This window comes from Pinus tabuliformis, chromosome 6 (genome assembly GCF_031772625.1).
Source record: "Pinus tabuliformis cultivar Carrire ecotype Pingquan chromosome 6, CPIR1, whole genome shotgun sequence".
Lineage (NCBI taxonomy): Eukaryota > Viridiplantae > Streptophyta > Pinopsida > Pinales > Pinaceae > Pinus > Pinus tabuliformis.
In genome coordinates, this window is record NC_142292.1 from 1,686,788,693 (window position 1) to 1,686,932,871 (window position 144,179).

The window sequence follows — 144,179 nt, forward strand, 5'->3', positions numbered from 1 at the left end:
GAGCTCAAAGAAGACTCATCTTTTGAGGAACGAGTGATAAACAGGGATAGCAGCAGATTCCAGGTACAGGTTGGAATTTTCCAATCACAGCAGTGTCACAAGGATGGCTAAGTGAAATCACTCTTCGCAGCTGTTTCTCAAAATGGGTAAACAAACATATGGAGATGAACGATTGGCCAAATGAACGGATGGAGGTGAGACTGCAAGAACACGACCAAGGGCTTTAATATGGCTGTCAAAGGTTACATTTACCAAGGTTATTTACCGGTTCATTTTTTCTGGGTGAGCTTGAACTCTAGGGGAACATTGCTCACAACTTATGTTTATTTTTTAACGAGCATGAACTATGTGCTAAAACTACTCAGAGATAAGTTTGCATGCCCCCAGTATAATAATGCAAATCGAGGTGCATGCCCCCCAAGCTTCATTGCATCCAACTCGGTGGTTGGAATGAAGGTTTACCTCGGGGATTTGTTTCATTTTTTAATGAGGTTGATACAAGATAGGAACTATCCTCGACTCCTTGTTTCATTTTTTAACGAGGTTGACACAAGATAAGAACCGTCCTCGGATCCTTGTTTCATTTTTTAACGAGGTTGACACAAGATAAGAACCGTCCTCGGAGCCCACTGTATTTACAGTATTTCTATTAGGGCGATGATCCATGCCGACAAAATATTTAGGAATCTTCTGAATCCAACCAGAAGATTGGATTAGATTTCATTTTGTAGGTTTCCACCGTGGCCACTCTCGCCAGATTATTTGGAGGCGGTAGGGCGAAAGTACCCATTAAGGCAGGGTCTTTTAGGAGGCCTACTCCGATATTTTGGAGCGAATGATTCCTTCCATGGATCATTGGAATGCTTCCCGTAACTTGTGGACTGCTGGGGAGAAAAGTTTGTTGGTCGACGATTGTAATTCCTCCTTGGAAGGGAAATGCAATCTTCCTGAAGTAGGTCGACACAACTGCGGCCATGGCATAGATTCATGGTCTTCCAAGTAGGATGTTGTAATCGAGGTTTCCATCAATTACTTCAACATCAATTCCTATTGTTTTGCCCCCCAGTTCAACTTGCAAGTTACTTAAAATCCCGTATGGAGTGTATGATCGTCCATCAAATTCTTTTAACATCGTTGACGATTTCGACAAGGGTGGTGAGCCTAAATCTTTCCAGCAACTCATCGACATAAGACATGTAGATGCCCCCTCATCAATAATTGTTCGATGAACAGTTTTGTTGAGGGCTTTCACTTGAATAAGGAAAGCTAGTTGAGCTGGTACCTGAGGGTCATATCCTTTATGATCAAAGGCCACAAGATTGGAATCCATTGGGCCAATCCCACCTATTGCTGATAGTAAAGCTTGCTCTTGGGAGGGGAAATTTTGTGGTACCTCAAGTGTCGACATAGTGGACGGCGATTGGGCCAGGTCCTTTACTATATTATAATTTTGTGCTCCTTTGGCACGAGGATTAAATATCGATTTGTGTACTACTCCTTTTGGCGACTTTATCATTGGCTCAGGAACGATGGGCGGCACAACTTCAGTCAAAGTTGTTGTTGAACTACTAGGTCGTTCATTAACCTTGTTGTTCGACAGCTTTGGATTCCCGTAATCTTTATTCCTTGTCAAAGCATTATTCTATTGCTTTGAGGTAGACAACATAAGCACTTGGGATCCGGAAGCATTTTGATTAGCAACCAGATTTTGACCTGGATTAGGAAACGGATCATTCAATACTGCTGGGGTTTCTGAACTCTTGAAGAGTTTCTTAACGTCAGCTATATGTGGACAATATTTCGTCCAATGATCCTCATCGCATATATGACACCCTGCCGGGGGTTTCCTTTTTCTCCCTGTCTTTTTCTTCTTGCCCCCTGGTTGCTTCAGTTTTTTGCCCTTGTCGGTCGATATGGCATTTACTTCCGAGGCAAGAAGTTCTTCATTTGCATTTTGACTAGAAATTTTGTGCTTTCCAATCACGCCATTACTGGCGCGAGTGTCATTGTTTGATTTAGGAGGAGGAGGAATTGAGAATTCTGGTCTAGGGGCGTCAGGTATTTTGTCGTAGAGCGTGCCAGACTGAGTATAGACCAAGTCTAGATATTTCGCACGAGCGATAACTTGCTCTTCCGTTAGGACTCCTCCCTTTGCCACATCTTCCGTTATAGCGGGAAGTAACGACTTGATAAACCATTCAGCTAATAGCTGATCAGGAACGTACGTTTTTACCATCCTACGACGACGTCGCCACTCATGTATATGATCAGATATGTGGGTGGCAGTCGTCTGTTTGAAATTGGTAAGGAGTTCTGTTCCTGTTTCATACCTTATCGATAATTGAAAATGGGTTAAAAAGGTTGTGGCTAAGGTACTGAAGTTGTCGAACGAAGCTCTAGGAAATTCAATGTACCATTTTGCCGCTGGACCCGTTAACGTCCTCTGAAAGAGGCGAAGTCTTATCGAATCATCATTCAGGGTGTTCGATGAACACCATAGATGGAATGTCATCACATGATTTGACGGATCTTCACCCGGATTTCCATTAAATTTAGGAATGTCTGATGGAAGTTTATGCGGAATCGCTGGCCACCAAGGGGCATAAGCAATTGGATCATTCGTCAGCCGGTTTAGATCTGGTAATTCTAGAGTTGCTACAAAGGGCAACTGTTGATTCAGGTTAGGCGAAGCATATCCAGGATAAGATGGAATCGCCTGAGCAGTGGGTCTTTGCATACCAGCATAATGTTGGCAACTTTGACAAGGTTGATGGGCATAACCATTATAGTATGGTTTCCCATTACTTACAAAGACTTGTTGCTCAGGTCCTTGACATGATTGCTGGAATGGCGGTTGTTGAGTTTGAACCAGCTCTGGTTGTTGGACCATTTGCTGATGCCCAATACTAGATGATTGACCAAGATGAGGAGTCACAGTACTTGTTTGATCCTGAGTCGCTCCGGATAAGGAGGCACTGACCTGAGGTTGCGATTGAGATGTCGAGACAAGAGGCTGTTGTATGGCAACCTGAGAAACTTGGGGTTGACATACAGTAGGCAGCGCTTGTACTTGCGACGCAATCACCATACCAGGTATAGTGGCAACATTCGACACAGGGTGGACTGGTTGCATTGAATATGCAACTCTTGGTTGCTGAGGCAGTATTGGTACCCAACCGCTGGATGTAATTCCAGTTTGACCTGAATTTTGTTGTAAACTCCCATATGGTTGTTCTCCAGGGGGGAACAATGAAAAGGCATACTGTCCTCCATATGGTGGCAATCCAGTATTTAAAGGGTAGATTGGCCTTTGAAGACACGTTGGATTGATTTGTTGAGTTTCAACATAAGAAATACCAGATGATAATCCGGACGAAGAAATAGGAACTAACCATGTCATCGTCCCTGATGGGACTCCGGCTTGTTGTTGACAATTTGCCGGGACAGATGGTATACCAGCGAACATCGTTGGAGTAGCAGCAGGAGGCTCTGCTGCTGCTGTGTCGGACGACACAGTCCTAGATGTCGACGGTTGTTCAGACATATCTAGTCTATCCAAAAGATTTCTTAGCGATTCTACAGGAACTTCCACTTGTGGTGGACTAACTTCGAAGATCAACGAGGGAAGGGTGATGATTATTCCGCTTAAAATAAATTTTATAACGACGCTTTAGACACAACTTGCTTTTTCAGTTTTAAAGAGTCGAGAAAAAGCTAAAGATGACTCTAGTCTCCTTCGATGTTTTAACGAGCCCGAAGTGACAAATGCTCGGATGGACTTTTTCAGTTATAGAGTTTGAAAAAGGCCAAAAGAAACTGCTCTGGAGATCTAGGTAGAGGGTGTGCCAAACCTTTCGCAAAACCATAGAATACGTTTTACGGTACGGGTGGTCGATCTTCGTGAATGCTGTGTTCACTGCATTGCGATCAATAGGGCGGACGACACGGCTTCCTAAGGATAAAGGATATATGCCTATAGGGGTCTCCCAATATATACTCGACGGTACGCGGGAGCACAAGTCCGTATTAGTGCCACCGACTCTCAGGAGGAATCACCCACCTTCTTCGAGATCGACAGTCACTACGTTTAACGACGCCGGAACACGTCTCTAGCTTAGACCTCTATGTTTGCGTTATGTTTCAATGCGTTGTTAGGTTCATTCAGTATATTTTAAGTTGATCTTTTTAAAGTTTGCCTTTCAAGGTTCACCACGAGATGTATATGACAAATTCCTAAATGCAGCCTAAGATGAGAAGCAAGCTTTTTCAAATCTTTTTGACTGATGAAAATCTTAACTACTGAGGGAGAAGAAAGGAATATCTTTTCACACAGTTCATACAGCACAAACTAATGCACTTTCTCCTAAATCATCATGCAAACTTTTTCAAATGCAAAATGCACAATGCATGTATTTTCTTTTCCCTTTCTTAATGTTGATGTATTACAAAAAGAAAGTTGTTATTTAACTTTGATTTCGATTTAAAGCGAAAACAAACAAGCTTGTCCAAAATCAAAAGACACCTTAAGATTTACTTGTTTAATCACTGGAAATACATGAAATCAAACCATAATGATGAAAGTAAAAAGACTAACCAGCTATGGACAGCAAACAAGCTAACTCTTTAGATCAGCAAAATGCCTAACACAGGTTCAGATCTAAGAGGCCAAAGCAAGACTAGTTCACTTTCGTTATGGGAAATTGTAAATGATGTAAGAAATACAAAAGAACAAGTACAATTTCGTTATATAACAGAGGCGGAATGATGGCAAGTAAGGTTGGTTTCAGAACAGGTACAAGACTGGTAACTGGCTGCAAAATCTATAGTGAAAACAGGCAAGAAAAAGGGAAGAAACCCCAAATGCACAAGGCAAAATTGGGCCAACGCAGGTGCTGCACAGCCAGTCTGGCTCTCAGCGCAGGTAGCCCCTTCGGGACCTGCGTTGCAAAGCAGGTAGCCTGTGTACTACCTGCTTTGGAAAACGAAAGCTGCGTTTTCTCAGTTTCCGGGTCACAATTTTCTCAAAAATTCACAGTTTTTGCTCAAATCAGAAGCTATCAGTCAAGCACACACTAAGGGATGACAAGGAAGATGAAAAGCTATCACTAAGAGCTTACAAGGATCCTTGTAGATCAGCTCTTCAAATCATGAACATGCTCAGAAATGAGCTAGAGTAGCTGCCCTCTACTTCGCTTTTGATATAGTCAAAAGCTTTTTGATTTGGTACTCTTTTATTCAGGGAATGAATAGCAAAATACTACAAACAATCAAATAGATACGATCCCTAGTGGAGTCGCCAGTTTGTTGTAGGGAAAAGTATCCGATTCGGATGACCCTATCCCACTCTAAGGGTGATAGTACCTCAGCAACAACTGTAAATAAAACTACTTAAGGTTTACTTCTTTATGAAAGCAAGAGAGAATGAAGAAATGCACTAACCGTTGCCTTGCGCTTAATATTTGCTCCAATCTCTTCTCTTTGCTGCTTGCTCCTAGCTCTTTGCTCTTTTGCTGGCCCAGCTACAATGAGATCCTGCAAAATAACAAAGAAGGAAACTACAAGAAGCATGCAATCATAACTGATTCAAGGATTAGCATAAATCAAATATACAATTATCACAATACATCATTGAAACAAGTGCATATAGAAGAACCTCAATAGCTTTTATTAATGGAAGAAGTAAAGTTCTGAGAGTGTTACAACCATTGAAGGCCCCAATCCAGCAACACCTCCCAGCAGAAAGAATTTCTCCTCTTCACCTCCTTCAAGCAATCACCCAATAGTTCTATAGTGAAACCAACAGCATATCATTACTTTGCACAAAATTCCAGCCTCCTGAGCTCATAGGAGAGAGCTCAATATATAGATGAATTGAGAAAGGATGAGTCAGCTTGCAACTGATGTGTAGCTGCCTTGTGTCCTCTCTCTCTTCAGTTGATCTTCAGTTCTTGAGTCCACTTGGAGAACCTTGCTTCCACTTGGAGAAACAGAGCCTCTGACTCATCACAAGGCGAAATCCCTGATCCAAGTGTCATTTTTGGAAGATTCCAGAGCAATGACTCAGTGTGCCACTTGTCCCATCTCGCTCAGCGCAGGTGGTCTTTGTTCTACCTGCTTTGCAACGCAGGTACACCATGGAGGAGTTGAGTTTCAGCGCAGAATCCTAGTGGAGCACCTGCTTTGATTTCAGGATTGCTTGTTTTTGAGTGTTTTCAGGTGGAGAACTGATCTGAGAGCTGTTGGTTTGCTGATCTTGTTCCTCTAGGGGTAGGAACATCATGTTTAGGGACTTTGGATCCCTTGGATTATTGACAATTCATGCCTGATGTTGCAAGGCACAAAATTGTCTATAACAGAGACAAAGAAGCATAGCCTTCTAAAATGGGATGAATTAACTTTGCTGTATGAGAAAGGCGGGTTGGCAATAAGACTCCCAGGGATAATGAACTTAGATCTAGGAGCAAAAATAACATGGGTGTTTATAACAGGAGAGAGTAGTTGGTGGAAGCAAATCTTGGAAGCAAAATACATGAACCACAAGAGAACCCTCTTATTAAGCAAAGGTTATCCAATCAGGCCCTGCTCCCAAATCTGGAATCTGATTAAAAAATTTGCTTCCCTCATCAAAGAAAACTCTTCTAAGATCCCTGTAAATGGTAAACTCATAAAAATATGGAAGGATAGAGTAATGGGAAAATAGCTTGTAGCCTGCCAAGAAAGTCTTCAGGATCTAAGAAGATGGATGAAATAAAAATGAATCATTACTCTAGAAGACATATCTCTTTGGAGAGAAGGAGAATGGGGAGATTGGCGGATTCTCAACCTCCGTCTCCACCTTGTCTCTCAGTGGAAGTCCCTAATCACACATCTTAAGGGGGCCGCTCCACTAAGTCTAGACTCAAAAGATTCTCTTCGATGGGATCTTGATGGAGGGGATTACTCAGTCAAATCTAAATATGCTACTTTACATCAGCGTGGAAATTGAGACTAGGATTGATCCAGGGATCTTTTGCTTATAGATGTATGAAAAGAATCACATGTGAAAATTGCAGCTTAACTCAGAAATTTAATCTGCACACATAAAAGAAGAAGAAAAACACATAGAGGCCCAACAAGAAGACAACAAGACTTGATAACGGAGTTCGTCCAACTCGGACTACATCTTTGGGCCCTACTCAATCAATGGGGAGGCCTTCATCTATTAAATGGCATGAAAAGAAGAGAAGTAAAATCACCAGTACATAAACTAGCATTTGCACCAGATGTTGCAAAGAAAACGCCGTAAGGCATAAAGTGCGGAAATCCATCATCCATGTAATGTGTGCATTATTCAACAAGGTGGATCTCTCTAAATTTGTTGCAAACATTTATGTTGTTGCATTTCTAATTTATTTAGAATCTACTACTACCTCCTCTTCTTGGAATATTAAATTCTTGGAATATTAAATTTCTTATCACCCCATGATGACAATCCCTCTAATTATTGGCATCACAGTTTTTCCACTTTAGTGGGTTTACCTTCAACCTAAAGAAACATGAATTTGAGTCACTCAATTAAAAAGAAATTGCTAAATTGCTATTTATCAGGTTTTGAGTAAAAACAATTAATAGCTCATATTTACAACCTTTTAAGTCTTGTATTTATAACTCATATTTATAACCCTTTAAAATGAAACTGACTATCTATATTTTTATTAATAATAAAAAGAATCTTCTTTATAAAGCTGACACTCACATGCTACTCCTATATATTTATGTTATATTTAATATTCAATGTCTTTCAATTGAATGACAAGATGAAAGCTCAACTTAATTGCACCTTTAAAACGTGACTTAAAAGTTTAATTGGTAATTATTTATTCAGTAATTTGTACATTATTAATTGCAATCTCTCTTGAAAACCAATGTTTATATCAAAATTTTAAAAATTAACACTCACTTCTCCCGTAGTCTGGTGTTTCTTTATTTGATCGTGGTACTCAAGATTGCTTTTCTCCAAAGTATCCAACGTGAAGATGATATCTTATGTGTTTCCGTGTTTCTTTATTTGATAATGGTACTCAAGATTGCCTTTCTCCAAAGTATCCAATGTGAAGATGATATCTTATGTGTTTCCACTTTCTCAGTAGGTTCATGTGATTATTATTATTTTTGGTGTTAATGTTTATGTTTTTTTATGCCCATCCATTATTTACTATCTAAACATTGATTGAAAATCCGTAAGTGGCTAGTGTGAAAATTGCAAGGTATGCTGAGAATTTGGTTATCTAGTAAGGTTAGAGTCATTCTTGAGTCATTATCTTTACCATCTCAAGAAGAAGAAGAAGAAAAGCCTATTGAATTGAAAAAGAACCCTAAAAAGTATTAGGATCCATGGGTCATTTTTTTTGCATCATGTAACAAGATCACATGGTTAATTGATCATGCCACATGAAGAATTAGCCTTTGCCAATTTTTAGGCTTATGACTAGGTGATTTTTTCTACTAATATTCTTATACCAATTTACCATGATAATTCTCTTTTAAATTAAAAGGCAAGCACAATTTTTTAGTGCTTCAACTTCATTTATAAAGAGTTTAGTGCTGATAATTAGTAGATTATATGAAATTTTGAAAATTGCACTAATATATTATTGTTGTAAGGCTCTACATTCCCAATGGAACTCATATAGTGAGTGGATAAAGAAATAAGAAGTTTTTCAAATGGTGAAATAATTTTCATATGCGTGATATTGTGATCTAGATAAATAAAACCAAACTCTTCATTTATCATGTGTCTTAAGTCTTTTATATCTCCAGTGTATTTTTCGTACAAATAAGAGGCATTTGTCAATCATGCATCATGTAATATGATCTCCAATCAGTAGAAAAAACTTAATATCAAAGAAAGAAAGACAGAGGAAAATGCTTTTAATGTCCACAAATGACTCAATGTTACAAAAGAGATGCTTGCTAATGAACAGGATAAGGTAGCTTGGGAAAAGTGTAGTAACAACTTTTATAAAGAATCTTATATAGATTTCCTGTTAACAACATATTAAGATATTTTAGAGAGTAGTTAAGTATATTTAGAGATGTGCTAAAGAAGATAAGGTCATTAAATAAAAAAAGAAGATAAACATCAATTCTTATTCGAAAATGATACAAAAAAGAATTTGTGGGAACTTACTACTCTTGAGAGAAGCTTCCTAAAATTTCCTAATGGTGCTTCTCCTTAAATAAATAGGTTTAAGGCTACATCTAATTACATCAACATGGATAACACAAGCTCTCAAGGATATGGATGTAATGGAGTTGCACACCATTTCCCAATTGATGCATGCAAGTTTGGAACTATGATCATTTATTAATTAGTAATGCACTTGCAAGATAGACTTCAAACCTATGTTTATTTAACAATAAAATTTTATTGGGACAAAATATGATACACGACTACCTTAAAGGAATAAGGTAGTACTCCCCGAATGGGATGCCAGAAGCATGAGAGGGTGGGGGATGGGATGCCACCATCCCACCAATCAACACGCGCAGGGGACGTGGGAGCACACCCCTCTAGAGGATTGAAAGGTACATGGAACAAGCAAGGGAGTTCCAACACACACATGAAGCTCCTCCCTCATTACACCATACACTGCTCAATGAGACGTAGCACCATCCAACTTGATTTTGTATTTTTGATGGATTTCAGCTCAATCAAGAGCTTTGTCATTTTGCTCTGCCCCATCAATTCAACATTTATTCAAGGGCAGGCAAAGGCACTTAGCTTTTGCATTTTTCTCCAAGCTTTTATTATGCATTGTATATTGGAAAGCCTCTAGACAGTTCTCAAGTCTCAGGATGTTTATCAAGAAAATGCTCGTCCTTGGCTCTTGCAATTTCATTGTCTTCTAGTTGTTGTGGAGAGCGAATTCGGGATTATGTTGTTATGGTTCTGTGTCTTGTGGCTATTTTGGGATAATGCACACATTGGCAGTGGAGTCAGACGTTTAGGCTGAGACCTCTAGCCTGCCTCAGTGGTTCCCTAGTGACCTCCTAGTCCATTGTTAGGCTTTCCTGAATCTCAGTGAGGGAGGGGATGGAATTAGCCATGCCAGTAGGAGCACTCATTCCAAATTTCACTCTCTTCCAATGATGGAATGTGTTCGTGCCACATTTTGCAGGTCTAGGGTCTTTTCTTTACGGCATTTTTTTTTAAATTCTCACTATGGTCGTTTTTGAGTGGTCTGTAGTTTTCAGTTAAGGGGTTAGCAGTAGCACAAGGCTTGCCCCTAGATATGGGCCTATTAGCTCCCCTTCGCCCCCCGCCCAAGCCAATGACGATCATCCTTGGATCTTCACAGCCCATCCCAAGACACTCTGGGAGGTCCAACCTCGAGTCAAAAACACTTTCCATTCCAGCAGACTCCCCTACTCTGTTTGAGCAGCAAGACATGCTGCATCAACATGCTCAGTCCGCTTAGGTGCGACTCATTACCAGGAGCGTGGCTTCGCCAAGGCCCAAACGAGAGTAGAAAGCTCAGCAGCCAGGTTTAGGGAACTTACACTGCAGCCAATTCAAGATGAATTGATTCAGCTTAAACGAGAGTTGGAAAATGAGCAGTGCACCCTCACTGATTCCGAAGTTTTGGCTGAGGTTGCATAGTGGATGACCAACATTGATCATACTCGAGGAAGATACAACCAATATATGTACACTGTGGACATCCACTGGCACCTGAAATTTTTCCTTGGTAGGGTTCTCCTTGAAAAAATGCAACCAGAGAGGACATGCTTCTCTCCCTAGATCGTATGTGAAGACAATTAGTGTTTATGGTTCAGAGGCTTGGACAAATTGAAAGGCACATGGGCATCCTTCTAGAACCAGGCTGCTCTCCAGGAAGCTTCTCTCCTTGGATCGTATGCAAAGACAATTGGCAGCAATAGATCAAAGGCTTTGACACATTGAAAGGCACATGGTCATCCCTCCAAAACCAAGTTGCTCTCTCGGCAGCAATAAGTAGCCCATACAAGTAAAAGCCACTGAATCTGATCACTCCTCATGATGGTTTTCTCAATTAGTTTGTTTATCCTCATGCAACATTTTTGTTTTTTCAGTTCCTTACAGGCCCTAGAGGCCTAGTTACATTTTTTAGACTTCTAGATATAGTCAACAAGGCTAGTTTTTGGACTAAAACTCTTTTGAAAAGACTGAAATTTTGTATCTGGTTGGGCCTGTCCAATGGAAGACTGTATCAACGCTAAAATGTAACCCTATGTTATCAGGCAATAGAAATATTTACTTCACAAGACAAAAAGGAATAAGGTGATACCTTTTCACTTCTGGCCCTAGGAATGAGAATATGGTGGAAATTATTGATGGTCATCCTCCTAACTAATAACCATCAAACTCTATCTTGTCATTGGGCTTACTTTGGTGTTAGACATGGAAGCTCCTAAGAGAGATGAATCCAAATTGGTGACCCCAACTATGCATCCTGCTTTCTATGTCCTCGGTTGAGCCGCAAGAGCAAGTCAATGTCTCATTTAAGGCTGAAAAACTCGGTTGTGTGAAGAATTAGGTCTGAGACAGACCACAGATCCGAACTGAAGTTTGAGGAGTAGCAAGGAAGCCGAGTTGGGAATGTTTTTGGCATAATATTTTGGGAAGGGTTTCTGCTTGTTTGAAGCAAGTTTCAAGGGCAGAGTGCTGGTCTATTAAAAGCTGAATTACAGTTTTGTTAAGGCTGAATTTCAGGTCCCTTGAAGAGGCTGAGATGCAGCCTTGTTGAGGCCAAGTCTCAGACCTGTTCAAGAGACCAAGTTGCAGCCCCGTTGAAACTGAGTTCAGGGATTAACGTTGAGGACGAGATTTGGTATCTTGAGGGTTGAAGTTCTGGTGTGTTGATGGCCAAGTTCAGCAGTTAAGGAGACCAATCCCTAGCCCTTTTGGAGATCTTTTTAAGGTGAGATGTGTGGCCCATTTTAACACTGAAAAATTGGGTTGTGTGAAGAATTAGGTCTGAGACAGACCACAGATCCGAACTGAAGGAGAGCTAAGTTTGAGGAGTAGCAAGGAAGCCCAGCTGGGAAGGTTTTTGGCATAATTTTTTGGGAAGGGTTTCTGGTTGCTTGAAGTATGTTTTAAGGGCAGAGTGCAGGTATATTAAAAGCTGAAGTACAGTTTCATTAAGGCCAAATTTCAGGCCTGTTAAAGAGGCTGAGATGCAGCCCTGTTGAGGGCTAGTCTGAGGCTTGTTGAAGAGGCCAAATTGCAGCCCTGTTGAAGCCGAGATCAAGGACTAATGTTGAGGCCGAGTTCTGGTATCTTCAAGGCCTGTCTTGAGGGCTGAAGTTCTGATGTGTCGAGGGCCAAGTTCAGCAGTCACGGAGATCAAGCCCTAGCCCTGTTGGAGGTCTTTTTAAGGCCACATGTGTGGCTCATTTTAAGGCTGGAAAACTTGGTTGAGTGAAGAATTAGGTCTGAGACAGACCACAGATCTGAACTGAAGGAGAGCCAAGTTTGAGGAGTAGCAAGGAAGCCGAGTTGGGAAGGTTTTTAGCATAATTTTTTGGGACGGGTTTCTGGTTGTTTGAAGTGTGTTTTAAGGGCAGAGTGCTGGTATCTTAAGAGCTGAATTACAGTTTTGTTAAGGATAAATTTCCGGCCTGTTGAAGAGGCCAAGATGCAGCCTTGTTCAGTCCAAGTCTCAGGCCTGTTGATGAGGCCAAGTTGTGGCCCTATTGAATCCAAGTTCAGGGACTAATGTTGAGAGCGAGTTCTGGTATCTTGAAGGCCTGTCTTGAGGGCTAAAGTTTTGGTGTGTTTAGGGCCAAGTTCAGCAGTTAAGGAAACCAAGCCCTAGCCCTGTTGGAGGTCTTTCTATAGCACAGTTCTGAGGCCAAATTCAGTGTTACTTCTGCTGGATATTTAGGAGACCGAACTCTGTTTTGAAGGCCGAGTTTTAGCCCTGTGGAGGCCATGTTTCAGCCCTGTGTAGTTCAAGTCCAGATGTTGTTGAGTTTCAGTCTCTTTTAAGGGCTAGTTGCAGGCCGAGTTCTGGCTTTTTGTGGAGGCTAGTTCGCTGTCCTACCCGAGTTCTGTTGAAGAGGGCAAAGTCTGGCCGAGTTCTGTTCAGGAGGTAAAGTTGAGGAGTCCGAGTTATGTTTCAGTATGAGGCAGGTGTGTTACACGCAGAAGTGGATGAAGTGAAGACTTCATGGTGACTAGGGCAGAAGAATTGGGGTTGAATAGGTCAAGAGGAACAGATCAGAAACAATAAGGAAAAACAAGGATTAACCACAAGTCAAGGACCAGAAAGCAGGACAAAGAAGAAGGACAAGTGGCTGTGACCAGGATTGAAGGTGCAAACTTGAGAGTGGCATTGTTGGGTGACAACCCTTAGTAAAGAAAGGCAATTTGTGGGAACCAGGAAAAGTGAAATATTTTGAAAAAATAGGTTAGTGCCTACAAATCGCTGAGTTGGTGCTCAGCTGAGGAGATTGGAGTCTCCTGTAGGTTGGTACCTACAAAAATAGTAAATTGGTTCTTACTAAGGATTGGTGTCCTCATCTTCTTGACAGGTTGGATCTGCTAATTTTGTAAGTCGGTGCTTACAGAGGAGTGGTGTCCTCACAAGTGTTGTAATAAGTTGAAGATTGTTTTTGAAAAGCATTCAAGTGTTTCTTATAAAATATCTGTTTCATAATTTAGGTGTATTAAATAAGTTGAAGACTGTTTTGAAAAGCATTCTAAGTGTTTCTTATATTATATTTGTTTCATAATTTAGGTGTATTAAATGTTTTCAAAGCTAAAAAATTGTTAATTGTAATGAAACACTGATTAACCCCATCTCTCAGTATTTCCAACAAACAATTGTAATTAAGTATTACTGTCTACAGTATTAGAGTTCACTAAGCAAAAAATTGTTAATTGTAATGAAACACTGATTAACCCCATCTCTCAGTGTTTCCAACAATTGTAATTAAGTATTACTGTCTACAGTATTAGAGTTCACTAAGCAATGCAACTGATCCATTTAATTTGACAATGCAGCTTGCATGCAAATAAAGAGAAATCTAGTCATGCAACCTCATAATTCCTAAGCTGAGAATTCATATGTATGGGTTTTAAATTTTAATAGGACCAAAAGCCTATGGGTCAACAGGCTTAACAGTAGAAGCACATCCATATGAGACATTCACGTATCCAAAAGATTAGCAGCTTTTCATTTATTAATTATTTTATAAAGGGGCAAACTGGGATGGACATAAACTTATGAACAATTGCACCCTTATGGTATGTTTTCTTTGGGAATTCAAAAACATGGACATTTTGGGAAGAGAATAAAAACACTAAAAGAAACCCTCTGTGGCAACTGTAACACCAAACAGGAGGAGTAGATTGCTCGTAATTTTGATTCATTACATGTGCAAGGTACCAAACAGGAGGAGTAGATTGCTCGTAATTTTGATTCATTACATGTGCAAGGTACTATAGCCAGTAAGCATCGCCAAGTATAATGATTTTCAAGAAACTGGTGAAGGAGCTTTCATATCTTTAAAGCATCTGCTCCAATCATTTGAAAAAATTAAGCCCAAGTTTGGTCAGGAGACTGGATGTATTAGAATTGAAAGGACTGGATTCTCAGCCTTGAATTCCATACTCGGAAAAAAATATGGAACGGCCATGACTAGCTCAGTGCAGGATGTTGTAATTGTGTTAAGCGCTTCACAAGTTGCCTCAGTGAAGGAGAAGCCGAAAGTATATCTACAGGACACATTATAGCAAGGTGAAGTGATTTTGAGATCTTCACGAGGCGCTGTGTCCCGTAAGCCAGGGGTGAAAACCTCATGTTCCCTACCTTCGTTAACAAGCATGCATGCCCAAGCAATGATGTTGCATCTATTCCCATAGCAAGAAAACGATGGATCCAAAGACTTCTTGCCAGAGGTGGCAAGTAATTCCAAAAGCGCCACTCCATTACCATAAACATCTCTGCCTTAGCAGACGCACCACATGTCACAGCATGTTCTTAAGTAACATACGCAAGGGCCAAAAATGCTAGTTATATCTGTTGTTGCATTAGTTTCAGAACCTCCAAGAGCATGTATACACAAGTTTATTGTCACTTCAAGCTTTCTCAAAATCAATTCTGAGCCTCGTATATTTACAGTATTTGACAGATTTAATAGACTCCAAGGTTGGAAATCATTGCCGCAATAGTATTAACTTTAATCCCTTGCTGCCATTTTATTCCACTTTCCCCACCTGACCATAGATATAGCTTGCCCTAGAGTATGAATTTTGTGCACATTTAATAAAGAACGAAGCTTTGTTTCAGTCTCACGGTAATCTTAAGTAAGAATATGTTCAGACAGATCATTTCTTGTTATGAAGATTATACAATGAATTGTAAACTGTTTCCCATGCCTGTGCAGAATCCATCTGGTGCACAACTTGGGATGCATGTCGCAACTTTTCAAGGCCACGTCCTAATCGGGCTATTGTAGGCATTGCATGAGCAGATTCAACAGCACATTCTATCCCATCCCCGAAAGCTAAAAGCCCTGTACAAGCCAGAATGCTGCCACCAAAGCTTACCCAAGGAGTACCTCCAGTTGCCTTTCCATGTCTTTTACGCATGATACCATAAAAGGCTGTTCTCATAGCTGACAAGCTCGACCGTTCAGCAGCTGCTATAACACTGTGAGTTGCAGCTCGGAGCTTTTCTGCTGCAGCTGCTGTCTTCGCAGTAGCAGGAACATGAACTCCATAACCAAAGCCTATTTTCCCAGGAATAATTCCCTTAGAAGCTGGAGCTAGAAGTTTAGCAGGAGTGAAAACTTTTCCTAAGGTAACAGCTGCAGTTCTCTTTGTTTGCAGTAGGCCAAATTTCACAATAGTAGGAACTTTAAAGGTGACCATCTTCGCTATAGTTGAAACAGGAACAATTTTTGAAAATGAGGTTACACCCACAACAGTTGCTGCTCCTGCACCGACTGCTACTACAGGTTTTCCTCCAAGCACATTTCTTCTCTTTGGATCTTCCCCTTCAGAAGCATCGTCAAAAGTATCAGATATAAAACAATTGTCAGCTAAGTCGGCCACGTCTCGGGGCAAAGAAGTATTCCAATAACTTCTAATTCCAGCGAAGCTACTGGCGTCGACAATTGCAACTACTGTTCCAAAATCTTTAGCCTGTCTTTTCAGGGCTTGGGCAAACAGAGCATGGCACTTGTCTTCATAAGGAAGCTCATAGAAGTCTGCATCTTTCGGGAGCTTTTGCTCTTGCTTAAGAGGACTACGTGCCTTAGAATTCAGAGCAACTCTGAGTCCCTCAACAGCAATCCGAAACTTGTTAACATGAGATAACACTTCGCAATCCACCTCTTTGCCTTTCTCCACCTCAAGAAGCATCTTCCGAACACAAACTAATGCCCTTTCTAGGGCAGGAAGATTGTTAAACATATCATGCAAATCTACAAGTAAGGAATAGAAAGAATGTGCAAACGCAGGAATTTGATCCACATCACGGAAGTCACAACCTGCAGAAGAAGAGGCAGAACTTGCAGTGGAAGCACAATTTGATCCCGAATCCAGTGCCAATAAATTTTGCGATGTGAAAGCCGATGAGGCTAAAGCCTTTAGGGCAGAAGAGTGAAGTGGACTGGCCAAGATATGCCTCTGTGAGCCCATGGGAACACTTGAAGCCATGTCACCTGGTGATGGTGTCATTTTTCCCAAAAGGCCACTGCCCTGAGCTATCTCTGCTAAGGGTTTTATGGCACTTTTATTTGGTACATCCTGCTTGGAATCATGTTCACTATTGGTGCCTAATTCACCACCTTGACCGTCTCTATGTGGAGTTTCAAGAATAAAGAACAGGGAATGATTTTCTTGAGCAGCTTGTTTTGCAGCCAAAACATGACCATAAAATCCTGTTCCAAAAATTGTGCGTAAAATTTGTGAGCCAGTATAGAGTCGGTCCCAGTATAAAAATGATTATGTGAGTTTGAATTAAGAACTGAAATGCTGTGGGTTGGGCTGAAGACTTGCCACCACGACATTCCATTGCCCTCGGTGACTGGAAGGAAAAATAGCAGAGTTATGTTTATTAAAAGGTGAAAATTTCAGAAACAAGATAGTTATACTACATTAAATCAAGAGAAATGGAAGACTAATTTTTCCTTATGAGCATAGCATAAACCATAGACAAAGTGCCTTTCAACTGTGATAATTTAAAGGATGAAATCCTATTTAAGTATATTCAATAATCAAGAAACAAAACTCAGAATCTATACAGAAGCATAATAGAATAAACCCGTTATGGGCAGTTTCAGTTCCAAATAAACTCAGCCTGTATAGCTTAAGGCCAATGGGGCTCCCTCAATGTTAACGGTTATCAATATACATTTGGTTAATATCAGGCCATTGCCGCAAATTAAAATTCTTGTAGATAGAACTTCTTCAGACATGTTAACAAGTAATCACACCTGGGGCTTTCCTTGTTTTGTATTTCATTTCAAGCTTCCTTGTTTTGTATTTCAAGCTTCCTAGGGCGATCAAGCTTCCTTGTTTTGTATTTCATTTCAATCCATTTGTCTTTAACATAAGCGATGGTGTATCCACTCTCTGTGGTAATTGTTGAAATCAGATCTTAGCCAAGATGGCCATTTTAAAAAACGTATAGATACCCCTGGGCCCTCACACTGGGCCAAAGCACAGATGCTAGCTATCCTTATTTGTGTACCAAGGGAGATTTGGTATAAAATTTCTATTTTACCTAGATGAGTCAATCTTAATTTAGACCTATATTGATTGCTAATGGATTATATAATTCATTTTCATGAAAAGAGGTATAGCTGAAAGAAAATGGCCATCAAAATATTTAGTCCCATACCGTTCTTTGTGGATCAACATTTGCAAGGTGAAGAGCCTGCTTCATGGCCTCTTTTGAGGGCTTACAAATTATGGGTGCCTTCCGGGTTGTAGAGTTATGAGTGGGCATATCCAAGTCGTTATTGCTTTCAGTAATTTCTGAAGGAGGGTTAAGTGTCTCAAAGCATATTATGCCTTCAAAGTAATCATCCAACCCTAGCTTGTTAAGGACCTTTAACATGAACTTTTTCATTGTTTGTAAATATCTGTTTTACACAACAAAGTTACAAAAGGTTGAGAAGTATGTTTGTATATTTCCAAATAAAACTACGACTTCATCATGTGTTATCATCATATAAAGAATTTGAAGGGATGCATATGATCTTACAATTTTCCTCTCAGGCATGCTTAATAACAAGTTCTTCAGCACAGGGTCTGGTTTAAGATTCTCATATGGAAATCCTCCATGAAAAAAGTTGTATAAGAAATATTTGATTCCAGTGGGTGAAGAAAGACACTGTTTTTTACCAAAAGCAATATATGGTATTCCAAACAACCTAAACAATGCAAGTCAAATCAATGGAATTTATTGTAATTTTTCTTTTATCAAAAACTGTTTAGCTTAAACTTAAATCTTAAACTTAAAGACTACCGATAATTGGAGTTTCCTCTAACCAGAGACAAACGCTCCAAAGGGATTAGTCGAGTCCACCATTCCCTTATTCAATGAGGGTATGGATTATGCAGTGACAACAGTTTCAATAGTTGCACTTGCTAGTCTTGAACGCACAACATTTTTGGTGCTCTCTACATCTTTTTCTTCCCATATCTCAGGCAGGGCTTCTCTAATTTTGTTGTGAATACTTTCAAGGGAAAAACATGATTCCTTTGTTCGGACTGAAGTTCACACCTGATATTGACAGTGAACACCAATATTGAATTTTGAGAAGATTGGACCAATTAAACGATCTTACAAAAGCCTCAGATCCCATTTAGAAAGATATAGTCTTACCAATACAGTTTGCAGGCCTACACGCTTTCCTGTGGCTATATTCCAGTGACTGTCATCAAATAAAATCTGCAAGGAAACACAATAGATTTGATAGCAACTCCTGCAATAGACGCTTTTGAAATGACCTGCATACTGTAAAGAAAAATGGATGTTGTATGGTATGCCACAAGCCAGAAATGGCTGAAGTATGTGTTTCTAAAATTTCAAAAATAAACACATATAAATGTTATTCCACGAATTCCCTAAACTCGAGTACGCCCAGAATAGGTTTTGATTTTGCTTCTGATTGGTTAATATGAGTTAAGAGTTTATTTTTCTAAATACGTAAGTCACTCCAGATCCAGAAGCATAAGTATTTGTTAAAAGTATTTTTTTTTATGATCTGAAGAGTATGGTCTACTCAACATCCAGAGGTATAAGTATTTGTCAAGAGTTAAAGCCTAACTCCTTACTGTAAATCATCAGCAGAGTTAAAACTCAGCTTCTTACACACCATTATCAACCATTTATCACAGCAGATAATTCAAAATGGTATGGTTTTCTTGGTATATAGTGATAATTTCACCTACATTCCCAAATAACACAAGTGATAACTAATATTATTCATATTTCCAAAAAATAAATCTTTCTGATTTCTGAAGTATGATGTATGGATGTTTAAGCTATGAGAAGGGCGATCAAGCTTCCTTGTTTTGTATTTCATTTCAATCCATTTGTCTTTAACATAATCGATGGTGTATCCACTCTCTGTGGTAATTGTTGAAAGCAGATCTTAGAAGGGCGATCAAGCTTCCTTGTTTTGTATTTCATTTCAATCCATTTGTCTTTAACATAATCGATGGTGTATCCACTCTCTGTGGTAATTGTTGAAAGCAGATCTTAGCCAAGATGGCCATTTTAAAAAACATATAGATAACCCTGGGCCCTCACACTGGGCCAAAGCACAGATGCTAGCTATCCTTATTTGTGTACCAAGGGAGATTTGGTATAAAATTTCTATTTTACCTAGATGAGTGATGGGTACCCAGCCCACGTGGCCTTCTCCTCCACTCCTTACGTGGACCTTGTGTGATTGTATTGCAATGGGATATTTGCGATTGTGTAATTAATGGACAGTTGATATTTAATCAACCCGCATGTACCTCTCTGCCTCTCCACGCACCACCTGTCCGCCTTGGGATTTGACAAAACCCTAACTCACTTGCCTTTACTCCAGATTATTCGCGGTCTTTCGGTCATTTGCGCTGTTTGTTGGGCTCTGTGGTTATGTTGGTGTTCGGCTCTGTGCATGAGCTCGGTTTCCTCTGCAACTTCTCGCCCTTTGTGACTCTGTCCCGGTGTTTGTTTTCTGTCTATGAATTCTGCCTCTCTCTGTAACACTCCGCTTTCTGTGACTCTGTTATGGCATTCAGTTCTGTTAATGGGTTCTGTTCAACACTTCAACTCCGTCTCGGTGGGAAGCTCACAGTTGCAGCTTCGTCTCTGGCTCCAAGTCATCGCTCAACTCCGTCGATTCAGGTAAGAAATTGTTGCATGCTATACATTTATGTTTCCAACTTGAACGCTCGCCTAACCCTTCACAGCTCCTCTGTGGTTAGGTTATCTCTGAGCTTTCAGCAGTTGATGGACCTGGTTACAACTGGTAAGGCCCTATCTCTTTCTTCTATTCTGCTTGTTCGGCTCTCATGGCTTATTCTCTTTTTCACAATCTTGCTTATGCCGCGGCCTAACGCTGTTTGTCACGGTGGTTGCAGGTAACCGGTTCCGTGGCCTTGCAGGGGATTCGACAGCTTGTCTTTTCGGGTAGCTCTGTTTCTATTTCTCCTCTTTCCGTGTCTTTTGGTCTGCACAAGATTTGTTTGCCATGGGTGTCTGTGTTTTGGTAATGAGTCAAGTAGTTAAGGGTTTCGACCCACACTGTAATCTTCAGAGGGTTTTCGTGGCAAATGTAAATAACTGTTACAGTCCTTTGCTCTCCGTCAATAGGTCATTCCACAGTCGTGCTTGTTTAATCGTATGAACCCTCGCTTACTCGGCCGTTGGCAATGTTATGTCTAGTTAAAGATTTTGTTCACACCGCAAATGTAATAATTGTTTTTTTGAAATTCGGCACGGTTGCTTACCTGTGGTTTGGGGCCGTGGCTCTTTCTGGCTTGACTGCTCGTTTTCTGTTGTTCTTCACTTGAATTCGCTTCGCTGGTTATGGGACGTCTGTATTTTGTAGTTACCCTGTCACTGTTTGACCTGCAGATTTTTATAATGAACAGAACTGTACGTATGCGTGCACTTGTCTCTCGACTTAATGAAATTTGATTGTAAAATGACTTTGCAATGAATGGATGTATTCAGTAGTTAGAAATAGAATGTTCTGTGCGTGGATGTTGTGTGGAATGCTGTCACGGTTCGCATTCAAAATAGATACATTTACAGGAATTTCTGTGGGTGCAAAATATATTTTGAGGACATTGAATCACAGACTGTAAGCTAGTTAGGATGCACTGAAAGAAATATATATGAAGGAAAAATAATTCTCTGTTGCTTCTCTTATTTCTATATCGTACTCCAGAACCCTTTACATGTATTTTCCTCCGCTTTTTATACCATAACTCAGTGGTTAGGTAACTGTTAGTTAGTTCCAGCTTATAGTTATCTGGCGGTTACTTCAGTTACATGGTTTGGCTATTTTGGGTTTACCTGTGCTTGCTGTCTCGCAACAGTTTGATGTCTACAGTAATTTATGGTCTGTTCCTAATTAGTCTAATAATCTTAATTCAAAATCTATACCAAGCCCTTAACATTTATAGTTAGGACCGGTTATTACAATGGTAACAGAAACAAATTAACAAGTCACTTAAACTAATCACTAAATGCTGTAGTCTGGTCCTTAAGAGCAAAAATGATAATAATGAAAAGACTAAGACAGTCTTGCTGTCCTTCTGTAGAAATTGTCACTTCTCCCAATCTTCTTCGGAAACCTGTTCTGCCACTTCTCGGCCTGTGCCCTGTCGACCAGATGCTCCTGCATCAGGCTGCCGGGGTAAAAGAGAGTTCTCATGGCTCCGTTCCATGAGTTCTTCCACCGAGTAACCTGCTTTTCGGATCTGCATCTCGTCAAGCCAAGAACTGTCCTCCATTGGACGGTCCTTCCATTTAACGAGATAACGCAGATATTCCTTTCTGCGTGTCTTTTTGGCCACCTGCGTGCTGATGATTCCTTCTATCTCATGAGTCTTGACCGATGGTAACTGTTTCTTCCAAAGATTGTCCTCGAACTGGGTGTCCCGTTGTGGCTGTACCACTCGTCCTTCCTCTACTTGGGCATGGTATGGAAACAGGTCTACCACATTGAATATGGGTGATATGCCTATATCAGGTGGCAGCTGAATTTCATATGCATTTGCTGAGAATTTTCGCAGAATTTTACATGGGCCGATTTTTTTAAACTTCAGTTTGTTGTACGTGCCTTTAGGAAACCGTTCCCGGCGCAAATGTGCAAGGACTTCGTCCCCAATTTCAAAGTTTACCTCTCGCCGCCTTATGTCTGCATGTTGTTTATATTTCTGCGTGCTATCCTGTAGTCTCGTCTTGACCTTTTCATGCAGCTCACTCATTGCTTCTGCAAAATCCTCCCCGTCTGCACTCCTTCTTTCTAGCTGTCCCAAATCTCGTAACTCATGTATTCCTCGCGGGTGCATACCATACAAGATTTGAAATGGGCTAAGGCCGGTACTCCTGTTTGGCGAATCGTTATAAGCGAATTCTGCCTGCGCAAGAGCTCGGTCCCACAAACGTGAGTTTTCTCCCGTCAAGCTGCGTAATAAGTTGCCCAAACTCCTGTTTACCACCTCTGTCTGTCCATCAGTCTGCGGGTGATACGCAGAGCTGAAGTTTAATTGTGTGCCCAGCTTTTTCCACAGGGTGCGCCAAAAATGTCCTGTAAATTTCACATCCCTGTCTGAAACAATGGTTTTTGGTAAGCCATGTAGTCGAACTACTTCTGTAAAGAAAAGATGTGCCACGTTCGTGGCGTCGCTTGTCTTCCGGCAAGGAATGAAATGAGCCATCTTTGAAAACCTGTCCACCACTACCATCACCGAATCATACCCCCTCTGTGTTCTAGGCAATCCTAGGACAAAATCAATGCTGACTGAATCCCACGGTCTGCTTGGAACAGGTAGAGGTGTATACAGCCCCGTGTTCTGGCTGTGTCCCTTTGCTAGTTGGCAGATTTTACACCTGGTTATATATCGTTGTACGTCTCGATTCATCCTTGGCCAGTAATAAAAATGCGCGAGCTGCTCCACTGTCTTATTGACGCCAAAATGTCCCGCTAGTCCGCCACTGTGCTTTTCTCTCACCAGATTTTCCCTCATCGAACAATCTGGAACACACAGCTGTCCCCCTCGAAACAACAATCCCTCCTGCAGATTGTAATCTAGCCATGGGCTTGTATTTCTTAATACGGGATTCTGGCATGCTTCAAAAGCCTCTTTGAAATCCGTGTCCATCTGGTATAAATCTTTCAAGTATTCAAATCCCATCACCTGTATGCCACTTTCCTGTAAGAGCAGGGCTCTTCTACTCAAAGCATCCGCCACTTTATTGGCCTGCCCACTTATGTGCTTCAACACAAAGGTGAAACTCTGTAGGTACTCCACCCACTTGGCATGTTTATGGTTCAGTTTGTGCTGCTGAGTTATATACTGCAAAGCAGAATTATCAGAGAACAAAACGAACTCATTCCCCAGCAAGTAGTGCCTCCAATGTTTCAAGGCTTGAACCACTGCATAAAATTCCTTATCATATGACGAATACTTCTGCCGACTCTCATTCAGCTTTTCACTAAAGAATGCCACTGGTCTGTCCTCTTGACTGAGTACAGCGCCAATAGCTGTCCCGCTGGCATCACACCGAACCTGAAAAGGTTTGCTGAAATCGGGCAGTCTCAAGATTGGCCTTTCCGTTATTTTACGCTTCAGGAGTTGGAAACTGTTTTCTGCCGCCTTAGTCCAGCAAAAAGGTTGACTGGCCTTCTTGATGGTCTCCAACATGGGTGCGCAGATTTCACTAAAATTCCTGATAAACTTCCGGTAAAAACTTGCTAAACCGTGAAAACTACGTACCTCGAACAAACTCTTGGGTGACGGCCAACTCATGATCGCTTCAATCTTTTCTGGATCCATCTTTAACTCATTCTCTGCTACCACGAATCCCAGATAAATCAACTCCTTCTGCAAGAAAGTACATTTCTTTAAATTTACCAGCAGTTTGTTCTGCTGCAGCTTTTCGAACACCCTTCGGATGTGCTGAAGGTGTTCTCCTCTCGTCCTGCTGAAAATCAAAATATCATCCAGATAGACTATTACAAATTTTCCTATAAACTCTTTTAACATTTCGTTCATCAACCTCATAAAAGTGCTTGGAGCATTACTCAATCCAAATGGCATGACCAGCCATTCGTACAGTCCTTCGTTGGTCTTGAAGGCTGTCTTCCACTCATCTCCCTCTCTTATCCTGATCTGATGGTACCCACTTTTCAGATCGATCTTAGTAAAATACGCTGCCCCACTAAGGCAGTCCATCATATCATCCATTCTAGGCAAGGGAAACCTGTATCGAATGGTGATCTTGTTTATGGCCCGCGAATCTGTGCACATTCGCCATTCTCCCCCCTTCTTGGGCGCAAGGACCGTAGGTACCGCACAGGGGCTCAAACTCTCTCTGATCAGTCCCTTGTCTAACAATTCCTGTACTTGCTTGCGTACCTCCTCATTGTCCTTGGGGCTCATTCTGTATGCTGCTTTATTCGGTAGGCTTGATCCGGGTATAAAGTCAATATGGTGGCTGATGCTCCTCTTGGGAGGTAACTTATCAGGTAACTCCTCAGCCGCAATTTCATCGAATTCTTCTAACAGTTCCTGGATCTCCTTAGGTAATTCTGTCCTTTCCACGCTCAGCAATACTGGCTTCATTCTCCTTACCACTGCTAAATTAATCTCATTTTTTCCAATCTGTTTTATATACTGCTTTCCTCCAAGTAATAATGCTTTTGTCCCACTGGATTCAGCCACATCTTCCTCTTTGATGGGTACAAGAGTATGTTTGACCCCATCCTTTGTAAATTTATAACAATTTGTTTTGCCATCGTGTGTCACCTTCCTGTCATACTGCCATGGCCTTCCGAGCAGTATGTGACACACATCCATTGGCATGACATCACAGACCACTGTGTCGTGATACTTGCCAATACGAAACTCCACTTCACATTGTTCATCGACCAACAACTGGTGTCCTTTCTGCAGCCACGACACCTTATAAGGTGTGGGGTGCTTCATCCGCTTCAACCCCAACTTTTCCACCATTTCCGTGGCTACCAAGTTGTCAGTGCTTCCGCTATCTATAATTACCTTACAGCACTTTCCATGCGACTTACAAACTGTCCGGAACAGTGCCTTCCTCTGAGTTGTCTCAGCCACTTCCTTGGTTGGCTTTATCAACACTTTATTCAAAATTAAAGCTTCCCCCGTTTCTGCCATGTCCTCCACTTCCCGGGGTTGTGCTTCAGCTTCCTCAGGCTGTGCCATCAGCGTTCCCCTCTGACCAGCTTGTTCAGCTTCTGGACATTCAAAGGCTCTGTGCCCCCACTTGTGGCACCTGTAGCACTGGACATTCGCCCCTCTTCCGCGGCCATATCCTCTTCCTCTCTGGTATGACCGTCCTCCTCTGGTGCTATCTCCTTTCTCAGTCGTCCCTGAAGCTTTTGAACTGCTGCTTTCTTCGCTGTTTGCAGCACTCTTACCTCTTCCGTAGGACTGTCCACGTCCTCTGCTACTTCCTCTCCCTCTTCTGTTATTCTGTTTTCTGTTAATCTTTTCCTCCGCCTTAACAGCGCTCTGAAAGGCTTCTTCAATATTCCGGGGAGAAAGAATACTAATCTCATCTAGTATCTCCATCCTTAATCCATTTACGTACCTTGCTGTCTTTTCTGGGTTATCATCAGTGTAGCTAGCACGTAAATTTACTCTGTAAAATTCTTCTGTATATTCTCTAACTGTCATTCCTTTTTGTCTTAGACTCTGAACTCGCCGATATAATTCCACCTGGTAATCTTTCGGCAGAAATCTGCCCTTCAACTTCGCTATCATCCGAGACCATAATCGTATCGGCGTCTTGTTCAGCTTCTTTCTGTCTGCTTGGACACTGTCCCACCATAATAGTGCGTGTCCCTTCAACTTAGTGGCAGCGAACTTAACCCTCTTATCCTCACTGACTTCTTCATTTTCGAAATATTTGTCCAGTTCGCTTATCCAGTCCAACAGGACTTCTGCAGACAGACTGCCATCATAATTTGAAATTTCTGTCTTTGGTTTGCTGCTGGCCATCAAAACCTGTCGCAGCAATCTCAATTCTGGAGCTTCCTCATCAGACCCTTCTGCAGCTGTCATCACCTCTTCTTCACTGGTGTCTCCCAGTTCTGGGTCTCTTCGTCTACCCGCTTCTACTGCTTCCAAGCGAGCTGTAAGAACTCTAATTTGTTCTCGTAATCCTTCATCTGCTCCTCTTCGTGCACCTCTTCCACGTCCTCGTCTTGGCACTTGTCCTTCTGCCATCTTCTCTTACTCAAGAAAAACTGCTCTGATACCAATTGATGGGTACCCAGCCCACGTGGCCTTCTCCTCCACTCCTTACGTGGACCTTGTGTGATTGTATTGCAATGGGATATTTGCGATTGTGTAATTAATGGACAGTTGATATTTAATCAACCCGCATGTACCTCTCTGCCTCTCCACGCACCACCTGTCCGCCTTGGGATTTGACAAAACCCTAACTCACTTGCCTTTACTCCAGATTATTCGCGGTCTTTCGGTCATTTGCGCTGTTTGTTGGGCTCTGTGGTTATGTTGGTGTTCGGCTCTGTGCATGAGCTCGGTTTCCTCTGCAACTTCTCGCCCTTTGTGACTCTGTCCCGGTGTTTGTTTTCTGTCTATGAATTCTGCCTCTCTCTGTAACACTCCGCTTTCTGTGACTCTGTTATGGCATTCAGTTCTGTTAATGGGTTCTGTTCAACACTTCAACTCCGTCTCGGTGGGAAGCTCACAGTTGCAGCTTCGTCTCTGGCTCCAAGTCATCGCTCAACTCCGTCGATTCAGGTAAGAAATTGTTGCATGCTATACATTTATGTTTCCAACTTGAACGCTCGCCTAACCCTTCACAGCTCCTCTGTGGTTAGGTTATCTCTGAGCTTTCAGCAGTTGATGGACCTGGTTACAACTGGTAAGGCCCTATCTCTTTCTTCTATTCTGCTTGTTCGGCTCTCATGGCTTATTCTCTTTTTCACAATCTTGCTTATGCCGCGGCCTAACGCTGTTTGTCACGGTGGTTGCAGGTAACCGGTTCCGTGGCCTTGCAGGGGATTCGACAGCTTGTCTTTTCGGGTAGCTCTGTTTCTATTTCTCCTCTTTCCGTGTCTTTTGGTCTGCACAAGATTTGTTTGCCATGGGTGTCTGTGTTTTGGTAATGAGTCAAGTAGTTAAGGGTTTCGACCCACACTGTAATCTTCAGAGGGTTTTCGTGGCAAATGTAAATAACTGTTACAGTCCTTTGCTCTCCGTCAATAGGTCATTCCACAGTCGTGCTTGTTTAATCGTATGAACCCTCGCTTACTCGGCCGTTGGCAATGTTATGTCTAGTTAAAGATTTTGTTCACACCGCAAATGTAATAATTGTTTTTTTGAAATTCGGCACGGTTGCTTACCTGTGGTTTGGGGCCGTGGCTCTTTCTGGCTTGACTGCTCGTTTTCTGTTGTTCTTCACTTGAATTCGCTTCGCTGGTTATGGGACGTCTGTATTTTGTAGTTACCCTGTCACTGTTTGACCTGCAGATTTTTATAATGAACAGAACTGTACGTATGCGTGCACTTGTCTCTCGACTTAATGAAATTTGATTGTAAAATGACTTTGCAATGAATGGATGTATTCAGTAGTTAGAAATAGAATGTTCTGTGCGTGGATGTTGTGTGGAATGCTGTCACGGTTCGCATTCAAAATAGATACATTTACAGGAATTTCTGTGGGTGCAAAATATATTTTGAGGACATTGAATCACAGACTGTAAGCTAGTTAGGATGCACTGAAAGAAATATATATGAAGGAAAAATAATTCTCTGTTGCTTCTCTTATTTCTATATCGTACTCCAGAACCCTTTACATGTATTTTCCTCCGCTTTTTATACCATAACTCAGTGGTTAGGTAACTGTTAGTTAGTTCCAGCTTATAGTTATCTGGCGGTTACTTCAGTTACATGGTTTGGCTATTTTGGGTTTACCTGTGCTTGCTGTCTCGCAACAGTTTGATGTCTACAGTAATTTATGGTCTGTTCCTAATTAGTCTAATAATCTTAATTCAAAATCTATACCAAGCCCTTAACATTTATAGTTAGGACCGGTTATTACAATGGTAACAGAAACAAATTAACAAGTCACTTAAACTAATCACTAAATGCTGTAGTCTGGTCCTTAAGAGCAAAAATGATAATAATGAAAAGACTAAGACAGTCTTGCTGTCCTTCTGTAGAAATTGTCACTTCTCCCAATCTTCTTCGGAAACCTGTTCTGCCACTTCTCGGCCTGTGCCCTGTCGACCAGATGCTCCTGCATCAATGAGTCAATCTTAATTTAGACCTATATTGATTGCTAATGGATTATATAATTCATTTTCATGAAAAGAGGGATAGCTGAAAGAAAATGGCCATCAAAATATTTAGTCCCATACCGTTCTTTGTGGATCAACATTTGCAAGGTGAAGAGCCTGCTTCATGGCCTCTTTTGAGGGCTTACAAATTATGGGTGCCTTCCGGGTTGTAGAGTTATGAGTGGGCATATCCAAGTCGTTATTGCTTTCAGTAATTTCTGAAGGAGGGTTAAGTGTCTCAAAGCATATTATGCCTTCAAAGTAATCATCCAACCCTAGCTTGTTAAGGACCTTTAACATGAACTTTTTCATTGTTTGTAAATATCTGTTTTACACAACAAAGTTACAAAAGGTTGAGAAGTATGTTTATATATTTCCAAATAAAACTACGACTTCATCATGTGTTATCATCATATAAAGAATTTGAAGGGATCCATATGATCTTACAATTTTCCTCTCAGGCATGCTTAATAACAAGTTCTTCAGCACAGGGTCTGGTTTAATCTTAAACTTAAAGACTACCGATAATTGGAGTTTCCTCTAACCAGAGACAAACGCTCCAAAGGGATTAGTCGAGTCGACCATTCCCTTATTCAATGAGGGTATGGATTATGCAGTGACAACAGTTTCAATAGTTGCACTTGCTAGTCTTGAACGCACAACATTTTTGGTGCTCTCTACATCTTTTTCTTCCCATATCTCAGGCAGGGCTTCTCTAATGTTGTTGTGAATACTTTCAAGGGAAAAACATGATTCCTTTGTTCGGACTGAAGTTCACACCTGATGATGACAGTGAACACCAATATTGAATTTGGAGAAGATTGGACCAATTAAACGATCTTACAAAAGCCTCATATCCCATTTAGAAAGATATAGTCTTACCAATACAGTTTGCAGGCCTACACGCTTTCCTGTGGCTATATTCCAGTGACTGTCATCTAATAAAATCTGCAAGGAAACACAATAGATTTAATAGCAACTCCTGCAATAGACACTTTTGAAATGACCTGCATACTGTAAAGAAAAATGGATGTTGTATGGTATGCCACAAGCCAGAAATGGCTGAAGTATGTGTTTCTAAAATTTCAAAAATAAACACATATAAATGTTATTCCACGAATTCCCTAAACTCGAGTACGCCCAGAATAGGTTTTGATTTTGCTTCTGATTGGTTAATATGAGTTAAGAGTTTATTTTTCTAAATACGTAAGTCACTCCAGATCCAGAAGCATAAGTATTTGTTAAAAGTATTTTTTTTTATGATCTGAAGAGTATGGTCTACTCAACATCCAGAGGTATAAGTATTTGTCAAGAGTTAAAGCCTAAGCTAGAGGTATAAGTATTTGTCAAGAGTTAAAGCCTAACTCCTTACTGTAAATCATCAGCAGAGTTAAAACTCAGCTTCTTACACACCATTATCAACCATTTATCACAGCAGATAATTCAAAATGGTATGGTTTTCTTGGTATATAGTGATAATTTCACCTACATTCCCAAATAACACAAGTGATAACTAATATTATTCATATTTCCAAAAAATAAATCTTTCTGATTTCTGAAGTATGATGTATGGATGTTTATGCTATGAGAAGGGCGATCAAGCTTCATAGTGTAAAGAAAAATGGATGTTGTATGGTATGCCACAAGCCAGAAATGGCTGAAGTATGTGTTTCTAAGATTTCAAAAATAAACACATATAAATGTTATTCCACGAATTCCCTAAACTCGAGTACGCCCAGAATAGGTTTTGATTTTGCTTCTGATGGGTTAATATGAGTTAAGAGTTTATTTTTCTAAATACGTAAGTCACTCCAGATCCAGAAGCATAAGTATTTGTTAAAAGTATTTTTTTTATGATCTGAAGAGTATGGTCTACTCAACATCCAGAGGTATGAGTATTTGTCAAGAGATAAAGCCTAACTCCTTACTGTAAATCATCAGCAGAGTTAAAACTCAGCTTCTTACACACCATTATCAACCATTTATCACAGCAGATAATTCAAAATGGTATGGTTTTCTTGGTATATAGTGATAATTTCACCTACATTCCCAAATAACACAAGTGATAACTAATATTATTCATATTTCCAAAAAATAAATCTTTCTGATTTCTGAAGTATGATGTATGGATGTTTATGCTATGAGAAGGGCGATCAAGCTTCATACTGTAAAGAAAAATGGATGTTGTATGGTATGCCACAAGCCAGAAATGGCTGAAGTATGTGTTTCTAAAATTTCATAAATAAACACATATAAATGTTATTCCACGAATTCCCTAAACTCGAGTACGCCCAGAATAGGTTTTGATTTTGCTTCTGATTGGTTAATATGAGTTAAGAGTTTATTTTTCTAAATACGTAAGTCACTCCAGATCCAGAAGCATAAGTATTTGTTAAAAGTATTTTTTTTTATGATCTGAAGAGTATGGTCTACTCAAAATCCAGAGGTATAAGTATTTGTCAAGAGCCAAGAACAAGAATTGAAATTGCATTAAAACAGTTGCCAAGAACAAGAATTGAAATTGCCTTAAAATCGTATGAAAACATAACAAAATTGTTTCGCTTAGCAAATAAAAATTGATTGATTCCATTGAAAGAACAAAATTGTTTCGCTTAGCAAATAAAAATTGATTGATTCCATTGAAAGAAAAAAGAATGACCTGAAGCGTTTCTTTAAAATGGAACTTTACAATTCTTCATGCTTTGTCCAAAGGAATCAGATTCCAAAATGTGTAAAAATCCTGTCAGGGCACAGCTTCTGAGATGTATACTTAACCCGCTCTCCAGCGACATTTTTTGCCATGAAATCGTTCCGATAAACTCAACATTTTGACCAACAAATTTTCCAGTCAAAAGTTGCCAATTTCCCAACCACGCTTGCACTTGAAATTAAGTTTATGACTTAAATTGATCCTCTCATGGCGGAAATGCATACCGCAAAACCAACAATTAAAAAGATGACGACGACCACCTAATATTCCAATGAAATATTATTCGGATTACTTTGGCACAAAAGCAATCTCCGTGGAAGTGCGCGTATCGACAGAAACAAACCTAAATGAGAAGAAACCCTAACAACACAATTTCAGGCCCTAGATAACAGAAATCCTCCCAAAAAAGAAGAATTCGAGCCCAGGATCGTCGAGACCGGGAATCTAAGAGAAGATCTATGGCCTAAATTATCGAAATTCGACAAAGACCGTTCAAAATTACGGTCGGCGACAATAAAATACTTGATTTCTAATAAACCCAGCCGATTAATCCTTCATAAGATGGCAAATTCCAGGGCTTTCGGCCCATTTACAGATAAATCAAAATCCACACTACATTTTCGGAACTATTCAAAGAAAAAACATGAGACCTTGAAGCTTTAGCTTTCTGTGCTTATCGTTGAGCTCCTTCGTGATGGAGGCCTTGTCGTTTGACACCATTTTCAGCGCAGAATGTGGAAGAATATATTATTTACACAATAAACCGGAGTAACAGAGGAAGAAATATCGGTATGTGGAATGGCGATTGGCACTCCGCGCTCTTCATTACCCCGACCGTCTCAGTGACATTTTTGATCGACGGTTCTGGTGTTTGTAATCGTCTAACATTTCATCGTACGGCGTCAGAGGAGGACACGTAGGCAAAATGGGGGATCGATCTCAGAGGGAAACGCTTGGCACAAAAGCAATCTCCGTGGAAGTGCGCGTATCGACAGAAACAAACCTAAATGAGAAGAAACCCTAACAACACAACTTCAGGCCCTAGATAACAGAAATCCTCCCAAAAAAGAAGAATTCGAGCCCAGGATCGTCGAGACCGGGAATCTAAGAGAAGATCTATGGCCTAAATTATCGAAATTCGACAAAGACCGTTCAAAATTACGGTCGGCGACAATAAAATACTTGATTTCTAATAAACCCAGCCGATTAATCCTTCATAAGATGGCAAATTCCAGGGCTTTCGGCCCATTTACAGATAAATCAAAATCCACACTACATTTTCGGAACTATTCAAAGAAAAAACATGAGACCTTGAAGCTTTAGCTTTCTGTGCTTATCGTTGAGCTCCTTCGTGACGGAGGCCTTGTCGTTTGACACCATTTTCAGCGCAGAATGTGGAAGAATATATTATTTACACAATAAACCGGAGTAACAGAGGAAGAAATATCGGTATGTGGAATGGCGATTGGCACTCCGCGCTCTTCATTACCCCGACCGTCTCAGTGACATTTTTGATCGACGGTTCTGGTGTTTGTAATCGTCTAACATTTCATCGTACGGCGTCAGAGGAGGACACGTAGGCAAAATGGGGGATCGATCTCAGAGGGAAACGCCTTACGGCGTAAAAACGGCTTATACCTCCATTTTGGACAATGGCGGTGAAATGGAGACCTCAGATGGAGAAATGGACAGCACCAATGCATCTGTGGCATTGAGAGGGGTTGAAAACATATGAAACTTGCCCAAATCAGACAAAATGCACTGTCGGTCACCTGAAAGCTCCCCTGCCTCGAACTGTGTGCTGAAAAATCCTCTCCCCCATACACTGTTGCATGCCTTGGGTCTTATAACACAATGTCACTTAACAATCGGAGTTGTTTTGTTTATAATAGAGATCGTTTAGATGGAAGGGTCGGTGGGCACAACAAACCCTTTAAAATAGTCTTTTTATCGTTTAAAACGATAATACAAAAAACCCGTCAAACACTAATAATTCCGACCAAAACCTTAAAAACCAGATCTCAAAGGTTATCAAATCGGGTTCATAGACCCGGTCCTATCCCCATATCACAATCGACACATCGCTCTGTCAATAGTCTCGTTAGCGGGGATTCGCCGATATCGGCATATCGCATTGGTCCTATCGGATCGACATCTCGCTCATACAATGGCCCGGGGTTCTGGTTCTGCCAATCACAATCGCAAGTCGGCTCTGCCCGGTTCCGACCGCTCCATCCCGATATCGCCAATTGCTTGCCCCAATTGTGATTTATTCGGAGATCGTTGATCGGGGGTTTCGTTGTGCCTCCTTAAGTCCGCGCCTTTGACTTCTCCGATTGTGATTTGACTTCTAAAGGCTTTAAGTCCATTTTTAAGAGAAAATGACTCATTTTCAAAGGAACTAAGGCAAACTCTTTCTGCCACAACTTCATCATCCGGAATCGAATTGGAGTGTCATTTGCACCGTTGGAATCAGGGAAACGCGCACTTCGATCTGATGTCAGGATACTTACTTTGCTGCCACTTAGAATTTTGAGATTTTCCATGCCACTGTGTCTAAAGATCCACCTGGATCAATCCTCCCCATTGAGGAGTTTTTGGACCACCAAAATCTTTCCTTAGTCAATTGGCAAGTGAGGGAATTGCTCCCTCACTCTTTCCTTTTCCAACCACTAGCCTTGTTGAGGTGCATTCCCTTGAAACCAACTCGAAGGTATTCCACATCTCCTTGACGTGAAGTCATGGTCCTTTTGTCAAGGATGATGTCTACAGGTAACTCATCGAGATATTCTGGTGAAAAATCATCGACTGTAGGAACTGTGCCCACCTCATCTGTTTCCATGATCAATGGTGGTTCATATAGCTTTAGGTTCTCTACATTCAATACTGAGTACATCTGCATATATACCGGTAAATCAAGACAAAAGGCATTGTTTTCAATGTTCTCCAATATGGTGAATGGACCATACCAGATGGGTCGTGACTTCTTCCCTTCTCCCTTCATCCTGTCCTTGTTGATGTGGAACCACACTTTTTCGCCCACTTGGAATTGGTGGTCGACTCGGTGTTTGTCATGTCAAGCCTTGTAACGGGCTTGACTTTTCTCTAGTTGCTCTTGTACTGCTTGGTGAATCAATTGTATTCGTTGAATGAACTGTTGAGCTTTGTCCCTATCATTACGTCCACTAGAGCCATCTTCCCTTCCAAAGACCATATCAAAAGGTTCCTTTGGCAGGTAACCAAACCATGTCTCAAATGGTGAACGCTGTGTAGGTGAATGCATTGCTCGATTGTAGGAATGTTGTACATATGGGAGATGCTCATCCCACAACTTGGGATGTTTCCCACAATAGCCTCGTAATAAGTGTACCACGGTACGGTTGACAACCTTTGTCTGTCCGTTAGTCTGCAGATGAAATGGCGTGCTTCTTTTCAATTTGGTTTCCATCATCTTCCACAAGCTGGTTCAGAACTCTCCAAGAAAGTGAGAGCCCCGATCTGATACAATCGATGTGGGTAATCCAAAATGGACCCAAACATGCTAAAAGAAAAGAGAAGCAGTCTGCTCTACAGTGATATGCTTTTTACAAGGCATAAGAATACACATCTTGCTAAAACGGTCAACGACGACATACAAATAGTCGTGACCCTCCCTAGACAAAGGCAAACCTCCTACAAAGTCCATTGACACACTTTCCCATGGGCAACTCGAAATAGGGAGTGGTGTGTAGAGCCCGAGTTTTCTATTAGAGGGCTTTGAAACAGAACACATCACACAACCCTTTATGTAGCGAGTCACAATGTTTTTCGTATGAGGCCAAAAACAAAATCTTTGTACGTGACATAAAGTCTTTTCGACACCAAAGTGTCCACACAGAAGAGAGGTGTGGGCCTCTCGAATTATATGTACTCTTTTGCCTGTGGAAATACACAATTTACCAAGGTGATACAACAGTTTCCCCTGCAAATGATAGTTGTCCACCTATGAACCATGGGTTAGTTTTGCATAAATCTCCTTAAATTCATCATCATTAGCATATTGTTCAACATAACTCTCAAAAGACAACGAAGCATTATGCAAAATAACTGAAGCAGAAATAGGAGGGCGAGATAGCATATCGGCCACTTTATTGCTAATGCCCTTCTTATACTTTATTACCATATGAAACTATTGAAGAAAACCCATCCACCTGAAATGACGAGATTGCTGCAACTTGGTTTGTGATTGAAGGTACTGCAAGGGTTGATGGTCTGTATGGATGATAGTCTCCTTGCCGATCAGGTAGTGTTTCCACTTTTTCACACTCTACACCAAGGCATAAAACTCCTTGTCATAAGTGGGATAGTTTATCACAACTTGAGAAAACTTCTCAGAATGGTAACAAATCAGCTTCTTTTGCTGCATCAGTACAGCTCCCATGGCATAATCGCTGGCATCTATTTCGATCTCGAATGGCTGTTGGAGATCTGGTAAGGCTAAGACTGGCACGGTGTTGATCTTTTCCTTCAATGTTTCGAAGGACTTCTGATGTCTTCCTCCCCATTGGAAGACCTGTTTCACACTTGTCAATGTGTGCAAAGGTGCTGCAATAACAGAGAAATTAACAATAAATCTCCTCCAATACTGGACTGCACCTAAAAAGCTGTAGACCTCGGTTACACTAGTAGGCTTAGGCCAATTTACAATTTCTTCAACTTTAGAAGGATCAATCTTTAACTGACCATGACCAACAATATGACCTAGGTAACCAAAAGAGGTTTTCCCGAACTCACACTTTGACAACTTTACATAGAGTTTTTCTTTTTTCAACACATCAAGCACTTTCTTTACATGGCATACATGTTCAACCCAACTCTTACTAAAGACAAGTATATCATCTAAATATACAAGAACAAATTCATCAATGAAAGGCCGAAAGAGATCATTCATAACCCTCATAAAAGTGGTTGGAGCATTGCAAATCCCGAATGGCATCACCATCCATTCGAACAGCCCCTGTTTGGTCTTGAAGATGGTTTTCCACACGTCCTACTCTGCAATTTGGAGCTGGTGATAACCACTGCGTAAATCCAATTTGGTGAAATAAACAACATTCTTTAATTGATCTAATAAGTCATCAATGCATGGAAGAGGGTGGCGATTTTTCACCGTGATCTTGTTTAATGTGTGGTAATCCACACACATCCTCCAAGTGTCATCTTTCTTTGGGACTAAGACAATTGGTGAACCACACGGAGAAGTGCTCGGCCTGATGACCCCTTGGTCCACCAATTCTTACCCCTGTTTCTTGATTTCCTCCATCTCAATGGTCGACATCCTGTACATGCCAATATTTGGCAAAGGAGCATCATGCTGCAAATGGATTTCATGTTGGATTTCCCTCTTCGGAGGTAATCCCTTCGGTCCTTGAAACATCTCATCATAATTAGAAATTAATTCAAATAATTTATGTTTATGTTCCTGATTGCAGCCCTAGAAAGCATCAGCTAATTCTGCCTCTTTTTCCCTTACAACCATAAGCATGCAACCCTTACTGGAATTCACCAGTCTTTTCATTTGTCTAGCACTTACAAGGCTGGCATTGATTTTATTTTGACGAGCCCTTACTATATATTCTACCCCCTCTTTTGTGATTTGATATTTGTTTTCATGACAGAAAAAGACTGCCTTTCTATCATACAGATATGGACTCCCTAACACCATGCCACAGATATCTAATGGGATTACATCCAGTTCTACTTCATCCACTAGCTTAGAAGCAATTAAAAATTTGACTTTACACTGCTTGGTTACATTTAGTTTTGCTTTATCATGTATCCATCCAAGCGGGTAAGGTTTCGGGTGTGGTTTTGTTTCTAAGCCGAGTTTCTTTACTAGGGATTCTGCGATTAAGTTTGCTTGGGATCCAGTATCAAACAGAGTTTCAACTTTAGTATGATTTACAACAACTCTGATATGAAACAGTTCAATTCTCTTTCGATCATTAGGAAGGGACTCATTTACAGAACTAGTGCCTTCATGTGATTCAGAATTAACATGAGGTGTGAGATTACCTTTTGTTCTCGTTGTTGTGATCAACGCTTCATCTCCCGAATCCGATCCAAGGTCTTGTTGTGCAGTTGACACTGTCTTCTGCTTCCCTTTTCCTCCATACTTCTTGGGATGCTCTTCTAGGTGTTTCTTCCAACAGTGATCGTCATCGTGGCCTTCCATTTTGTAGTGATTGCAATATGACCTTTCTCCTTATTTGGTTGTTGTCATCTTCTTCTCCTTTCCTTTCCATTTCGCTTTAGATTTTCCATTGGGAGGTTTGAACGGTGGTTTTTTGGAATGATTGTCTCTTTCATTTTTGCCCCTGTTCTCAATATGAATTGCCTTTACATTGGCTGCGTCAATAGTGGTTAGTTCAAACAACAACAATGAATACCTAATGTAGCTATGCAATGAGCCAATATACTTAGTTACAACTTCAGGTGTATCAAGTGCAATACCCAAATTCAGTGCTTGCTTTCTAAACTCCTATGTAAAACTATGAACATCCTGACCCTTGCCTTGTCTTAAATACTGCCAATTCATTAAAGCTTTTTGCTTGTATCCTAAGGGATAAAATTGTTCCTTTAACGCAGAAATAAAATCAGGCCATGAGGAAAAGAGGTTACCCACATTCTTACTGCGCTGCAATTTGCTCTCCCACCAAACGAGAGCGGTGTTGCTCAGCCATAGAGAGGCCAGCTGAATCTTTGCCTCATCCTCCATGATCTGCTGAATCCTATAGTAGACCTCAATCTGCCTAATCCAATTATTAAGCTTTTCTGCATTGCTTTCACCATTAAACATGGGAAGATCAAATTTAACATCTAATTTAAAGAAAGGCTTCTTAGATGCATCCTTTGAATTTCTACGATTATGGTGGTGAGAGGAAGGAGAACCTTCACTCCCAGAAGGAGAAGGAGGGGTTCTTCTCCACCATTCCCATGTTTTGAACCTTGTTCTTTTGGGTTTCTCTCTTCTGCTTTCTCCAACCTTAAAACCAACTGACTGATATTCTCTGCCATTGAATAGAAGGCCTTGCGGAAATTGCGCTCCTCTTCAATATGAGCTTGTTGATGCCCCAAAAATCGCTGCAACAACATTGGGGATAACCACCCGGTCCAGACCTTAGTACAGCTCCTTTTCCGTTTGGAATAGTGGCTCCGACTGGGGATAATGGGACCAGTTTCCCAAAAGTGGATAAACGGGATGAATGGATGATTTATTAACTAAGCTAGTGATGGGTGAATAACTAAATCTATTAACAAGAATACGAGAACTATGACCTATCCCGGGAACCTACTGAGCTTTAAAGTGTAGCGCTTGATGGTCTGTGTCTATGGACAGGCATATAGATGACTCCATCTAACAGACATGGATATTATTTCATTCAAGATTACTGTGCCTAAATAGTTAAGCAAAGCGATTAAAGCGATATTACTACACTCATCATTTATATCATCGACACATACATGATTAAAAGAAAAGCATACCATAAAACATCCAGTAGTGGAAGGAATATAGAACTGCTGTTAAAGCACATGCATATAATCAATAATAGCAAGGATAATCAAATAACAATTCACATAAAAGGAATGAATTCAGACATAGATAGAAATACCATATGAGCTGCTTTGACACTCCCAATATCAATCGCTACTTGTAATTCTTCGTTCAACGCAGAAACATTTTCCATACAAAGACAATAGTGCACAATTGCATAAAAAGCTTCCTTATCAAATTAAGAACAACTGGTCCAGTTTCATAAAAGAATATGACTGAAGCACAATAGTGCAACTTCAGCCTTTTAGTCAGGTACAAAACTTTACGACCCTTTTCAAAACAATGAAAGGGCCTATAAATACTTAATTAATCTACCTATCTATAAAATAGAAATCCTACTTAATTGGTATCAATAAATTTTGATCCTATTTCCTCAGCGATCTGGCAATCTGCAGCATGATTCATCAAGTAGGTTGCTTGCCTTTAAATCTGAGCTGACTTATCGCAAGCATTGGCTCTACTTCAGGTGGTTTGTTGAGGCGTGAGCTGAGGGCGGCATAGGTGGCATCCTGAATATTGGGGATAATATACCCGATTGCATCCGTTAGGCACTTGAGGGCGGCTCTCTGTGTGTGCGGCTTTACCAGGAAGAACCAATAGGTGTCCCATGTTAAACTGTTAATCCCAGTGATTAACCTCCCCTTTTCTTCTAGATCTGGATAACATGATTGCTCCAATGTTTTCATTGTTTTCAACTTTCCTGGTGTACATTGGGAAATCATGTTTGATAAGTAGAGAGTATTATTGACCAATTCAACTAAATTGCTAGAAGTTGATTTACATCTTGAAATTGCCATCTCTGCTTTCATTAACTGGGACTGCCATTCTGTGAAGAGTATATCTTTGTGTGATTCTAAGATCCTGGGTAAATTGGCCGCTTGTCCTTGGTCAGAATCTTGCCAATCGAGAAATGCAGCTATCGTTTCTTCAGCTTGATCTAATTCAGTCCTGGCCTTGTATACTTGCTTACCTATGGATGCCGTTAATTCACATAGTGGCTCTGCCTGGGCGATTTGTTGACACAAAAGCTTAATTTGAGATATTAATGCAGTATTTATTTGTAATTCTTCTGTTCTAAATTCAGCCACTTGTGGAACGCCCTTTGTTTTCTCGAGCTGTGATGATAATTGAGCAATTTGCTCATCTTTTCTTTTCACCATTTGCTCGTTCGCTGCTTTCAATTGTGCCAATGCCTCTGATAATTCTTTCTGTTTCTGGATTGCGCTTTGGTCAATCCTTTGCTTTTCTGCCTGCAATTGTTGTGTTAGTTGACTGTTCACTTGCTGCTGCGTCAACAATTGCTGCTCTGCCTGCTCCGCTTTCTTCTTTGCTTCAGTTAACTGTGCCTGTAATGAGAAAATCTCCTGATCCTTTGTTTTCAGTAAAAGGCTTACCTTCAATGCCTTGTCTATTGTCGCTGCCGAATAAGCTCCTTCATACTGTGACAGTTTTGTCAGGTCATCGGAGGGGTCAAATTCCTCCTTCCAAACTACATTTCCCGTGACAGTTTGCTCTGGGAAAAGGGAAGGTTGATCAGTCCTTCTTCTATTCCTTTGTCGTTTAACCACCGCTTTATGCCTTGGGCTGTAGAAAACATCCAGGGGAGGAATATCTTCTACCTGCAGAATGATTTGGTCGGAGGGGTCCTTTGGTATTACCTCTACCTCTTTAGAAATGGGTGGGCCGCTGGTTCCACTTAGAACCTGTGGTGAAGTGATATCCTGTGTATCCGTTACCTTTGAAGTGTCTGTGTCCTTTGAGCATTCCAAACCACTGATAATGGAATCAAATTGCTTCCATTCCTGGAGCAATTTAGGGTCAATATGAGTATCTATATTGACATCAATGGTGGTTTGTTTTTCCTTTTCAGCTTGGGTCTCCTTCCGCACTTTTTCTTGCTCTCTCTTCTGCCTTTCCTCCTATTCTTTCCTCTGCTTTTCCTCTTGTTCTTTCCTCTGCTTTTCCTCTCTCTCTCTTCTCTACTTTTCCTCTTGTTCTTTCTTCCGATTTTCTTCTTGTGGCTTCTCTTGTTCTTTCGTTATAACTGGAGGTTCCTTTGATTGTTGCCGATCAGGCTCGCTTGACGATGTCGCTGGGGTTGTTGCTAATAAATCTAGAGGCAGAGTTTGCAACCTCTGTTCTCTAAGTTTATTAAATTCAATCAACCCTTCATCATTATATTTCACTTTGGCGAATGCTTTAACCTGATTTATTGTCTCAGCTGAAGAGAACAGGTCGTCAAACATATCTTCTTTAAGATCAAATTTTGTCAATTTGGCCTGTTCTAGTGCAGCATAGGCAAATTTGTTTGGATCAAACTGCCTATTTGGGAGAGTCGCCAGAGTTAATGATTTAATCTTCGTGGCTTCCTTTTCTTCATGTTTGAGATCATGTAGAGTATAGACACCACATCTCAAGGGAAAAGAGGGCCAGCCCTGCTTCTTATTTTTCTTGAGAGTCTATGTAACACTCTCAGCCATAATCTGGTAAGAGATTTCTCTTGCCAACAGTTTATTTGGTATGTATAAAGGGAGAACATGAGGTTCGGCTTGGCTACCGAAAACTCTTATATAAGTGAATTTCTCCTCCCCGAACCATCTACCTATTGAGGTTAAATCAATTATGGCTTGATAAGAAATCTTTGGAGCGGGTTTATCAAAAATAGAATAATAAACAGGTAACATAAAGCCATTGCAGACTTGGTACAAATGGTGCTTATAAGAGGATTTCCATAACTTCTGATGATATATGTGAATAGGCATGGGGTCTTGTGGTTTCCACCTCCAGCCGAGCACGGGAAATTCATAATTGAAACACAATGTATCTAAAATATATGAACTGTAATAGAATGGGGGGATTATCCTTTCGGAGATGCGAGTCTTACTCCTAAATTCAAGAAGGGTTGTGGCTAGTTTATCTGAGAGAATAGTGGCCCAATCCATTATTACACTGTTGCATGCTGCTTCCATTAGGGGAACCATTTCTATAGTGAAATTAGCAGAGTCATGCAATCCCCATAATCTACACATCATTATTCCAACGTAGCAATAAGGAGAAGCTAGGGATTCAACCGAGTACTTACCGGAAGATTCATGTTTGTGCTTTGCCAGATTTTGTCTCCAATCCCGGATGGGTTCGGATTCAACTTCGTTCTCGTTTAAGAATTTTTCCAGGAACGCCTTATTGTATATCTTCTCTGGCTCAGGCAAATGATACATTTGCCTTAGATCATCCGCCCTGAATGACCCGAAAATTCTCCCGTCTCTGGTGTTGAAGGTTCTATCCAAGACTGGGATTTCCTCAATTGCCCACCGCACTACATCAGTATATGGGAAAATTTGTTCCCTAGCTGCTATCCGATGAAGGAAAGAGTCAGTTAAGTCCTTTAGAGTACCCTCCGATTTCTGAGTTAAATCTACAGTGGCTTGTACTATTGTTGATGTTGGTTCTTCGGCTTCAATCACGTTGTAGGTACCTTGCCAAGTAGTTCTGACGAGACCCGAACATGTAGTATCAGATATCAATCCCTTCTTTTTGTCAGCGACAGCTTGTCCTGCAGCTGGCGCAGCGGAAGCGCCTGTGGTCTTCTTGGATTTCTTCCCCATTTTGCTTGAGCTTTCTCCTTTGGATGAATTCTGCACAGAGGCGAAAATAAACGTAACACAGAGAAATGGCAATGAAAACTTCAAAGTGATGAGATATATTGACTGATGCATAATAAGGGATTAGCTTTTAAAATGGGCGCAGATACAATCCATGGGAGGATTTTAGGACTTACGATCACATTAAATGGTCGTTTAAAACCTGCCAATCTTAAATGCCCATTATATCATTAATCGGCCGAATGATTCATTTAAGCGTGCTGTGGATGTTTTGGTGGTTGCGCAGGTGAATCATTGTTGGATGGATCAAGCATTTAATATGAAATAAATCGTGATATCCCTTTATTCCAACGATTTTTTGGAAACTGCGCTTTATCGCAATCGGCGATCGGGGCAAACTTAAACCTTTTATATTGCCATCTTTTGGAAACCCCGATAGCCGATAGCGATATCGCATCGCATCGGGAGTATTGGCATCATATGAGATATGTATTGTATATCGTCGATCGCCGATCGCCGATCGCCGATATCGCATCGCATCGGGGCCAATGGCATGGGGGCGCTTTAAAATGTGCATCGAGTATTGCCGATTGCGATATCGCATCACATCGGGGTGAAAGGCTTGGGGCGCTTTAAGACTGCGTATAGAGTATCGCCGATAGCCGATAGCGATATCGCATCGGCGGAAACCAATATGTCACTTATTTGTGTTCTCTATGTCATTGCGATATGCGATCTTGCGATCGCTTTATCGCAATGATAAAAGATTGTTTTATTTGATCAAAATGGGTTTTTCAAAAGGTTTTTTATATAATGTTTTCATTTGGTTATCGGACCTTTTTGAACAATACAATATTGATACCAATTAACTTCTAAAGGGACCCATTTCATATGATAATTTTGTAAATAGAGATGATATGAAATGGGGGGGTTGTTGTAGAGCACAACAATTGGCGATTCGCTGGAAGAACCAGTTATCTCTGAAAAGCATAGAAATACTTAAACTTTTTCAAAATAGAGTTCTAATCAAAGGGGAAAATTCTAATATAACTAGGTATATATGTATTCCAAGTAAAATGAATCTATTTTTGCTAATTTCTTCTCTTTTTTAAGAAAATAGATACATTCTAAGTTTTAAATAGGTCTCTATTGGTTTATAATGATAAAATAGAAAACTTTTCCAAATCAGCTTTTATAGTGAACTCTTCTATCATAGGTAGAGCCTCTGCTGCCAGCAAACGTTTATAGTTTCGACAGGGATACCTTTTAACCATGCTATTGTCCATTGTTCCATCCAATTAAGAGTGTGGTTAACAGAATGAATTCAAAACATGTTTTCATATTTTGTATTTCATTTCCTTTTTCTGTTATTGATAAAATAAAAAGCCATTGTCCTGGTTTGGTGGCCAGCTATTGACAATGCCATTCACTGGTAGTAATCTAACCGAACAAGCTGGCTCGTGATGAGACCCCTTGTCTTATAATTGTTAAGCCATTACCCTGTTTTGGTATGTAGTATTGGTAATGTCGGTTAAACTATTTCCCTATGAACATGGTAAGCAGGCTTGTAATAAGACCTCTTATCTTTAATATCAGATATTTTAGAATTACACTCTGAGTAATCATAAACTTTAGTGAATGGGATGAACAATCTTCTCCTTAAGAGTAAATGGATGACAGGGTAAGAGTTGAAGATGTTGAAATTGGATTAGCTTCTATCTTGATATTGATAACCTTTTGAGACCAATTTGAAAACAGAAAATGATTTACAATACTTCTAAACTTTGAGAGGTGTTAACAAAACTTGAAATGTGGTTTCAGAATACAATGATACCTAATTTCCTAGAAATTATCTCTTTTGGTTGTGAGCTCTATTATTTAAAAGCAAATATCACACTACTTCTGTGGATCAAGTTTTTAATCACAGCAAAGGTCAATGGAAGATACCTTACAACATTATTTTCTACAAATCCTACAAACTACAAAACTCTATCAAACTGAAAGGAGAAGGGGTTACCTCCTCAATTAAAGAATTTCTTCAAGATAAGGCCATTAACAGGGAGAGAATCTCTCAAACCTGATAAATCTTGCAATATGAAGGTTGAATGGCCTATCTTCTCACATATCTGAAATGGTCCAAGCCACATCTTCTGGAACTTGGCGTGTTTTCCCTTGTCCTCATGGGCTTTGTCCCATTTCAGAACTAAATCACCGACTTGAAATTGTTTTGAACCGGATGAGACTGAATCAAAAGCTGCTTTGATGGTTTGCTGATGTTTGGCATGAGTAACCCTGGCTTTTTCTCTTTCTTCTTCTAGTTTTAGAATTTGATCATGTCTAAGCTGAATAGAAGAAGGAGTTTCCTCAATGAACTGTACTAGGGCTAAAGAAGGAAGAACAAGATTTGTGGGTAGTACTGCTTCTTTTCCATACACAAGATTGAATGGAGAAGATCCTATAGAAGCTTTCTGTGTTATCCTATCAGCCCATAATGCAAACATTAAGGATTTGTGCCAGTTTTTATGATTCTGTTCGATAGTTCGCTTAATGATTTTGATTAGATTTTTATTAGTAGACTCTGCTAAACCATTACCCTGGGGATAGTAATTAGCAGAATATTTTAATTTAAATCCTCTTTTAATAGCGAAATCAAACATAGCATTGCCTGAGAAATAGGATGCATTATCAAAAACAAGAGCATTTGAGACACCAAACCTGGTAATGATGAATTGGTCTATGAATTCAATGATTGCTTTTGAATTTGTTGTCTTCAAAGGAATTGCCTCAACCCACTTAGTAAAATAATCGGTAGCAGTAAGGATATACTTATGCTGTTTGGAAGATGGTGGAGTAATTTCCCCAATGATGTCCAATCCCCATTGCTCAAATGGTTGTTCAATGTTGACCGGTTGCAGAGGGAAAGCTGGTTTTCGTTGTCTTCCACTAGAAGTTTGACAATTAAGGCATTTCCTTACATACTCTTGGGCATCTCTAAACAGAGTTGGCCAATAGTATCCAGCATGAATAATTTTGTGAGCTGTTGTGTCAGCTCCAAAATGTCCTCCTGCTGGTCCATCATGTAACTCCTGCAAAACCTTTTGTGCTTCAGGTTTCTCAAGGCATCTTAATAATATTGAATCATAATTCTGTCTAAAAAGCACATCATCAATAATTGTGAAATTTTTCGCTTTTAACCTTATGGCCCTTTTGTTTTTGTAAGACAGGTTAGGAGGTGCATATCCATTTTTCAAATAAAATATTAAATATGTATTGTGACTCAGAATCAGTAATACTTATCTGATTGATTTCTTCAGTTTGATCTGTATCACCTGATTCTGGGATGTTGGATGCTCCTGCCAATAACCTGCAAAAACCTTGGCCCCTAACAATCTTTGCTGGCCTAATTTCTAAGTCGTATTCTTGAAGCGCTGTGACCCAATTTGCCCTTTTTTCACCCAGTTCTTTTTGGATTAATAGTTGCCTAACTGCAGGGAAAGGAACTATAACTTTTGTGTGGGTTTTCAAAAGGAAGGGTCTATAATGTTTGACTGCTTTAAATACAGCAAAGGCTTGTTTTTCTACCTCGGAGTAATTCAATTCAGCACCTTGAAGATTTGAGCTAAAAAATGAAATGGGTGCTTCCAGATTGTGATCATTTAGTTGCGTGAGTACTGCAGCATAAGACAAGTTGGATGCGATGGTATACAATGTAAAATGATTATAAAAATTTGGAGTATTTAAGGCTGGGGCATTGATTATTGATTGCTTGATTAGATCAAAAGCTTTTTTTTCTGTTGATCCCCACTTAAAGACTGAATTTTTCTTAATCATTGTTTGAAGTGGCAAAATAATTTGAGAAAAATCTGGAACAAATCTTTTAACAAAATTGATTTGGCCTAAAAATGACTGCATCGATTTTTTATTGTGTGGGAAAGGGATTTCAGAGATTTCTTTGATCCGATCAGGATCAATATAAATGCCATTTTTAGACACAATAAATCCTAAGAGCTTTCCTTGGTCAAGAGCGAAGAAATATTTTTTAGGGTTAAGAGAAATACCATATCTTTTGCAGCGTTGAAAGATTTGACTTAAGTCATGCAAATGATTAGCTCTCTCTTTAGAGAATACAGTAATATCGTCTAGATAGATGACCATTGTTCTATTAATCATCCCTCTAAAAGTTGTATCCATCGCTCTTTGGAATGTTGCCCCTGCATTAATAAGTCCGAAGGGAATTTTCTGATATGCATATGTTCCCCATTTGGTTCTGAATGTGGTTTTAAGCTGGTCATCAGGATGGACCAAAACTTGGTTATATCCTAAGAAACCATCTAAAAAACACATTAATTCAGAGCCTGCTACTGATTGGAGTATTTGCTCCATGGTAGGTAATGGGAAATTGTCTTTTAAGCTTGCTTTGTTCAAATTTCTGAAATCAATACAAATCCGAATGTCGCCATTTTTCTTTCTGACTGGCACCATATTGGAGACCCAGTTTGAGTGTCGGACTGGAAAAATAATCTTGGCTTTCAAGAGTTTGTTAAGTTCCGATTTTATCTGGCTCTCTAAGTTTGGATGTATTTTTCTTAACTTTTGCTGAATCGGTTTCTGATCGGGAAGCATTGGAATGGTATGTTGGATAATGGATGTATCATATGTCTTCAAATCATCGTATTTCTAAGCAAAGACCTGTTTATTTTTTCTTAACAGTCTAATGAATGCCTCCTTCTCTTCCAAGGAAAGTCCTAGTCCTAATTTAATCTTTTGAGGAGTTTGCTCGGTGCCAAGATTTATCAATTCAAACCTAAGGGTAGAACTTTGGAGCTTTGCATTAGTTACAGGTTTAAACCTGTCTTTAATATCATAAAGATCCTCGAGCTTTACCACTGGCTTAGGGATTGAATTTTCCTGAGGCGTTTCTTTCATTTGTAGATCATGGTCATTTTCCTCAATAATTTGATCGTCATAGGACTTTTCAGAAGTTAGAAATTGTAAAATATCCTCATCATGGTTGAATACTCTCCAATTAGTGACATTGTCATGAATTGAGGGCCTAAAAAGCAATTCTACGGAAAATCTATCTGGGTTGTAGTCTTCATAAGGTAGGAGCTTAGAAGCTACATTGGCTAGGAGATCGGCTGCCGAGTTTTGAGACCTAGGGATGGAGGAAATTTTGGATGCGGAAAAGTGCGAGGTAAGTTCTTGTACTAGCGATTGATAATGCTTGAGGTGATTTGAAAGACAATGGATTGCATTCCTCACCTGTTTAACAATAATTTCAGAATCGCCGAATACTTTTAGATATTGCACTTTAAGGCCGATTGCTTTATATAGTCCCTGGACTAAGGCTTCATATTCAGTTGTATTGTTAGTGCATTCGAATTCTAGCCTACAGGACAACATTGTCTTTTCTCCTTGTGGACTAACCAAAATACATCCTGCTCCTGAGCCCTCACTAGACTTGGACCCATCGAAATATAAAGACCAAAATAAAGAGGTATTAACAAATGTATTTACAGTTTTCTCAGCATCATTGAAACATCTAGACCTATCAGTTTGTGAAAATTTCTCAATTTAAGACGAAAAATGATTGACTGAGAAAGGGGATGACTGGGCAGTAAAGTTACCAAAGAATGACTCAGATGAATAATTCCCCAAAATATTGTTGTTGAATGCTACCGACTGGTTTTCTTGTTCGAAATCTGTAACTGTATGGGTCATATGTTTTTCCCGATTGATCCTTATTTGATTTGGCTTACCCCTGTAGGGAAGCCACATATGTGACCAATCAGTGGAAATATACCCATGCAATTTCTCAGACCAATCCCTACTCAAAATTAAACCATAAAATTCAGGTATATCGGCTATTAGGATGTCAATCCTTTGTACTACTCTGGGATCAGCAGACAACCTGATAGTTACGGAATTAATTTCTCCCACAACCTGTACTTTGGTCCTGTCCAATTGTACAATATGGATAGCAGACTTCTGGGGTTCAATGTTCAGTTTAGAACAAACCGAAGCTGGCATTATGTTAGAAGATGCCCCAGAGTCAATTAAACAGTTGTGCAGGTTTCTGTTATAGATCTCATAGGTTAGAAGGAAGGGTGGAGTATGAGAATTTGATCTATCTCCAATCAGAACTGAATCGGTAGCTTCAACCATACCGGGGGGAGGTTGGCCTGAATCATTAGCAGCTTTAGCACTGGGAAGAGGTGTAGAAGGAACAACATTCAATTCTTTAAGAAGTAATTTCTGTTGATGCTTTAATTTACTAAGTTCAAACATAGTAATGTTTGCTTTAGTTTTCTTCATGTCATCAACAATGTTATACTCCATTGAATCGGATACCACTAATGTTTTAGATGTTGAAGGAGTATTAGAAGTTGAAGGCTGGTTTTGGGGAACTGCTACAGGTGATTTCTTTGCAGGTATTTTTTCTTTGGTTGTAGCGGCACCTGCACTCCTTTTCTTTGACGTTACCTGAACAGGTTCAGAAGTACTTTTGCTCCTAGTAGTGACCGGGAATGCTTCTTCTTCATTATCGGTATCGGAGTTGGGGAGTATAAAATCCCACATTCCATGACATTCTACTACTTCTTCTTCATCATCAGTTGGTGAGATTGTTTCCTCTTCCTCTTCTTCTTCTTGCTCTGAATCTGCATTAGATATGACATTTGGTGGCTTTGATTCATTTCTCTTATAAGTCCTAAAGGGTCTTTTGGTGGAGGTTTCGGCTACCTGTTTCTTTATTTCAACCATTTCATTTGATAAAGTTTTTAGGACTTTTTGCAAACCCTCCATGTCATATGGGTCTTTTGGGGTTTTCTTTCTTGAGTCATCTTTAAAAGAGACTTTTTTGGCTTTTCTGTCTTCCAGAGCAGCCTTCTTCTCTAGAGCATTGATACGTTTTTCCACAGCAAGTGCTTCTCTCATGTTTTCAGCTAAGGTAGGTTTCCCAGCCCTGTCTACAAAAATGGCTATATTGGCAGGTAGGGCGGTGATATACCATTCGCTTCGAATTTGTTCACTTGGTTTGGAGGCTGTAGGGATTTTATTCAGGAGTTTATTGAAGCGGGCATTAAATTCCTTAATTGGTTCCCTATGCTCTATTCTCAGATTGGAGAGATCGTTTATTAGGGTAGCCAAAGACCTATCATCTCCATATTTGGTAAGAAACTGCTCTTGGCAAGTGTTCCAACTGGTAATAGAACCAGAGGGTAAAGAAAAATACCAGGATCCTGCTGATCCTTGCAAGGTGTAAGGGAAGAGTCTAACAACAACATCTTGTTCCGTTACTCCTTTCAAGTTGACTGCCAACATGAAATTATTAATGTGTTCCTCAGCCTGGGTCCCATCATCTGGATTAAATTTGGGTAGCCATTTTTCAGGAGCATCTGGTAACGGATGCAATGGTGCAGGCATATTGACTGCACCAGGTTTGGTCCATGGATCTACCATTATAATAGCAGTAGTGTTTGATACTACCGCTAGAATTCCAGATGTCTGGGAAGGAAACAATATTGAGGAGTGAGCAGGTTGGGATGTTATAGTACCTAATCCCTGGTGAACAACAATATGTAATGGGGGAGTGGATGGTTGACTTTGCAGGGGGGAAGATGCAATGGAGGATGTGGATGAAAGCCCTTCACTGTCAGATCCTTCAGTATATTTCTTTGCCTTTTTCCTTTTGGGTAAAGGGAACTCAGTGGGTTCAATACCGAGCTTTTCGCTCTGAAGTCTGGTGAGAGGATGAGATAAATTGAACTGCGAAGTCACACTGCTTTGTGATACCTCAGATTTCTGTGGTGAAATCGAGAAGCTCTGAAGTTTGTGGATAAGAGACTGGACTTCAGGCGATTCAAGACATAATTGTTCTGGAGTATGATGGGTTTGAGCAGTGGTAGTTGATTCCTCTCCTTCTTGTTTGGATATTGGAGAACCAGCATACAATTGAGAAGAACGAGGAGATATGGAGGGAGAATTACTCTTAGAATGGTCTGCAGATTTGGGTTTATGTGCCATTCACAGTTGGCCCTCCTAACGCCAAAAATGTTGATGCCCCGAAAATCGCTGCAACAACATTGGGGATAACCACCCGGTCCGGACCTTAGTACAACTCCTTTTTCGTTTGGAATAGTGGCTCTGACTGGGGATAATGGGACCAGTTTCCCAAAAGTGGATAAACGGGATGAATGGATGATTTATTAACTAAGCTAGTGATGGGCGAATAACTAAATCTATTAACAAGAATACAAGAACTATGACCTATCCCGGGAACCTATTGAGCTTTAAAGTGTAGCGCTTGATGGTCTGTGTCTATAGACAGGCATATAGATGACTCCATCTAACAGACATGGATATTATTTCATTCAAGATTACTGTGCCTAAATAGTTAAGCAAAGTGATTAAAGCGATATTACTACACTCATCATTTATATCATCGACACATACATGATTAAAAGAAAAGCATACCATAAAACATCCAGTAGTGGAAGGAATATAGAACTGTTGTTAAAGCACATGCATATAATCAATAATAGCAAGGATAATCAAATAACAATTCACATGAAAGGAATGAATTTAGACATAGATAGAAATACCATATGAGCTGCTTTGACACTCCCAATATCAATCGCTACTTGTAATTCTTCGTTCAACGCAGAAACATTTTCCATACAAAGACAATAGTGCACAATTGCATAAAAAGCTTCCTTATCGAATTAAGAACAACTGGTCCAGTTTCATAAAAGAATATGGCTGAAGCACAATAATGCAACTTCAGCCTTTTAGTCAGGTACAAAACTTTACGACCCTTTTCAAAACAATGAAAGGGTCTATAAATACTTAATTAATCTACCTATCTATAAAACAGAAATCCTACTTAATTGGTATCAATAAATTTTGATCCTATTTTCCTCAGCGATCTGGAAATCGGCGGCATGATTCATCAAGTAGGATGCTTGCCTTTAAATCTGAGCTGACTTATCGCAAGCATTGGCTCTACTTCAGGTGGTTTGTTGAGGCGCGAGCTGAGCTGGGCAGCATAGGTGGCATCCTGAATATTGGGGATAATATACCCGATTGCATCCGTTAGGCACTTGAGGGCGGCTCTCTGTGTGTGCGTCTTTACCAAGAAGAACCAATAGGTGTCCGAGGTTAAACTGTTAATCCCAGTGATTAACCTCCCCTTTTCTTCTAGATCTGGATAACATGATTGCTCTAATGTTTTCATTGTTGTCAACTTTCCCGGTTTACATTGGGAAATCATGTTTGATAAGTAGAGAGTATTATTGACCAATTCAACTAAATTGCTAGAAGTTGATTTACATCTTGAAATTGCCCTCTCTGCTTTCATTAACTGGGACTGCCATTCTGTGAAGAGTATATCTTTGTGTGATTCTAAGATCCTGGGTAAATTGGCTGCTTGTCCTTGGTCAGAATCTTGCCAATCGAGAAATGCAGCTATCGTTTCTTTAGCTTGATCTAATTCAGTCCTGACCTTGTCTACTTGCTTACCTATGGATGCCGTTAATTCACATAGTGGCTCTGCCTGGGCGATTTGTTGACACAGAAGCTTAATTTGAGATATTAATGCAGTATTTATTTGTAATGCTTCTGTTCTAAATTCAGCCACTTGTGGAATGCCCTTTGTTTTCTCGAGCTGTGATGATAATTGAGCAATTTGCTCATCTTTTGTTTTCACCATTTGCTCGTTCGCTGCGTTCAATTGTGCCAATGCCTCTGATAATTCTTTCTGTTTCTGGATTGCGCTTTGGTCAATCCTTTTCTTTTCTGCCTGCAATTTTTGTGTTAGTTGACTGTTCACTTGTTGCTGCATCAACAATTACTGCTCTGCCTGCTCCGCTTTCTGCTTTGCTTCAGTTAACTGTGCCGGGAATGAGAAAATCTCCTGATCCTTTGTTTTCAGTAAAAGGCTTACCTCCGATGCCTTGTCTATTGTCGCTGCCGAATAAGCTCCTTCATACTGTGACAGTTTTGTCAGGTCATCGGAGGGGTCAAATTCCTCCTTCCAAACTACATTGCCCGTGACAGTTTGCTCTGGGAAAAGGGAAGGTTGATCAGTCCTTCTTCTTTTCCTTTGTCGTTTAACCACCGCTTTATGCCTTGGGCTGTAGAAAACATCCAGGGGAGGAATATCTTCTACCTGCAGAATGATTTGGTCAGAGGGGTCCTTTGGTATTACCTCTACCTCTTTAGAAATGGGTGGGCCGCTGGTTCCACTTAGAACCTGTGGTGAAGTGATATCCTGTGTATCCGTTACCTTTGAAGTGTCTGTGTCCTTTGAGCATTCCAAACCACTGATAATGGAATCAAATTGCTTCCATTCCTGGAGCAATTTAGGGTCAATATGAGTATCTATATTGACATCAATGGTGGTTTGTTTTTCCTTTTCAGCTTGGGTCTCCTTCCGCACTTTTTCTTGCTCTCTCTTCTGCCTTTCCTCCTGTTCTTTCCTCTGCTTTTCCTCTTGTTCTTTCCTTTGCTTTTCCTCTCTCTCTCTTCTCTGCTTTTCCTCTTGTTCTTTCTTCCGATTTTCTTCCTGTGGCTTCTCTTGTTCTTTCGTTATAACTGGAGGTTCCTTTGACTGTTGCCGATCAGGCTCGCTTGACGATGTCGTTGGGGTTGTTGCTAATAAATCTAGAGGCAGAGTTTGCAACCTCTGTTCTCTAAGTTTATTAAATTCAGTCAACCCTTCATCATTATATTTCACTTTGGTGAATGCTTTCACCTGATTTATTATCTCAGCTGAAGAGAACAGGTCGTCAAACATATCTTCTTTAAGATCAAATTTTGTCAATTTGGCCTGTTCTAGTGTAGTATAGGCAACTTTGTTTGGATCAAACTGCCTATTTGGGAGAGTCGCCAGAGTTAATGATTTAATCTTCGTGGCTTCCTTTTCTGCATGTTTGAGATCATGCAGAGTATAGACACCACATCTCAAGGGAAAAGAGGGCCAGCCCTGCTTCTTATTTTTCTTGAGAGTCTGTGTAACACTCTCAGCCATAATCTAGTAAGAGATTTCTCTTGCCAACAGTTTATCTGGTATGTATAAAGGGAGAACATGAGGTTCGGCTTGGCTACCGAAAACTCTTATATAAGTGAATTTCTCCTCCCCGAACCATCTACCTATTGAGGTTAAATCAATTATGGCTTGATAAGAAATCTTTGGAGCGGGTTTATCAAAAATATAATAATAAACAGGTAACATAAAGCCATTGCAGACTTGGTACAAATGGTGCTTATAAGAGGATTTCCATAACTTCTGATGATATATGTGAATAGGCATGGGGTCTTGTGGTTTCCACCTCCAGCCGAGCACGGGAAATTCATAATTGAAACACAATGTATCTAAAATATATGCACTGTAATAGAATGGGGGTATTATCCTTTCGGAGATGCGAGTCTTACTCCTAAAGTCAAGAAGGGTTGTGGCTAGTTTATCTGAGAGAATAGTGGCCCAATCCATTATTACACTGTTGCATGTTGCTTCCATTAGGGGAACCATTTCTATAGTGAAATTAGCAAAGTCGTGCAATCCCCATAATCTACACATCATTATTCCAGCGTAGCAATAAGGAGAAGCTAGGGAATCAACCGAGTACTTACCGGAAGATTCATGTTTGTGCTTTGCCGGATTTTGTCTCCAATCCCGAATGGGTTCGGATTCAACTTCGTTCTCGTTTAAGAATTTTTCCAGGAATGCCTTATTGTATAACTTCTCTGGCTCAGGCAAATGATATATTTGCCTTAGATCATCCGCCCTGAATGACCCGAAAATTCTCCCGTCTCTGGTGCTGAAGGTTCTATCCAGGACTAGGATTTCCTCAATTGCCCACCGCACTACATCAGTATATGGGAGAATTTGTTCCCTAGCTGCTATCCGATGAAGGAAAGAGTTAGTTAAGTCCTTTAGAGTAGCCTCCGATTTCCGAGTTAAACCTACAGTGGCTTGTACTATTGTTGTTGCTGGTTCTTCGGCTTCAATCAGGTTGTAGGTACCTTGCCAAGTAGTTCTGACGAGACCCGAACATGTAGTATCAGATATCAATCCCTTCTTTTTGTCAGTGACAGCTTGTCCTGCAGCTGGCGCAGCGGAAGCGCCTGTGGTCTTCTTGGATTTCTTCCCCATTTTGCTTGAGCTTTCTCCTTTGGATGAATTCTGCACAGAGGCGAAAATAAACGTAACACAGAGAAATGGCAATGAAAACTTCAAAGTGATGAGATATATTGACTGATGCATAATAATGGATTGGCTTTTAAAATTGGCGCAGATACAATCCATGGGAGGATTTTAGGACTTACGATCACATTAAATGGCCGTTTAAAACCTGCCAATCTTAAATGCCCATTATATCATTAATTGGCCGAATGATTCATTTAAGCGTGCTGTGGATGTTTTGGCGGTTGCGCAGGTGAATCATTGTTGGACGGATCAAGCCTTTAATATGAAATAAATCGTGATATCCCTTTATTCCAACGATTTTTTGGAAACTGCGCTTTATCGCAATTGGCGGTCGGGGCAAACTTAAACCTTTTATATTGCCATCTTTTGGAAACCCCGATAGCCGATAGCGATATCACATCGCATCGGGATTATTGGCATCATATGAGATATGTATTGTATATCGCCGATCGCCGATCGCCGATATCGCATCACATCGGGGCCAATGGCATGGGGGCACTTTAAAATGTGCATCAAGTATTTCCGATTGCCGATTGCGATATCGCATCGCATCGGGGTGAAAGGCTTGGGGTGCTTTAAGATTGTGTATAGAGTATCGCCGATAGCCGATAGCGATATCACATCGGCGGAAACCAATATGTCACTTATTTGTGTTCTCTATGTCATTGCAATATGCGATCTTGCGATCGCTTTATCGCAATGATAAAAGATTGTTTTAGTTGATCAAAATGGGTTTTTCAAAAGGTTTTTTATATAATGTTTCATTTGGCTATCGGACCTTTTTGAAAAATACAATATTGATACCAATTAACTTCTAAAGAGACCCATTTCATATGATAATTTTGTAAATAGAGATGATATGAAATGGGGGGGTTGTTGTAGAGCACAACAGAGCTTCATCTTCTGCCATGTTTCTCTTTCGATGTGCACGCCCCGCTTCGGGATCAAAAGGTTCTAATTCCCCTTCGCGTCTTCGGAGTCTGTCTCTTGTTAGAACATGCAATTCACACCTAAAAAGACCTGCTCTGATACCACTTGATCTAGGGATATTTTTCTTATAGATGTATGAAAAGAATCACATGCGAAAATTGCAGCGTAACTTAGAAATTTAATGCGCACACATAAAAGAAGAAGAAAAACACATAGAGGCCCAACAAGAAGGAAACAAGACTTGATAACGGAGTTTGTCCAACTTGGACTACGTCTCTGGGCCCTGCTTGATCAATGGGGAGGCCTTCATCTATTAAATGGCATGAAAAGAAGAGAAGTACAATCACCAGTACATAAAAAATGGCTTATACCTCCATTCTGGACAATGGTGGTGAAATGGAGACCTCGAATGGAGAAATGGAAAGCACCAATGCATCGGTGGCGTTGAGAGGGGCTGAAAACATATGAAACTTGCCCAAATCAGACAAAATGCACTATTGGCCACCTGAAAGCTCCCCAGCCTTGAACTGTGTGCTGAAAAATCCTCTCCCCCATACACTGCTGCGTGCTTGGGGTCTTATAACACAATGTCGCTTAGCAATCAGAGTTGTTTTTTTATAATAGAGGTCGTTTAGATGGAAGGGTCGGCAGGCACAACAAACCCTTTAAAATAGCCTTTTTATCCTTTAAAACGATAATACAAAAAGAAAACCGTCAAACAGTAATAATTCCGACCAAAACCTTAAAAACCAGATCTCAAAGGTTATCAAATCGGGCTCATAGACCCATCGGGTCCGATCCCCATATCGCAATCGACACATCGCTTTGTCAATAGTCTCGTTAGCGAGGATTCGCCGATCACCGATCGCCGATATCAGCATATCGCATCGGCCCTAACGGATCGGCATCCCACTCATACAACGACCTGGGTTTCTGGTTCTGCCGATCGTCGATCGCAATCACAGGTCAGCTCTACCCAGTTCCAACCGCTCCATCCCGATATCGCCAATTGCCTGCCCCGATTGTGATTTAGTTAGAGATCGTTGATCGGGGGTTCCGTTGTGCCTCCTTAAGTCCGCCCCTTTAACTTCTCCGATTGTGATTTGCCTTCTAAAGGCTTTAAGTCCATTTTTAAGAGAAAATGCCTAATTTCAAAGGAACTAAGACAAACTCTTTCTGCCACAACTTCATCATCCGGACTCGGATTAGAGTGTCATTCACACCATTAGAATCAAGGTGACGAGCACTTCGATCTGATGTCAGGATACTTACTTTTCTGCCACTTTGAATTTTGAGATTTTCCATGCCACTATCTCTGAAGATCCACCTGGATCAGGGATTAATGGAGGGAGGCATGGAAAATTGAAACATTGCCAAAAATCAAAGTTTTCATGTGGGCGTTGCTCAAAGGTAAAATATTAACTATTGATAATCTTAAAAAGAAAGGATATGAAGGCCCATCTCATTGTGCAATGTGTCAAGGAAGTGAAAAAAATATTCAGCATCTTTTTGTGGGATGCCCCATTGCTAGGGCCTGTTGGAAAGGGCTTGTTAGCCCCTTCGAGGATGGCATCCTTCATTTGCTGCCTTTACATGAACTTTTATCAACATGGGGAAGAAAATATCCATATTCCTTAAAAAATAAAGAAACAATGAAAAGATATTGGTTGAGTTTGCCATCATTTATGTGTTGGAAAATCTGGTTAGCAAGAAACCAAAGGATTTTTAAAGATCGCTCCCCAAATTCCAGAACAGTCCTCACAAAAACTTGGAGCATGTCATCAAAATTCATCAACTCTAAAGGAGTTAAATCAATATATGTAAAACACATGCAGCACAAGGAAAGAGTCTCGGTTGAATTTGCGATGAGAAAGCAACAAAAAATTCACTTCAGCAAATCTCCTAATAGCGTGCAAAATTGGAAAATCATAATTAAAAAAGAGGAGTTCAAAACATGGACAAAAAATTTAAATACACCCTGCTTAATGTTTGATGATGCTTCTAAGTCCAACCCAGGCAAGGCTGGAGGGGGAGGTATACTTTTTGACCCATGAGGGAAAAATCCTATCACTTATGAATCGGGATTAGGAGAACTATCTAATAACAAGGCAGAAGCATATATCCTCCTCTTGGGAACGGAAATCTTAAGGCAGTGAAGTATGAAGAATCTGGTCATAATGGGGGACTCTTCAATAATAATCCAATCGATGGTGGAAAGCAGAAGCCCCAAGAACAAGGCCCTGAGACAAATAACAAAAAGGGTGGGAAAAAATTTGCAGTTTCTAGGTGAATTCACCTTCAAACATATTCTTAAAGAAAATAATCGTAACGCCGACATGCAAGCGAATCTGGCTATCAACCGTCCCATGGGAGAATTTAGAATTGATAATGTGATTGCTCATAAATTGATCCCATAGGATCTCTCACCTCAATGTGCAGAGAATTGCAACCAAAGGGAGAACATCAAGGTGGGAAAAAGTCACTTCAACTTGAATGGTTTGATCTCAGAAGATCAAGAAATCCAAGGAAATCCCCAAGAACAGACAGGATAGTCAGTCTACGACTATCAAGCGAATTGCAGCTACTCAAGCTTCCCGTGAAAATTTAATGTTATCTTCCCTGATGTGGCAAGCTGCGTAGCAATATATTCTTCCCCTCCGCCCGTCTTATTTTATCTATGCCATCTTTGCCCTCCCTTTCCTCCTCCTCTGTCTCAGAAGTTGTAATTCTTTTTCTTGTATTCATCATTACGCCCCTTTGGGGATCGTGCTTATCTTCTATGTTTTAGCCTTGCCCCTCTCCTTCGCGCAACTCTGGTGGTTGTTTTCCAAATCCTATTGCCTTTGCGCAGCTTTAGGGGCCCTTGCCCTTCTCAGAGGAGGCTTCGATCCTTTTGCCTTCACACAACTCCTGTATCCCTCGCCTCCACGTAGCTCTGGTGGTCCCCGCCTCCCAAATTCTTTAGCTTTCACGCAGCTTGTGTGGTTTCTGCTTTTGGAGCCCGATTTCCCTCTCTCTGGCAGTTGTGGGTCTTCGCGGGTCTGTCTAGAGGTTTCTTTTGTTTCTTCACTTTATGTCTTATTTCCCCTTCTATTCTCTGTTGGATTGGTTGTCTTCTTCCTTTAGGAAAAATGGATTGGAACCCGCTTGCAGATGTCCCAAAGTGCGAAAACTGCGCAGTCTGTCAAGCTAACAAATTCATGATTGAGCAGGTTAGAGAAACGATCAAAGACTACAAATTTGAAGCAAAATCTGAGAATTCCTTCCTAAAGAGACAAATGGAAGAGCAGCAGAAAGAAATGTTGCGCTAAAACAAAAGTGCAAGAATTTGGAGGAAACAATCAATTATCTAAAGAATTTACTTATTAATCAGACAGGAGAAAACTCTAATGCTCAAAGCAGCAAGAATTGGACTCTTCCCCATCAAGATCCCTCAGTCAACAAACATTAATTGTAATCGCCTCATTCTTCTCTTTTCTGCAAAGTCTTACCACTACTAGTTTTTTACATTATGTAGGTGTAAATTGTTGTTGAATCAGTATGTAAGTATTTTTAAGGATATTGCAATTAGTAACCTCGGTAACAAAAGGGGAAGAGCTTGGAAGATAGGGACTGTTTTCCCTCTGTTTCTCTTCCGGAATCCCTTCTCCCATTTTGGCTTGATGTAATGGGATCATGTCTCCCTCTTTTTTCTTTTTTTGGAATAGTAATCCAGTAACCGACTTTGTTAAAAAAAAAAAAAAAACTATAATAGTCTTTTTTCCTCTACAGGCTCTCTGCACTATAATTCTACATTGATACTTTCCATGGTTTCTGAAAAATTGACACAAAAACAAAACAAATTTGCAATACATAGGTAGTCAAAAATTTAAACAAGCTTTGAAGGCCCACCTTCATTCGTTCCAAACCAATCACCTTTTTCCCTTTGCTCGTTTCAGCACTCAATGTAGTGCCACCAGCTTGCTCTTCCTACTCCTCGGCACTACACCATGTCTTGCCAACCATGAGCTCTCGGAAGTCTGCAAAAAGATCGAAGCCTGAAACTTCCATGTTGCCAAAAATCAGCTCTTCCTCCAACCTCGTGAATTTTCTTTAAACTCCACTTCTAACCCTTCGAATTTTTCCTCTACCAAGTTGTCTCTCGCTTCCCTTTCACTCTCCATGAGGTTCAACCTTCTAGAGAGAAGCTCCACCCTTCCCATTAAAAATTTGAACAACAACTCCACAATTTTCTTCCAATGCACCAAATCAAACTTTGGGGTTTGACCCTCTTCCGACCCCATAGCCAAACACTCTAGATTTTAACAAAGGTGATGAGTACACAAGGATAAATGAAAAGGATATGACTATATTCCCAAATATGTCTGCTTAAATAGCTAGTCCCCATCCTTTCTCTCGAGAATGAATGCCCCTGTCTCCATTAAAACCATATCTTAGTTGATCCACGATTTTGTTGCAAACTTGATCTTTACGACGCACAAGACCAACATTCCTTCCTGCAAATTTAAAAGTGACGTAGAAAGGAAACATGTTTGGATCTGCAACATTAATGAGCCCGGGTGAACGCCAATAACTCCAAGAATCAAGGTCGTCCATCTAGCCATCCTTCTTCTCTTAACGAACTTGGAATAGAGTGTTGGATATGATGGGTTACCACATACTAATCTTGTTTTATTAATGCCTCCAAGTGGACACTTCTTAATTTTCATGAAAAATCCTTTGTGCATGCGCAGATGAAATGATTTAGACTATTTTTCCATGAGGTTTCCATTTATAATATCCCTTTCATCCATGATAACTCATGGTGGGTTAAGGTATGGGAGCAAATCCCTTACCCTCATGAATTTCGAGAATTCTAATTTCCATTTTGTTTGCATCTCATTTAGGTGCCTAAGTATATGAAATAGGGAGACTTCTTCAAAGCTTTTCAACTGCAGCACAATTCTTCTTACGAAGGAATGGAATGAAGAGTCACAAAACAAGGATGCCTTAGTGATCATTCTAATAATGATAATCAAGTCCCCTAATATTTTAACCATTCTTATTCCCTTATTTTTAGCGATCTTCGGACCTTTCCATAGTGCTAAAAATTTGGCTCTTTTATTTGATGTTGTAGCTAAGTCCCAAGAGAATCTAATCTCTTCATGTTTTTCAGGGCAGTAGATCACCCCTCTCGCTCCTGCCACCCCTCATATTTATTATTATTTATTAATGAAAGAAAGCATATTGATTTTGCTCGATCTTTTAATTATTAAGTTTTTTTTATTTTAAATGAGAAGAGTTAGTAATATAATATATAATATGGGTGAAATTTTTATAAACAAATTTAGAAAAAAATAGAAAATTTATTAAATTGTTAATATTAATTATCAGTTCTATATAATTTAAATATAATTACAAATTATAAAACATGAAATTTACTTATATAATCAAAATTATAGTTAATTATTTGAAAATATACATCACACTTTCATCATAATAATACTTGTCTAAAAAACAACTAAATTATCATACGTTTTCCCATTGTGTAAAGCAAAAATACTTGCCCCAAAATGTCCAAAACTAAAATATTTAAACTTATCTCCTTAATCAATAAATAAATTTTTAATCTTAAATGTAAATTAAAATCAAAAATTCCAACTTGGGACGTGCTTCAAAGAAGGTATGTGATAGGGCATGGATGGTGCCCTTTGTGTAAAGAAAGTGAGGAAAGTGGGGAATGTCATTTCATCAAATAAATATGGACAGTATGCCAAGTGACTGTAGGCAAGCTTGCTCAATGGGAAGGAGTAGCTATGGAAGATTATTGGAGGAGGTGGTTTTCAAATCCCTGTTCAGGGCCCCTACAAAGCTCTACCTTTGATCATTTGTTGGGGGTTGTGGCTGGCCCGAAATAAACACATATGAATACATCAAATTGTCTCTCAAGATATACAAACTATCCTGGACACGCAATCACTTCGTTGAGAGAATATCTCGACCATACACTTATCTAAGAAGCTAACTAGTTGGAGCAAATCTCTTACATCCAACTAGGCCTAACAACCTCCTAGAGACTAGAAACTAGAAACAAACTCCTTGTAGAGACTAACTCTACCTAATAATGACCAATAATCAAAATAATTAATTATGATCACCCATAAGACAAGTAGGAGCTACTTACTCCAATATTACTATCACATTTGAGTAATCAAATTGAATAAATGGAAAAAAAAAAAATCTACCCTTGTCTTAGATTTCTTTCTTTTAAAAAATAATTAAAAGATAATAGTTTAGTGAATGTTATATGATGGCTTTTGTCATAAATTTAGAAGAATTTTGATATAAAAAATATTAGAACTACATTTAGAATCAAGTGTATTCTTGATTAATAATTGAGAGGAATAGAGATATTTATATTTTAATCCCATCATCATATTATGATGATACACATTGTAATTATGACTCAAAATCCATAAATGAGATTTAATAATGCTTTCAAACATTTTATGTGTTTTTATTTAATATGATGTTTGTATCTTAATTTTAAAAGAGTGTTCGAAGTGGGATATGGTCTTTCATGAAGTTATGAATAGTTTCTTTATTTCTTAGTTAATATGATTTGATTATAAATAATGTAACAATATTTTTTTAGGTTATATGATTTGAATAAGAATAATGCAACAATATTTTTAAATTAATAAATAGATAAAATATTTGGAAAAAATGTTAAATTTTAAATTATGGGATAATATTGTCATGGTATTGGTTATTGTTTAGTTGAAGAATGTTGTTGAAAATGTATTTGAAAAACCATATAGTGATATTTACGGTTTGAATACCAAAATAATTTTAAAAACATTAAGAATGCAACCTTAAAATAATAGATGGATAAAATAACCATAAATTGGTGTTTTCTTGAATAGGGTGATAAAGAGGCCAGTGTATGATTTATGCACATGTGTTGAGCCACAATACCTATAACACCATGGGACATCTGGGGGTGTAGATTCATGATAAGGAATTGAATGCTAGTACTATCCAAGTTGTGGGGTTAATGGTGTTTTGTTATGTTGGCATTTTGGCACAGGTGTGGCGCTACGGTACAGGCGTTGTCCTTGATGGCAACTCTCTTTGATGACAGATCTCAGTCCAGACTACAAGAATGAAGAGAAATTTCATATACGCAGGTTCATTAAGCCCAAGTTGCGTATACACGCTGGTACGCTATATGCTAAGTCGCGGATACGCAGGTTCGCTATATACGAAGTCGCGTATACACGCAGTTTCATGAACAGAAAAGAGCGTGCATGTCGAGAAGCTTCCCTTTGGTCGTAGTTAGTCCTCAGTACTTGAGCCTATGTTTTTGACCAAGGTATCTCGATAGACGTGTTGATCCCTAGTTTTGAAGTTGATGGTATTGTGTTACTATGGTTTTGGACCGTGGTATTGTGAAGGGCCTAAGGCTATATAAGGAGAAGAAGATCATTAGGAAATTGCACTGAGAAAGTCTTGAATATCTGATAAAGAAAGAGATCTAGTATGCAGGTTCTGGGTTGCTTGATCTAAGCTAAGGAGAGATCACACCGGTTGATGGAAGACTAGATCTAAGGATAGATCAGGATCAAATGGTTTGAAATGAACTATCGGTATATGGTTGATTACGCATATTTTTAGATCTGCATACTGACGCAATGTTATGAGTATGACTGATGTCTAGTACAACTGCAAGTTATGAAAAATTATTTTTAGATCTGTACGCAGGTTGTCTTTGGTAAAAACGCGTGTATACGCGGGTTAATTTCATTGAAGTAGCGTATATCTTTTGAAGCTTAATTTTTGGGGTTGCAGTTGGGTCTGACTGTTATTGCGGAAGTTCTGTAGTCTGCTCTGTGTTCTGGTGACTAGGTGTTGACAGGGTTTGAGTGGTTCAGTGATTCAAAGATTGATGATGCTAGTATGATCTGTTATGAAAATTGATGAATTGTGGTCTTCAGATTGTAATGTTGTGCTTCAGGAATATCCAGTCTGAAAATGTATGAAAAGTGGTTCCTGAAGGAAAGAAGATTGTAGGCCAGCACCTACGTACTAGTATCTTAGCTAGTACAAGAGCAGAGGGGGTTGGAGCTCCCTTCCAGAAGAGTCTGGAAAACGAGAGAAGGTTGTAGCCTTCTGCAGGTTGTAGCCTGCGTACTGGTATAAGGCTGCACCAGTACAAAAGATTGTAAACTGAAGTTTCTTATTAAATAAAGATAGAGACGACTTGCAGCAGGTGGTTTTCACCCACATTGGGTTTCCACCTTATATCATGGTGTTCATGTGTGTGGCTTTTGTGTGATGATATGTTCTGTTATACTGCACCTGTTTACCTTTAATATGGTTAATAATGTCCTGATGCATTTACTGAAGATAAACTAACTAAATCATAAGATTTCTGGTTATACGTTGGTTGCTTTAGACACAGTAGCGTGTACACGCTGGTTCACTTAACTGAAGTAGCGTATATGTTTCTGAGTATGAAATTGAAAAAGTTTTATTGATCTGATAATACTGATTCACCCCCCCCCCCTCTCAGTGTTATTTCCAACAATTGGTATCAAAGCCAGGTCCTTCAGAGAAGCTTGATCGCTTGAAGGTAGATCATTCATCAGGAGCAACTACGAGAGAGAAGCATCAATCAGGCCACCGGTTTTTGATGGGACGAACTTCAATTATTGGAAGGTAAGAGTTACTGCCTATCTTCAATCTCTTGGTACAGAAATTTGGGACATGTTGAAAAGTGTGCAACAAGAAATGCTTGTTGAGAATACAACAAGATGATGGAGCTTAGTGAAAAGAGTCGCCTTCACTAAGTGGGCCCGCAGGCTATTTTTGGCGCAAGTCTATTTTTAGACTATGTCTGTTTTTAGACATATGGATCATGTCTATGTTTATGGATGATTGATCAAGTTGGGAAAAATAGATGGACTTCTATTTTTGATGAAAGTGTGAGTGATCAAAGTCTATTTTTAGACTGGCTGTCAAAAATAGAAAAGTCAAATATTATTATCTCACAATAATATTTGGACTATAAACTTGATCTTATTCTCTTGGAGCACTTCAGAATGAGCTACGGATGTGGTACATGCATATCCCACAAGGAAATACGTGGTTACCTATGGGATGACTAATATTTGCATGCAGGACTTCAGTTAGAACTCAAGTGAGTTGAGTTTAGTGGACTGGAGGTGCAGTTGATGGAGTTGTGTTCAGTTTAGCTTTGTTAAACTGGTTGTATTTAGTCTAACTGCAGATAGACTAATGATGAGTTGTTAAACTAATTATTAACTCATAATACAACTAATGAATACATCAGTTAACTCAGTTGCATGTCAGTGCATGTTCAGTTCAACAGGGACAAGTGGTAGAGAATCAGATTGTTATCAGTTGTGACTATAGTTGTGCATCAGATCTTGCACAATCAAGGGATTGAGTATGCCAATGAGTTTGCTCACGTACTTGGCCCACATTTTAGCCTTTGCTCACGTCCACAAAGAGTGAGTGACTATTTTGCAGGTGAAAAACGAGTTTGGGAAGCTATTCTCATCAGTTCTTGAGCAGGTATTGAGCAGTGGAGGCAGGCAAGCAGTGGAAGAGATTTGGAGATCAGATCTGAGCTGTATTGTATGTAACAGAGGTGGAGATACTTGTGAGAAGTATTATGTTGTGTAATGTTACATGACTCAATCAATATAATATACAGATAGTGTGGGGTTTTTAGTGAGATGCTTTCCCCGGGATACATACTGTGTTAATGAGTTTGATTGATGCTTCTATGTGTGCCTGTGAATGTTTCTGCTTCTGTAAATTGATGATCAACGTAGAGGAGATTATGTATTATACATGTTCCGCTTATAATTGTATGATCAGGATAATCTCTGTGAATATGTGTTAAATTATTCAAAATTTCTACATGGTATCGGAGCTAGATAATTGTAGAAAAAGTTTCTACATGGTATCGGAGCTGCTTGATTTGTAGAAGAGATTTTTACAGGACATCAAGCGAGGATTGATCATCGGGTCTATTATTCAGGAAGTGTTTACATTTTATTTCTTCAGGCAGAGTCTGTAATCGGGCCAGGTAGCCTCTGGATTCATCCTTCCTTTGGAAGGTGAAATATCCGGTGAAAGCCCATACAGTCAATCTCTGTACGAGAAATATTTTGTTCTCACGAATTCTAGATCGGAAGCAGTTGAGTTGGTAGCTGGTGGAATTCGAATTTAATTCCAAAGCAAGAGCAAAACTCAGAAACATTCAGTGTGAGAATGGAGATAGTATGCCCTAGTATCTCACGAAGTTCACCCAATGCCGGGATGAACTGGGAAGTGTGGGGGTAACTGTCGGATGAGGATGGTGAGTCTAGCACTCCTTGACCTTCCTAAGAGTTGGCATAACTACCAGGACTCGGTGAATGGAAGGGAGAAACTGCCAAATTGGGAACGACTATGGTCGGATTTGATGCAGGAGGAGATTAGACGACGCACCAGAGACAGTTCTTCATCTATGCATCATGAGGAGAACTGTGCCTTAGCGAGTAAGGCGAAGAAGGGGAAGGAGAAGGTTTCTCTTTTCGAATCTTTTTCTTCCAGTGATGGGAAGAAAGTTGACAAGTCGAAGGTGCGATGCTTTCGTTGTCATGAGATTGGTTCATGGGTCAGGAACCTGTATGCTCTTGAGGTTCAAGATGCATGCAAAGCCTTGAGTAGCGAGGCAACTGATGGAGACTTGGTGGTTGAGAGGGAGCGTATATTACCTCTCAACATGCAGAGTCAGAAGAAGTCTCAGACGATTGTGGAGGAGCCACGATTGGTGCAGCAGCTTCAGGAGGTTGTGGAGGAGCCACAACAGGGGAAGCTGAAAGGAGATAGAGTAGAGACATCTACTCATCCAGAGACCTCCAGTAGGGGGAAACTTCAAGCCAGGTGGGCTGAGGGATCATATGCAGCCATACCTCCAGGTAGGAGGTGGGGTGATGTGGATTGATTGTCCCAAGGAGGAGGGGCAGGATCCTTGAGGTACCCAATCTCTTGGATGAGACCTTGCTACGGGAGCCTGATGTGTAGTAGCAGGAACTGACTGATTGGGTAGAGACAGATGCGGATGGAGCGGCAGAGAGAGCGACAGTGCAGGGAATTCCAGGACAGCGCATAGCTAGCAGGCTGTAGCAATGCGAGAGGCACAAGTGTTTTGCACAGCGCTAGGTGGCACAGAGAGGTGTGCAATGGTGCGAGATGCATGGAGATGTTGCAGTAGCGCAGATGTCAGAGAGGGAGCACTTGTCAGCAGCAGGTAGAGCTTCAGCATCAGAGGGTGTTTCTATCCCAACAGGGAGGTCAGTTGGGAGGTGCAGTGCGGATGCAATGCTGGGAGATAGAACCAACAGCAGCACGGATGCAGTCAGAGATCAAAGTGACAGAGGCTAGAGTAGTCAGATACTGAAGAGCACAGAGATGCAGAGTTTCAGTCGACAGAGGCAATAGCAGTCAGAGACTTTGATGACAGAGCAAGTGGACCAGCCAGATGTTTTGCATGGAGAACATTCCAGAGTTACAGGATCAGGTTTGAGAGGAAGCCTTTCTTGTTGAGAGGGAGTGTTGAAAAGTGTGCAACAAGAAATGCTTGTTGAGAATACAACAAGATGATGGAGCTTAGTGAAAAGAGTCGCCTTCACTAAGTGGGCCCGCAGGCTATTTTTGGCGCAAGTCTATTTTTAGACTATGTCTATTTTTAGACATATGGATCATGTCTATGTTTATGGATGATTGATTAGCCCCAAAAATGTACAATTATTTGGGCTCATTCAACCTCCTAATTTGGCTTAGTCCACCATTCTCATTTGTTTATTGCATGCTTTTGATTATTTTTATGTTAATAAAGTGAATTTGATTAGTCATTATGCCAACAAGTCTAATGGGTGCTTTGTGTAGCCTTGTTGGTCAACTTGGAGACAAAATTGAAGGTCTTAATGAGCACTTGGCAGCCAAATTCGTGGGAGAACAAGCTAGAGGATTTGTAGGATGGTGTCCCCCTCATTTATGGGCCCTTACCTCGAATTCTCCACCATCAACTCGGAGTTCAAAGGCCACCAAATCAATGAGCACAAGGGCAGCCAAGCAAGTCAAGTTGGACTGTTGTTAACTACAAGTCTTGGGAAGCCAAGTCCCTAACTTTTAGGAGGACTGTTGGGTCCTCAAATTGTATAAATAAGAGGGCTTGGGGCCTCATTTTGGTTAGCTAGTTGGTAGTCATTTTTGTAGCTAGTTAGTCATTTTGTTTTAGACATTAGTTAGCTAGCTTGTAGTTCGATTTTTAGGCCATGGATTAGCTTTGCTTTCAGCTCATTCTCAAGCTCTCCTTATGGACAGTTTTGATGTACTTTTCATTTCTTGATTAATAAAGATGGATCCAGCTTTGCACCAGCTCTAAATCTTTCATGGGAGGCTGTAGCTCTTGGGGTTGGGCCCATCTCAAGCGCCCAGTACCTCCCTTGTGTATCTTTATGTGTTTGCTGCGCTCTTGAAATAAAAATCTGCTCTTTAGATCTTGCTTTGTTATGGTAGTTGGTTTTGATGGGTAACGTAGCTTTTTATGCTTAGAATCGATTGGTAGGAGTTTGTTATGCATTTAGATCTTTTGGAACGCTCTTTCTCACGTGAAGTACATGGTTCTCTTTCCAAACAAAGCTGTTGTTCATTTATTTCATTGACAATTAGATTAAGTTAGCTAAGACTTGGTTTGTTTGCAAGAATTCATTGATTCGTTTAAATGAGCATTGTGCAGGGCATCTCTATCATCTTCATCACCTCCTCAAGTTCTATTTAACCTCTGTCTCACTCATTTACCCTCCAACTCTCTCATTCCCCACATAGCTCCATCTCCTTCAACTTTCGTTGGTTCCATCCTTCCAATCATCAAACCATTGCATACACTCTTCCTTCATCTGATTTTCCAACTTCTGAGCCGTCACCAGCCTTATTCCTACCTTACACATCTCCCCCTATCATTCCATCACTCCTCCATCACTTCAAACACTCACGGTAGGTCATCCTGTAGCCATTTGTAGACATCCTGTAGAAAACAGAGTATCCTGTAGGATCCTCTGCAGGCATCCTGTAGGAGGCCACTCTCTCGGTTGCTGAGCATCTGAATGCGAGGAACCTCTGTGGATGGATGCTAAGGATCCCTAGGGACCTCTCCTAGCCTCCCCAACCTGTCCCACGCTTTCCTTCCTTCTCCATCCCATCTGCACAACCAAACCCTAGTTAGCACAAGATCACAATCATTCCACATACTTAAAGGAAAAATACAAAAACATAACTTTCATGATGCAAGTAGTTTAGATCCATGCATTCTTACTTATTAGAGGTAATGACAGCATTGGTAGAAGTTGCATTTACATTCCTTGCATTGTAGAGGTCAGACTAGTTAAATTAGGGTTTCCTAGGTTTACATGCTTTGATTTGCTTTCAGTTCATTTTTGTCAAGTAAAGTAGCTTTCCTTTGAGATTAGCTTTCATCCATCAATTAGCAAGCTTCTTCTGAGAGCCTATAGAAGTTGGCTTGAGCCCTAGCGGACTTGTGCCAGCTGACCAAGTGACAGCTGCGACAAGAGCTAGTACTTGTGCATATAGCGCCGCCGCTTCCAAGTTTGTACGAACTACCGGGTTGATAAAATTAAGAGACAGGAAGCCCCAGGAGTTGTAGCATTATTGCTACAATACTGGAGCTCACCATCTTTTTGGCGCCATTGTCGGGGAAGCGGCAGAGTATTGGTGATTGTTGCTATTCTTCTATTTTCTACTACAACCTTCTGCTAAGTAGTTTATTTCATTTCCATTATGCAATTTCATTTATGCAAAAGTAGATTAGCCTTTCTTGCTTTCCTAGATTAGCATTTCCTGCTTTCATAGATTAGTATTTCCTGCTTTCATAGATTAGCATTTCCTGCTTTCCTAGAATAGCCTTTCAATTCCGCATTTCAATTCTGCAAGCGTAGATTAGCATTTCAATTCCGCAAGCGTAGACTAGCATTTCATTCTTGCAATTTCATTTGAGCAAAATAGATTAGTCCTTTCCTGCTTTCATTTCAATTTCGCAAGATAGTTAGTTGCAGTTCAATCTATTTCATGCCTTGTAGGAGTAGAGATAAGTTAGAAAAATGATTGCAAAACACCCCCACTGCTTCACACAGCCAACGTTCTTCTTCGATGGTTGTGATGAAAGAACCCCTGGGTGGACATCAAGACATATCTGAAGAACCTCTAGGGGAGAAGAAGAAGAAAACATTCCTCTGGATCAAATGGCTACAGGTAGAGATGTTGGGAGCAACATCTTGTCCAAAGATGAATTTGAAAATCAAATCGAAGATTTCAAGAGTGATATGAGGCAGTTTCTTGCCACGCAACTGGATACCTTGCGGATCCAGAAGAAGCAAGAGGAAGCCAAGAGGGCTTTGGTCATTTTTTGTCCTAGGTGCCTTAAAAAGCATCCTAGGAACGAATGTCCAATGCACTCCCTAGAAGTGTGTTTCATCTGTGAGGAATACCATCCTACAGATCAGTGCCCTTCCTTGCCCAGAATCAAAGCTACATATCAAAGAGCCAAGAGAGCCACTGAATCACTCTGTTATATGAACCAAAGGAGGCCACATGGACCCATACCCTACCAGCAGGAACTACAAGGGGCACCCGAGACCTATTATGACCCTTACCAAGCCACCTTCATGCCTTCTTGGGGTCCCCCTGCTCATCCTTCCTGGTCTACACCTCCTCCTTGTTCATATTCTCCTTGTTCCTTCACAGCTCCATATTATGCCCAACCAGTTGCTCATTCGTTTCACTCTTATGCTCAGCCACAGCCTCAGTGGAATGCACCTTATCAGGAGTGGAGGCCCCAGTACAACTCTCATCCCGCTCATTTTCCTCCACCACCTGCTCATCCACAACCATCGCCTCCTCCTCCACCAAGGCAACCCCAAATGCCTACCCAACCACAATGCCATCCATCTCCATCTCAATTTCACACCCCCACTCAGCTGCCCGTACCTCCATTTCCAAAACCATGCAATGGAGTAGCTCAACCCAATTGCAAAGCTGAGGCACAACATATCCAAACAACTCCTCTTGAGCCCAATGATCTTCACCAAAGCTCAGGAAGAGTGTTGCAAAAAAGAGATCATCTTGAAAGCATTGAAGGACCAAAGGCAAAAGAAGATCCAAAAGAAAAGATCAAAGAACCATGGGCTGCACTTGATGAAGAGAAGAGATCAGAATCAGAGATGGAGAAAGCTTCCTCATGGTCACCATCAAATCCTCCATGTACTCACGAGAAAGATCAGCAAAAAGAGGAAGATGAGAAAGTCATGATAGAAAGTGACATGAAGAATGATCCAGATCAACAAAAGGACCAAGGATATCAAAGCTATATTGAGACGTGGTTCCAGACAGTCACTAAGTTGCAGCAGTACTCTCGTCCTCAGCTATGTTTTGTAATTTCAAAGTCAGATCATTTTGTCTCTGAAAGTTGGATAGTTGTCAAAGCATGCATTCCGAGCCTTTACATCATCTTGTCTCTAATCTCGATGTGCACATGGCTCCATTGGAAGTATTCTTATACTTGAAAATGATTTTGTTTTTCAAGTAGGGTAGGGTAGAAAAAAGAAATGAAAAAAAAAATGAAAAAAAAGAGAAAAAAATGAAAAAAGGAAAATAGAAATCTAAGGTGAAAACCTCCTCGGAGGCGCCTTAGATTCGCTCATTGATTGAAAACCTCCATGAGGCAGTCAATGGGTTGGAAAAAAAAGAGAAAAGAGAAAAAGATCTTTGGGTGAAAACCTCCCTTGGAGGCGCCCAAGGCAGGCAATTAGGGTGAAAACCTCCATGAGGCGCCCTAGTTGTTTTTCAAAAAAGGAGAAAAAATAAAAATAAAAATAAAGCTAATCTCCATTTCATGTTGCAGCAGTGACATTGCAGGTTGCAAGAAGGACATTGTAGATCAGGTAGATCACTCAAAACAAAGACAAAGGAGTTTTTGTGCCTTCTACAGGAAGTTTCGTATCTTCTACAGGAAGCTTACAAAGAAGCCAAATTGATCTCCAAAGAGGACCCGAAGGCTTGGAATATGTCCATGAGGCCTACACTCATCTATGTTTCCACTCCTCACCCCTTTTTCATCATTCTTTTCATGTCATTATGCTTCTTTCCTCAAAACTGTGTTTTCTACAGGATGCTCTATATTTCTACAGGAAACATCCTGTAGAACCTTTGGACGAGCCAAATTCAATCTCAAAAATGAATCTAATGGTGGGAATCTGTTGATTAGGCCTACAAGCACTTGTGTGTCCATCCCTTGCCTTCATCCATCATTTTTTCCACCTCCTTGTGCCTCTCATTGTGCTTCTACAGGATCTTCCTGTAGAAATTGTGGGAAACTAGGCATGCATTTCAAAAAGTGGTTTTGCAAGCATGGTAGCTTCCTCAAAGGTTCAAGAGTCCTCCTGCAGTCTTCCAACTCATCCTCCATCATCTCCATACCTGCATCACAGCCAAAATTCATTTTGTCATACCATGCAAACACATGCAAAATGCCTTGAAGCCAAAAACACATAGAGCAGAATTTGTTTTTGCCATAACTTGAGAACCATGCATCCATTTGACAAACCATTTTATGGGGGATTGTACAAGGTCGATGACAACATGCCTGAGCAGTTTCATGCAATTCCGATGCACGGTTTCCAAGAAATCAGCCTCCATCACCATCAGCCATTTTTGCATTTTCTCCATAACCGTGCATCCGTTTCAAAACCTGTTTCATGGGGAGATGCACGTGGGTGATAGTAGCCTACCCAAGCAGTTTCAGCCAATTCCGATGCACGGTTTTCGAGAAATCGAGCTCTGAAATATTCAGCCATTTTCCAATTTTCTCAGAATCCGTGCATCCATTGATCACGAATTTGCTATGGGAGATGCATAATGATGATAGAAACATGCTCAGCAAGTTTCAGATCGATTCGCTTTGGCGTTTGGGAGAAATGTCGAAAACAAGTTCTGGTTTGGTGAAGATGCAGCAACAGCAGCTTGAATGTGCAGATTTGAACGTGGAAAGAATTGTCTGGAGCTTGGATCCGGCCAGAGGACACCTGCACATGAAAAACACAATCAAAGATTAGCAGCCCAGCCACATGCAACCAGAAAAACTAAGCATGCAGCAGCAAATTCAGAGCAGGTAGCAGCCAAAAAGCTTCACAAGCAACGGTTTGACTTCAGGTACGTGACTAAACTAATTCCTCTGTTGCATGAATGTAATTCGAAGCATTGCATGAACGAATGAGATGGTTGTGGTTAAGGGAATCGGTGGCCAGCCAACTAGACACCCTCATCTAGTTCAATAGCGCTTGGTGGGTGGATACGACACGTGTGCTCAGCCAACTCAAGAGGAAATTTGGAAACAGGCAGTGGTGACCATTTAACCTTCAGCGTGATCGATGGACGTGATTATAGGCAAGGAACAAATAGTTAAACACTGCAGTGAGGACCGACAGTCTGCATGGGGCCAACGTGCACTTCGCCAGCTCACCCTCCATCAGTGGAAGCTTCCATAAGCAGCCAATTGAACGCAACCGTGAAATGCCCTCACCATCCGCTGATTAATTTGCACTTGCATTTGAATCCATAATAGTAGTTCTCCTGTGTGTGCACGGAATGTTCAACTGATTCTGCGTCAAATTCTCTTCCATGGGTCCTATTAAGAAATTCCTCTGTTGGAAGCGATAAACCATTGTAACACTCACCTATGCACACGTCCAATCTCTGTTTTGCAATAGGTTACATGGTTGGTGTAAAAATCAGCTCTGCACTATGTCTGTGAGAGCTTAATTCTTGTTGATCAGTCGAGTTCTAGGGTAGCAGCAGTATTATGACCCGAGAATTGGTCAAAGGAGAGGTCTACACAGTGATGAAACGTTGTCATAAGAACCAAGAAGAAAAATCACAGGAGCGCAGTTCTACAGGAACGCAGCCTACAGGAACGCAGTCATCTACAGGAAAGCGGGTGCCTCACGAAAAAGTTGGCCAATTAAAGAGGTAACCCTGAACTCTGCATGCAACTGGTTAGTAAAAGTGGCAAGACCTTCGTCCACAGTCGGGTCATAAAGATATTGGTGGAATCGTTGTTTGTTGTGCCTATGCTATCGTTCTACAGGATATCGATATAAGTAGACTGTGTTGAATTTTGTGGATTATGTGCATGCTCTGTCTTAATAGACCAAATCTCTGTTGCATTTGCCACCCTTAATTAAAACGACCGTGTTCATCATGCCGGGTGGTTTTATAAGACGAGAACCCACTGAGTCCACTAAATTGAGGGAAAACCCGGCAGTGGTAGAGCTCTTCCCCAGAGCACAATGGATGCCTTTTTGTGATAAGCTGCAGGATCATTGAGAAACAAGCTTCTACAGGAAGCCCAAAATTGCAGAAACAGGCTTCTACAGGAAGCCCGAAATTGCAGAAATGGGCTTCTACAGGAAGCCCCAAAAAGGTAAAACCCAAAGAGAAGAAGGTGGACATCCTAGCTAATGAGGCAGCAGCCATACTTACCACCATTAGCACACCTCCAAGACCAAAAAGGAAGGGAAAGAGGCAAACCTTCATGTACTTTAAAGTAAAAAAGGAGCACAAAAATAAAAGTGGGCAAACCCAAACCACTGTCAAAGGAGCAAATTGACATTAAGGACACGAAAGCGAAACAAAAGGAGGAGCCTCCTTCAAAGATATCCATCAACTTTGAACAGGGAAGCCCGAAGACATCCACTTAGAGAGAAAGAATGAAAATGTTGGACACAAAGGCCTCTCTACAGGATGCTGAGACAGTTCTACAGGAAGCTGAGAATTCAACAGGAAAAGCAGCAGGCCGTGAGGGAGAAGAGCAGAAAGGAGGAGAAGATGAAGGCTGCCACAGCACAGTTCAAGGAGACGGCACCCCCAGCCAAGCAAATCAGAGAAAATTGGTTCTACAGGAAGCTAGCAGACTGTTTCTACAGGAAGCCAGCGAAATGTTTCTACAGTAAGTTTGGAAAGAGGGAAGCCAAAGGAGAAATCAACCGAGATGTTAGCCAAAGAAGCCACCAGGGCCATCAGATGAGGAGAGAGATTGGTTGCTCAGAGGATGAGCAACACTTTCAGTAGGGGGGTGATGATGAGCCCCAAAAATGTACAATTATTTGGGCTCATTCAACCTCCTAATTTGGCTTAGTCCACCATTCTCATTTGTTTATTGCATGTTTTTGATTATTTTTATGTTAATAGAGTGAATTTGGTTAGTCATTATGCCAACAAGTCTAATGGGTGCTTTGTGTAGCCTTGTTGGTCAACTTGGAGACAAAATTGAAGGTCTTAATGAGCACTTGGCAGCCAAATTCGTGGGAGAACAAGCTAGAGGATTTGTAGGATGGTGTCCCCCTCATTTATGGGCCCTTACCTCGAATTCTCCACCATCAGCTCGCAGTTCAAAGGCCACCAAATCAATGAGCACAAGGGCAGCCAAGCAAGTCAAGTTGGACTGCTGTTAACTACAAGTCTTGGGCAGCCAAGTCCCTAACTTTTAGGAGGACTGTTGGGTCCTCAAATTGTATAAATAAGAGGGCTTGGGGCCTCATTTTGGTTAGCTAGTTGGTAGTCATTTTTGTAGCTAGTTAGTCATTTTGTTTTAGACATTAGTTAGCTAGCTTGTAGTTCGATTTTTAGGCCATGGATTAGCTTTGCTTTCAGCTCATTCTCAAGCTCTCCTTATGGACAGTTTTGATGTACTTTTCATTTCTTGATTAATAAAGATGGATCCAGCTTTGCACCAGCTCTAAATCTTTCATGGGAGGCTGTAGCTCTTGGGGTTGGGTCCATCTCAAGCGCCCAGTACCTCCCTTGTGTATCTTTATGTGTTTGCTGCGCTCTTGAAATAAAAATCTGCTCTTTAGATCTTGCTTTGTTATGGTAGTTGGTTTTGATGGGTAACGTAGCTTTTTATGCTTAGAATCGATTGGTAGGAGTTTGTTATGCATTTAGATCTTTTGGAACGCTCTTTCTCACGTGAAGTACATGGTTCTCTTTCCAAACAAAGCTGTTGTTCATTTATTTCATTGACAATTAGATTAAGTTAGCTAGGACTTGGTTTGTTTGCAAGAATTCATTGATTCGTTTAAATGAGCATTGTGCAGGGCATCTCTATCATCTTCATCACCTCCTCAAGTTCTATTTAACCTCTGTCTCACTCATTTACCCTCCAACTCTCTCATTCCCCACATAGCTCCATCTCCTTCAACTTTCGTTGGTTCCATCCTTCCAATCATCAAACCATTGCATACACTCTTCCTTCATCTGATTTTCCAACTTCTGAGCCGTCACCAGCCTTATTCCTACCTTACACATCTCCCCCTATCATTCCATCACTCCTCCATCACTTCAAACACTCACGGTAGGTCATCCTGTAGCCATTTGTAGACATCCTGTAGAAAACAGAGTATCCTGTAGGATCCTCTGCAGGCATCCTGTAGGAGGCCACTCTCTCGATTGTTGAGCATCTGAATGCGAGGAACCTCTGTGGATGGATGCTAAGGATCCCTAGGGACCTCTCCTAGCCTCCCCAACCTGTCCCACGCTTTCCTTCCTTCTCCATCCCATCTGCACAACCAAACCCTAGTTAGCATAAGATCACAATCATTCCACATACTTAAAGGAAAAATACAAAAACATAACTTTCATGATGCAAGTAGTTTAGATCCATGCATTCTTACTTATTAGAGGTAATGACAGCATTGGTAGAAGTTGCATTTACATTCCTTGCATTGTAGAGGTCAGACTAGTTAAATTAGGGTTTCCTAGGTTTACATGCTTTGATTTGCTTTCAGTTCATTTTTGTCAAGTAAAGTAGCTTTCCTTTGAGATTAGCTTTCATCCATCAATTAGCAAGCTTCTTCTGAGAGCCTATAGAAGTTGGCTTGAGCCCTAGCGGACTTGTGCCAGCTGACCAAGTGACAGCTGCGACAAGAGCTAGTACTTGTGCATATAGCACCGCCGCTTCCAAGTTTGTACGAACTACCGGGTTGATAAAATTAAGAGACAGGAAGCCCCAGGAGTTGTAGCATTATTGCTACAATACTGGAGCTCACCAATGATTGATCAAGTTGGGAAAAATAGATGGACTTCTATTTTTGATGAAAGTGTGAGTGATCAAAGTCTATTTTTAGACTGGCTGTCAAAAATAGAAAAGTCAAATATTATTATCTCACAATAATATTTGGACTATAAACTTGATCGTATTCTCTTGGAGCACTTCAGAATGAGCTACGGATGTGGTACATGCAGATCCCACAAGGAAATACATGGTTACCTATGGGATGACTAATATTTGCATGCAGGACTTCAGTTAGAACTCAAGTGAGTTGAGTTTAGTGGTCTGGAGGTGCAGTTGATGGAGTTGTGTTCAGTTTAGCTTTGTTAAACTGGTTGTATTTAGTCTAACTGCAGATAGACTAATGATGAGTTGTTAAACTAATTATTAACTCATAATACAACTAATGAATACATCAGTTAACTCAGTTGCATGTCAGTGCATGTTCAGTTCAATAGGGACAAGTGGTAGAGAATCAGATTGCTATCAGTTGTGACTATAGTTGTGCATCAGATCTTGCACAATCAAGGGATTGAGTATGCCAATGAGTTTTCTCACGTATTTGGCCCACATTTTAGCCTTTGCTCACGTCCACAAAGAGTGAGTGACTATTTTGCAGGTGAAAAACGAGTTTGGGAAGCTATTCTCATCAGTTCTTGAGCAGGTATTGAGCAGTGGAGGCAGGCAAGCAGTGGAAGGGATTTGGAGATCAGATCTGAGTTGTATTATGTGTAACAGAGGTGGAGATACTTGTGAGAAGTATTATGCTATGTAATGTTACATGACTCAATCAATATAATATACAGATAGTGTGGGGTTTTTAGCGAGATGCTTTCCCCGGGATACATACTGTGTTAATGAGTTTGATTGATGCTTTTATGTGTGCCTGTGAATGTTTCTGCTTCTGTAAATTGATGATCAACGTAGAGGAGATTATGTATTATACATGTTCCGCTTATAATTGTATGATCAGGATAATCTCTGTGAATATGTGTTAAATTATTCAAAATTTCTACAGGACATCGTAGAGACAGGCTACACTTTTCCTTCAGCTACTCCTACAGATCCAGCCGAGAAAAAGAAATATGAAACAAATGCGAAAGCAGTCAGTACTCTATTAGGATGTATATCCCAATCGGAATTCATGAAGGTAATGCACTATAAATCCGCAAAAGAAATATGGGACAAAATTGTCACGAGCTATGAAGGAGACGAACAGGTAAAGCGTGCTAAACTTCAAACTCTCAGGATTAAGTATGAGACTCTCAGAATGTATAATGATGAAAGTGTGGCTAACTATTTCCTTAGGGTAGATGAGATTGTTAATTGCATGAAAAACTTGGGTGAAGAAATAAAAGAGGCTATTGTGGTTGAAAAGGTTCTAAGATCATTGTCCCCCAAATTTGAATCTAAAGTGTCTGCAATAGAGGAAAAGGAAAATCTACGAATTCTTACTATGTCTCAGCTTCACGGAATTCTAACTGCTTATGAAATGAGAAAAGGAGGTCCATCAGACAGAAGAGAAGCTGCTTTCAAGGCTTCAGGCAAAGAAGATTATTATGAAGCAAGTCACGTGCTAGAAGATGAAGAAGAAGAATCAAATTTTGTCAGAAATCTTCAAAGGGGTTCTGGAAGGTTCAGAGGTAAGTTACCTTTTAAATGCTTTGCTTGTGGAAGAGTAGGTCATTATGCTGCCAAATGTCCTCACAAAGATAAGAATGACAAGGGAAAGGAACCTGTTAAATGGAACAAGAAACAGAATGAAAAGAAGAAAAGCTATTACACGCATGAAGATAGTGATGGTCTTTCAAATAGTGACGAAGATGAACAGGGTAATAGATATAAACTTTTAATGGCTTTTGAAGATGATGACTACATGGATGCTATAGATGTAGAAGGCTTCTGTGAAGAAATGAATAATCTCAAAGTTTGCTTAGAAGAGAAAAGTGCTATTATTGATTCTCTACAATGTCAACTGGCGGAAAAGGAAAAACATCTTGAAAAATTGGAATGTGAGATTGTTTGTCTTAGAAAGGAGATTGAGAAAACAAAAGCGATTAATCTTAAATTTGTTAAAGGATCTGAAACCTTGGATGAGATTATCAATGTGCAGCGTTCTCCTCTGATCAAGACAGGTCTGGGATATAATGGAGAAACATCTCAAGCTTCTACCTCTAAAAGTTATCTTGATGCAGCAAGGAGGAGCGAGCAAAGACCAAATAAAAGACATCAGGTGAATCAGGGACAGTTTACCTCAAGAACAAATAAAGACTATCAAGAAATTCGGGGACAAGCTGCCTTAAGGACAAACAGAAGCTACAATTAGCCACAGGTAAAATCTTCCCAATTTGCCCCAAGAATGGATGTCAATAGAAGCTACAATCGGTTGGATGATAGATCTGATTATCGCAGAAATTTCTTTAATGGCCAATGTTTTTCTTGCCATAACTTCGGTCACAAAGCAGCTCAATGTGTTGCCTACAAGACAATCATGACTAGAGAAGCTCAAAAGCAAAGAAGTATGACTGGAACCATGAAAAGGACTTATAACAACTTTTCGGTTCTTGAAAATGAAGTTGAATGCTCTATTTGTAATAACTTTGGTCATGAAGACTCTGAATGCAGGAGCAGGTTCTGGAAGACAACTCAGAAGGAACAAACCTCAAATGTCAGAACATGGAGAATAAAGGAACCGCAACCAGAAAGATGTGGGATAGCCTTTTATGCAGAAGGTCAAGAAAGTCTATGGTACATTGACAGCATATGTTCGAAGCATATGACAGGGGACAAAGAAAAACTTGAATCATATACCGCATTAGAAAAGGGAAAGAAAGTTTCTTTTGGAAACGATATCTCTGCAGCCATAAAAGGAAAAGGTGTTGCTCCGTTGAAAGAAAAGGTCAAAGCTGGAAATGTTTTGTATGTTGATGGATTGAAGCATAATCTTCTGAGTGTCAGTCAGATGTGTGATCAAGGAACAGAGGTAATATTTAGATCAAATGGATGTTGTGTTCGTGATCTTGATACAGGTGAAACAGTGATCAAAGGAAGGACTCCAAATAATCTATACATATTTGAAGAAAGACAACAACAATGCTATTTGAACAAGGATGATGAACACTGGCTATGGCATCGGAGGTTGGGGCATCTAAGCTTTCCACAAATAAGGAAAGCATGCAAATATCAGGCAGTTCGTGATCTTCCAGATATCAAAATTCCAGACAACACCATATGCAAATCATGTCAGTTTGGAAAGCAAACCAGAACTAATTTTCCTGAGAAGGAAGGATCAGCTAGCATGCCTCTTGAGCTAGTACATACAGATACATGTGGTCCATTCAGAAAAAGAACACCTCGAGGAGAAGAATATTTGATATTATTCATTGACGATTTCTCCAGGTTTGTCTGGTTAGGACTTATGAAGCACAAAGATGAAGCATTCGAAAAATTCAAATCCTTCAAAGCCTTGGCTGAAAATGAATCAGGACACAAAATTAAGTGCCTCAGATCTGACAGAGGTGGGGAGTTTACCTCAAATGAATTTTTCGATTTCTGTGAAGAACATGGGATAAGAAGAGAATTCTCTACAGCTAGAACTCCTCAGCAAAATGGAGTTGTGGAAAGAATGAACAGAACAGTCCAACAAATGGCTCGTGCTATGCTTGATGAATCAGGTACTCCCACAACTTTCTGGGGTGAAGCTGCACATGCTGCGGTTATTATTCTCAACAAAACAAATGTCTGAGTAAACAGCACTCAAACTCCTCATGAGCTCTGGTGTGGTAAGACTCCTTCGGTGAAGCACTTCAAAATCTTTGGGAGCAAATGTTATATTAAGAATACTGATGAGCAACTTGGCAAACTTGAACCAAGAGCAGATGAAGGCATTCTTCTTGGTTATTCTCCACATAGCAAAGCATACAAGTGCTACAATAAAAGACTTGGCAGAATTGTTGACAGCATTGATGTTGTGGTTGATGAGAAGGGATACATTCCTAGGCAAGTTCATCATGAAGACATCGAAGAAGATGAAGGCTACCCTCAAAGACAGAATGATGAAGAAGAACCTCAAGAAGAAGAAGAACCTCAAGAAGAACCAGAGGAGCAGACAAGAATAGAAGAGAAGACTCCATCCAGATATGTTCAGAAGAATCATCCAGAATCTCAGATTGTGGGGCAGAAAGAAGCAGGAGTACAAACAAGAAGAACAATTGCAGAAGCTTCAAGCTATTTGGCATTACTCTCTTCCACTGAACCACAAAATGTGAAAGAAGCATGCAAAGATGAATGTTGGGTCAAAGCAATGGATGAAGAACTTGAGCAGATCGAAAAGAACAACACTTGGGAATTGGTTCCTAGACCAAAAGATAAGAATGTCATAGGGACAAAATGGGTCTTCAAAAATAAATTGAATGAAAATGGAGAAGTAATTAGAAACAAGGCCAGACTTGTTTGTAAAAGGTATGCGCAGCAAGAAGGAATAGATTTTGAAGAGACCTTTGCTCCTGTTGCAAGACTTGAGGCCATCTGAATGTTCCTTGCTCTCTCAAGCTTTCAAAACTTCAAGGTATTTCAAATGGACGTGAAATCAACCTTTCTGAATGGAGACTTAGAAGAAGAAGTATATATTGAGCAGCCAGATGGTTTCATTCTTGGGAATGATCCAAACCTTGTATGCAGATTGAAAAAGGCTCTCTATGGTCTCAAACAAGCTCCAAGGGCTTGGTACTATCGTTTGGACAAATATCTTCACCAACAAGGTTTTCAAAAGGATCAGCAGATAGCAATCTCTATATGAAAGTTGAAAATAACAAATTGCTAATACTTGTTGTGTATGTAGATGATATTATCTTTGGCAGCAATGAAGAGGCTATGAGTCAAAACTTTGCCTTGGTTATGCAGAAAGAATTTGAAATGTCATTACTTGGAGAATTGACATACTTTCTTGGATTGCAAATCCAACAAAATGAAGGAGGTATTTTCTTGTCTCAAACCAAGTACCTCAAGCAGATCTTGAAGAAGTATGGCATGGAAGATTCAAAGCCAGTATGTACCCCCATGGTTACAGGATGCAGCCTCAGTACAAATGATGAATCAGCAGCAGTTCATCAATCAACTTATAGATCCATGATTGGGAGTTTGTTTTATTTGACAGGTACCCGACCAGACATTATGCATGCAGTAGGAATTGTTGGAAGATTTCAAGCCAACCCAAAGGAAACTCATCTTCAGGCAGTCAAAAGAATCTTCAAGTATCTTCAAGGGACTCAAAACTATGGCTTATGGTATCCTAGAGATACAGATCTCACTCTTCATGCTTACACAGATGCAGATTGGGCCGGAAGTGTGGATGACAGGAAAAGCACAAGTGGTGGTGCATTCTTCATGGGTTCCAGATTAGTATCTTGGTTCAGCAAGAAACAGAGTTCGATTGCCTTATCTACAACTGAAGCAGAATATGTGGCTGCGGCATCTTGTTGCACACAACTTCTTTGGATGATGCAGACCTTGCAGGATTTTCAAATCACTTGCACTCCGACTGTCTCTATCTTATGTGATAATACAAGTGCAATCAGCATTTCAAAGAATCCAGTCATGCATTCAAAGACCAAGCACATACCAATCAAGTATCACTTCCTCCGGGAACAAGTGCTTGAACAAAAGGTCAAGTTGGAGTATGTTTCTTCTAAAGAACAAGTTGCTGATATTCTCACAAAACCACTGCCCAGGGAGACTTTTGAATATCTCAGACAAAAGCTGGGAGTAGTTGATGCTTCATCCTGCTGTTGAAGCTTGTCTGTTCTAAAGAAAAGTTGGTGTACGCGTGTTGTATAAGGGATATCCGCGTACATACGCTGATTTATGCAGGTGAAGTCACGTATATGGAGTTCTGAACAGCGAGGGCAGACTCTAGTTGGAGAAGGACTGAGATGGGTATGCCAGAGTCCTTCAGGCACAGTTTCAGGGGGAGCAGCTTAAAGTCTAATAAAGCATTGTTGGCATTTTGATGTTTTTGGTTCTAGTTCACAACTGTTGTTGGTTTCAGGAGAAGGAGCACAAAATGAAATCTTGGTTGCTGATCTAAAAGATGATTATCAGATGCTGCTGGTGACTTTCATAAGTCTTGGTCTAGATCTTTCGTCTCTATGTAATGTATCTCTCTTATGATGTCAAGGTCATGTAACGGCCTATGTTGGTTTCCCCACTATGCCTGGGATGAATGATGTAATGTAATTGGTTGTTATATGTAGATTTCTGATGTATCCCCTCTTGGTTGGGAGTATGGATGTATGTATTAAGTCTTTTGGTGATAGGAAGGTCCTTTATGATGTATAAGTCTTGGTTCTTTTTGAAAAACATCTTTTACAGATCTTGCCTACAGTCAGGGGGAGAATGTTCAGCACAGCAGAGCAGAGATATCAGCATGTTCTCAGGGGGAGCACAGCCCTTTGCCCTTGATGACAAAGGGGGAGAATGATTCTAAGGATCTTGGGGTTGCCATCAAGTCCAAAGGGGGAGATTGTTGGCATTTTGGCACAGGTGTGGCGCTACGTACAGGTGTTGTCCTTGATGGCAACTCTCTTTGATGACAGATCTCAGTCCAGACTACAAGAATGAAGAGAAATTTCATATACGCAGGTTCATTAAGCCCAAGTTGCGTATACACGCTGGTACGCTATATACTAAGTCGTGGATACGCAGGTTCGCTATATACGAAGTCGCGTATACACGCAGTTTCATGAACAGAAAAGAGCGTACATGTCGAGAAGTTTCCATTTGGTCCGTGGTAGTTAGTCCTCGGTACTTGAGCCTATGTTTTTGACCAAGGTATCTCGACAGACGTGTTGATCCCTAGTTTTGAAGTTGATGGTATTGTGTTACTATGGTTTTGGACCGTGGTATTGTGAAGGGCCTAAGGCTATATAAGGAGAAGAAGATCATTAGGAAATTGCACTGAGAAAGTCTTGAATATCTGATAAAGAAAGAGATCTAGTATGCAGGTTCTGGGTTGCTTGATCTAAGCTAAGGAGAGATCACACCGGTTGATGGAAGACTAGATCTAAGGATAGATCAGGATCAAATGGTTTGAAATGAACTATCGGTATATGGTTGATTACGCATATTTTTAGATCTGCATACTGACGCAATGTTATGAGTATGACTGATGTCTGGTACAGCTGCAAATTATGAAAAATTATTTTTAGATCTGTACGCAGGTTGTCTTTGGTAAAAACGCGTGTATACGTGGGTTGATTTCATTGAAGTAGCGTATATCTTTTGAAGCTTAATTTTTGGGGTTGCAGTTGGGTCTGACTGTTATTGCAGAAGTTCTGTAGTCTGCTCTGTGTTCTGGTGACTGGGTGTTGACAGGGTTTCAGTGGTTCAATGATTCAAAGATTGATGATGCTAGTATGATCTGTTATGAAAATTGATGAATTGTGGTCTTCAGATTGTAATGTTGTGCTTCAGGAATATCCAGTCTGAAAATGTATGAAAAGTGGTTCCTGAAGGAAAGAAGATTGTAGGCCAGCACCTACGTACTAGTATCTTAGCTAGTACAAGAGCAAAGGGGGTTGGAGCTCCCTTCCAGGAGAGTATGGAAAACGAGAGAAGGTTGTAGCCTTCTGCAGGTTGTAGCCTGCGTACTGGTATAAGGCTGCACCAGTACAAAAGATTGTAAATTGAAGTTTCTTATTAAAGAAAGATAGAGACGACTTGCAGCAGGTGGTTTTCACCCACATTGGGTTTCCACCTTATATCATGGTGTTCATGTGTGTGGCTTTTGTGTGATGATCTGTTCTGTTATACTGCACCTGTTTACCTTTAATATGGTTAATAATGTCCTGATGCATTTACTGAAGATAAACTAACTGAATCATAAGATTTCTGGTTATACGTTGGTTGCTTTAGACACAGTAGCGTGTACACGCTGGTTCACTTAACTGAAGTAGCGTATATGTTTCTGCGTATGAAATTGAAAAAGTTTTATTGATCTGATAATACTGATTCACCCCCCCCCCCCCCCCCCCCCCTCTCAAAATTATTTCCAACATGTTACACTTATGTAGAGTTTTTTCGTCACCCAAACTAAGTATGCACTTGAGTAAATTTATATCTTTGGAAGCAATAATGAAGTTGTGCATGGTGATGGCCTTAAATAGGCATTGACACGCATGAAGAGGGTTCTTAATCGTTGTCTTTATGCCCTCTATTTCAACCGCATTATTAGATGATGGGTTACATTTATACTTCTCAAGTGGAAAAGCAATGAAAGATCTGAGGATCTTCTAAGCATGTACTAGATTTACAATGAGATTGGTAGAAAGAAGTAGAGCTATTTTAATGGTTGTGGTGATTATAGGCTTGGACATTTTCAAACTATAGAATGTATAATGGAATTTAGGCTCTAGGAAAGTAAGTTTAATCGTGAATGGGAATGGCAAGCAACCAGTGAAGAAGGAGGACACATTTGGGAGTAACATCACTAAAATAGGTTGACAATGAACACAATTATAATTGCCTAAGAAGGCAAGGTATCAAAGAATGGATAGGGCCTACAAAGAAGCTCTAGATGCTACTCACAAGTGCCATCACAAATTCTATGATGAAGTCAAGGCAAAAATAGAGGAATTAGAGAAGAAATTTACAGACAAGATGGTGCAAGACTTCAATGGAGGAAGTGGGATGCAAAGCCACTTCATTGGATGCTAGACATAAGGTTCTCAAGAAGTAGAGACATAAAACTTTTTAGGATGGTAGAAACATCTTGGCTCAACAAAATTCTAATTGGATAGATAATTAAAGTGAAGAGGAATCGACAAAGGGAAGTTCTAAACAAATTATTACAGAGAAAAGTATGGGAATTACAAAACAAAGTATGATGTTTTTATCGAGGCTCATTGGGACTAGAGGCAATGATAGTGGTAGAAGCATTTTAGGACTAGCAAGTTGAAGACACTTAGCCCAATGCCTAGTCTACCTACATCCTAATATATTTTGATTCTATGGAGGAGCATTAGCTTTGCTTAATAATTGTTTAGGACTTTTTAAGTCTAGTTTTCCAAATCAAAGGACTTCCTTTATGCCCTACTACTCAATATTGTTAGGAATTAAAAGGTTATGGTTTACCAGACAACCCCAAGTTTTTGGTTTAAAAAAATAAGATGATTAAGTATTGAATGCATTACTAGATATAGTTGCTTTGCTATTTTGAAGTATGATATTTCAATCGTTGATGTGTATTTTAAACTCAAACATTCTCTCAAGGAGTATCAACTCCATAATCACTTATCATGCAACCTATTTTTTGCATATTAATATGAAATAATATCTAAATGACAAAAAAAAACTTAAACGATTGTTATTTTTAAGATTGATTTTAAGATTTCGTGTCTAACTAGGAATATGCTCTACATGCAAATGCAAATGTGGGAACACACACATTAAAAACTTAGAAAAGAAAAGCATGAATAGGTTCACTAAAAGCATAATCATATTCATCTACAATTCATAAAATTATTCCAAATTTTAATATAAAGCTATAGAATTCTCATTTAATATTCATGTAAAAAAAAATCTAATAATAATGTTAAGAGCCTTCATCTAGATTTCAAGAAACATTATAACTTAATACCTAGGTGCGTTATATAAAATCATTCTTTTGGTATGTATTTTCTTCATTATTTGTGACATTATATGTTATTATTTAGTTACCTTATAATTTGATTATTTCATTATATTGTGTCATCTTATTTATTATTTTAATACATATTTTATTTCATCATATTATTGTGACATTGGTCTATTATTTAGCTCCATTATATTACTCATTTTTCATTATATTATGATGTAATCTTAGTTTAATTTGGATCATAAAATGAAACTCCTTGGCCCGTTTAAATTTATACTAATACATGTCTGAGGGGGCAGCTCAACTTGTGATCTAAGTGTTGTGAAATTGTACAAATTAAGAGATCCAAGGTAATACCCTAGACATGACTCAATGTATGGAGAGGAGGACAAGTCGTAGGCCCCCAGAGGTATAATAGTAGCGGCCAAAATCGACCCCATGTCATGCAAGTATGAAACTGCCCGGTTGTCAATTCCTCTATGTCACCAAAAAACCATTATACTAATACATGAAAGTAACAAAGATAAAGAATGGAAAAAACTTATTTTACCTATAAAAATACCAAATAAAAAAACAAACAAACTTTACTCTTGAAGAGTAATACATGAGATTAGGGGTATTTTGTTTCCTACATATTCATAACTTTGTCTCCTTAATCCATTGTCTAAAATAAGATTAAAGTTTAATTTGTTTCCTACATACTCATTGATTTTTGAATAAATGAAAGGAAGCTAACAATAATATAAAAGGGACTTGTTTGCAGAGATACGGGTTTCAGGAAAGTTTCATTTAGAATTCCTTATAGTTTCAACAACTAATCTGCACTCATTATCTCTCTACAACTATCAAATGGTCAGATAGATATATACTTTCCTTTGAGATGGTTGCATTACCGTAGGGGTTCAATAGTAGAGGATTATTGCGTAAGTGGGGTTAGATTGATATGAAAAGATAAGAAATTATAGTGGGAATTTATAACAAATAAATAATGGGAAAATTTATTATAACTCAGTTGTTAAATTAGTAATTGAGACAATGTTATATATGTTAATGTAAACCCAGAATAATATAATTATAAGATAATTTAAATATTGTTTTATGAGTTGAGAAAATTACCTAATTGATAAAATGCATATTGTTGTACAAGTTTGGGACCTAAAGCTGCAGTGGTTTCCAAAAACCCACAGGTATCAAAATGACCGGTCCGGAAAGGATTGCTCTCTCACTTATAATTCAATTTATAATTGAATTATAAGTGAGGAAAAGAAACGATCAATACATGAACTATTATTTTTCATATTCCATGTGAAGGGCGGGTAGCGGGGATCTCTTCCCTTTTTTTATTTGAATTCCCTTTGGCATACATTGTCCCGATCTATCTTTTTATTCACACTGAGGTTATAGGATAGGAAAAGAATGGAATCTATTTCACATTAATTGATTTCAAGTAAATCGTGAAATTATGTTATATACTTAATCACTTTATATCTACCTACTCTATATCTATCTAGATAGATATAGAATAGGTAGATATCTGTTCCTTTGAAGGAATTTCCCAAGACATCCCATGTTGAAGCTGCCTGCATATAGAAAAGTTGTTCAACAACAATCCAAAGAAATTGTCATTATTCAACAACAAATTGTTGCAGAAAAAAATTTCAAATAACATGTTAAAACATAAAAATTTAAATACATGGAAAACCTTGTAAAATGGAAAAGTATAAGAAATATACGCGCAAGAGTAATCACAAAACAATGAGAAAACAAAATTTTTTAAAAGGTCTTTATCCATTTGAGGACCGAAACAATGGCAAAACGCTGTCATTCATTAAAAAAAATTCCAATTACAAAGAAGTGAAAGAAAACAAGTAATGTGCATACCTTGGAAGCTTCAACCCGTTTATTATCTACCAATTCGGTTGGGGCTGCAATTTGCCATGATTAAATATCATCTTGTCTCTGTCTGCAAGGAGTATATTATATACTTGTGATTCTCAAGGACCACGGTATCCACCCACTACCAATCATTCTCATCAGCATCAACTTCCTGGTAGAAATTAAACTGATATTTCCTCTGATCACACCCGCTCGCAACCCACCATCCTCATAAGCATCAACTTCCTCATACAAATTAAACTGATATTTCTTCCTGGTAGAAATTAAACTGATATTTCCTCTGATCACACCCGCTCGCAACCCACCATCCTCATAAGCATCAACTTCCTCATACAAATTAAACTGATATTTCCTCTGCTTGGCTTTGTGTGATGATTATCTACTTTCTCCATTAACTGTTTTGCCATCCTCATCGTTCACAAGGTCCATGTACTCTACTATGAACCCTGCCCTCTGTTATTTTACAAGTCTTGCACATAACCAGCCCTCTGAACTCCTCTGAAATAACAAGTCTTGCACATAACCAGGCTCCTCTAAACTCCTCTTCATCAATGGACACGTCTACTAGGTACCCATTTACTCAACTTTTTTTTTTCTTCCTCCTCACCAAACAAGCACTACAAGATCAAGGTGGGCTCCTTCTTTTGCACAATTTTCTCACTTAATGTTTCAGCAACTTACAAGCTCCATGTTCATTCTGAGCAAATATTGGTCATCCATTCCTCCATTCAGAGAGAACTAACATCATTCCTTGAAATACAAGCTCCATGTTCATTCTGAACAAATATTGGCCATCCATTCCTCCATTCAGAGAGAACTAACATCATTCTTTGAAACACGGTTAAAACAGATAATATATCAATGATGGGTATCTGTGACCACCCAGCACTAATCATTCATCAACTTCCTCATCCAGATTAAACTGATCTTTGCTCTGAGGGTTTGGCCTTATGTGATGGTTATCTACTCTCTCTGAAAGTTGTTTTGTTTCATCTTCACCGCTCACAAGGTCCCTGTACCTCACTATGAACCCTGCTCCCTGCTTTTTTACAAGTCTTACACAGAACCAGGCCCCTATGAATCCCTCTTCCTCACTGCGCACCTCTATCAGGTCACCACATCCACCCACCACCAATCATTCTCGTAAGCATCAACTTCCTCATGCAGATTAAACTGGTCTTTGCTCTAGACGGCTTGGCCTTATGTGATAGTTATCCACATTCTCCTTCAGCTGTTTTGTTTCATACTCATCGCTCGCAAGCTCTATCTACTCCACTAAACCTTGGCCCTGCTTTTTTGACAAGTCTTGCACATAACCAGGCCCCTCTAAACTCCTCTTCATTAGTGGACACCTCTACCAGGTCACCATTGCTCAACTTCATTTCGTCCTTCTCACTAAACAAACACTACAAGATCAAGGCGAGCTCCTTCTTTTGCACAGTTTTCTCACTCAAATGCTTCACCGGCTTACAAAACCCATGTTCACTCTGAACAAATACTGGTCACCCGTTCCTCCATGCAAAGAGAACTAAGCCATCATTCCTTGAAACACAGTTAAAACAAACAATAAATGATGGGTATCAGTGACCCACCCACCACTAATCATCATTCATCAACTTCCTCATACAGATTAAACTGATCTTTGCTATGGAGGGCTTGGCCTTATATGGCAGTTATCTGCTTTCTTCCTCAGTTGCTTTCTATCATCTTCACCACTCACAATGTCCCTGTACCCCGTATGAACCCTGCCCCATCCTTTTTCACAAGTCTTGAACAGAACCAGGGTTTTCTGAACCCCTCTTCGTCACTGGACACCTCTACCAAGTCACCACATCCACCCACCACCAATCGTTCTTATAAGCATCAACTTCCCCATACCGATTAAACTGGTCTTTGCTCTAGAGGGCTTGGCCTTGTGTGACGATTATCCACGTTCTCCCTCGGCTGTTTTGTTTCATACTCATCCCTCGCAAGGTTTCTGTACACCACCGAACCTTGCCCCCTGCTATTTTTAACGAATCTTGCACAAAACCAGGCGTCTCTGAACCCCTCTTCGCCACTTGACAACTTTACCAGGTCACCATTGCTCAGCTTCATTTGACCCTCCTTACCAAACAAACCCTACAAGATCAATGTGCGCTCCCTCTTTTGCAAAATTTTCTCACTGAATGCTTCACCAGCTAGCGTATAAGACCTATGTTCACTCTGATCAAATACTGGTCATCCATTTCGCCCTGCAAAGAGAATTAGGCCGTCATTTCTTGAAACATAGTTAAAACAGACAACAAATCAAGGATGGGTATCATAACATGATGAGTAGAATTTATGAGTCGTCGATGGCGAGACTACAATGGGAAAAACCCCTCTATTCCTCAGATTAACGATTAACAAGTAAGCCAGATTAACTAGATTAAGTAGTTATCAAATTTGCTATTCCAATAAATTGCTATTGGATTTTATTTGGAAAAACCCACTAGAAAAATTTCCAAAAAATCACATTATAGAAAACTGCTAAATTAAATATTCTTTAATTTAAAAAAAAATAACATAGTAAAAAATTACTAATTCAAATAAAAAGATTTTACAAATACAATTCAAACACTTTTTTACTTAAAAAAATAACTTGACAATGAGAAATGACCATCCAGTCAAACTTTTCTCTCATTAAAACCTGAAGAATACATCGTTGGAAAAAGCATCCTGGAAACAAAATAATTAAATCAATAATTTCCAAATATGGTAAATTTTCAAACATCAATTTGATGTTATTGCACTGATTCCTAATCCGTGTCCCCTTTAAACAAACATGGATGGGTTATTGTGGTCAGTGTTCCAATTCTACAGAATGTGACCCAAGAAAAATCAAAATATCTTTAAATTATAAATAAAATTATATATGGATCTTAAAAAATAAATATAAAAGTGGTATATAAGCATTTTTGAGAGGGTAACTTTTTTTACAATAAAATAAATGTAAAAAGATGAAATGAGATGATAGTAAAACTAAAAAAAAAATAGTGTATATATAAAAGATAAAGTTATAATTGCAATTAATAGGTTTAGCTCAAACAGTGGAGAAGGAGTCGAAGGAGCGAAAATGGTGGAACCCTAGCTAGGGTTTGCTACAGATCATCTACCCATGGCGGTTTACAGGCTTAGCTTCCGGTTTTTGTGTGAACTGTCGGGTTGACTGCGGCATCGTCATCGTTTCTCGCGGAGTTTTTGTTACTTTCTGCGGTCCCCCCTGAGCGCTCTCTGCCGCACTGACTCTCCCTTTCATCTTGCAGACGGGCCCCCGATCGAATCCCGTTTGCGCCTCCTACCGACAGTTCAATATGGGTGACGAGGAGTTGGTTGATTATGAGGCGCATCAGGATATATGGGCACATACAAGGAGGCCACAAATGATACCGAGGAGCGTTGCGCTGGGTATTGCGACAGGTGCCCCGTCTCAGCATCCACATTTGTCTTCTACAGGTAAAAACAAATCGCCGGTTCACACTCCCGCGGACTCCTCGCCCCTTGACTGCCCTCCTCTCTCCCCTGCGACGGCACAGCTCTTGGGCTCTTGCTTCCTTAGCTCTCCATTCCCTGACGCCCCGCTCCAGTACCACATCCGCCCTGTATTACCTCCGCCTCCTCCGCCTCCGCCCCCATCGAGCTCCCACTCTCCTTCAGTTTCATTTATGCCGCAGGCACATCAGCCTTCCAGCCACCCCTCTGCATCCTTTTTCCCTGGCACCAGCTATTCAACCCCCCGCACTCCGATACATTCTGGCTGCTTCACTACCCCGCCTCTTCCGGTGCGTTCCGCTGCATCCGCACAGCACAGTACCTCTGACCCGTGTCGCAATTTGCTGAAGGGAATCCCTTTTGGCAAACGCTCTGAGAAGGTGACCAAAGGCCGCTGCCTCCGGTCCATTGATCCTGACTACAACATCAATTTGGGGCCTGAAGCTCCACTTCCGGATGTAATGGACGCCGCTCGAAAAGTTCTGGTGGGCAGAGTCAGGGGTCGAACATACTCTGCGGAACGACTCAAGCTTTGGGTGGACGAGATTTGGGGGTCTTTCTTTAAAGAACTTCCAGAGATTATGGTGCTTACAAGAGGCTGGTTTGCCCTGCATTTTCAGAGGCCCGAATACACACAGTGGGTTCTTACCCAATATTGGCACATTGAGCTCGCCCCGGTCTTACTCAAACGGTGGGATCCCCTTTTCGACCCGGAACGAGAACAACTGGGGGAAGGTCCCATTTGGGTTCGCCTTCCTGGGCTACCATGGCAATTCTGGAATCAGTATACCTTCAAAAAAATTGGGGACACTCTAGGCACTTACCTGGAGCACGATAGGTCATATGAGAAGTCAGGTATTAGGACTATGGCACGAATTCTAGTCCATATGGATATCAGGCCCGGACTGGTGGAAAAGATCACTCTGCACCATAATCATGTCTCCCGCAAACAGCCTCTTGATTATGAGGGCGTTCCATACCGCTGCCGGAGGTGCCACAAAGTTGGGCACCTCTACAAGGATTGCCCACTGATTTCGAGGGTGATTTCTGAGGACACCAAAGGACCCCGTCAACAGGCCACTGTGAATCAAAATGATGGAGAGAACATTCCTACGGAGGGTGCACAGATTCAACAGGAGACCCCTTCCATGAAGAAGGGGGACAACGCTACAAAAAATGCTCGTAGCAAGGACTCGGCTGCACCTGGACCGCCGCGGACCCGCTCGAAGACCGCTGTGAAGGCTACTAAACCGGCCGAGACTGCACCTACTCGATCGGGTAATGACTCCATTTCCCCTTTCTCTCAATCTTTCTCTATTGATATGCAATCTATTGTTCATTCTTCTATTCAAGCACCCCATTCTGAGTTTGTGCCCATCCCCTCCATACTCTGCACCATCGCCCCTCCTCCGCCCACCATATCTACCACCCCTCCCTCGCACAATCTGATCCTGGGTGGTACTGACTTTCCATCTTCTCCGGATGAATCTGGCTCACATCATTATCACCTGAGACCTCGAGCTCGGCCTCGTATTTTAGGTCTGGGTTCATCCCCCGGTCGCCACCGTAAACAGAAGCGCGGCAGACCCTCTCATATTTCTTCGGCAAAGTTAAATGTTGTTGCTGATGTCGCCATGGGGCGACAGGTTACTATTGAACGGGCACTTAGAGCTATTGAGCCCATGACCTGTGGTGACCCATGATCTGGCTCTCCTTCAACTGCAGGGGACTAGCCAACCCCAAAAAACGATTGGCTCTGAAAAGACTCCTTCATGTATCTAGATGTGATATTATTTTTCTTCAAGAAACTTTGTGCACAGCTGAGGTGGCGGTGAGATGTCTACAAGCTTTGCTCCCGGGATGGATTCTGCATGGCCTGGATGCGTGTGGTCGATCTGGAGGATTACTCATTGGTATCAACCCAAGGAATTGTAGGTCTCTCTCCGCCTGGGGGGGCAGAGGTTTCCTCGGTATGGATATTATTGTAGGTGACCTGGGTATTCCGATCAGATTTATCAATATATATGGACCTAACCAGAATCAACTTCCCTTCTGGCAAGATTTTCTATCTGGTGACCATATCACACAGCATACTGTGATAGGGGGGGATTTCAACTTCTCATTGGGGATTTCAACTTCTCATTGGGAGTTGGAGAATCCTGGGGACATAATGCCCAGTGGGACCCCATTGCGGATCAAATGCAAATGCTCCTAGACTCACATCACCTTGTGGATATCCCTATGAACAAGAAGCTACCTACTTGGCACAATCAGCGCACTGGGGAGGCTGCTCTGGGGAGGCGACTGGACAGGTTTATGATGCATCAGGAACTAATACAGATATGCCCATTATACAGACAATGGGTTGGTACTGGGGGACTATCCGATCATCAACCGATTTTTCTTCAGATTAGTGACAACAATCCTAAGCCGCGGTCTCCCTTCAAATTCTTTGCTGGCTTTCTCCAGGAACTGGATTATATCAAGATGGTCACGGACTTTTGGGCAACACAGCCCCCACTGCGGGAGCAGAGGAAAGCTTTTGATTTCTGTGAGAGACTCAAAAAACTCAAAGTATTGACCGAGAACTGGGCGACAACCAAGCGGAACAGAGATGAACAGATTCTGAAAGATACTGAAGCTCAGATAGCTTCATTGACTGATGACAAAGGGACTGGTTATCTTTCTGACGATTCCAAAGCACTTCTCAACCAACTGCTTGGGCAAAAAGCAAAAATTCTACAAGAAAAGGAGGAGCATTGGAGGCTTAAAAGCAGAGCCATTTGGCTCAAAGCGGGGGACTGTAATACTAAATTCTTTCATAACTTAGCCAATGGCAGGAAGGCATCGAACACCATATGGAGACTACCAAGGGAGCCAGACGGATGGGCTACTACACACCAGCAACTGGCTTGCCTTGGGGTATCCCATTTCAAGGGTCTCTTCACAGCACCACCTGAAGTTAATCTTCCTGATATCATTAGAGTTGCAGAAAAGTTCCCTCGGTTTGTTGGTCAGGATGATATTGAAGACCTTACAAATCCAGTCACTACACAGGAGCTAGAAAGTACACTTAAATGGTTTAAGAAAGACAAGAGCCCGGGACCAGATGGATGGCCTGTGGAATTCTATCTGGCTTTTTATGATCTGCTGGGAGAGGATCTATTAGCTGTTGTTGAGGAAAGCCGGATCTCGGGGCACATCCACCCTCCTATGAATCAGACCTATATTGCCTTGATCCCCAAATCCGATGAACCCTCATCCTTCAATGATTTTCGTCCTATCTCCCTCTGTAATTGCCTCTACAAAATCATTGCCAAGATTATAGCCAACCGTATTAAGCCGATTCTATCCTCCCATATATCTGCTGAACAATTTGCATTCCTCCGAAATCGCCATATCCAAGAAGCTATTGGCACTACCCATGAAACTTTACATTCCATCAAGTTGAAGAACCTGAAAGGGGTATCCTTAAAAATAGACCTTACTAAGGCATTTGACAAGGTGAACTGGCTATATCTCAAAATGATCCTTATCCACCTGGGCTTTCCTCATCTATTAATAAATTGGATTATGGGATGTGTTTCTTCTGTCTCCTTTGCCATCCTCATCAATGGCGCAGCCTCAGATCGTTTTTACATCAACAGGGGTATCAGGCAAGGCTGCCCACTCTCCCCACTACTCTTTCTCATTGTTATGGAAGGATTGAGTAGGCTTATTGCGGATGCAAAAAGGAATGGGGAGCTAAGTGGTCTCAAAATTACTGAACAATTCTCCATTACCCACCTTTTGTTCGTTGATGACATTCTCATCTTTCTCAATGGTAGTGTCAGAGATAGCACTGCATTATATAATATCCTCCTTCTTTTCTGTAAAGCTACGGGTATGGAAATCAACAGGGACAAATCCACCAGATCATTGACGAGATGTACACAACAAGAAACTCAGTTGGCTGTACAGTTCTTTCCCTTTCTGGAAAATAATCTACTGGAAGGTATTAAATATCTAGGATTCAGATTAAGGCCGGATGGATATAAATCTGAACACTGGGTGTGGCTCATTAACAAAATTGAAAAAAGGATCACTTGCTGGCACCACCGCTTACTGTCAAAAGCAGGCAGATTACAGCTGATCAAATCTGTTCTTGAGGCCACACCAGTATACTGGATGTCCCTCACATGGATTCCGAAGGGCATTTTACAAAAAATACAACAAATTTGCAACAGATTCCTGTGGAATGGAAACAAAAAGGGAAAGATTTTTGCATGGACAAGATGGTCCCTTGTATCCATGCCTAAGAATTGGGGTGGGTGGGGACTAAAATCCCTCTCAGAATTCGCACAAGCCTTAACAGCAAAACAGGGCTGGTCACTACTCAAGATGGACAGCTTATGGGCCGAAGTTATACATAAAAAATACATTTGGCCTTCCAATATCACAGACTGGCTTCGCAGACCTTCATGGAATCACCTGGGCGTATCTGTGATCTGGAGAGCTACTCTTAAAGCTCTGCCTCTCATCAAGGATAACCTATTATGGAAAATAGGTAATGGAACTCAAGTTCGCATAGGGCTGGACCCTTGGCCTGGGTCAGGGAACGCTCACCTTCTGCCAGAAGACATGATCCGACACCTCAACAATAAGGGCATCAAACATTTAGCACAGGTTGGTGACCCACACCGATCCACCATATTCACTCAGGCATGGATAACGGATCAACAGTGGCACTTGACAGACGATTGGGCGGAACAATGGCAACGATACATTCAGGCACTCACTGAAACTCATATTAAGCTACATGAGCAGGATGATGAACTCATTTGGGCACCTGCTAAAACTGGCATATATGCACCAAAGCTGGGCTACTTAAAGCTCATTGAGGACAAGAAGCCTGATTTACTCAAAAATTGGTGGTCGGACATCTGGCAGCTACAAGCTCAGCCTAGGACCAGACTTTTAATGTGGAACATTTTGGCGAATAAAATACCAACAGGGGAAAACCTCAAAAGGAGAGCTTTTGCTGGACCTACCTGGTGTGTACTCTGCAACAAGGCGGAGGAATCTTCATCTCATCTATTCCTCACCTGCGAAGTCACTATAGAGATCTGGCAGCAGGTTAAACAATCCCTCAACATCACCACCGCCTGGCACGCTGAAGATATTCCCACAGCCTGGACGCATTGGTGGACTGTTGTGACTTCGGAAAAGGCAAGAAATCTACCGTTAGTGGTGTCCACGTACATTTGGTACAAGCGCAACGACATCATATTTGAGGAAGGCAGGGGTAACTGGCAGATTCTACCGCCTTCCATCTGCGCAGCCTACACAGAAATTCCATTTGATAACAAAACTAATTCTCCCAGGCATATCATACCCGAAATTATAAACAGGGATATGCCTTGGGCCTATTTCGATGGGGCCGCATCGGCTCAAGGATGTGGAGGGGGTATTCTATTTCACTTTACAGATACACATTTTTTCCACCTGAGACTGGGTCTTGGTCTGGGTACCAACAATCATGTTGAGCTTATCACACTGAGACATCTTCTTTATTTTGCACTATCTAAAAATTGCCGACAAGTTCAAATTTTTGGGGACTCTAAGATAGTGATTGATTGGGCAAACAATAAATCCATCTGTCATACATATTCTTTGAAACATATCTTGGAAGAAATTGTTTTTTTCAAAACACATTTTGACCGGATCACTGTTTCTCATATCTACAGGGAAAGAAATACAACTGCTGACCGGCTCTCGAAAGAAGCGGCGGATCGGCCTCTAGGCGATTGGATGATCGAAGAATACAGTCCAGATGGGATGCACAGGTTCTACCACCGTCCCTACATAGATGGTCTACAACAAGGGGACATCCTCCCCTTCTGAAATTTTTGATACACTTGTCTATTTTTTGTATATAACGGCATGGCTCTGATAGACGCTATTTTGTTTAGTACTTGACCAGAGGTATATACACCTCATTTTTGCATATTATTGAACTTTTATGTAATACTGTTAAATTTTGTAATGGATACAGCCCCATCGTATCCATAGAGACACCTACGGGACAGATTTTATGTAACTTTCTGAACAGTGGTAATACCACACTACTGCATATGCCTTGGCATCAACAGCATGTAATCTCTATTATACCTCTTAATAGAAATTACGAACTCTATTTTCCCCGGAAAAAGGTTTAGCTCACAACACTAATATGAAAATAGAAATAAAAACTCAATATCTAGGGTTTTACATGGGATTTTATACTTAACATGAGGTTTTGTTTAGGAATTAACACAGAGCCTATTGTTTTTATATTTATTGTCAAAGTTCTAACTTAGGGTTGCACAACACTAATACCTTAACTACATTCTCTAAAGCATTTTAATCATTGTTACATTAGATTGGAAATATAAATCTTGCATCAAAACATGAATTTACACACCTATTTGTTCATTTAATCCAATTAGGAATATGAGAAAACATATAGAACTACACCTTTTATACAGTTGCCTTCTCAAGAATTGCCCCAGTTAAGTGGGTGCTCTGCACATCTTTGCATAGCAAAGAATTGATTAGAAATATTTGAGCTATCGTGCATAATTCTTTAGGTAAAATCTCCTAATGCATGAAATTGTTGCATCTAGATACATCAAATTAAAGATAAATGCTCTATGACCCCCAAAGTTTTGATAGGTTTCACATGTATCATTAAATTGAAGAAGAAGAAAAAAAGGTCAAAAAAATTGTGTATCTATTGCATAAGACAAAAGTGTCATGAATTACAGGGACCACAGTCTCGTTAATTAACGCATGTCAAGGGAGATATTTCCAACTAGAATGTTGTTTCGCAACCCTTGAAATGATAACAATATACCCATCCAAAAAGAGTGGAACCAAAATAAATTCACAAAACAAAGATGAACAATATTAATAACTCAAAACCTTCTTCCAAACCTTAATTGGAAAAAAAATAACAATATTTTACTTAAGAGGGAATAATGGCCCTATGAAAACTCATAAAGGACCGAGGCTCTTATGAATATTACAAAAGTTCATTTCAATAAATAAACCTAGGAATATTCCCACTTAATTGATTCTCTACAAATTTCCTAAAAGTGCAAAAGCATTGTTAAATGATATGCTCGAGAGTTTAGAGTTTTCACATCTTACACAAATCAACACAAAAGCTTCTTCCAAATCTTAATTGGGAAAAAAAAATAACCTTCTTTTTACTTAATAAGGAAACAATGGCCCTGCGAAAACTCATAAAGAACAAAGGGTCTTATAAATATTGCAAAACTTCATTTCAATAAATAAATCTATGGATCTTTCCAACTAATTAATTCTATACAAAATCCTCGAAAAATTGAAAAGCATTGTCCCATGGCATGCTTAAAGAATTAAATAGTATCAAATAGAGTAGAATCCAAACTAGTTTCCCAACTTACATTTTTTCCAAGTTTAAAATCTGAGACGATGTTGAATGGATAAGTCCCATTAATTAGTTATTTTTTAAATTCCTATAAATTTAGTTAATGTGTTACAAATTAATTTCATTATTTTCTTATACAATGAAAAATACAAAAATATCTAAACATGTTGTAGCCATTTTACCAAACCAAACCAAGTAAAGGTGGAGAAAACTTTAAACATAAATAGGAGTCAAAATAGTTTGCAAGGTAGAGAAAACTTTAAACATAAATAGGATTCAACATAGTTTTTGCAAGAGGCATTAAAATCGGAGTCAAATAACTTTTGTTACTACCATTTCATGTAACCAAGCACCAAATCCAAATCATTATAGGAATCAAGTATTCAATGGGTGTGATCAAAATCCCATTTAGGTGAATGCAATACTTGATAAACTACCTTGTAGAGGAGATCAATATGGGGTGGTTAATTGAGGAAATGGCAAACTATTGTGCAATAGTCTTCAATATAATAATAGTTTGAAGCCTTCTTAGCAAATTACGTAGTTTTTCTTATCAACGATAGATTTGACAAGATGAAAACAATGAAAATGAATTGCATGGAACGCAATAAGATGTAGCTTTGATGTTGTTAGGCAATCATTCAATTCCAGTGGAGGAGGACGTGTGGCCAACCAACCATAACGAAGCTCAGTGCCTTGGTGTTTTTTCTATTTATGTTCAAAACAAGGGGACTATTGCCCATAGATCCAACATTAAGATCTGTCAGATAATGGGCAAGATGAATGCAAAGAGTTTCCTAGATCTAGTAGCAATCAACCTTTTATATGGAATGGAAATAGCTAAGGTATGGGTGTACCTTACACCCTACGCATGTTGATGAAGATCATAGACCTATTGCAACAGCTAGAAGCTTTGCCCTTGATTAGAGATCTTGCTCCAACTCTTTAGCCCTCACACCTGCACATGTACATTACCAAACAGAGGCAATGCTTTGCCCTTTCCAAAAGGAAAATTAGACTACATACCAAATCTAAGCATGTCAAAAATGAACATATAGAGAGGGAAATCAACTTTACATTCATATAAAATATAATTATCAATATATATACCTTCGAGTGTTAAGTACTCCTCCAATCCCTTGCTCCTTAGCCTCCTTTGTCTCACATATAAACTAGGTTCATTCATGCAACAAGTGGGGGCCTAGTCTACTGGTATTTCTGCAACATAAAATTCTCTCACCATCTTCTCCTCCCTTCTTTGCCCCTAAGGGAGACCCATTATAAAGTCCTTTGCTAGACCTTAGAGGATATATCTAGACACTTAGGGCCAAGAGAATTTAGGCTTGATAGCATGTGAATTGGGTGGATACAAGTCATGAATAGACTTGATGGCATGTGAACCAAGCAATTACAAATCATGCACAAGTTTCATGCTCAATTATGAGAATTTCCCCAACTCACTAAGAACCTTCTTCTCAATTATGAAATTATTATTATTTCATAATTGTTTGAAATTATGACAAAATAACTATAATAAATTACTCGATTATGTAATTCCATCCCTATAACATCCAATAACTTCCTTGTAAAATCCATATGAGCAAAAGCAAGGGTGAAAGGGGATGCATTCTAGCTAGCAACTGAGGTAATTTGAACTAGGGTCTCTTTTATTATAGTAGAGTGGCAAATAGGGTTACAACACTTAGACACTATAATTAATAAAATGTGATGGACATGGTTAATAGGTAATTTAGATACAAGCTTCAAAGTATTTGGTTAGTAGGTCACATAAGGTGTAGCTTTGATGTCAATAGCTCAATCATTCAATTCCAAAGGACATGTGGCAACCTGACCATAACCAATCTCAATGTCATTTAGACACTATAATTAATATGAAGTGATAAACATGGTTAATGTGCAATCCAAATACAAACTTCAAAAACCTTACTTGGCAAGAAATAGTGGGATGGATTAAAAAAAAAACATTGGCTTACATGTAACCAATTAAATAATAGATAAATTAACAAAACAAAACCAAAAAAGAAAAACAAAGCAAAGCAAAAAACAAAGAACAAAAAACAAAACAAAACAAAAGCAAAAGCAAAAGCAAAAGCAAGCAAACAAACAAACATACTTTATTCTAAGTTAAATTTTAGAAAACAAATTTCATTAAAAACTATTTAAAAGTCAAAATGTTTTGATATGTCCAACAATAAGATATTGTGAGTTGGTGGCTCCTTGAAAAAGTGTGACCTCATAATCGGCTACCACCTTGAACCCCTCCCCATAAGATATGAACATGAGACATTAAATCCACAAAAAACAACTAATCTACACCTAATAAATTATATTCACCTCTAATAGACTTCCCTTATTTGAAGTTAAATCTCTAAAGAAAGATAGAAATAGGGAAGATCTATAAACACATAAAAGAGGGAGAGATCAACAAAATGAAGGAACTTTGTATGTATCCTAAAACCAAAGTAGCCATAACACCTTTGGTTTTATAGTTGCCTTGTTATTTTATGGCCTTTGTTGGTTAGGTGACTCTCTTTCATGGAATCTATTGTTCAATATTTCACCCATTGCTTCACTAGCAGTGTCAAAACCACCAACTGTAAAGTCACTACCAACAATAGAGGCAAACGTAATTCAAATGGAAACATCCCAATCATCAGAGGTGTGTCAGCCTATGGCATTGATTTCCTCTATGCCTAGAGCTTCTTTCTTCACTAAAATCAATGGTTGCTCTTTAAATGTTATTAGCAATGGCAATGGAAACTTTGTGAGTGGCGTTAGATTCCAAGAGGTAAAGTCATTGATGAACCATTGGCAACCAGCCGTCAAGTTTCAATTTCAACAACAATGGCATTCAATGCTTCACGTCGAAGAGCCTCTCAATTGCTTGAACCTGCCTTCATATTGCAACAATGATTTCCACCTTGATAGCTTTACAGGATTACTTGTTGTGCTTCACAAGTACATGTTGTTGAACAATAACATGAGGCCTAATGGATTTTCATGGATGTATACTCTTGTGACAAGTTTCAAATGTACAAGATCAAGGAGTAGAGATGTATGGAAATCAAATTACTTAACACATATGTAGTGAACATATCCAAAGAATTGGTTTCACATTTATTGATGGTGTTCCCTAATTGTTTTATTTTTTCCATCATACTTCGACGATATACTTTTTGGAAAGATTGTGATTTTTTTGTTGCGTAAAATGTGTTTTTGAATGCAAAAATGACTCCATTGCCCTAAAAAAACCCCAAGGAACTCAAATTTTGCAAACTACGTAGCTAAAACTTGATATTCCAATAGATCCTATCTGAGCAAAATTGACTAGAAAGTATGCCTAGAAAAGAAATCAAGCATACAAGATTTAGGCTATGTCGTCATCTAATCGTTCTACATTTTCACTTTTTTCACATACATTTGGTGATACAATTTTTGGAATGATTGTAATTTTTCATTATATAAAATGCATTTTGAATGCATAAATGAATTCAACGTCCTGGAAAACCTTTAGGGAACTCAAATTGTGCTAACTATACCACTCAAATTAGTAATTCCAACAGATCCCTACCATTGAAAACATAGAAAAACAAAATTGCACTCATTTTTAATGTTTAAAAAGAGTTGAAGGAATTGAGCTCAAGCGATAGAGGCACACATTGTGTTTCTACTTAGTGAAAACTGTGAAAAAAATTGTATAAACGAGTTCTACTGGGTAGTCTCATAACTGTTTTGTTGGAAAAAAAAATGATTGAAAAAAGTGCTATCATTTTTTGTTATAAGCAGAAGATATAATGTTCTCAACCATGTTGATTAGGTATAAAATATCATTGACTACAAACTATAAACTTGTTTAAACTCAAGGTTTAAGCCATATTCAATGAAACATTAGTTAAATTTAATTTAAGCTATCATTTTTGTTATGTTGTATTGGATGTTAGAGTTTAAGCGTTTGGATAATGATAGAGATTCTAAACCATCACAACCTTCCTGAAAATTATTATGTTTATAAAATATATAAAATCATGTAATATAATAGTTAAAACAATGTGCATCAATTAATAATATTTTCAAATGATATTTATTAGTATTTAAAAAAAAAAAAAAACAAACAAACAAACAAACAAACAAACAAACAAACAACCAAACAAACAAACAAATAAAAAAACAATTATATTTCTATTATATAAGTTAGATTGTATGGCCAAAATCATTTACATATATAACTACAAAACTTGCTTTTGTAATCTCTGTAGCTTCACCATTCCAATAAATCCATAACAAAGAATTTTTGCCTCTACAGGCTCTCTGCACTATAATTCTATATTGATACTTTCCATAGTTTCTGAAAAATTGACACAAAAACAAAACAAATTTGCAATATTTAGGTAGTCAAATATTTAAACAGACTTTGAAGGCCCAACTTTATCCATTCCAATCCAAATCACCTCTTTCCCTTTGCTCGTTTCAGCACTCGGTGTAGTGCCACCAGTTTGCTCTTACCGCTCCTCAACACCAGACTGTGTCTTTCCAACCACGAGCTCCTAGATATCTGCAAAAAGATCAAAGACTGAAACTTCCATGTTGCCAAAAATCAACTCTGCCTCCAACCTTGTGAATTTTCTTTCAACTCTAGCTTCTAACCCTTCGAATTTTTCCTCTGCCAAGTTGGATGTCGTTCTCCACGAGATTCAACCTTATAAAGAGATGCTCCACTCTTCCCATCAACAATTTGAACAATAACTCCACAGTTTTCTTCCAACACACCAACTCAAGCTCTAGGGTTTGACCCTCTTTCGACGCCATAGCCAAACACTCTAGATTTCAACAGAGGTGATGAGTACACTAGGATAAACGAGAAGGAGATGACCATATTCCCAAATATGTTTGCTTAAATAGCTAGTCATCATCCTTTCTCCCAGGAATGAACACCCCTATCTCCATTAAAACCTTATCTTTGTCGATCCATGATTTTGCTGCAAACTTGATCTTTATGAGGCACTAGACTAACATTCCTTCCTATAAATTTAAAAGTGACATAGAAAGGAAATGTGTTTGGCCTTGCAAGATTAATGAGCCGAGGTGAACTCTAATAACTCCAAGAATCAAGGTCGTCCATCTGGCCATCCTCCTGGTCTTAACGAACTTGGAATAGAGTGTTGGGTATGATGGGTTACCACATACTAATCTTGTTTTATTAACACCTCCAAGCGGATGCTCCTTAATTTCGAGAATTCCAATTTCAATCTCCACCCCAAGTTTTGCCATTTTTTTTTGCATCTCATTTAGGTGCCTAAGTATATGAAATAGGGAGACTTCTTCAAAGTTTTTCAACTGCAGCACAATTCTTCTTACCAAGGAAGGGAATGAAGAATCACAAAACAAGGGTGCCTTAGTGATCATTCTAATAATGATCATCAAGTCCCCTAGTATTTTAACCATTCTTATTCCCTTATTTTTAGTGATCTTCAGGCCTTTCCACAGTGCTAGAAATTTGGCTCCATTATTTGATGTTGTACCTAAGTCCCAAGTGAATCTAATCTCTTCATGTTCTTCAAGGCAGTAGATCACCCCTCTCGCTCTTGCCACCCCTGATATTAATTAGTATTTATTAATGAAAGAAAGCATATTGATTTTTCTCAATCTTTTAATTATTAAGTTTTTCATTTCAAATGAGAAGAGTTAGTAATATAATATATAGTATGGGTGAATTTTTTTAAACAAATTTAGAAAAAAAAAATAGAAAATTTATTAAACTATTAATATTAATTATGAGTTCTATATAATTTAAATATAATTACAAATTATAAAACATGAAATTTACATATATAATCAAAATTATAGTTAAGTATTTGAAAATATACATCACACTTTCATCATAATAATACTTGTCTAAAAAAACAACTAAGTTATGATACGTTTTCCCATTGTGTAAAGCAAAAATACTTGTCCAAATAAATACAAAACTAAAATATTTAAACTTATCTCCTTAATCAATAAATAAATGTTTTATCTTATATGTAAATTAATATTAAAAAATCCAAACTGGTACCTGCTTCAAAGAAGGTATGCGATAGGTCATGGATGGTGCCCTTTGTGCAAAATAGTGAGGAAACAATCATTCACATTTTTCAGGAATACCCTTTCATAAAATAAATATGGAAAGTATGCCAAGCGATTGTAGGCCAGCTTGCTCAGTGGGAAGGAGTAGCTATGGAAGATTCTTGGAGGAGGTGGCTTTCAAATCCCTGCTCGAGCCCCTACAAAGCTCTACCTTTGATCATTTGTTGGGGGTTGTGGCAAAGTTATTTTTCAGGATATCCCATCATCTTCGAATCATGTTGCAGCTAAAGCCCTTGCCATTCTCAGTCATTTTCCTCAGGAGAAGGGCTAATCTCCTATTATAGTTATGGGTCAAGCATCTCCTGATCAATCCCAACCATGGGCTTATTTTGATGGAGCTTCATGCGATCAGGGTCAAAGGAGAAGAGGTGGATTCGTCCTTTTCTTATCTGATTCTCATTCTTTCCATGTCAAAATGGGGTTTGGTTCGGGGACAAATAACCAGGCGGAACTTCTTGCATGCAAATATCTTTTACTTTCTGTGAAGGAAAAGGGATGCTCTAAATTACAGGTTTATGGGGACTCTATGTTGATTATAAATTGGATTATCAAAACTCAAGTATGCATAAATATTCTTCTTGCACCACTTGTTGATGACACATTGAGGATCAAAGACAGTTTCACTTACACTTCCTTCTGTCACATATATAGGGAACGTAACTAGAATACATATTGCCTATCAAAAGAAGGGTGAAATTTAGAAAAAGATTTGTGGCAGTTTCTAGAGCAGTGAGAGGGCAACACATATGAGTATTTTCACATGCCTTTCAGGGACCCCCTAGAAAGGTAAAATTGAATCGTGAATCTTTCTGACTTGTATTTATTTTCTCTCATCATCTATATGTATCAGTTGTTATATACATCTGGAACTGTTATTTCATCTCTTGATATGATGCTTTGAATTGGTCATCTAATAATCAATTGTTTCTTTTGAAATATCAAATGGTTTTTTTGTATAAGAAGTTGTAAAAACTTATAGATTAAATGCTCAAAAGAGTGAGAGCACACCTTCAGTATATCTACCAAATGTAATGTTTGATGAAAATTACGATTTTTTCTTTGGAAGAAAAAATGTAAATTAATATTAAAATTTCATAGAATATTATTGGGTTTTGAAACTTTTCTTTATCAATGCAAGCAAACCATATTTATATTTTCAATTCAAATACCTATTTTTAATTTTTGTGTAGTTTGCACAATTCCATTGCCTTAATGATTTTTTAAAATATTGAGTTCATTTATGCATTTATAAATACATATAAAAAAATAAAACATAAAAATTAATTAATTAATTAAAAAAAATACAATCTTATCAAAAAATTATCACTAAATACAATTTAAAAAAAAAAACATAAAACATTACTTAAGCCACACCTAACAAAATAAATAAATGATAATATACCTTAAAAATATGATCATGGTGATGATGATTAACGTCTACTAAGACCAATGTGGTCTGTGGAACCTTAAGAAAGTAAGAGATTAATTGTGACTCTTTAATGTTTTATTTCTATGATAAAAAATAAGGGAGAGAAATCATTATAGTTTTGTTGACTTAACAAGTCAATAAGGTTGGAAGTGTGACAAATGTTTTTGAACTGAGAATGGATGTGAGTAAGAGCCAAACAATCTAAGAGAAAGTGTTTTTCATCTTCAACCTTCTGACTATCGCAAAGGTGGGAGATTCTTTCATCCCAAGGTGTTTTGGGAACAGACACCTAATTTTGCTACTAAGCTCATGAGAATTAGTTCTTGTCCTACAATGTTCATTTTATTCTTAGCACTAGTCATGACAGAGAGATAATTTTGGTTTGCTTTTACATTTAATTAAAAAATGTTATGAAATAAATCAAAATAAAATATTTGTAAAATATTTTGATTTTGAAATAAGTTATGGTTTTTGGACATATGATATTGATAAGCCATGGTAATGGCCCATGATATCTCAAGTTGTTTTGGGAACAGACACCTAATTTTGCTACTAAGCTCATGAGAATTAGTTCTTATCCTACAATGTTCATTTTATTCTTAGCACTAGTCATGACAGAGAGATAATTTTGGTTTGCTTTTAGGTTTAATTAAAAAATGTTAAAAAATAAATTAAAATAAAATATCTGTAAAATATTTTGATTTTGAAATAAGTTGTGGTTTATGATATTGATAAGCCATGGTAATGACCCATGATATTGTAACAAAATAATTAAAAGCCTAGATCCATAACATAATAATCAAAAGCCTAGATGGCCCATGGTATTGATAAACAACGGCATTAGCCCATGGTATTATGATTTTCCTCCCCCTCCCTCTCCCTCTCTCCCTCCCTCTCCCTCTCTTTTTCTTCTATGTATTGGCCCATGGCATGGTAAAAAATCTCCCTCCCTCTCTCTATCTTTTTCTTCTAGGTATTGGCCCATGGTATGGTAAAAAATCCTATTTAGAAGTCCTTTCTCACAAATAGAATTCCACTTTACCTGTCGGATGAAACCAATTACACTTTGCTTTCCTTGTTAAATTTATATAAATTATATTGTGTTTATACATAATAATTAGATGGATTTATAATTAGGGTCGACATTAGATTAATTTTTTATTAAATGTTAAATGTGTTAAATGTTAAACATTTACACTTGAGATCTACCCCATACTAGGTTGTAGAGGGCCTCTCGGTGCAATAAAGTATTTTATAATCATTAATAAATTCAAAATAATAGGGATAGTTCTTTTTAAATGTATAATAATAATAAAGATATATAAAGATAAAATAGTAATTTATTAACCCCAAGGGTTAGCTTAATTGGTTGAGTCCACTTAGTCTACCCATATAGTGTGGATCTACCCATATAGTTTACATGGATGTACCCACCAGTTTACCCATATAGCTTACGTGGATGTACCAGTCATCCACCAGTCTACCCATATAGTGTGGATCTACCCATATAGTTTACATGGATGTACCCACCAGTCTACCCATATAGTGTGGATCTATGCATATAGTTTAGGTGGATGTACGAGTCTTACCCATATACCCAGTTTACGTGGATGTACCAGTCTAGCCATATATATAGTGTGGATATACCCATATAGTTTAGGTGGATGTACGAGTCTTACCCATATACCCAGTTTACACGGATGTACCAATCTAGCTATATATATAGTGTGGATCTACCCATATAGTTTACGTGGTGTACCCACTAGTCTACCCATATAGTGTGGAACTACCCATATAGTTTACGTGGATGTATCAGTATACCCATATAGTGTGGATCTACCCATATAGTTTATGTGGATGTACCCACCAGTCTACCCATATAGTTTATGTGGATGTGCCAGTCTTACCCATATACCCAGTTTACATGGATGTAACAGTCTACCCATACGTTTTACGTGGATGTACCAGTCTACCCATATAGTGTGGATCTACCCATATAGTTTACGTGGATGTACCGGTCTACCCATATAGTGTGGATCTACCCATATAGTTTACGTGGATGTACCGGTCTACCCATATAGTGTGGATCTACCCATATAGTTTATGTGGATGCCTACCCATATAGTTTACGTGGATGTACCGATCTACCCATATAGTGTGGATCCACCCATATAGTTTCCCATATAGTGTGGATATAGTGTGGATCTACCCATATAGTTTACTAATGTGGATCTACCCATATATTTTATGTGGATGTCTACCCATATAGTTTACGTGGATGTACCAATCTACCCATATAGTGTGGATCCATATAGTGTGGATATAGTGTGGATCTACCCATATAGTGTGGATCCATATAGTGTGGATATAGTGTGGATCTACCCATATAGTTTACTAATGTGGATCTACCCATATAGTTTACATGGATGTACCCATATAGGCATATAGTGTGGATCCACCCATATAGTTTACGTGAATGTACCGATCTACCCATATAGTGTGGATATAGTGTGGATCTACCCATATAGTTTACTAATGTGGATCTACCCATATAGTTTAGGTGGATGTCTACCCATATAGTTTACGTGGATGTACCCATATAGTTTACGCGATCTACCCATATAGTGTGGATCCACCCATATAGTTTATGTGGATGTACCAGTCTACCCATATAGTGTCCATATAGTGTGGATCTACCCATATAGTTTACTAATGTGGATCTACCCATATAGTTTACGTGGATGTCTACCCATATAGTTTAAGTGGATGTACCCATATAGGTCTACCCATACAGTTTACGTGGATGTACCCATATAGGTCTACCCATATAGTTGACATGGATGTACCAGTCTACCCATATAGTGTGGATCTACCCATATAGTGTGGAGCTACCCATAGATGTACCAGTCTACCCATATAGTGTGGATCTACCCACATAGTTTACGTGGATGTACTAATCTACCTATATAGTGTGGATCTACCCATATAGTTTACTAATGTGGATCTACCCATATAGTTTAGGTGGATGTCTACCCATATGGTTCGTGGATGTACCGGTCTACCCATATAGTGTGGATCTACCCATATAGTTTACTAATGTGGATCTACCCATATAGTTTAGGTGGATGTCTACCTATATAGTTTACGTGGATGTACCGGTCTACCCATATAGTGTGGATATAGTGTGGATCTACCCATATAGTTTACTAATGTGGATCTACCCATATAGTTTACATGGATGTACCAGTCTACCCATATAGTGTGGATATAGTGTGGATCTACCCATATAGTGTACGTGGATGTACTGTATACCCATATAGTGTGGACCTATCCATATAGTTTTCTAATGTGGATCTACTCATATAGTTTATGTGGATGTCTACCCATATAGTAGACCGATACAGTGTGGATCTACCCATATAGTTTACGTGGATGTACCGGTATACCCATATAGTGTGGATATAGTGTGGATCTACCCATCTAGTTTACTAATGTGGATCTACCCATATAGTTTATGTGGATGTCTAACCATATAGTTTACCCATATAGTTTACGTGGATGTACGGGTCTACCCATATAGACTGGATATAGTGTGGATCTACCCATATAGTTTACGTGGATGTACCGGTCTACCCATATAGTTTACGTCGATGTCCAGTCTACCCATATGGTTTATGTGGATGTACCGGCCTACCATATAGTGTGGATCTACCCATATTACGTGGATGTACCCGTCTACCCATATAGTGTGGATCTACCCATATAGTTTACGTGGATGTACCGTTCTACCCATATAGTGTGGATCTACCCATATAGTTTACGTGGATGTACCGGTCTACCCATATAGTGTGGATCTACCCCTATAGTTTACATGGATGTACCGGTCTACCCATATAGTGTGGATCTACCCATATAGTTTACATGGATGTACCAGTCTACCCATATAGTGTGGATCTACCCATATAGTTTAAGTGAATGTACTGGTCTACCCATATAATGTGGATCTACCGATATAGTTTACATGGATGTATTGGTCTACCCATATAGTTTACGTGGATGTACCAGTCTACCCATCTAGTGTGGATCCACCCACCATATAGTGTGGATCTACCCATATAGCTTACGTGGATGTACCGATCTACCCATATAGTTTACGTGGATGTACCAGTCTACTCATATAGCGTGGATCCACCCACCATATATTGTGGATCTACCCATATAGTTTATGTGGATGCACCGCTCTACCCCATATAGTGTGGATCCACCCACCATATAGTGTGGATCTACCCATATAGTTTGCGTGGATGTACCGCTCTACCCATATTGTTTACGTGGATGTAGACCTCGGTCTACCCATATAGTGTGGATCTCCGCATATAGTTTACATGGATGTATCGGTCTACCCATATAGTGTGGATCTACCCATATAGTTTACGTGGATGTACCGGTCTACCCATATAGTTTACGTGGATGTAGACCTCTAGTGTTCATAAAACAAAAAAATAAAAGTAAAAATGAAAAATAAAATAAAAAAATAAGAAAGAAAAGAAAAGTAGTTTATCTACTTGTAATATATATTGATGACACTTTTTTTAATTAACTAAAAGTATTTTTTCAATGAAAATATTTCATTTTTTTTTAATTTTTATTTTCTTACTTTAATAGGAATGGTTATTTTTGTGTTAAAACAATGTTGTGATTAAATACAAAATTTATAAAAGCTCGTATTCAAAAGAACTAAATAATGTTCAAAATTTCAATTCTATTGTTAATTCGTTATGGCACCCTTGGTATTTTAAGTTGGTATAATGTTGTACATACAATCTTCACAAACAAAATATCCAAAATGTTATAAAATAGTGGATATATTCTACCTATATAGTGTGGATCTACCCATATAGTTTACGTGGATGTACCAGTCTACCCATATACTTCACGTGGATGTAGAACTCTAGTGTTCATGAGCCAAAAAAAAGAAGTAGTTTATCTAGTTGTAATATATATTGATGACACTTTTTTTAATTAACTAAAAGTATTTTTTCAATGAAAATATTTCATATTTTTTTTTCTTACTTTAATAGCAATGGTTATTTTTGTGTTAAAATAATGTTGTGATTAAATACAAAATTTATAAAAGCTCGTAATAAAAAGAACTAAATAATGTTCAAAATTCTAATTCTATTGTCAACTCGTTATGGTAGTCTTGGTATTTTAAGTTTACCGCAATAATGTTGTACATACAATCTTCACAAACAAAATATCCAAAATGTTATAAAATCCAAAAATAAAGAGAGTCCATGCCAAGTGAGGGCTTCCATTTTGTTACCATCCTTAGATGACTAGATGATAGAGGAATGCTTGTTTTCTTAAGTTGATTCATGTTGCACTATATCTTACTCCTTTTCCATCAAATTATACATCCCAAAAGAGACAATGGAGGGAGAAGGATGAGCTATTGACTTATTCAACTCAATTGTAAACCTTTTCTCCAATTCTAACTTTTTAATTCTTTCTTGCACACATTATTTTGTTCATTCCTTTAGTCCTCTTATTAATGTTTTCTATTTTGATTTCAATCTACCTTTTATATATATATATATATATTAACTTCACCTAAAATTGGTCACTATTAGTTGCTTTTGCATTGGCCAAGTGTTCAACACATTCCTCCTCCTCTATCCGTCCTCTTGTTAATGTTTTCTATTTTGATTTCAATCTACCTTTTATTTATTTATATATATATATATATATAAACTTCACCTAAAATTGGTCACTATTAGTTGCTTTTGCATTGCCCAAGTGTTCAACACATTCCTCCTCCTCTATTATTCCCTCCGACCTTCCCATTTCTGAGCATATATTGAAAAATAATCTTGGACCGCCACTCATATCGTTGAATTCCCTTGCCCATGTGGGTTTGTCATCACTTCCTTTACACTCATCATCCAAAGCATCGAGCCAACCTTTGATACATAGAATCAAATCCACCAATCTTCTGCCACATAAAACTAACTTTTATGACACAACATTCACGTCCATAACATAGAATTGTCTTCCAAACTATAAGGTTGAGATCTATCACGTAATTCTTATGGATATATAGCTCTTAGATATTGGATGTCAAGGAGAGGAATATATATTGATAAAGCAAGTACACATGAGCGTAGTTGCCCCATCCTCATACGATATATAATTGATGTTAATTGCAACGAAGTGTTAGTGCCCCAATTAACCATATACATACATTTTTTTATACTTGCCACTTGTCCATTAAATTCACATGCCTTGACCTTAGGATTGAGTTTGACAAATAAATAGACCTCACACCCCCTCTTAAACTATTCATTCTAAGCAATCTCATTTGCATATTGACCACTTCAATTACTTGATTATATGGAAAGGAGTTAAGATTCCTTAAGATGTGATAAATTTCAAAATTCAAATTATTTTGTATGTATTTGGACTCTATTAACTAGCACACCCAATTTGGTATCTTGATGTTTGATAAATAGTGAACACAATGAATAATTGTCATGGAATCCCTATCCACCAATATCTATATTATTCTTGTATGCTTCAAAATAATCGAACCATTAATAGAGTTAATCCCTCAACTTGATTGTATTTGAAATCGCCTAATCCCCAAGCATAACCAATTTCTTGATTTCACTTGGGATCATGAATGATCTCCCACCCTTGCCACTCTTTCCATTTTGATTATGTTCAATCTCATATACTTGTGTAATTTTTTCATATAGCTCAATCTTCTAAAAAACAATAGGAACATTATTTGATCCTCAATTTAGTATTGTATGGTAAACTAATGGAAATATTATAGACTAGCAACCAACATTGCTACTAAAACTTGAAATTTGATGGGTGAGAAATGGTCTCTTATCTAGGGAGTAAGGAGTAAGGTCATTTTTTCCACTTTTCATTTTTTTTCCTTGATTGTACGACCAATATTTCATGACTTCTATCAAAGGGAAAGGATTTAGGTATGCAACACATTGATGTAGTCATCAACGAAGCTAGACCTAGATAAGTAGCCTTGAATATCTTGACCACTTAATAAAATATTTGGAAACCAACATTCAATGTGATGAAAGGGTGATTACTTATGACAAGGAGTAGGTTTTGCAACATATGAAATGTTTATTTGGCCCTAATATATTGGTCAAAAATTGTCTATCCATGATGTCATTGGCACACTAAATAAGTGGGATGTTGTGCATTTGATGCATATGTTATCATGGTCAATAGATGGTGATAACTCTTTGATCTTCCCTCTGCTATAGAAGCATATTTTGCAATGAATTTCAACACTTTACATCAAGATATTCATGGTTTTCAATGAAAATTTGCTCGCCATATCTTGAGTAAGTCAAGGTCATGGATGTTTAACCACCCATCATTACACACGTGCTCAAATATTGGATTTACATTCTTGTCAATGAATATGGATAATATGCAATATAAATTCCATGGGCATTTACACCTACATTAAAGGGTGGAACATTTCCAACATAAATATCAATTATTATTGCATCTCGTATGCCTTTGCGCTTAGTTTACTAGTTGTTCATAGTTTTCAAGTGAGATAGAAGCAAGGATCTTTGATGTTTTAAGTAAGCAAGGATCATCTTATATAAATCAAACTATTTGTGTATCTATACCATGATTGTTCTAAGCATTCCAAGTTGTTGCATATTTATGAAATAAATATTTAGCATAGTTGATTATTCTTGGATCTTCCCAACCCAATTTTTCCATGTATGGAGTGCCTTCACACCATAAGAAATTGTGGATACGTGTTGAGATTTTGCATTTCCATTCATACCTACAAGAAATTTATTAATAGATCATTGAATTAGAGTAGTAAGGTATGATTTTTCTCAAATGTAGGGCTCATTGTGATATAGTGTAGTATACTTGTATCGATAGTTCTTCGCATGCATGAATTTTTAAAGCATCTCTTCTCGGGACATAACACTATTTAAGGCATGTTTGTTGGTACAATGTGTGGGCCTTGAATGATGTTATGAGTTTTCCTTGTGTGGTTGTATGTTTGTTGTTGGCAAGTAGGACATAGAACCATTGCATTGATTCAAAACTTCCTTTGAGGGTTTTGATTTGAAAGAGAACCTGAGCATATTGATTGACATTTGGAGTTATACCATGAATCACATGTATAGTGATAATTGTGGAATCCCTAAATATCAATAACTTTTGTATGGCCCATTGGTGTGCCAATGAAAAACCCATATATAATATGATAAAAATGAATATTTTGTTGTGATATTTCCTAGAATACTTGATATTAAATCATGGTGTGAGTACACGTTGGTTTTAATCATGTGTGAAAGGTTTAACACTAACAAATTGACGGGACTTGGGAAGAATCTTTGAACAATTTGACATCATTATTATTGCAATAGAATTGTGGAAGTCATTAACCCTATTCCTAGCAACCATGCTCCTATTTGGCAAGATTTTTGGTAATTGGTTAGAGCTCCATCACATCCCTCATTAAGTGTGTAGCATGTGCACAAAAGGATCATTTTTTCCATTTGTTGTTCTAGCCTTGGGTGCATTTTACACATGTTTCTAGCTATTATAAACAATGAACAATGAGACAAAGTTAATGGAGTTTCTATCCACGTGATTTGTATTCTGATGATGAACCATAGATCATAATTTTGTCTCAACCAATGATGGATAGTGAAGGGATAACTTGTTTTTGCATTTTACTAGTTGTTATACATTTTCTAAAACTGGACACGAGCTAATGTTATATAATGTAATATGTTTATATAAAAAAGAAGGAGGGGGTGAACATTGAATTTGTAAATTGAACGATTCTCTTAATATAAAGAATTGGTTCATGCTTAAGTTTGAGTTTGCAACTTGTGTATTAGTAGAGTGTGAGGCAGCAGAAGCCTAGAGTTAGAGCTCACTCCAAGGAACCATGATGTTAATTGTATGTATGTTAGTATGCTGATTTGTTGTCATTGTATTGATGTGCATGACCATAGATATTGGTAAGTTACTATTGTATTCATAACTATCGATATATGGATGTGTGTTGTAGAATTATTATCATAGTTGTTTGATCTTTGCTAATGTAAAGAATAACTTTGTGATGTTTTCTAGTTTAATTTATGATTGCATCAATAGCATTAAGGCTTCTCCATAGTGGGATTTATTTCTTTCTTGTAAAAGGTTTTGGGATTAGTTTCAAAGCTAGGTTAGCATATTTTATCCTCAAATTGTATGCTTGAATCTAGGGAGAACCATCAACTGGTCTAAGAACATAAAACTTGTTTTATTTATGAATATTGCATGTTATTTCATTATGCTTAGTTTCAATTACTTATAGTAGGGAGTTTTGAAACTAGAACTGGTGTAACCTAGGTTGATCATTAAATGACAAAGTATTTATAGGATCATAATAAACCCATTTTGAAGGCCTATCATTTTTGGTACCATTATAAAAGAGACACTAAAGGATACTAGGATTAGGGGAAAAGACACTTGGACTAGTCACATAATTATTTTCTTCTAAATCTTTACACTTTAGGTTATTTTAAGATATGACTCAAGGGACTAAAGTACTCGGAGGTGCTTCCTGTGGTGCAAAAAAATCCAAATTTGACACTAAAACACTGGTATGCATAGCAAAAATAAGAGGTAATCCTAGGAACCCCCTAAAACCAAATCTGAAATTGAACATGCAACATCTAATAATGTAGGATACTCCCATGGTGGCATACCCACAATTAGTGTTATGATAGACTCTCCTAGTCCAAACCCTCTCCATTCTAAAGGTCAGAGTGAGGACAATCAGGAAAATCATGTTAAAGAACCTAGTCCCTCAGTGGGGTCACAAGAGACTATGTTTTAGAGAGGTCAATTTCCTGGCATGGGGGAAGAAGTGGAAGGAAGGAGTCAAAGGGAGCAATCGCATTCAAGTTTCCTATCGAAGGTCCTGATGGATTGGCCTGAATGAAAAATATCCCACCATATTCCCTACCTCATTTATGTGGTTTGGCTAGTGGGGATCTATACACATTCCTCTTTAAATTGCATGTTCTATTTCAAAGCTATGATTACTCCTTTGATGCTGATCCAGGTGGATATTGGTGGCCACCTGCCAGGTCCACCTGGACCCCCACCATTGTCTTTCTCAGCATTTTCAGTTTCCTTAATTGTAGCACAGTTTACTATTTTTAGTAGTTTTTCAGGTCCTGAACTTCCGGAGCCGTTTTGAGGCCCTAAACGACGTTTTTTTGGAATTCTGGGGCGACCGAGCCCTATGTTGCCTCCCAAAGTGGTAGTACTCGGATAGATCTTTCTAACGAGCTATCGTACGCGTCAAACGGAGATCGTATGCCAAAGTTACGACCCCGGGAAATTGATGTACCAATTTACCCAAACGGGGCCCACAATTTGGCGTTTCATCTTCTAGGGTTAGGTTTCGGTATGTGAAGGGTTTTCCATTGTTTCTCAACAATAAATAGGCCTTCGAGCCTCATTGTAATACAGTTCAGAGGCATGTAGCCATCACATCTCTTCTCAGAGATAAGCTACCATTGCCCTAGCTAGTTTATTGCCATTTCTGTTTGTAAGCATATGTCAGTATTTTCCATTAATGAAATGAAGTATTATTTCCGCTGCATCTTTGTGTATATGGTTATCTCTGTAATTTGTTGCGTTCCTGCTTAAATCTGGATCAGTGGTATCAGAGCGGTCTGCTTTTTCTCTGTTTTTCTTTGCATGTCCCCAACAAGGTCGGGATATAAGGAGTTAGGGCTTGAACTGGTTGAACCTTTGCAAGACCAGCCTCGCAAATCCCGACGGCCTCCCATGGCGGACGAGAAGAAAGACGAGGGGGCAGGAGATCCCATCAAAATATTGCTCGAAGAAGCACTCGAGCGACAACGGAACGCGATGATGGACAACTTTGCGCAGATCCTTCAGCGGCTACCCAGAAGCGGCGCATCGGCTTCCAGCAGCTCCTCTGGAAACGCCACACCCTTTAAGGTACAAGTTAATTTTGAAATCCCCATATTCGAGGGTCAGATAGACACCGATGCCGTAGATAAATGGTTAAATCTGCTAGAGGGTTATTTTTCTGTTCATGAATTTTCGAGTCGGGAAAAGATTGTTTTTGCTCTTCTCAAAGCAGCCCCCCACGTCAAGGACTGGTGGGAAACCTACTGCGAGCAGAAGGATGAAAGTACTGGCTCACTATTTTCAGCCGCACCCACCTGGGATTCGTTCCGGGATGCCATCAAGGAGCAGTACTACCCTGTCGGAAGCTATGAGGATGAATACATAAAGTGGACCACGCTGCGGCAGGGAAGGGACCAAGATGTGCCGGAGTTCACCAATATTTTCCATACCCTTCGCACAAAGTTGGGTATCAAGGATTCGGAGCAACATTTGATACTCAAATACCGTGGCTGCCTGCACAAGTACATCCAGGAAGAAATACAGTTCCTAAACATCCCCTCGCTCGGCGCAGCATACCGGTATGCCGTCAAAGTCGAGCAGAAGTTTAAACAAAAGAAGCGAGACTTTGGATCTGCGAATCCAAAGCAGGGGAAAGGTGCCCCTAAACCACAGAACAAAGGACAAAGCCAAGGCGGGACAGCCCAAGACAACCAGCTGAAGCTGCAAGCAAAGAGCAACGCCGCGAAGCCGAGAAAGGACACTGGAAAATGGTGCGAGTTCCATAAGAGCTCCACTCACAACACAAGTGAGTGTCGGGCCAAACAGTCACTGGTGGCTGAGCTAAAGGTTTCAGAATCAGATGCATGTTCCGACTCTGAGTCAGAACCCGATAAGGGGTATGAAAAAGGGAAGCAGATCATTGATGCGGATCCCAGCGCCACTGTTGCTACCGCAAAGATCCAGAAAAATGAACCCGAAGATCCAGAGGAGGAGGAGCGTCTCTTCCACTCCCAGATGTGGGTCAAGGGCTCCCCGATACAGTTCATTGTTGATAGCGGGAGTCAAAAGAACCTCATTTCGGCAGAGGTCGTGAAGCGGTTGGGCTTACCGACCACAGCACATCCACAACCATACACCATTGGGTGGCTTTACCAAGGGCGAGATCTTCGCGTGAGCCAGCAGTGTCGCCTTCCATACAACATCAAGCCCTTCACGGATGAGGTATTGTGTGACATTGCTCCCCTTGAAGTTTGTGATGTATTACTAGGACAACCATACTTGTGGAAGCGACATGCTGTGTATGAATCAAGGCCCCGTGCTGTTATTATTACATTGGGAAATAAGTTGTTCAGGATACCAGAGGTACCACCACCTGCCGCCATCTCTTTGATTACTGCAAAACAATGCAGTAAGATCATTTCCAAAACCAGGAAATTTGTTTTCCTGATGATACGCCCTCAAGGGAAGAAGAAGACAGTGGCCGCGGCCTCCAAACGAGGTCCCTCTGCACGACAGCTACAAATGGACAAGATTGTGGAGGAGTACAAAGACATCTTCACCTCCCCGGCAGGGGTTCCTCTGCACTGTCAAGTCAAGCACTCCATTGATCTGACCCCAGGTGCGCCGCTACCCAATGGACCAATTTATCGGCGCTCCGTTCTGGAGAACAATGAAATCAAGAGGCAGATTCAGGAGCTCCTACAGAAAGGTCACATCCGTCCGAGTTCTTCGCCCTGTGGGAGCCCGATAGTGTTGGTACAGAAGAAGGATGGGACGTGGAGACTCTGTATTGACTATCGGGCGCTGAACAAGATCACTGTCCGTAATAGGTACCCGATCCCGCGGATTGATGACCTCCTAGACCAACTAAAGGGGGCGAAATATTTCAGCAAGATCGATCTGAAGTCAGGATATCACCAGGTACCAATTGAACCCTCAGATGTGTGGAAGACTGCCTTCAAATCCAAGGAGGGCCTCTTCGAATGGTTGGTCATGCCTTTCGGATTGACGAATGCTCCTGCAACCTTTATGAGGCTAATGGATGACATCTTGCGGCCATTCACCAACTCCTTTGTAGTAGTATACTTGGATGACATTCTGATCTTCAGCCAGAGTTGGGAAGAGCACCTCCACCACATCCGACAGGTTCTCCAAACACTGCGGCAACACAAGCTATGTGCCAATTTGGAGAAATGCACTTTTGGCATGACCGAGGTCCAGTATCTGGGATACATCATTGATGAACAGGGGGTGCATGTCGATCCAGCCAAGGTCCAAGTCATTCGGGATTGGCCCTCTCCAACCACTCTAACAGAGCTCCGCAGCTTTCTAGGTCTTGCCAACTTCTACCGCAGGTTTGTGTTGGGATTTTCTCATATTTCTTGGCCCTTGAGTCAAGTCACCAAGGGCGGGGCGAAAGCAAAATTCTTTTGGTCTGAATCTCAACAGAAGGCATTCAGGGAGTTGAAGGATCGCCTCTGCACGGCACCAGTGCTCGCGTTACCAGATTTACAACAACCATTTGAGGTCGAGACAGATGCCTCTGACTATGCTATTGGGGCAGTCCTTACTCAACATGGACATCCAGTGGCATATCACAGTGAAACACTTTCAGACACAGTCCGGAAGTACCCCACTTATGATAAAGAGATGTATTCCATTGTACAGGCCTGCCGACAATGGAAGCATTACATTTTGGGGAAGGAAACGGCATCCACACAGACCACCGACCTCTGCAATTCATACAGACCCAAGGGAAATTGCAGAATGATCGCCATCAGAAGTGGTCTACATACCTGCAACAGTTTCACTTGAATATCAAGTATAAAAAGGGCAGCACCAATAATGTTGCAGATTGCCTCAGTCGACCACCGATCATGGCGCTAACCACCGTGCTCAACTCTTGCGGGCACGAGACTTCTGATTGGCCACTTCTCTACAAAAGCGACCCAGAATTCGGCCACACATACCAGACACTCTTGGAGGGTCGGCAGGTTGCAGATTTTCACCTCCAGGATGCCCTATTATGCCACCTCGGTCACCTTTGTGTTCCTTCAAGCGAGCGTGCCAAGATGATTTGGGAAGCACACTACAGTCGGGCTGCTGGGCATTTCGGGGTCGAGAAAACAGTGGCAGTACTGCAAAACTATTTCTATTGGCCGAATCTTCGACAGGATGTTGGGAAGTACATCCGATCATGTACTGCCTGTGCCATTGCCAAACCGACCATTAAGAAGCAAGGCCTCTATACCCCGTTGCCTACCCCTAGTCGACCTTGGGAATCCATCTCCATGGATTACATGTCAGGCCTTCCTTCCACTAAGCATGGAAATGACTGTGTTTTTGTGGTCGTCGACAGGTTCTCAAAGATGGCCATTATGATGGCCTGCAAGAAGAATATCACAGCAGAAGCCACTGCTAAACTCTTCTTTGAACGAGTGTGGGTGCACTTTGGGATCCCACAGTCTATCATCTCAGATCGGGACAGTCGGTTTCTCAGCACATTTTGGTCCAGTCTCTGGTCAATGCTGGACACCAAACTCACGAAGTCCACAGCCTTCCATCCTCAAACTGATGGCCAGACAGAGGTTGTCAACAGGATGATTGTGCACATTCTGCGCATGTATAACTCAAAGCATCCACGCACATGGGACGAGAGCCTCCCCTATGTTCAGCACAGCTACAACCGAGCTCTTCACAGCTCCACTGGCCATAGCCCTTTTCAGGTGGGTTTAGGATTCCAGCCACTATGCCCCATTGATGTGGCCATGCCACTTGCAGCTACTCACATGAATTCAGCTCATGTCCAGTCCGAAACAGATAAGGCCACCAGCTTCATTGAGCGCATCCAACATATTCGCCAGCAGGTCCATGACATTCTTGAGAAATCAAATGCCAAGTACAAGCAGCGACATGATCAACACCGGGTGCCACACAAGTTTCAGGTGGGCGACAAAGTCTGGTTGCATTTGCAAAAGGAACGCCTTACTGGAGCCTATCGGAAATTGAGACCACTTCGATATGGTCCTTACACCATTACTAAGGCTATGGGAGACAATGCATTTGAGCTCAGCATTCCCCCATTCCTTGGCCTGCACCCAGTGTTCAATGTGGACCGCCTTCGGCCATACTTTCCACCATTGCTAGACACATCCGACATTGCAGAACAGCTCAAACCCACAGAATTAAATCCAGATTGCATGGAACAAGCTGCAACTGATCGGATCATGGACACACAGATCAAGAACACTCGCCAACAGCATATCCAACTGTATCGAGTTGTCAAAGCAGGCCAACTCCTTCAGCAGGGCAAGTGGCTCACCAGGGAACAAGTTCAGCAGAGGTTTCCTCATCTCATGGAGGAGCTCAACGCAATGGGGACCATTGCTTCCTAAGGGGGGAGGAATGATCCAGGTGGATATTGGTGGCCACCTGCCAGGTCCACCTGGACCCCCACCATTGTCTTTCTCAGCATTTTCAGTTTCCTTAATTGTAGCACAATTTACTATTTTTAGCAGTTTTTCGGGTCCTGAACTTCCGGAGCCGTTTTGAGGCCCTAAACGACGTTTTTTTGGAATTCTGGGGCGACCGAGCCCTATGTTGCCTTCCAAAGTGGTAGTACTCGGATAGATCTTTCTAACGAGCTATCGTACGCGTCAAACGGAGATCGTATGCCAAAGTTACGACCCCGGGAAATTGATGTACCAATTTACCCAAACGGGGCCCACAATTTGGCGTTTCATCTTCTAGGGTTAGGTTTCGGTATGTGAAGGGTTTTCCATTGTTTCTCAACAATAAATAGGCCTTCGAGCCTCATTGTAATACAGTTCAGAGGCATGTAGCCATCACATCTCTTCTCAGAGATAAGCTACCATCGCCCTAGCTAGTTTATTGCCATTTCTGTTTGTAAGCATATGTCAGTATTTTCCATTAATGAAATGAAGTATTATTTCCGCTGCATCTTTGTGTATATGGTTATCTCTGTAATTTGTTGCGTTCCTGCTTAAATCTGGATCAGATGCCTAAAATTTAAATTTATTTCTTGGCATCCTTAAATAAGCAACATTTTGTTGGTTCATGGGGCTTGGCAGAAATTCCTTCGAGACTTGCGAAGAAATGAGGAAGAATTTGTTAAATAAATACCAGAATTATTGTAAAGTAAGGGATATCAAAGAAGAAATCATTAATATGAAAAAAAAAAGACGAGGAAATCCTAGAGGACTAGTTGAAATGTTTCAATATAATTGACAAAAAATGAATCAAAACATATTAGATCTTGAAATCCTATGCATTATTCTCATTTGAGGAATTAGGGATGAAATTTGTGAACAATGTAGATGATTTTCAAGAGGTACTTCCAAATATAGTAGAGGACCTATGGATGCAATCGCAAGGGCAATTAAGTCATTTGTTAGGTCCCTATAATACTAGTGATTACCCCATTACTATTGTAGTTGTATCCCTTATTAATATTGTTACACCCCTATTGTCCCCATATTTTTATTACTATGCCCCATAGAATCCCTCTATTGTTATTTTTGTGGCTTTATATTATTATTGTTAGGTCGGCTGGGTTATATTGTGACTCCTTAGACTCCTGTATATAGAAAGGAGGTTTTGTCATTTGAATCATCCAAGAATTGTTCATTTGTGTAATTTAAAGGAGGTTGCCCCCTCGAAGAGGCTGAATTCTAAGGCATTCAACTATCTTTTCTATCTTTTTGTGAGCTGGTTTCATAACATTTGGTATTAGAGCTTTGGATTCTAGGGTTTCGCTGCTCCAAATAGGTCATCGTGGCATTTTCTCTGTAACTTTTTTCTGTGACATTTCAGAAGCAAAAAAAAAACCCATTTAATAAGAAATCACATTGAACCTCGGGTCCGAATTTCAAAGCTTTTCGCGCTATATTTACGGAGATACGATCCAAGGAAGTTGGTCTTTTTGCAAACTCTTGAATTACATTCCAAACAGGTGACCTAGGAAAAATCGTCATAACTTTCTCTCTGAGCATCGAATTGAAGTTTCGTAAGAAGCTACAGAAAGAGGACGGACTGTAGTTTCTTGTATATATTTTTCAGAGCCAAAGGTCGAAACAGGGACACGTGGCATGTCGTACAATTTCGCTCTACTGAAGTAGTCTATAATCAGGTCACTGTGGGAGATTTGGCATAACTCTTCCTTGGAGAATCCAATTTGGATCAAACTGGTGGCATTCGAAAGAGGACACAGAGGGCTACTGCAGATCACAATTTTAGAACTGGATGATCCAAAATTAAAGAGATAGATCAGAGGCAATATCAAGCTCTACAAAGTGAAAAAAGGTGTGTATATTTTTTAAATTTTTTCTTAAGCTTGGTTTGAAAAATTATTTTGAAGAATTCAAAAGGCATAGTAGAGCATTATTATCGGTAACTGATGCCCCGAGGAAAGAAAATTCAAACACCTAGTAAGCAACCTGAAAGCGCTAGCATGACTCATGAAGAAGAGGAAGAAATGCTACATGATATATCAAAATTACAAGACCAAGTGCAACAAATGTCACTCTCACAAAAGCTAACAGAAGCTAAGATAAATGGCGTGGAATCTAAGATAAAGGGCGTGGAAGCTAAGATGAATGGCATGGAAGCTAAGATGGACGATTTGAAGACAGACATGGAAGAATTGAAGATAAATATGAATAAGTTGCTACAAGAAATGGTCACTAATGGTGAAAGGGTAGTAAAGGAAACTCATGATGAAAACAAAAGAAATGTTAATCATGATTCCATAGACTTTAATTTTGGATCGAAGACCCACTTTATTCCAAAAATCGATATGAGGAAGTTTGATGGCAAGGAGCCCGCAACATGGATATTACAGATGGAGCAATTTTTCGATCTCAATAATGTGCAAAACACACAAAAGGTACGTATTGCAACTTTATATTTGGAACCAAATCAGTTTGTATGGTATCAATGGCTTTGCTCTCGTAGACAAATTATCACTTGGGCAATTTTTACGAAAGAATTGACAGCACATTATGAGGATACAAAAAGCAACACTTTTTTTAGCCAATTGATAAGTCTCAAACAAAAGGGTTCAATAATGGAGCACATTGAGGAGTTCCAAAAATTGAACATAAGAGTAAAAAATATTCCAAAGGAGCATAGGATTGATGTGTTCATAGGAACTTTAAAGGATAATATCCAACACGATGTTCACCTTTGGGAACCTGATTCATTAGAGAAGGCATTTAGGTTAGCAAGTAAAATGGAAAGCAAAATTATGTCAACCAGGAAGCTTACCAATCACAACTATAAAGATGGAAGTGTTGTTACCCCTAGCCTTCCACAACCTATAAGGTTGACACCACAAAAATTGGAAGAAAAAAGAGAAAAAGGGATTTGTTACAGTTGTGATAGCAAATACACTAAAGGTCATAAGTGTGCTAAGAAGAAATTATTCTACATAGATTGTGAAGAGGAAGAAGAAAAGGAGCAAGAAAGGTAAAAAGAAGAGGATATACTCCAGGAACAAAGCCTAGATAAAGAAGAAATGAATCCAACCATATCTTGTAATGCATTGGCTGGAATTACCACTCCTCAAACCATCAAGATAGAAGGACAAATCAAGAAGAAAAAGGTAATAGTGTTGATTGATTCAAGAAGTACCCACAATTTTATTCATTGTAAGGTAGCAAAAGAATTTAATTGCTTCCTATATCTAGCACTAGAGTGTCAAGTGATGGTTGCAAATGGAGGAACAATAAATTGCACTGGAAAGTGCCATAATATCAAGCTATACATGGGAGAATATGTATTGACTAGCCCAATGCTTTCCATTCCAATGGGAGGTGTTGATGTTGTACTAGGAGTCCAATGGCTACAGTCCTTGGGTACAATAGCTTTTAATTTTCAAGAACTTTTCATGAAATTTTCTGCGGAAGGAAAGGAAGTTGAATTAAGGGGTATTGCAGGGAAACTGGTAATCAGCTCTAACGGTATGACAAAGCTTCTAAAAAAGGAACAAAGAGGTGTAATTGCACAATTATGTTCGCTAGATGTTTCCACATCGGAATCATCTATTTCTCCATATCTCCAAAAAGTCTTGGACAATCATTCCAAGGCATTTGAGACTCCCAAAGGTCTCCCACCTATTCGTGATCATGATCATGCCATTCATCTGATTCCAGGAAGTGTTCCTCCAAACATAAAGCCGTACAGATATCCCTATGCCCAAAAGAGTGAAATTGAACGTATGGTTGCAGAAATGCTAGAGGCTCATATAATTCAACCTAGTCAAAGTTCTTTCTCTGCTCTAGTAGTATTGGTGCACAAGAAGGATGGATCATGGCGCATGTGTCCAAATTATACGGAGCTCAACAAGCTCACTATTAAAGATAAGTTTCCCATTCCTGTCATTGATGAATTACTGGATGAATTGCATGGATCAATTTACTTTACCAAGTTGGATCTTCGTTCAGGATATCATCAAATCAGAATGAAGACTGAAGACATTCTGAAAACAACATTTAGAACTCATGAGGGTCATTATGAATTTTTGGTCATGCCTTTTTGCCTTACCAATGCACCTTCTACATTTCAAGGTTTGATGAATTCCATTTTCAAACCCTTCCTTAGAAAATTTGTGTTAGTATTTTTTGATGATATACTAATCTATAGCAAGTCTTGGAAGGATCATGTTGAACATGTTGACAGGGTGCTACAACTATTGGAGGAGAAACAATTATATGCAAAAAGATCCAAATGTTTCTTTGGAGTACAAGAGGTGGAATATCTGGGTCATATTGTATCTCATGAAGGAGTTAAGGTAGACCCTAGCAAAATTAAAGCCATTAAGGAATGGAAAACCCCCACATCCATAAAGCATCTGCGAGGATTTCTCGGGTTGATAGGGTATTATCGCAAGTTTGTTAAGAATTATGGGAGAATAGCAGCACCTCTAACAACATTATTGAAGAAAGATGCATTTTCATGGACTCCAGAAGCAACAAAGGCCTTCGAACATCTTAAAGAGGCAATGTGCCAAGCACCGGTCTTAGTTACACCAGAATTCACAAAAAACATTTATTGTGGAATGTGATGCTTCAGGAAATGGAATTGGTGTTGTTTTAATGCAAGATGAAAGACCCATTTCTTTTGAAAGTTGTCCAATCAAGGGAAAGTTTCTACACAAAGCTATTTATGAGAAGGAAATGTTGGCAATACTACATGCACTTAAGAAATGGCGACCCTACCTAATGGGAAGACACTTCAAGGTAAAAACGGATCATGATAGCCTTAAATACTTTTTAGAGCAAAGGTTATCCTTTGAAGAGCAACAAAAGTGGGTCACAAAGATGTTGGGTTATGACTTTGAAATCATCTACAAAAAAGGGAAGCAAAATGTGGTGGCAGATGCACTCTCAAGAAAGGATGAGGATGTGGAAGCATTGTTGTGCGCTATTTCTATTATCCAACCAGATTGGATAAACGAATCAAGGGAGGAATGGAAGAATGATGAAGAAGTGTGGGCACTTATTCGAAAGTTACAACAAGATTCCAGTACATCTGATACATTTAGCTGGCAAAATGATTCGTTATGGTACAAAGATTGCTTATACCTCTGTAATAATTCACAACTCAAACAAAATATTCTTATGGAATTGCACACTTCTCCCTTAGGAGGGCACTCAGGATTTTTAAAAACTTACCACAAGGTTAAGAAGGAATTTTTTTGGGATGGCCTTAAATTGGATATTCAAAAGTTTGTGGCAGAATGTTTGATTTGCCAACAAAATAAAGTTGAAACAATTAAGACCCCGGGTCTATTACAACCTTTATCCGTTCCAAGCCAACGTTGGGAGGAGGTTTCAATGGATTTTATCACAGGTTTACCCAAGTCTAAGGGAAAGAGTGTCATCATGGTGGTAGTTGACAGACTTACCAAGTATGCACACCTTTGTGCATTATCACATCCATTTAAAGCTAGTACAGTTTCTACTGCATTTATGGAAACAATTCAAAAGCTACATGGAAACCCAAAGATTATTGTAAGTGACAGAGATCCCATTTTCACTGGAAATTTTTGGAAAGAATTATTTTCTTGTCTTGGTACTCATTTAGCTCATAGCTCATCTTATCATCCTTAATCTGATGGGCAAACTGAGATAGTAAACAAATGTTTAGAAGGATATCTTTGTTGCTTTGTATCTGATAAACAGACACAATGGCTCAAATGGTTGCCTCTGGCTGAATGGTGGTATAACACTTCCTTCCATACAGTAACAAAAATGACCCCATTTATGGCACTTTATGGATATCAGCCACCATCCATCACATCATATTTAAGAGAAAATTCTAAGGTTCAAGCAGTGGAAAATCACATCGAACATCAACAACAAGTCCTCCAACTCTTAAAGGATAACCTCATGTTGGCACAGAATAGAATGAAACAACAGGCAGATCAACATCGCAACGAAAGAAGTTTTGATGTAGGTGATTGGGTATTCCTACGGCTACAACCATATAAACAAATGTCCCTCAAGCAAGCTAAGAAGGATAATAAATTATCACCAAAGTATTATGGTCTGTATAAGGTGTTGCAAAAGATTGGTACTATGGCATACAAATTGGAGCTTCCTGCAGCGTCTCGAGTGCATCCAATTTTCCATATTTCATGTTTAAATAAGGTTATAGGCGACAAGCTCCCAGTCCAAACAATATTGCCAGAACTTGACGAGGAAGGAAAAATTACATTGGAACCGGAAGCAGTCACAGAAACAAGAACTCGACAGCTACAAAATCGATCAATTTCGGAGTATCTCATCAAGTGGAAGAACTCATCCGCTGAAGATTCCACATGGGAGGATGAGAATTTTATATAGAAGCATCCATAACTACTCAAGCGTTGAGGACAACACTTTTTTGAAGGAGAGGGGCATGTTAGGTCCCTATAATACTAGTGATTACCCCATTACTATTGTAGTTGTATCCCTTATTAATATTGTTGCACCCCTATTGTCCCCATATTTTTATTACTGTGCCCCATAGAATCCCTCTATAGTTGTTTTTGTGGCTTTATATTATTATTGTTAGGTCGGCTGGGTTATATTGTGACTCCTTAGACTCCTATATATAGAAAGGAGGTTTTGTCATTTGAATCATCCAAGAATGGTTCATTTCTGTAAAGTAAAGGAGGTTTCCCCCTCGAAGAGGCTGAATTCTGAGGCGTTCAACTATCTTTTCTATCTTTTTGTGAGCTGGTTTCATAACATCATCTAATGGAGGAGTTACTTGACCTGAGATATGGAATTTTTTAGATAATTTCAAGACTAACCTTCGTAGCTCATCATTCTCATAGATAAATACTTTCTAGGCAAGAAGGAAGAAAGAAGAGGTAGATTTGACCTAGCTAACTTTTGTTCCAAGTGCAAGAAAAATCTTCTTTTGTGAGAATTCCCTATTGACAATATAAAAAGATGTGGTATCTATGAGCAAATACACACCATGAATGTTGTCCCTCCTTAATTGAATTCAAGGCATTCTACCAAGGAGCCAACAAGCAAATATATTTTATGGCTTAGAAACAACCGTGTCCACCTCAACCACCTGGCATGACATAGGAATCACCAAAATGTTTATTTCCTTACCAATATCCACAACAATGGTATCCTTCCACGCCTTAGTTAGTGGTCTCCCCAAGCCTAGGGCCATCAACGACAGTAAGGTTGGCTAGGGCCCATACCTTATTAGAGTTAGCCTCAACAATATGTGCCTCAATCACAACCCACAGCCTAGCACCAACAATAGTTTGAGTTACCCTCTTCTCAACAATGCCTAAGACCATTGTTGATTCCTTCCCAACCTATACCAAGACCAAACAATAAAGTATCTCAACCTACCTACAATGTTGAATGGCCATCTTACCCAACTTATTTATTCTCTTCTTTGGACTGTGATGATACTGAACTTTGCTCAAGGTAGGTGGTGAATGCTAAAACTTCACCTCTTATCTATATACATGATGATGAAGAGGAAAATCACATAGTAGAAGATCATAATAAACAAAAATTAGCACAAACCAATGAAAGCTACTCTAGCTCCACCATATCCTGAATGATTATATATAGGTAAGCCTTTGGTACAACCTAAATTTGGTCTTTTAGGAGTACTAATAGATATGTGCATGAAAATTTATTTGTTTCAAGCAATGAAAGATTTCCCAATATACACAAAATTTGTCACATATTTATGTTTGAGGATGCTAGGGAGGAGGAAAAAGGACCCCCCAAATGTTCATGTTATTGGGAAACTAATAGATTTGATGCTAGGCAAGGTCTTCATGACTAAATATGTAGACCCTGGAAGTCCATTTGTCAACATTGATATCAATAATACACCATACCTAATACCTTTATTAACCTTGGGGTTGCCATTAATGTAATGACAAAGGAAACGATGGCAAAAATCTAATTGACCAACCTTATGGCAACATCAATTGTCCTTCAATTAGTCGATAAGGCCTATAGTTAAGCCTAAGGGTATAGTAGATGATGCCATAGTTTTTTTGGAGTCCTAGAATATCCAGCGAAATTTATGATCTTACAACCAAAGACCAATCTAAGAGGATACTTGTTAATCTTAAGTAGACCTTAGTTAGTTATGGTAAATATCTATATTGGTGGTAGGTCAAGAAATATGACAATTTCCAATGGGGAATCAATTAAAAAACTCATGTTATACCCTCCTTCTAAGCCTTCATCTAACCCTGAGACAACCCTTGGGTAGAAGGTAGTGACAATGAAGCTCTGTAACCTCTCCTCTCCTTGGACCAGGCATCAATTTTCATAAGATAAATTGAAGATGATCTCCTTTGTAACTTCATAATATATCCATAACTTGCTTTAGTATATCCCTCTTTGGAGAAAATTATGTGATAACATATTCAAGACAGTCTCCCATTAGAATTAATGGAAGATAAAATTGATTTAGGCATTCCAATAATTAATGCCCCTACAAATCAAAATATTACTAGTTGAAATTTTTCTAGGGAAAAATTTAAATATTAACTCTAATTTAGATGATCCTCAAAAAGATCAACTCATAAAAACATTATAAAAATCCAGCAATGTGTTTGCTTGAAGTTACACTGATGTGAAGAGAATTCATTTGAGCATATGGACTTACCACATATATATTAAAGAATATGCCTAACATATCAAACAACCCCAGCGCATAACGAATCTAGCCTTTTGGGAAGTCATTAGTGTTACAAAAATTATTTGATGTAAGCCTTATTTATCCCATTTTAGATAGAAAACGGGTTTCCCCATTAGTAATTGTGCCCAGGAAAAATGGAAAATGGTGAATATGCATTGATTATGGAAAACTTAACAAAGAAACCCTCAAGTATTGTTTTCCACTACCATTCATTGATCAAGTCTTAGACACCTTAGTAGAAAAAAAATTATTCATCTTTTCTTGATGGATTCATTGACTACAATGACATTTAGATTTCCCTTGAATACCAAGAGAAGATTACCTTTATGTACCCATGAGGAACTTATGTCTACCAAGTACTACATTTCAAATTATGTAGTGCCCCTATTGCTTTTCAAAGGGTTGTCCTTGGAATCTTCTCAAATGTAATTAATTATTGTGTTGAGATATTTATATGGATGATTTCACTATCTACGGTGACACTTTCAAACAAGCCTTGAAAAAATTCAAAAAGGTTCTTGTAAGATATTGGGAAACCAATCTTGCTCTTAGTAATAAAAAGTGCCAAATACTCCTTATTGAGGGAATTTGTTTAGGCCACCACATATCACTTGCTAGGATTAGAGTAGATCCTGCAAAGATTGAAGTAATCCTAAAACTTCTGGTGCCATGATTACAGAAAGAAGTACGCAGTTTCCTAGGTTATGCATGCTACTACCAAAGATTTGTTGAAACTTTTACTAAAATAGCTTCCCCATTGTTTCAATTTCTCTCCAAAAATGTAGATTTCTCTTGGGATATTCAATGCTATAAGGCCTTTGAATTTGTTAAGAATAAATTTTTAATTTCACTAATCCTACGAGACCTAAACTGGTCCTTACCCTTATATGTCTTGACTAATGCATCACGCACTAATATTGGGGCTATGCTAGGGAAAAAGGAAGAACAAAATCCATATGATATTTACTAGATTAGTAAAAAAATCAACCCATTAGAACAAAATTATAGTGTGATTGAGAAATAATTTATGGTTGTTGGGCATTTGATTAACAAATTTCACCACCATATTACCAGATACCTTGTTTTCATACATACAAATTACTTTTTTATTCATTGCCTTATAAATAAGCTGGCTACAAATGGTAGGGTGACTACGTGAGTACTTTTACTACAAGAGTTTGATATTACAATCCTTGATAAGCTCGGGAAAGAGAATATCATTGTTGACTCTCTTTAGACTTACAAACAATGAAAATGTTGATCCAATGGAATATGCCTTTTCTAACAAATAATTGTTTGTCATATCTATTAATGCATTATGGCTGTAGACATTTCTAACTATTTGGATATAAGGAAGCTCCCACAACACTTGTTGCCAAAGGAATTTCATAAGGTCATTAGACAAATTGTTATGTACTCATGGGTTGATGGCCATATTTTTTGCATGGGGCCAGATCTTATTATTCAATAATGTGTCTAACAGGATTAAATTTATGACAATATTGAGGCTTTCCAGGATGGGCCTTTTGTAGGTCATCTTGTTGACAAAATAACTACGAACAAAATACTTTAGCTAGGATATTATTGATCGACCATTTATAGGGACACCAAGAAGTTAGGAGTTGCTATAACTACCAACAGATGGATCAACTAGTTCAATTGGATGAAATGCCATTACAACCTCAATTTTTTATCAAACCATTTAAGAACTCGGCCATTGATTTTGTAGGGCCAATAAATCCACCATCTTAGCAAAAGGTATATATTCTTATTGACTATGCCACCAATATAGTTGATAACAAGGCTCTACCAAGAGAAACAAAAGAAGTTGTAGCAACTTTCTATATGATTAATTTTTTTTTCATTTTAGAGTTTATGAGGAAATAGCCACTTATCAAGTATCTAAATTCACTTCTCAACTCATTCAAAACATTATGCAACAACTAAAAATCAGACACCAAATAACTACTCCCTATCATCTTAAACAAAATGGTCAAGTAGAGGCAACAAACAAGATGTTATAAACCATTTTGAAAAAAAATGTTCAAGAACATCGTCGAGTATCTTGTCATTGATGTAAAAGTGGAAGCAGATGCAGCAGTGTAGGTTGGTGTAGGATGGAGAGTATGTGTAGATATAGTCATTGATGTCAATGTTTGGAGGCTAGCGATATGATGGGTTTAAAAGATGATGCAAGTTAACCATAAAACCCTAAGTGCAGTAGAAACCCTAATTAATAATAATGATGCATGTTGATGTTCTTGGAAAATGGCCATAGATTACACCTGCATCAAAAGCTAGTATCAAACGAAGTGTTCACTTGGGATTTGGTCAAACCTCCTAATATTGAGGTTGTGAGTTAGGTGGAAACTCCACCAAAGCTTACCTCCTCCATTTTATTTTACTACAAAGAAAAAAAAGGACAAAGGAAAAAGGAAATAATAATAATAATAATAACCATATAGGGATGAAAACCTATTACAAGCATCCCTAGAACTTGAGTTCTCAGAAAACCAATACATTGGCTAAGGTCTCTTGATGAAATAAACCAATTGAAAAACTTTTCTTGAAAAGCATTCCCCTAGCAAGCATTAAAGCTTCTTTAAAAAAAGGAAAAAAGGAGGAAATTTATATTTATACCTTATGAAGTTGTGATCACAAATTTGTTGCATCATTGTTGTTCAAAGAAAAGCCCAACCATTTTCATTGTACTTTTTGTTTCGTGCTTGACAGTATGAACACATTCCAGATCCTGGGAACACCAGAGGGAGACTATCCCAATTCAATCTGACCTTGCATCTGTGTTGGATCATGAAAAGACTGGTAGGACAAGCAATGGAACAGGTGTCCATGGGGATGGCTCTGATCATTAGAGACATGCCAGACTACAAAAAGGACCTACAAAATATCTAGTTCCAGCTCTGTAAACAGGACATTAGACTCGATCGTATCCAACGACACATACCATGCATTATCGAAATGACACCAGCATCTGGAGATTCAGCTGAAGATCCAGCGATAGGTGAGTCAAAACCGGGAGACCTCAGAGAATAGTTGAGCACAAGTATAGCTCAGTTTTTTTTGTTTTTTAGTGGCTAGCTTTCTTTTACATGCATGCTTATGGTATCTAAGACTATAGACTGGCTCTTAAATAGTTATGTATACATTGCTTGGGTAGAAAGATAGATAACTTATCGTTTTTGGATGGCTTACAATATGCATCAGTGGCCAACAGACTTGGTTTCCCACTGGGCAAGTTGAGGCCACCTATTAACTGTATGTGGTTTCAGTTTGTTTATATATAAATAGAAAATGATGATCTACCTAAGCTTACAAAAAAAAAAAAAAATCTCAATCTATATAAATTCTATTTTAATGTTGGATTTAAAAATTTGAATTAATTATATATTTAGTAACTTATTTTCTTTCTATTAATAGTTGGCAGACATAGGTATAATCAAAACATCATAACCACTTGTATTTGCAATTATTTTTATCATAAAATTTTCATAAATAAGTTTTGATTTTCTTAAATAATTACTTTATTTCAATTCTATATTATACTACCCTATAATTATTCTTACGGGGATTATTTCTATAAACTAATTTTTGCATAAGATGTAGGAACCAAGTAGCAATCATGCATATTGCACTTGTTTTAATGTGTATGGAAAACATAATATATTATTTTAATGGTACCTAAAGGGGTATATTATGAAAAGTTTTGTTGTATATTTTATACCTTGAAAATATGTATAGATATTTTATATGTAAGTTAATGAGATAAATGGATAAAAACTATAAGATTTTTTTCAAGAAAAATATCAGTTTTTATTAAAGAATTATGAAGATTACATTTTTTTTTTTGTAGGCTAGTTCGGGACCTTTACATTTTTCCAACATACAACATTATTCCAACATACAACATCAATCGCCTCTGCAGGACTCGAACTTGGGTGGGGGGTGCAACAGCCATCCGCCCCTACCATTACACCATGCACGTCGTGTGCTATGAAGATTATATTTTGGATATGCACAATTGTGCATTAAAAAATGGGTTGTTTTGCAGTACAACCATCCACAAAAAGGAGAAAAATATCAAGCCTTTTAAAATCCCCATCATGTCCTATCAAGTCAATCAATACATATCCTAAGCCTAAATACATAGCACAAAATACCATAAGCTACCAATCATCCAACAATTATATCTTGGAGAAAAAAACATAAACAAATTTGAATATGTTATCTTCATTCATGTATGATCTCTAGTTGCATGACTTATATGAAAGGCCTATGATACCACTCATATAAAGTATTATATAAATGCTCCATGATCTTCTAAGGGCCTAGATTTTGCTGAGCACCACTTTAGAGAGAGTGTCTATAATAGTGTTCCTTTCGTTCTAGATGTGACAATAAGAAATACGAAGAGAACCATGTTTTCGTTGTAAGATATCTTCAATAATAGGTATCATTGTGTGTCTCTCTGTGACATAGCTCCTTGACCCAACCTAACAATCACCTAATATATGTTTACTACACAGTGCTTCCCCTTTACATTACAGAAGCTGGAGGATGGACTGAAATATCTGGGTTTCAGGCTCAAACCATATGGATATAAGATCGCTGACTGGACCTAGCTCATTGCTAAAGTGGAGAAGTGCCTACATGTTTGGTATCACAAATATCTCTCTCGTGTGGGAAGACTAGTTCTCATAAAGGCTGTGATAGAAGCTACACCTGTATTTTGGATGACTCTTGCCTGGATCCCAAGAGGTATATTGAACAGACTTCAAAACTTATGCTGCAGATTTCTATGGAAAGGTAACCAACCGGGCAGATTATTTGCATGGGTTAAATGGGACATGATTGCCAAGCCCAAGAAATGGGGCGGTGGGGAATTAAAAGACTGGATTTATTCTCCAAAGCTCTGGCGACAAAGCTCGGCTAGCAACTTATTGCTACAAATAGTCTCTGGACCCCGGTGGCACATGCAAAATACATCTGGCCTGTGGATTTGATGGACTGGTTCAGACAACAACACAGGGTAAACAACAGCATATCCAACATCTGGAAGGCAGTCATCAACACTATTCCTCTCATCCGGGAAGGTATAACATGGAGGATCAAGGAAGGCAATGCAGTCCGTATAGGCACGGACCCATGGATTGGCTGTGGCAATGCGGACAGATTGCCAGTAGAGTTGTTACAGTACTTACATAACAGGGGGATCACTCATATCAGACATATTGGAGACACTAACAACTCTACCATATTTCAGCAGGCCTGGAAAACTGCACAGGAATTGGACATTCCTATACAATGGCATCAAGATTGGTTTGACTACACGGAAGCCCATACCCAAGCTCATATTCGGTTAACTGAAGGGCCAGATGAGATTGTCTGGGTGTTTGCAAAGCACAACACCTACTCTCCCAAGAATGGATATCTAAGGTTGATGGAACCTTACAACCCCCCAGATATCAACCCTACATGGAAAACACTCTAGAAGCTCAAAGCAGCACCACGAGCCCGACTACTTATGTGGAATATATTGTTTGACAAGATTCCTACAGGTCTCAATTTGATGAAAAGATCTTTCCATGGTCCTTTCTGGTGTCAACTCTGCCGTAATGATGAGGAGGTACAGAACATCTCTTCCTAAACTACCCCATCATCAAAGAACAATGGAACTCCATCATAGCTCACTATCCATGCTTAAAAAACTGGCAAGGCAGGAACCTCATGGAAGCCTAGAGTATATGGTGTGAAAACCACAATGGCAAAGCCAGAAATATGCCTCTTCTTATATGCTGGTCACTGTGGATTGCAAGAAATCAATATATTTTTAACTTCAAGATACCTCACTAGCCTGCTATCATGATCAGAACTATTGCAGACTTTGATCTCCAACCTGAGGAGGTATCCAATACCCCTCCCTGAATTATCAAGCCTGAAATCATTGACAAGTCTATACCGTGGGCATACTTTGATGGTTCCGCTCAGGAGGCGGGTTGTGGTGGAGGAGCCATACTATATCTACATGAAACTCATTGTATCAAAATACAAATGAGATTAGGGAGGGGAACTAACAATTATGCTAAATTATGCACTGCAAAACACCTCATTCATTTTGCATTAGAAAAGCATTGCAGACACCTACAACTCTTTGGGGATTCCAAAATTGTTTGCAATTGGTTAAATAGAGCATCTCACTACAATGCATATTCATTGAGGCATATATTGGAAGAGGCTCACAGATTGATTTCTACTTTTGACTCATTTACCTGTCATCACATTTTCAGGGAGCGAAACTCGGGGGCAGATTTCCTTTCCAAAGAGGCAGCGCTTAGACAGAGCGATGACTGGTTGATACAGGAAGAGATTGATGGGACTTTCGACCAGCATTATCACAAACCTTTTATGGAGCTCCGAGACAATGGGCTATAAGCCCTTTATTTTTGGCATAACTCTTGTAAATATTATGCTATTTATATATACTGCACTTGATCAACTATATAGGACATGTGGTACCAATTTTGATATTTACATTCTCTCTCTGAGAAGAGACAGAATCAAATTTTATTACAGTTTCTCTACACAGAGAACAGGCACAGGAAACAGATGATTTGTTATCATGACTCCCTGCGTGGAGATTACATATTCTGAACTTTATTTTTGTTCTTTTTTGAACTCGATAGGCAACTTGCCTCCATATGCATATGCTCTAGCATCTACAAAATGTAATTTCTTATATATTAATAGAAATTATGACTTTTTCCAAGGGAAAAAAAAATATAACACATGCAATTATACCCATAATATTAAAGATTCTACAACATAAAGAGTAAGGAGCCAACATACATAACATATCATGAAAATGAATAAGATCAGAGTAGCGCAACGAATCTCACTGGGAAAATCGAGCTCCACCACCTAACCTAGAACTAAATTCCTCCAGTTCACCCCCGAGCTGAGAGTTCTTGCCATGGATCAACTGCCTCTTGTTGATCTCATCAATGGATATTTAATTCCCTCTTTCATGATATGGTTTCCTTTAGCTACGTCCCAATTTTATGGATATTTTTATCTATTTTCCTAGGCTTTTCCTAGAAAAGTTTGCCTTTCTCTCCCGTGAGGATTTTCCTCATAAAAGATTTCCTTTCTTTCCCACAAGAGTTTTATGTTTTTCTTAAGCTTAACATCTTTCTCGAGCTAAGTAACTTAATGGGTGTTTATGTCCCAATCCATTAAACTTATCTAGAATTGGATCTAGAAGTATTATCATGAAAGAGTTATCCATTCCCATTCAACAATGAGATTTCATTTGGCAAGAATCTCATCTCTTGGTGTCTCATTTTCAATGTGATTAAATTATTTTTATTATTTATTTAATAATAAAGTATTTACTTTAATTGTTATACATGAGACCTAAATTTTCTTAGCTCTGGTCAACAAACTGTTGCATACAATGTAGGGTGCTACATACTCTCCCATTGCTTCTGAATTTTCAGGTTTCTGTGGCCTTGCCATCTGAAGCAGATCTTCTAATATATAGGTTACAAAGGAGCTCTACCACAATTCTGCTTCAATTGCTACCTGTAACATTTTTTCAATCAATTATGTGAGAGGCTTTAGATGCCATTAAAAAAAACTCGATTTTGTTTACCACAATTAATGTCATAACTTGATATAACCACACTACTATTTGAGTGAATATGGGTTAATGTTGCCCACAATTTAACTATGATTCCAAATTTTCATTGTATTTTAATAGGAATAAATGCATGTTCTTCCAATGCATTTGTGTTGTTTCTGAACACTTTCTTCTTGCAGTCTCCTTATATTAGTCGCAAGAAGTCAAACTAGCACATTTGACCAATCAACATGTATAATAATATGACATCATCATATCTCAAAACATAACCATGAAAACAATAAATCATATGTAACAATCAGTCATAGATCACATGTAATCATCATAGGCCAAAATCATAAATACCATGCATACTAAATTGAAACAGAATACGGGTACTTATCCATTAATCAATCCTTAGCTTCCACCTTTTTCTTTCTTTTGTACACACTATGGAATGCTTGCCACACTAGGAAATCACCCAATTCCTTCTCCTCAATTATGTATACAACACACACATACAACTATACACATCATCCAACGTCATGCAATACATGCATCCATACTAGTACAATATGTACCACATGTACACAGTAATACCATTACAATGTCTACACGATACTTAATGTCCATAGCATCCTATGCACGACCTATACATGTTCCATTTGTTTTTAACCCATGTTAGAATTATTATCATAACATCAACTCAATGACAAAATTTCCTTTATTTGTTCACACTATCTTTAGTCAAGTCTAATCAAATCATCCTTCATTTGTCAATTGGAGAATGAGGAATTCATGGACCTGTTCAACTTTTTCAGCCAGAGCCTAACTGAATAATGTTATGTCAAGTATTCAACTTCCCACAATAAGTACATTTCTAAGATCTACAATAATTCTATTTGAAGCATCTTCTTTTTGCTACATATTTAAAAGGTTCCTATTTGTGAGATATTGACAAACACCCATATTTATCTCGATGGATATGCACATCAAGGTTGTGAATTTTGAGGTTACATACTTGAGTTACAAAAATTTACACATTGAAATTTGAGTGAACTTGGGAATGTGCTCTTGAGCTTGTATTTAATATTGTCTTACTGCTATTAATCAAGAAACACTAGGAGTTTATTTTACATTCCTATTATGTATTTATAGCAGATGTAGTTTTGGGTTCCACTCCCATTGAACTACTTATCAAGGTCATAAAATTATTAATGTGTAATGTCTTCTTCAACATGTATACAATGAGTTGTATTACATATGTGCATACACTTCACAACTCTGACCTTAGTTTAGTTTAGATGCCTCTTACATCTATTAGTTATAATTATTGAGATATTGATTTACTCAAAGAAACATGTAGGTTCCAAAATATGCATGTTGCTACTGAATATCTGAGTAATGACCTGGTAAGGTTTAGTTCCTTTCAGTAGCGTATATATGAAGTGTTCTCACCATAAGGGTGAGTTAACGGTTCAACTAGTGGCCAAAATAACATCAAAAAATGAACTACATCATTAGAAGTAGATGCACCAATTAAAAAAATATTAAATTGAAAGACAATTTAAAAAAAAAGCCATAATCTCATACCACACACATGGACTTGTATTTCATGAACTTAACGATATTTCATGGGAACTTGATGAATATATACTATTAAAGAAAACCTTAAGAATCTGTTCTAGGATGGAAATCAATCAATTACCCATCAATTTCAGCTATGTTGATAGAATCTCATGAATTTCTTTCCTGAGATGTATATAGATTCCATCTATCATTTTTCATGTTCGCCATGATCTGTGGAAAGCTCCTTTATTATGTTATCTATTTTTGTTTGCTTGTTACCTCATAAGGGTTCAACGCCTCTTCCCTAAAGATCTCTTATAAGTATAACTTCATCTATTAAGCTATGTATTTGATTATATTATGCATAGAAATCTTGCAACCCGTAATTTAATTTTACTATGAGAAAAGTAATATGATGATAGTATGTAATAGGAGACCTATCGGCATGCAGTTACCATAAGATTCAAACTTTCCTTATCGTCCAATACTTCTTTCAATACTTGCTTTCATATTCATAAGCCATGATGACGACACCACTAAATTTCAACACCAAGACTCTCAACAATCATAACTTACAATTATTTCAAATGTGTTTGTTCATCAAGCTCGACTAGGAGCATCTAAAGCTAGGTATATCATGTGTAGGTTTCTTAAACCAATTTTAAATCATGGTATAGTGACTTTGAGCCATCTCAAGAGCATTTGACAAGAACTTAGGTTTGGAAAAAATTTCCACAACATAAAATGAAATAAAAAATTAATTTGCACATAATTACCAACACTTAATAGGTAGGCACAACAAAACTATAACCACTTTATGGATGACCACTTCTAGCTATTGAATGTAATCAACATGGTAATTGTTTTAACTTCTTTGCATTACTCTCTACTCCATCACAATACTGTGCAGTTCTATGTTATATAAGAATATTGCAAAATTATTTGTTCAAATCTAACCTTACAGGGTTTCTTCTCCCATAGTGCTATTATAGCTATCCATCATGGTGTATGAATACAGTACATAGACTTGAGAAATTCAAGATAAAGTAAAAATATTACTATGAAGTGTGTATAAAGAATAAACTTCTTAAATTGTGAGCATAAGTGGAAATTATTACCCTGATGCTAAAAGCACTGAGTCAGTTGTTTGGTAGTGATGCCATCCAAAATATTTCCCTCCACTCATTAAGTGAAGGTTTGCATGGACGTGCTTCAACACAAATCCGACTTGTAATCCCAACTGCCATCAAATTTCTAATTGCGAGACAATGAAAACATCTTTGAACAACTAGAAAAATGTCAACACTTGGCGAGCATACTCTTCAACTTTTAACCAAATCAACATGTCCCTGCAATCAACAGGTAACATTTCCAATATTCTAGTGATAAAATTCTACAAAAATTTTAAACCAAAGAGGGTATACATAAGTCATGCTCAAATATCTCAAATAAGTCATGTTTAGATTCAAATTTTTGTCCTCCATTTTCTAAGGCTACGCCAACTATAGATTCAAGCTAAAAGACCCATCATAAGGTACGCAATTACTAATAAAAACATTGACAAACAGAACACAGTTAACCATAACATTGCCACCAATTAGACGACAGTCAAACCACTATTGTCGTAAATTCAAACCACCATCGCACCATTTAACCACTCAAATTTGTCACTCTTCTAGGCATCTCATTCTTTAAATAATGCCACGCTAGCGCTGCCTGATAGCTACTATTTGTTAGAAATTAATTTACCATGAATTCCCTTAATCCTTTGATGAAAAACGATAAAATATTCCTTGGGGATGAAGCCCATAATTTCATTGTAGAAGATATTGGCCCTTCTGTCAACACACAACTGTAATCGCACTCGATCCCAAATTACTACAGTGAAGCGAGGGATGTTGTAATCCATGCATATGACTGTCGCTTGCTACCACCACTGGGCGTCAGGATAAGGAAGTCATCAAGGTTGTCCTCCATAACTCCATCTTTTTTTATGCTCCTCTCCGCAATCTTGGTAGATGTTTCCATATGATGTTCCACCCACATGCCTCTATGGTGACAGCTACAGGAGGCCAAGATGTGGTGTTAATATTAGTCTTGATCTACTCTTAACCTTACACGTATGTGTCGATCACAAGGAGAAGATAAATTTAGTGTGATTTTTCTATGGGTGATGAAGGACAAACACTATCCAAAATAAGGATAACCATGACAATGAGGATAGCCATTATCCACTGAATTCTTTTTCAGAGTAGAATGTTGCGTAGCAAAGGATAAGCTCATATCTTATACAATTGCGCAATTCGTACATCTCCAAACCCGTTAATAAAGCATGTGGAAAATTAGTATTGAAAGGGAAAAAATGGTTGACAAGGAGCTTTTTTCTGACCATCAAATTGAAAAGGTGTTGTTTGCTTTAAATCACACGTTTCCACTGAGCTTCATGGTGCGGGGTTTTGAAAAAATAAATATAGAAGCAGTAACTGCGAAAGGCATCAGTATCTATTAATTAATCAGTGTCGTGGATGTCTCTCTCTTTAGCTTGTTGTGACCTCCATGATTCGGGTTGGGGTTGGTTGACACCGCTCCCGTTTCAAGCACTGCAGAGGAACAGGTCAATTCCTACACACTCTTGCGGCAAGTTGAAATATTAATACCAAAAATTTCATTAGAAAAAATTAGGGTGTAATACAAGACTATAATGCATCCATTCTCTTGTGGTATCAATGAGGCTGTTCTTGGATGTCATCCCCACGAAAGGGCGGGGATCAGTCACTTGAATAGTAAGGTCTTGATAAACCAGAGAAATTAGGATTACTTCTTTGTTTTTAGACACAACCCATATAAGCTTGGGTATTAGAGAAGATAGTGCCTGTAGTCAAGAGACATAATTTTCAACCAGCTTAATACCTTAGGGATTCCTCTCTTAACATTTTATATAGATCTATATATAATATATTCCTTAAATTTTCGGCCTATGTAATTTAGATAACATTGTTATTGTAAATCAGTTGTTTAGCCATATTTATTTTTATTCTTGACACATACACATTTTTAATGTATGTTGTGTATATGGTCAATGAACACTGTGAAGGCATCGGTTTCAACTTATACATCATTCACGAGTTATTATAAAATTTGTTTGTTTGAGTGTGGCTATGTGTGTGACAAGCCACATCGAAATTTCTTTGAGCACAGTGTTGCCACATGGAGAATGAAAACAACATATTGTATTATGAGCCATGAGAATGAATAGAACAAAATACTTTTCATGGAGAGCGTGAGCTACAATGAGTGGACAACATGCCACTATAACATTCAAAATGTGAGAAGTGGAGATATGTTTCAAGCCCTCATCCGTATATATGAAAATAGTCAACGACTCAAAACATAATATAATATTCAAGTCACAGAGAAGGTCAACCATTCATGGAAAATAAGTTGAACCTTGCTCGGTAAGGTACCTACCAGGCGAAAGTTGAATGTTCATTACATTTATTGATATGAGCCGATAAATATAAGATTCAAATTAACTTTCACTGACTAAAAGAAGTCGTTAAATTTGTCCTCATATTTTATTCTATGCACCCGCATTCAAGTATCATCCATTACCATTACATGTATGATTTATGTTGATATTTTAAAAAAAATATATCAATTAACCTTCAGTCTTAACCCAAAATATAATTCTCATAACACTTCGACCCTCACTATTCTTTAGTGATCCATGCACACAATAATCATTTACTTTTTATAAAACTCACTCCATCAAATGCTACAATGGTTACTAAGATATGTATTTTAACTCCATATATATAGTGGCTACACTACATGAACCAATGTGGACTTTTAGGTCCAAATAAATAGATTCATTTACTACGTTCCAAATCAACACTTCACATTTACTACGCATACATTATATCCCATAGGAAATAATCAACATGGGCATTCAACATGATAAAATTAGGCATTTTGATTTCATTCCTTTGAT

General features: G+C 39.1%; 1 protein-coding gene and 1 long non-coding RNA gene across 3 annotated transcripts; both read right to left on the reverse strand.

The window, feature by feature from the left end:
• Nucleotides 1-15,358: 15,358 nt before the first annotated feature.
• LOC149265458 (uncharacterized) lies at nt 15,359-17,051 on the reverse strand. The gene is made up of 2 exons (XM_089403984.1): nt 17,036-17,051; nt 15,359-16,917 (listed from the first exon to the last, which is right to left on the reverse strand). Exons 1-2 carry the CDS (start codon nt 17,049-17,051, stop codon nt 15,359-15,361), a joined length of 1,575 nt encoding a protein of 524 aa, XP_089260110.1.
• Nucleotides 17,052-18,428: 1,377 nt separating this feature from the next.
• Nucleotides 18,429-90,610, reverse strand: LOC149265459 (uncharacterized). Of its 2 annotated transcripts, none has more exons than XR_016251299.1 (3): nt 88,295-90,610; nt 18,870-18,935; nt 18,429-18,767 (listed from the first exon to the last, which is right to left on the reverse strand). It is a non-coding gene; the product is annotated as an uncharacterized LOC149265459 (long non-coding RNA). The 2 variants fall into 2 exon arrangements; XR_016251300.1 differs by lacking the exon at nt 88,295-90,610 and adding an exon at nt 29,443-29,523.
• Nucleotides 90,611-144,179: the final 53,569 nt, after the last annotated feature.